Consider the following 115,273-nt stretch of genomic DNA (forward strand, 5'->3'; position numbering starts at 1 on the left):
TTTCACACCATTCAGGTCATTTTTTCAGCTACAACTCTCTCCTCTGTGATTTATTTAACAAATAGAGAAGCCTTGGCTGTGCTCTGTTCTGTTATAAAGCACGCAGGAAGCGGCTAGAGCACGAAAGAAGTGTACGGAGAAACACGAGACGTAGTCGAGTGTTTCTCCTCACTTCTTGAGTGCTCTAGCCGCTTCCTAAGTGCTTTATAATAGAACAGAGCACAGCCAAGGCTTCTCTATTTGTTTTATAGTAAAGAATCCATTAAATTCCCCGAGCATTACTTTCAATTTTCAAAACAAACTTTATTTCCAAAGCGAACAACAGTGTCGTCAGCATGCTCTATACTCTCATAAAGCACGCTACAATAAGCCAATCAGAATCCCTGTTAGAATGGTTCAAATAATCTGATTGGCTGTACAAGACTAAAGCTGTCAAAAGTGTCAAAGCATCAAAGTTAAAAAACCATCAAAGTTCACCTTCTGCGATAGTTTACAAACTAAAATAGTTCGGTAGGTCGAATTTAACACTTTTGCCTGAAGTTTTTAAGTCTCTAATACAGAATCTTGAAGTGAAATGTTCAGTGAACTTCAGCCGAATTATGGCTCATAAAAACACGCGAGTTTTTTCACATGACAAGGTAGAAAACAAACTGTTCAGGGCAAGTGTTTTTTGAATGAACGACAGCCGAATTCACCGGAACATGAAGATTGCTTGGGATGACAGCTCCGCAAAACTCGGCTGCAGTGACAGATGTGACTTTCCACTCAACGCATCGGAAAGGATATCAGAGCAAGCTCTTATTTTTTCACTCGAAGGGCGGCCGATGTAGTTTCTGAGGCTTGCTGTGATGACCGAAGATCGCCATGATGAGCGAGCCGCGATGGACTTCAGCATGATCATATTCGCTCAGACACCGTCATGATTAGAATGAATTTTAACAGTTATGCCAGTTTGGTTATATTTTTCATCATTCCTGTTTTGTTCTGTTTTGTTTTTGAACACTGAACTTTATATACTATATGAGTGTTAGCTGTGTTTGATTTTTATTTCCGTACGTAAGCTTGCAATCTAACTGAGCGTGAATCAATCTTTAAACCTCGAATGTCTATTTTGTTTTTCCTTTGAGGATTTTCGTATCTGCTCACGTTTCAATAACGTAAATTACGGCGCCTGGTATGTTTACAAACCTTTGTTTGATTCTTCTGTTGCTACTTGCCGGCTCGCTTGTTCCGAAATTTCACTTTCAATTATATCGGAAAAAAGCTAAAAGGAAGTCCCGGAAAAGGTGGAACATGGTACAGTTTGGCAGATGGCGTGACAGCTTTAGCTCAGCTCTATGCTCTATACTCTCATAGAGCACGCTCTTTTAACCAATGACACCGCGCGTTATATCCGAACTTTATTATAAAATACAGATAACAAGCTATTTCTATCGCATCTACGAAAATATCTAAGTTGGGATTAAGTGTTGGCCGTTTGTTTCTCCCCGAACAGAGCGTCGATTCAGTTGACTTCTGGTAATGAAACTTCGAAAACTCAAAACTTCCGTGAAATTGAGGTTAATTCATGTCGTTCCGGTAATTTTCTCTTTACCCTCAGTGATTTATAATTAAAGCACAAGTTTGTGCTATTTTTAGATCTGCTGTCTCTGGTGTGGAATGCCTAAGTTGTTTCCGATTGTTAATACGCTTTGTTATTTTTTGCGCGAGAGAAAACAACAACGGACATCTGCTTGCGTCCCGTGGCCTTTACCAGCTCTTAGCTTTGCAAATAAAAGCCGGAAATTGCCTCAGTTTACTCTCACAACCACACTTATTAAGAAAAAAGAAGTTTTCGTATCAGTGATCATTTGGATAATGTAATATTTTCTTCTCAGTTTCCACGGCGACGTTTTCGCGCCTAATCTAATCGTAATTGATTGCTATCTAAGGGTCGCTCAGCAGAGATTTACCTCGTACTTTTAGTTTTTTTATCCTTGCTGGTGTATCAAAGAAGTTTCGTCAATGTAGCTTGCGTGGTTAGCGTGTTATTTCGGCCATTGATTAAAGTAATGAAGGCGGAAGGGAAACTTTCTCCTCTGTGACCAATATTGCGAGAGACTGCAAGCGAAAATGCTGACACAAAGGTTTTGAACGGCCAAAAATAGAAATAACATAAATCAGAAGATGCTACACTAGATTAAAAGCACGCGTTTCCTATTCCTTTCATGGAAACAGAAGAAGCACGAGAGGAATGTGAAAGGAGCGTGAGCCTGAGGCGAGAGCGGGCAAAAAAGTGAGACAAGGCGTAAGGTCGGTAGTCTCTTCATAGGCGAGCCAACCTACGACATCGCTGATATGTATGATATAATAGATAGGTATGACGAACTGTACAGCTGTTGTAAATCAAGCACAAAATAAAGGGAAAAAAATTCAGTATCACGTATCTTGATCTGAAAATCTCTAGAAAGTGAAACGAAATGTTAATGCACAGTGTTTTTTGTCTCTTCAAAGAGTTTAAGTCGTCTCTTTACTGAATTAGTTTCTTTAAAATACTATTGTAAAAGTGGTTATTGGAAACGATTCTCTCAGTACAAAAGCAAGTTCGTTGTTGCATAATTAATCAAAAAAACAGATATTGGAATATCACTTAATCTCTTATCTCCCAAGATCTTATTAGTAATTCTCCTTACTGTCTGGCAAACGATTCTCATTATGTTAGTTTAGAGAATTTGGTATCGGATCAATTAGTAATCCCATAATTGATATTTTTCTTCGTTCTCATCACTTGCCCGTATAATAGTGTATTGATATTGTAAGGAGAAATTTTGTCTTGGTCACTCACGGAAGTTAAAGGGTTAAGAGCGATTGTCCGTAACTGTCGGACCAGGTCGGACAGGCAGGCAAGGTCGGGTCGGACAGGCAGGCAAATTTTACTTTTAAGCTTACTTAGGGTCTCCTTTTAAGAAATGGTTATTTTAAGATTGAAATTAATTTTGCGTGGAAAATTAAGGCTCAAAGCCATTTGAAGCCCCCATCAGACACGATAGCGAGGCTGACCGAGAGCAACTTTTTAATGCTTGAGCTTCCTTTGCTTTCTAATTTTTGTATCTTTTTATCATAAAACAAACCCACAACTCTTCCTCTGTGCTTTGAGTGGTAAATTTCACAGAAAAATATAAAGGAAGGGGTTGAAACGCGCCATTCTATTTAGTTAGTTTTAGGTGTTTTATGACCCCTAAAATACCGTAAGTTCAGAAACTTCTGGCACTGTTAATATGTCGCGTGAGAACAATTTGTTAGTTTCTGAAACAACCTTTGTCAAAGATTATTTGCTGCAGAAAATTTAGAACTGGACAATTTTAATGCGCTCCCACAATGCCCAGTAAAATTTGATAAGGTTCTTGGACGCAGTCTCTCTAAGTTGACATTGTCCGGAGCATTTCGGTTCAAAAACTTGATTTCTTTCAAACTTTGTCCATGAATCTTTTGTGGTCTAGGAGTTTTCCGAGTGAATGCTTTCCACACCAGCTGTCTTCTTTATACATTGCTTTTGACCACAAAGTGCTTTTGTCACTTTCGATGGAAATTGTTACCCTATGCGCCATCTTTGGAGAAGTACTCCACCTCAAGGTGCAGTGATTTGCGCCAAATAAAATTCGAACCCTGAAACTTTTCGACTCTGCGCATTACACACGCGTTGTGCTTCAGCACAAAGTGACGTGGATACGCCTGCAATGCAGCTTGCTTACGCATGCTTAACGAAGCACCAAACAAATTAACCTCGAGGAGAGTGCTCCTGAGATTTATGCAAGTCTTTCAAACGCGCTGTGTTGAAACTTCCCATGCACATGAACAAGGTGGTGTAGATGTGCCCACAATGCAGCCGGCCGCGCATGCTGAATTAGAATCTTCTTCATGCAGTCACACGCTACCAAATTTTCCAGGCTTTATCCCTGATTACCAGTTTTTGTTAGTATGGAGCTACGCGCACGGCACGAGCTCCGCTAACAAATATGCAAAATATTAATACAATTTTAGAGGCTATCTAGATTGAACTTTCTTAATGTAATATAATTTATTTTAAAAAATTGGCTCTAAATCACCAATTCTTTAAATTTCAAGTTTTACCTTACTATTAAAATCTTACTAGCATGACAGGTTTATAATTACATTTTATTTTGTCTACAGCCATACACTGTTACGCTTCTTAACAAAGTATGACAATTACATCGTCTGTTTTAAAAGGAAGCAGCAAATGAATTTCTTAGTCTCACAATATGCTAGTTTGCCAGGTTGAAAGAACCTACAGTGTACGTTAATTTTTGTCTTTAAATTATCAACAAGAAATGAGATCTGTGTAAGGTAAATATTTATAGAGGTGTGCAAAAAGAGTTTTGATGAAGTATCGTTTACAAAGAAGCCTTAAAAATGGATAAACTAAAACAAAATAAGCTGTGGATGGCTTAGGAAATCACTGGCAAAGCTCATCCGATGTTTGGCACATCAAGTGACTTAGGTAATGATGCAAACCTCATCAGTGTCAGTCTGACAGTGATGCGGAGTAAATCAACATAACATTCGAATGATCAGCTCTATAAACATTTAGTATCATTGGCTTTTCATTTTTCCTGCAGACAACATTTTCTTATTTCTCTAAGAAATGCACACGTACTCCCAAGAAAGCTCCCTTCCGAAGAAGCATACTTCCTTGAAAGCGTGATATTATCTACTTAATTTATACCCAAGTCACTATAGATTATCGACTCTGGTAGAAAGGGAAACCTGTCTAATTTTCCCGTTGAATAAGGGGAAAAAGCATCAAAATTTATAATCCCAATTGAAATTAAAGCTACATAACTTAGGTGTTTACACGAAATGTCTTCTTTGTAAACTGGCATGCTGTCCCTCTTTAAGTTACATAGTGCCCGTAAATATGTACCAAAAGGTACTCAATTTTCTACGCAATCCTCACGAGCTTGGACGTTTTCTACGGATCAAATTTAACATTGTATGTCCCCCTATATCTCAGACTAATATTCCCATTTGAGTAACACGTATCATTTCAGGCCGTTAATGTGGGATATGAAGATAACGAGGTATACAGAGGCACACAACGAGGTAGAATTTATTGAGTTATTATTCTTTTTATATTAAAGAAAGTAACTCTTGTTAGCGTGTAGAGTGGTGTGTTGCTCGCACCAATCAGATCGTCGCATAACGGCATGTATCTCGTACCAATCAGATTACCGCATCGTGGCATGTATCTCGCACCAATCATATCACAGCACCAATCACAGCGTCGGGTATTGCTCATCTTGCAAATGATGTGATTGAATCAGGGGGCCGTGCACAAAGAATGAATTTATCGGCAAATTTTGAGCTCTGCTCGCTTCTCTCTTATGCCCCAATAGGAACAAGAGACTTCTCTCTTCCTTCCTCTCCTCTTTCTCTATCCCGAGGAGGGGGAGGGGGGCAGGACAAAGAGAGATCCTGGATGCAAAAGAAGGTTGAGTTTCTAGAGGAGAGGTGCTCGGAACAAGACTGGCGTGATACTTCATTTTTCACAGATATCCAAGGTAAGTTAACAGACTTAAAAAGCCTGAAGTCAGGTATAACAGAAGTGCGAGACATTTATAGTTCTACACACCTTTGGGAAATCCTTTCTACCCAGGTTCATGAGAGAATGGGGGATTGCACTCATTATGGTGAATAAGCATACTGATATTGGGGTGTAAAGAATCAAGAAAGTGAAGGAGGAGAGGGGGGCCCCCTCATACGAGAGGTCTGCTTGTTTGACATTAGGGCCTAGGGGTTGGGTGCTTATTTGTGGGAAGGTGCTTATTACATGTAGAGTAAAGGCACTTATTGGAGAAAATACAGTATTTCACGTGGGAGTGTCTGCTCAACTTGTCCCTGTCCCCCTGCCTACCCACGCCAGATGGGTGCGAGTGAACCTCACTTAAATGTACAGCAAAGAAAGTGTCTTTATATCAACTTTGATGCTTAATATTTGTTAAATATATCCACGTAAATAAGCAAGCACAAGTAAATTCTTCAAAGACAACAAAATTGCACAAGCCCATAGGGCAAGTGCAATTTGTGGTGTATGAAAAAGTTTCAAGTGCATATTACACCAAATTGCAAGAGAAATCATGTCATCACTTGTCAATAATGCACATGAAAAAACATTGCCAAGATAAGACAAACCTAATTTTGAAAGGCTGTCCATGCTATTTGTTATTTGCACTGGTGTTACATAAGGATACTCATTTTCAACCAATCAGAGGTGCATAATTTTTCCATTTACATTATTAAAAAATATTATCCTATTTCCTCTGATTTATGTTTACACCCTTTAATTTACAATTTCAGCAAAAAGGAGGGGCACTTATTGGATGAGAGTGCTCAATCAAGGGGGGAAGGACTTAAAATGGTTTCCTTCCAACAAACTTTAACTTTATTTTGCCTAAATCTTTTAGAGAAAAACACAAACGTTTATTCACATTATCCTCTTTGATGTGAAGTCAATAGGGAGGTAGAAGAGTAAATGTAAGTTACTTGACAGAAAAGAAAAGAAACTATTTTCTGTAGTTGACACTTAAAAAGATGTATGTAGCCTAAGTGGCAATAGAAACGGGATTGCCTTGTGTCCTGATTATTCAAAAAAGTGAGGTAGGAGAGGGGGTCACTTGTGAGAATAGTACTTGTTTGATGTAAGGGCTCAGGGGTTGGGAGCTCATTTGTGCAAGGGAACTTATTAGAGGAAATACAGTATTTCACATGGGAGTACTAGTGCCTGCCCAACTTCTCCCTGCCTTCCCTCCCCACCCATCCCAGATGGGTGCAAGTGAACCCCACTGAGATGTACAGCAAAGAAAGTGACTTTACATTAACTTTGATGTTTAATTTCTTAAAATACACAAAAGATAACTGCAACTTTATAGACTCTATAAAAGTCAATTTTAACACTTCTATCAAAAAATTAGATTACCACCGAAATTAAGAATTAAGAATCATTTTTCTTGTCAGGTTAAAAGGACCTCCGTTAATTTTCTGCTTTTCAATTTTGTCAACAGAAAAAGGATCTGTTTGGAATAGAATTTACATTAGCTTTTGAAAACAAGCTTAAACTAATCTAAAGGCTTTATAAATTTAACTTTTTTCTTGTAATCTATTTGTAAAAGCTATCTAAAAAATTTTATTTAGTCTTTAACCCTTTAACTCCCAAGATCATCTTGTTACTTCTCCCCTCTAGCTGCTACACATTTCCTTGAAAAATCAGCAACAAGAATTTGGTGTTAAATCAGGATAATGACTTATACCTGATAAGTTTGAATATTCTCATTACCTGTTTTCCAGTCATATGTTTGGATAATTTAGAGAGAAGTTTCATGTTAATCACTTCTGGGAGTTAAAGGGTTAAATGTGCACTTTTACTATGAAAAAAATTAGATTGTTACAGTGTAGCTTGTGATTTCCATTGCTTGATAGTTGATGAGTACAAAGCTTAAGTGAACTATTGTGCATAAAAATTGAGGGCTAATAACTTTTAAGCTGTCTTCAAGACAATTTGTTACTAGCTCTCTGCTAGTTACTGAAAACTCAATGGGTTTTGTCCTCTGGATGTATAACAAAGCATGTAATGTCTGGGTTCCCGGAAACAGCTCCATTTTGTTTACCCTTGAGTCTCCATATTTCTCTTGCCTTTGTCTTAGGAAACATTGATACTGAAGGGGAAAACAGCTGTTTCCCAAGGAACCAGACTTTAAGTGTATATCAAATAAACGTACTTTTCATGAACTGCCCTGATTATAAAGCACAAGAAACCTGCTAACTAGGGCTACAAAGGGAAACAAAGAACAGTTGAAGTTAGGGAAGGTTTGACTTAGCTGATAGTAAATGACCTAAATAACGGGGTAAATGGACAGGGCATCTTGTTCGAGTTACCAGGGGCTTTGAGTAAACTGAGTTTGAGTTGGAAGGGTACAACTGTAGTTCTTATAGCAGAATGTCGTTTCAGTTCTTGGTAGTGAAAAGATATAAAAATTGTTTGAAATGAAACCTTACATTTGTTTGGAGATCCCCTAGATCAAAAATTTGAGCCAATAAGTTAAATCAATATCAGAAATAAATAAATAGAAAATAGTTCTGGGTTTGCTAAGATATGGAGATATGGAAGAAATTCTTTTTTTATGAACAACTATGTATTATTTGTCTATCATTTAAACAACAAAGGCCTTTGCTGAAAAGGAAAGTTGACAAACAATCTCTGATTGAGATTAGTAGAAACTTTGCCATTCATTTATCAACCTGACTGAGTGGCACAAAAGGTGCTGATTGGTGATATTAAACACTCATAAAAATGATTCTGTGCAATAATGTAAAACACTGCTGCTCATCTCCTTGCAAAACACTGTGTATTATATAATAAACATAGTATTTAATATTCAATATTTAACTTGTAGCATTACCAATAATATTAATAGTAATTATCTTTCTTTATTAATTGTCTCACTACCAACTCAAAGCTTCAACAACCTCCTCCCCCCCTTCCCTGGACAAAAAGTTGCATTCAAATGCCCTACCCAAGCACACATGTTGAATGAATCTTTGTGTGATCAAGGAAAATTGTTGAATTTAAAAAAGTTTTTAATGCTGTTGTTTGGTTTTTTGGTGGAAGCATCATTCTACAAAGTGATAATTTCCCATTGTGCCAATCACTCACAAAAGCAAACTCAGTCTTTACCTTTAAATGCCTTGTGTATTCCACTGATTTAAACTTCCACCCCACTCAGCAATGGTTCAAATTCACCACCTCTGGGGCACAAGCAACAGACAAATCCCCAGAGTTTGCCCAGAGGGGGCTATTGAAGCTTCAAATCAATCCTCCCTTAATCTACATGTGGCCTTTAATAATGATAATTATTATCATTGGCTTTTCAGAAACAACAATTACTTATTACTCATTCCTATAAGAAATGCCTACCGGTATGTACCTCTAAGAAAGCTCCCCTACAGTGAACCATATTTTCTCAAAAGGGAACACCTATACCTCAATCTCCAAAGAAATTATAGCTAAGAAAAACCTGCATTTTCTTCTCCTGACGAACAAGTGGAGAAGGTACAAAATCTCTATAAAATGCAGACCTCATGATTAAGGCACAATTTCAACTTAAATTTAGCAAGCTAGGATATGGTAGTAGTTTAAGTTATGTAATTATAGGCAATAACATGATTTTGGGTGCAATTTGGTGTTAATAAGCAGCAGTAAATTTTTCAAAGACAACAAACTGCACAGGAAGCTCATAGGATGAGGGCAATTCCTAATCTTTGAAAAATTTACAATTGCCTATTTACACTAAATTGCTTGTCAAAGCATGTTGTCACTTGTTAATAATTTAAATGAAAAACGCATCACAGAAAGTCAAAATGGACAAATTTTGGCAGCATGCATGTGCTATTTGTAATTTGCTCTCATTTTACAACTTTGCACTTGTGTTACTTGTAAAATGCACTAATTTTCAGCCAAACAGATGCATGTAACTTTTTCATGTCTATTATAAGTACCGTATTTACTAGTGTATGAGTCGACCCCCATTTTTAAGGACAAAAATCGGATTCTTCATCATTTCTAGTTAAGGAGGTAAAATTCAGACCGATAGAAATTTCCCAAAAAGTTAAACTCTTATTTCTGAGAATGTATTGAACAAACTGTAGAGCAAAATGTAACCGAGTGCTGTGAAGTGTATTAGCACTTGTTTATATTCCCACGATTTAAGCACACATGAGCTCTTCGATTTACTGGAGAAGTATTTTACCATATTTTGTAAATAGCACTGAAATGAATCTTCTTACATTTAACTAACCTTTATATTATTTGTTAAGATTGAAAGGAGATCTAGTAGACCAAAGGAACACCAAAGAGCTTCGAAGGATCGCGCGTAACAAACAAGATCGCGCGAGACAACAACATTTGCCAGGTCACTAAGCAACTGATCGATGAACACGAAAGTTCAGCACCGTAAACAGCAACAAAACTGTACGAAAAAATGTCTGTTCTACAGATCAGAAGACACAACCGAAATCAGCTCCAGTAGCTTTGTATTCAAGACTCGTAAAATTTATTATTTCAAACTTTTTTGTTGACAAAGAATGCGCTGAAAACTGACGAAACTCCAACACAATTGAAACTGATTTTGTAAACTCGGTTTTCCTAACGGACTTCGGCTATTGTTTTGCTAATTTATTGGATTGCTTGGGTCAGGTCTTTGTGTATGACTCGTTTATAATTCGAGGGTGATCTTTTGGGCTGATTTTTTGGTCGCAAAAAGTCGACTTATACACGAGTAAATAGGTATGTTAGGTAATTTATCTGGCTCTGCCATTTAGAGACTTGAAGAGACTGTGGAGCTTTGATTTCCATTTTGGGGATGACTTCTGTTGTAAGCCTCGCCATTTGGTTTCCTTAAAGCTTTTTCAAGCTGTTCCCAGAAGTAGGGTTTCACATTGCAGTTTTCCCAATCCAGGTAGGTTGTGTCTTGAAGAGCAAATGGTATTTCACAGTTCTTGTACATAACTGGTACAACCTGATGATATCGCACCCTTGAAAGCGCCTTGTGTAGCTCATGTGTACACCACTCACTTTTAATGAAGTCTGGGGAAAGTACTGCAATTGTTTTTTTACTGTAGCAAATTGCTTCAGTAATGTTTTGCACTATTGGTACACCAATAGCGAAAGTCTTAAAGTCAATACAGCACTCGAAACCTCGTTTTTCAAGCTCAGCATGAAGTTCTTTCACCCAGCCAACATCTTTGTAACAATAGCATATAAACACGTCATGCCTTGGTTCATAATCTGAAACAAAATCCAACCAGGTTTTTGATGAATGCACAACTCATGCTTAAGCCACAACTTTTTTTTATCTTGGAGTGTTATGTTCCACTCACAAAGGGAGAAGTGAATATCTCACAAATGCAGAGTAAAAACACAGAATGAAAAAACTATGTAAAAATTGAAAACAAACCTTAACAATGCAACAACACAGGTAAAATGATGTGGCATTAATGTAGTGAAGCAAAATGAATATGATTCAAGTAAACATCTTGAACATAAACGAGACAAATTAGCACATGGTTGAACTGATGTATGGCAAAAAATTAAGTAAGTGTTTTAGCACGTTGAAGTTGAATTCCTGAAAGAGGGCTGGGGTTAACTAACAGACTAAATAGCTTTCATTTAAGTACTTTCTTGCAAAATCATAAGCTGGGTATAGATTAGATTGTTGTAATAGACATTGCAAAAAGTTATTGAATACCTATTTCTGGCAACTGTTTCAAAACTTCAGCACACTCAGCATTCTCTATATCTCCATTCTCATCTAACATTGGCTGGCAAGGGAAACACTCTGGATTATGGCTGTGTCTTGAGGAAGAGAACCACAGCCAACGTTTCTTCTTCGCAATAAATAATGATAGAGGTGCTACAACTATGATAATAAAAAAAGTGCAACCCATGCCTATCATGACAATCTGACTGACATCTTGTGATGTTGCAGCCATGTCTGTCGTGGCAATCTTGGTGACAGCTTGTGATGTTGCAGTCAACGCTGGTTAAAACAAATGGAAAATAAAATGAGTAATTTGAATTACACATGTCAAAAAAGAAAAAATATATACATATATATTTATGAAATTCAAATCACAAGATACAATTAGGGTTCAAAGGCCAAACGAAAAGACCAAAGCACAAGCAGTGGTTACAGTTTCATTTTCTTTATCTGAATGGTTGAAGAACTAAGTTGCAGACCGTTTCTTGAAACAGATTCACAAAAGCAAGTAGGGCAAAATGCTCTCTCTAACTTTGATTTACACATCCACGCACGCAGTACCTTTACTTGTATTACTTGGATCTTCTCCTGGACAGTCAGCTTCATATACATTTGGTCGTATACCACTTGGATTCTTTGATGAGTTAGTAAAGAAAGGACATGATTTACAGGCCTGTTCAGATGTCTGGCCAATGTTTGGCTGGTATGTTCCTTGAGGACATGGAGTGCCACTAGCCATTCCTGGAGGGCAGTAAAAACCGACTGGACACACTATACAGTCTAGCTCAGATGTCTGCTTAATGTTTGGCTGGTATGTTCCTATTGGACATTGAATGAGACTAGTTGCCCCTAAAGGGCAATAAAAACCTGCTGGACATGATTTACAGGCCTGTTCAGATATCTGACTAGTGTTTGGCTGGTATGTTCCTTGAGGACATGGAATGTGACCACGTCCTCCTGGAGGGCAATAAAAACCCACTGGACATGGTTCTGCAATACAATACAAAACAACAGTTACCTATGTCTAATTTCCCAAAGTACACATAATTTACAAAAGATAAAAGAGGGAATTTCCTTTAGCTTTCCATAGGGAAAATAAAACATACAATTTAAAAAGGTATATCTTTATAGCTCTGAGCTAAACCTTGTAAGGATTCACTATTTGGTGGCCAGAAAAAAACATTAGTCCTTGGAAATAAAATATTCACAGAGAGAAAAGTGTACTTCGGAATTCAAGGAGAAGGAAATAAATTCATATAGGTCAACACTGAGAATGTTTTCCTCAATTGACCCTGGAGCATAAACATGAAGTAATAAAAAAATCACAACTTCCTTCATATTATCCAAACACAGGTTCCCAAACTGGCACCTCTCACAGACTGCAAAATCAGTAGCCAAAATTTTTCTCTACCTGCCATGATGACCAAAATTATTTCTGCAGTAGAAATCTTGAGCTTGCATATTTTGCTTACCAATTTCAAGTCTCAAGAGAATTTCCAGCTTTACTGTTTGTAAATTATGCGTACAGTACATACATGCATACAAATATGCATGTAAATGAGAGGAAAGTCGAAAGAAACATCAGTTCTCCAGAAAAATAATATTATCACATGACCTAAAATGAGTAAACAAAACATAAAAGCTAAAGACATCTTCTGGAGTGCTGGTTTGTGAAACCCAAAGAGTAAACTTCAAATGACAAAGGAAAATTTGATCTTGTGCATGCATGGATCATAAAATTTTGTAATGCAGCTGGAAGACACCAATAATAAATCAACTCTCAAGATTTACAAATCAGTTTTCCATGTTGAACCCAATAAGTTTATAATATTTTCAGTTCTGAGAATCTAGGCATAAGACAATGAAGTATAACCTGGTGAATATTCCTGTTTCTTCTCATTTCATTTCTTCTTGAAATTGTATTGATTCAGTGAGAAGAAATTCCTATTTGGTCACTCCTGAGATTGACAGGGTCAAGCCTAGGTGTGCCAAAGAGGTCTCCTGGATCCAAATATCAATTCTCTACACTGTCTATAAATAACTTTTTTTTTTATAAATTAAGGTCTTTCGAGATACTTGTTTTAAGTTTAGATGTTTCATTTTTGTCATCACCTTTCTGCTTGAAAAATTATGGATTAGTGTTGGAAGAAACTACTCACTATTTGCACCTGGGAGTGAAAGGATTAAATTAAGGGAAAAATCCCTAAACAATTAATTGTAAAAACTGTGATATTGCTTCATTGTCCTATGGGAGCTCAGTTGGGAGGAATTTTCAGAGCTGGAAAACAACCCCCCTTGAAAATACACATTTTTAGTTTCAACAGTGTCTAACCCAACTCTACTCCCTTTCAACTCAGCCCAATATTCTGTTGAGGGCTTTTCAATTCTTCTCTAGTTAATGAAAACAGCTACATTTATTTCCAAATCATGAAAACAGTGAAATCCCCTTACAGATTTCCTGATCAAATCCACACAAACAGACGTTCTAGATTTACAATGTATAAAAGTCAGGAATGAGAAATAGTCATCACAAGTTGGAATGAGTCAATCTTATAAGACCATTAACTTCAAGCATGACCAAAATGAATACCAACACACTCACAAAACAGCTGATGAGAACATATAATTAATATTAATAGCAAAACTTTAAGTAGAGGATACTATTTTGCAATCATGTATTTCTGGAGGGAAGCAGAACAAGATTGGGGGTTCATAAAAACTAGCAGGTGATACATCACCACACAGAGTAGATGGTACTGTGTAAAAAAAACCTCAATAAATGCAAGAAAGAGTCATTTACCATACCAACTTCAAGAAGAAATGTTTTTGTTGATTTCAGTCCATATTTGGAAGCTTTACATGTGTAGTTTCCTGCATCTTCCATGGTGACATTCTTAATTTCCAGATGGAAAATATAGTTGGGAGGTGTACCTATTACTCTTGGCTTGAAATATTCATACTTCTGTAGTTCATCATCCTCCATTACCATTATGTCATTCTTCAAGAAATAGCCAATTACACCATCAAAGCCTTGGATTTTACAAGTGATGTTGACTGTGGTTCCAATGTAAGCTGTGTCGAAATCATCAAGTTTTGCATACTCTATAACTGGGCCACTTGGTACTAAAATTAAAATAGACAACTTTGTAAGAATCAAATGTTACTCAAACCTTTTCCTCGTATTCAAAGCCAAGTCAATGTATTCAATGACAGTAGATTTCATTGTATTTAATCCTGCAGTTCCAGTCCATCAACACCAACAACAAAATGTTTTGTAAGCAAATTTGATGACTTTTTTCAAGCAATTTTAATTTTTTCACTCTTCTACATTCATAGCTCCTTAAGATTGAATTAAAACCTATAGCCTGTACAGTAAGGTCAATGCAGAAAGGTTTGTACAAAAATTCCATTCTCAAATTAAACTGATGGCTGCGAATGTTTCAACCAACAATTAAATGCAATTTACCAAAATTTGGTTGTCTCACAAAAATTTTACTCAGCAAAATAATAAGGATTTCATAGCCTACACCCCAGTACTTAATGCAGCAGTAAAAATATATTAAATCTGCATCAATCTACTTTCAAAATTTTTCTTAATGTCTGTTCCTTTTTCAGGTTCTAAAAATAACTTTGCTAATTTCTTTACTTTCTCACAAGTTCCATTATCCAGCTGAATGCACAGATGACATTATAACTCATTTAATGTCTTAGGAAATAGAATACATGGCCACAGCCCTGCCACAATAATTACCCTATTTACTGAAAGGTCTGCCAAAATTCTCTGCTGTTTTTTTTTTTTACCCAAAATCTACTATCATCCATCTCCAACTGTTCTTTGCTTTCACGGGCAAAGAAGAGGTCAAATCTCATGTTTGGTCAAATCTCATATTTGTTCAAATTCTGTGTTTAAGTGTGCTGATGAGGAGCATCAATTTAAAATGCATTAGTTTGCTTTTAACATGTGTCAGTCTTATGAGATCATTTCATATGATTGAAGACAACAGTTTTCTAAACCAGTCTGACACACAATAGAGAGATAACTCTAAATATAGCACTTGAGCCTACTCAGTCTGCACCATGATTTAAGGATAATAGTTTTTCCTTTAAATTTAGGGCAAGCTGGCAGCTACAGGCATGTGTTATACTTGGGTCTTAGTTGTGAGTGGAAAAGCTTGCTCCAAAGATTATATTACAGACCAGGCATGGTTACCTACCCTTGACAATCAACTTAGCCGTAGCTGAATAACTTTTCCCCTTCTCATTTGTCACAACACATGTGTAGTTTCCTGCATCCTCTTCTGAAATTTGTTTGACATGTAGACTTCGTTTGCAGGATCCAAATTCGTATTTCTCCTTTTTCAGTACGGAATCCAGAGAAATAAGTATGCCATTAATCAGCCATGTTACATTTGCCGCAAAATTTGAATAGACATTGCATTTAAATAAATAGCTGCCATCCACATCTTTTGTTATGGTAGATCCAGAGGTCATATTTATATAGGGGTCTGCATCATCTGAGGGGTGAGGGGATCCTGGAATGATTCCATTATTACAATTTCCTGTGTCACGTCTGTGCCTTTTTGATGAAAAGTACACTAAATAAGAAGACAATCAATCAATTAATCATTATAACTAGTTTGTGAATTGGATAGTTTGCAAATAACTGAATGATTTAATATTATTTCAAACTAAAAAAGAGTTGGTTCTGATAATGTATGAAGTTAATAACCACAGGTTAACCTGACTTTGCTTCAATATCCACAATTAATGACACAATTCAAAAGCCTAGGTTGCTCAAGAAACCCTTCTTTGCAATACTGAATATAACTACTGCAATTACTCTTTGCATGCAACATACCCTATCTGAAATAATATCTTTCAATAATACCCTTTAACTGATTTGTTAAATTACTTTTTACTGATTGGACATGCAAATGACCAAGAATGTTACAAAATACACAAGGCAGCTAGGCATGCAAGGCATAAAGACAAGCTATGGACACAATTTTTTAATTAAAAGAACCCTGAGGGATTTCTTTGTGACTTAGCCCTTCAACTCCCATGAGTGACCAAGACAGAATTTCTCCTCACAATATCAATACAATATCAACCAGATGAGTGATGAGAATAAAGAAAAATTTTAATTTGGAATAATTGGTTAATCCAATACTAAACTCTCTGACCTAACATTGTACAAATTGTATGGCTGACAGTGAGGAGAATTACAAATTTGATCTGGAAATTAAAGAATTAAAGAACAATGCTATTTCATCCTATTTTGCTCACTAATTGTAAATTAAAGTGAATCCTTTCATGCTTTACAAATTTCTCTTAATGCCAATGTAACAATAGCTTTCTATATTACTACTAAATTATGAAAAAAGGATTAATCGTGAACTTATAAACATCATTGCTACACAATGCATGATGGTCCTCATTCTGCAAGCATTTTCCAGCTGCAAAACAATACTTAACTATAATATTTTTCATGTATTTCCATCTAAGGAATTTTCTTAGAAGTCTTTAAAAAAATTTATTTTGCAATGGCTTGCATGGCCAACATGTCTTGCATACCTTGCCTCACCAGCTCACACTTTGTAGCAACCCAGAACCAGGTGTGTTGATTAACACACGACTACTGCACCAGTGTTGCAAAGCCCCAACAGAACTCTGGTCTTGACCCAATTGGTTTAACCCTCAAACTCCCAAAAGTGATTGACATGAACCTTCTCCCCATAACACCATATATTATTCAGCAAACAGGTGATGAGGACACTCAAACTTATCAGGTAAAAGCTGCTATCTTGATCTAGCACCATGATCTCATAACGAATTTACAAGGAAATGTGAGGCAGCTAGAGGAGGGAATTAACAATCTGATCTTGGGAATTAAAGAGTTAAAAATTATTTTATGCTGATGCTTGTGGATAATTTTAAAAACTACTTTTACAAACATTGTTTAGTGAAATACTCCAACTCAACCTCGGTACCCCAACTTAAACTAATTTTACTATCCCTTAGTTCAAATTTATCCTGATAATTCTACCTTCAACAAACAACCTTGATAGATAAATGCTTATGTGTCAAAACAAAGGTGATCAGCATGTTCCAATCTTTAATTGCAATTAATATGAATGTGATACCCTTTGTTGAAACAAATACATTTAGCTAAACTTCCTACACTTAATGTTCCTATCAAAAGGCTTTTATAAAACAAACTAAATGTACAAAAGTGGTCATTGATTGTATTAGAATGGTTAAAAAACATGATTCTTAAATAACTATAAACAGGATAATTGAAATTCAATGCCTGAACCCTGATACCTTGAACCCCAGCTAAGTTGGACCATTTTCTTTCCCATGGGAATTCAAGTTAGCAAGGTTCTATTGTAACTGAAAATAGCTTCTTCAGGAGCCAACACAGATATGAACCACAAACCAATTTGCTTATTTCATAGTCTGCTATTTGCACTTGTCCTTCATTGAACCTGTTGTTTCTTGGCTACTTATCGTGTTTGCCTTTGCAAAAAAAATAACATGTTACTTGATACATATTATGATTTAGACAGAAAAGAATAAGTTCTGCTGTTTGAAACCAAGATGACAGATTTGAGGGTAAACTCGCTTTCCTTCAGGGGGTGAACTCTTAAAAGGTGGTAGGGGGAAACTTGAATTGGGTGAAACCTTCAGATACCTCTAAGATTGACAAGCTTCTAAACTGCTTGATCAGAGACAAAGAGACTAAGGTCATAAGAGGAAACGAAACAACTGCTAACTTCAGAAAGATCTTGAACATTAAGCAAATTCTCCTTGTCGGGGTTTTAACCATTTATCACCTTGAAGTGAAAACATGTAATTTCACTATATGATTCCTATAATATGTTGTCTCGCAAACAAGCCAAGAGAACCAACAAGCTTATTGGCTACATGACAATTTCTGCTTTGCCTAGTACCCAGGAAATATTGGCAGTCAGTAGGAAGAATTACTGATTGGATCTAGCGAGTTAAAGGTTTTAAACACCACTGTGCACATGTTCACTTTCCTTGGGCATCCTCTCCAGGGAGATATTAGGGCCCAAGAGAACAGGCTGAACGAAAATTAAAGCTTCTTTAAGGAAAAGAGCATACGAATTGGTGTGTGCATTTTTACAATGAATAGATTGGGTCACTCAACCAACCTTACTCCTGCATTTGCATTGTGCAAAGGTATATAAGAACAATAAATGCCTCTCCACTTTCATTTATGATATTGAAATGTTTAATATTTCACTATGTGAAGAGCTGGTTATAGTCTTGAATCACAATAACAATCCAAAGAGGGTGTGACAAGCAGCCATACTGTAACTCAGAAATCCTGTGTGCAAATTTGTGCCGACAAATTCACCACAGCAATAATTTTGGGGAAAAAATTCTGCATGTATGTATATGAAACTTCCATTCAAAGAACTCTTTAACCGTTTCACTCCCAAGCTCAAAGTGATAATTAATTCTCCCCTCTAGCGGCTACACATCTCCTTGTAACTTAGTAACAAGAATTTAATGTTAGTTTAGGATTAACACTTCTACCTCAGAAGACTCTGGATTATCTGTAAACTTTTAAAGCTGATTGCATTAAGCGTAGACTCCATGTAAATATATTTTAAAATATATCTTATTAGATGTTTTGGTATGTAGTATCGCTGAATATTTTTACGAGTTATGCCGTATTTTGACTAGACTCCAGGGTGTCAAAATGCAAACAACGAGCGCTACTCCTCCTCCATCACTTACTTTACCTTATCTCTTTATTTATTATAATCATGGTTTTTTTTCGCAATTCTTTAAGCTAATTTCTTTCGAGGGTTTTGAGGTGATATCAAATCAATTAGTAATCTTGGAAATATAATTTGACAACGGAAGTTTCCGGGTGAAATCAAATATTTACTGTGACTTCACGATACTAGCGGAAAGGCGTTAAATGACACTCCTTGGAGTCTTTGCCTTGCTACTGCAATGAAATGGTAGCCCTCCTCCTCCACCACTTACTTTTCCAATTTCACAACCAATTTGGCAATACAGTCCACTAGATGGCTGAAAAAATTTATCACAAGAGATCTCCACAAAGTTAAGCTTAACAAATCACATTAAAGTAACACCGTAATTTAAATATAAAACTTAAATTGCACTGAAATTGCAACAAACTCACCTTTTCCACACTCCTCTGAGTATAAAGCTTTCCCTCCGCAAACTGGAATTTTTGGATCGTTTTGATCACTACACGTTACCACAAGCACATGTCCACTTACTCCTCGCCTGTCCTTGCAAGGACAAACTACCGTTTGGTTACGGCATTGCGATCTCTGTTCCCATTGTTCCGATACAGCAGAGGTAAATTCCACTCCGCAAAAAACAAAAAGTAGTAGAAGTTCCTTCGCAATCATAGATTAGTTCACTTCTCTGGATCTCATCAAAACCTCTCGGAAATAATGGAAAGAGTTAAATAGATTCCCTTCTGGGCCTGCTCGAATTTCGAAATGGTTGTAGATAAATACTTGCGTCTCGTAGAGAAATCTTGCTAAAAATTCCAAAATACACTTTCCTCTTTGGGATCTGAAGAAAAATGTTGATAACGGTGGTTGTAGAAGATAATTAAGCACAAGTTTTCATGCACGTTTATTAAATACTCTTCTGCAGGGGCCTGGAACCAGAGTAAATACTTAGAACTGATCAGGCAGATGGCAATCTCAAAACCAGTACGTGACTTGAAAAATTCATCGAGGTAAATTGAACTGGGAAAATTAAAATGCTTTCACCTGCTTGTCCGCACTTTTTAAGAGATCAGCGATACGACTTGTGGAATGAGCGACACAAACACAGCGATACGATTTGTGGAATGAGCGACACAAACACAGAACTGACGAAGTACCGAAGAAGTTCGTTTAATTGTCTTAGGCGGGACCGGAAACCTGTCTAATTTTGTAAGAGGGTGTGTGTGTGTGTGTGAGTGACCATTTGAAGAGCTCTGAGATGAGTGTCCGAAGCATGGTATTAGTCGAGGTCTCTGCTTCCACGAGCTTTTAAGAGCCATATAGGAATATTGACAGGAGGAGTAAAAAGGTTTCTCTTGAAACGATGGGAATGCCTCCCCCGGGAACTTGTAAAACCAACAACGTAGCTGAAAATGACGTAAGCGATGCTGTTTTTTTTTTACCATTCGAAAACAAAACTTTTGGTATGTTCAATTTCATTCGCATTCAATTTTCTTAATATTCAGAATCGAGAATGGTCGATTTTAATTGTAAACATACGACATTGGAACTTCAGGTTTTTTGTTTGGTTTTTTTTTGCTTGTTTTTTTTTTTTTAGGTGATTTTTCGTCTCCTGTTAATGTGAACTTTGAGTTTCAATATCTTCAATTTGCTCTTTTTCAGTTTTTATAGATTTTGTTCATATTTTTCTTTTCGGCTGTCGGTTAATCTCTTGTTTTGAAATGTACCAATTGCTGCCCTATTTTAATCAATGATCGCATGACGCCAATTCATGTCGCCCGTCTGTCGGAAGCAACCCAACACTATTTGCGTATTCAGAAGAAGAGTACGTCAAAACTTTTAGTTTTTGAAAACACGCTTGTTTTGAGAGACAGGCACAGCAACCAGCGTGCAAATTCCCACCACACGAAGCTTCTTCACGGGCTCTAAACTCAACCGACCATGCTAGGATTTGCTGAGATCCTAGGCAAAGTATATGTTGACTCGGAAGTTGGGAAGTCTCGAAGAGCTGGATAGTTCTAAAGTGAGGTAATAAACCGTAATCAACAACTAACGAGGGCGTTTAATAACGAATTCCACCCCCATTTCAGAATTTGTGCGTCATCGACGGATTCATTTTTTTCCTTGATGTTTCGTGACATTTGATCATTAAAAATAATAATGGGGTGGTAACTTAAGATCAAAAATAAATATAGAAAGAAATTAGTAAATTGAGAAGGTGACCTCAGCTTTCAAAACCAAATGGCGTTGAATACATGAAAGGAATTATTTTCATTGATCAGCTGTCGTATTTCACTTTTAAAACTGAGAAAGAGATTGGGGAAGTCGACCCTATTATTATTTTCAGCTTTGTTAAGGCCACGATTTTCATTTTCCCACGAGATTGACCCAAGTTTAAGAGTTATGAAGGAGTGCCTTGGATAAAAAAAATTTCTAATTTGACAAGACACAACTTTGAATGCAAATTCTTCTAGAATCGTGATGCTATCATGTAAATTTAACTTGGAATTTAAAGTGTGTTGAGGCAATCGCGGGAAGGCGTATAGCAAGAACACGAGAAACACGCACGACGTTTTTCCCATATTGAGTCCTATAAACATCTTTTATTAGACACCCAGCTTAGTTTCGATAGCGAAATATAACGAATACGTGAGACAAAGTTGAGCAACAAGGAAATCATGTAGGAATAGGCACGGGGCAGCGGGCGTATATTGATCTATATTGAATTCTGGTAGCACACGGAGTATGGAGAGCTTCTACCCAAAAGAGTGGTAGAGAAGTTGAACGTATTCGAAATTGATCGATAACTGTCAATGAAAAACCCTGATAGGAAGCTTAATCCACAGGTGAAATGTGGCTATTTATAGAAAACAATAAAAAAATAGATGCACAAAAAATACCGATAATAATTTTGTAATTATATCGTTTAGAGTTAGAGGAATATAACTCTGTATTCGATAGTTTACATGAGTTTTGTGTTCTTATTGTTTGCCTAGGACAGCGGCCAGCAAAAAAGCGGTTGCTGGGGCGAAAAAACGGCCAACGTCAGGCAGCATCCACAATCACCATTTATCTGACCGCCTACTCTTTCGCACGTCGTTACCATTTCCCTGGAACATTTTAAAGTGGGTAAACTGTACCAGTCTTGGCTGTTCGCGATTGTTCGGACCGCTTTGATCTTGCATCCTGAGAAATGTACCGAGCCTGAGTAATGTTGTGTATTTCTTGTAATTCTAATAAACATACAGGGCATTGTTTTGTTATTCAAGACATGTCTGTAGTAAGGAAGGCTTGTCAAAAAAAAGGGGAAGTCGCGAAGAGTTTGGCTAATTCGATTGAATTCTTTAGTGATGAAAAAAGGGAGAAAAATAGGAACAAAGTTGGCCATTATCCTGTATTGTCAGCTTGCTGACCTTACGCTCGAGCGATATCGCCTACAATTGTTTTGAGTGTGAAGCTCACTTCCGTCGAGTTAAGCTACGAGTTCCCGTCACTGCACACTTTCTCAGTCTTCACATAAGCGAAGAACTTCCATACTTTTCCTTAGCGTTTCCACGATCTTTTAGCTCAAAGGCAAGAGCATAACAACGAAGTAAGACAGGTCAGTAGAAATTCGTCTCAGCGACGAATGTTTGGAAACCAGAAATATTAGAAGTTCAAGTCTCTAAATTAATCTCTCTAGGACCCTCTCACAGTCGCAAATTAGAAAACTCTCCGAGGATACTTTGTAGTGAAGAAAAGAAAATTAGAAAATTTGACGACTTTTACGGTTGTATAACCATTTCTTGACGAAAACAACTTTTTGATAGTTTACTGTATGGTGACTAGTATTGCGAGAATTTCTCTCTAGGGCAAGTTTATTAGAATTACCGTGTAGTGTCCCTAATATGTAAAAATACATCCAATTGTTACCGCAATAAAACAGATGAGTGGCTGAAATCCAGGGCTGGTTGTTCGTAGGCTGAATAACGCTATCCAGTAGACAGAGAGTTATCTGGAGGATAACGCTTTCTAGTCTTCTAATAACCGAAGACAGGTATTTCTATCCCATCGATATCTTCGAAAATATTAAGTTGGAATGCAAGTGTCGGATATTTTGTTTGTATTGGTAATCACATGATTTCGAGTGCATGGAATAAATAAGCACGAGTAAATTTTTTAAAGACTAACAAAATTGCACGAGCCCGTAGGGCGAGTGCAATTTGTGGGTCTTTGAAAAAATTAACAAGTGCTTGTTTATTCCAAATTGCACGAGAAAAATCATGTGATTACGTGTTAATAATATACATGGAAAAATACGAGATGGCTTATCATAATTAAACATAAGCAAAGCGCGCGCGTCAAGTGCAAAAATAATTTTTTCAAACCTTGGGTTCGGTCAAAACAACCGCGTACGATCAAAACAATAATAAATTGTGTACTGATATCTTCACATCTTTAAGGAGCAAAAAAGGTCAAAGTCCGGCTAAACAGTTCAAGGAATTGTTCAGTCTGTGTCCGAATCACTTTCGATGAAATGGAATCGTCGTTTCCGAGGTTTAACCATGTTTGTTTTTAATTTCGGCGTGTGATCGCTCGAGCAAAGTGTTAAGCTGGGTCGGCTCGTAATTTTCGATTTCCTCGGCAATTCTAAAGAATTCTAATTCTAAAGACCACTTTTTCCAAACTGACAACCAAAAAGCAGTGCTTTTTACAGTGTTTTCGTTATTTAAGCTGTTTTTCAGCTGCGGTGACGAAAGAAAGCCAACTTAAAACACCGGCCATTGTTTCGCTCGCAAATTTTCAAATTTTGTTGCGACATCAAAGGCTCGCATTTGATTGGCTATCTGTGAGTTTCTTTGATTATTGACCAATTAGAAAGTCTGATTTGTTTCTTTCTTTGCACTGAATTAACCCTCTTCTGCACTGAATTAACTCTCTTCTGCACTGAATTACCTGAAAACTGCATTTATCTTAACCAATCAGAACTAAGTAATTTTTCCATGTATATTATTATACCGAAAATAGCATCGATTCCGTTGAGATCTAGTTTGAAACACTGATAACTTAAAAATTCCGTCAGATCGAATAACTTCCGGACCCTTCAGGCCATTTTTCAGTTACAACCATCTCCTCTGTGATTTATAACAAATTAAAAGCACGGTGTTGTGATAATTTCAGATCGGTTGTTTCTTGGCCAAGAACGCAGAACTTAATTCTGACTATCACTTAGGGAACAGGTAAGTTCGGACGACCACTACAAATCGTATAATAAATTTGAATCCTCTTTATTCAGACTTTGATTTGAATCGCAATTGTACAGCTTTATTATTCGATCGAAGAAAGTCGAATCAACAATTGGTTCATAGGTGAGCGTGCGTTCATCGAGATATGAAGCACGTCGGAAGTTTGGAGAGCACGAAAGATGCGTAAGAGTTGCTCGAGGCGTAGGCGAGAGCAACTCTAGCTTCTTGAGTGCTCTCCAAACTTCCGATGTGCTTCATATCTCGATGAACGCACAGCTGACGTATGAACCAATTACTTTATAACATTTTCAACCCGATGGAAATTTTTTTTTCTTGAGGGATATGATTGCTGACGCCATGAGCGTGCACAATAGGAATTCGAAGCACGCTCGCGCAATTAAATTTGATTAGACAAATTTACTAGCTATGTTATAAAGACGGTTGATTCATACAGATGTAGTCTTATGTGACTAAGAAGCCATACTATAGATTAGCTAGCATGATCAAAGCAATCAAAACTTACTTCCGTGGCGGATCGTAATTCGCAGAATTAAAACTGGTTAAACTGCAACACGTTCGCGGTTCAAATCATTTTTTGGAATCAAGTGTCAATCATACTGAAAGGAAATCTTTGGTTTTCAAAATGGTGACGGCGATTTTATCAATAAACGAAACGAAAACCAGAAATCGGTTCCAGTTATCGTTATAATACAGATAACAAGCTATTTCTATCGCATTCCCGAAAATATCTGACTTGGAATTAAGTGTCGGCCGTTTTGTTTCCTCCCCAACAGAGCATCGATTCAGTTGACTTCTGGTAAAGAAACTCCGATAACTCGAAACTTCCGTTAAATCGAGGTTACTTTCATGTCCTCTTTACCCTCAGTGATTTATAGATAAAGAACAGCTTTGTGCTATTTTCAGATATGCTGTTTCTGGTCTGAAATGCTTAGGTTGTTTCAGGTTGTCGATACGCTTTATTATTTTTTGCGCGAGAGAAAAACAACAACGAACATCTGCCTGTGTTCCGTGGCCTTTTACGGCTCTTAGCTTCGCAAATAAAAGCCGGAAATTGCCTCTAAGAAAGGAGAAGTTTTCGTGTCAGTGATCAGTTGGATAACGGCGACGTTTTGGCGCCTAATCTAATCCGTAATTGATTGCTATCCAAGGGTCGCTCAGCAGAAATTTACCTCGTACTTTTAGTTTTTTTTATCCTTGCTAGTGCATCAAAGAAGTTTCGTCAATGTAGCTTACGTGGTAAGCGTGTTATTTCGGCCATTGATAAAAGTAATGAAGGCGGAAGGGAAATGTCAAACCAGGTCGGAAAGGCAGGTTTACTGATTTTGGCTCAAAATTTGTTTTTTGGCTTGGTTTGGGGTTCTAATTACGAAATGGATATGTTAAGATTGAAATTTACTTTGCGTGGGAAATGAAGGCTCACAGCCATTTGAGCCCCTCCCCCCCCCACCCCCCACATGGAAACGAGGCTGACCAAAAGCAACTCTTCAATGCCTGGGCTTCCTTTGCTTTCTCATTTTTGTATCTCTTTTTACTATAAAACAAGCCCACAACTCTTCTTCTGTGTTTCGAACGGTAAATTAAAATTCGCAGAAAAATATAAAAGAAGGGATTGAGACGCTCCATTTGACAGGGTCGGCCAGGGGGGGTAGTGGAATACCAATATACCCGAAAAAAAATCGACAAAATACCCCAAAATACCCCAAATTCCTCCAAATATACCCAAAAATAATCGAAGCTTTGAATACTTTATACCTGAAATTCAAAGAAAGTGATATACTGAATACCCATATTTAAGCTGCAATATACCGTATACCCGATTTAAAACGCCCCTGAATACCGAATACCCAAAAACCCTGGCCGACCCTGATTTGAATTACTTAGTTTAGTTTTAGGTGTTTTATGATCGCTGAAAAATACCGTCAGTTAAGAAACTTCTGGTACTGTTGATTTGTCGAGTGAGAACAATTTGTTAGTTTCTAAAACAGAACTGACAGGCTGTCATATACTGTTTGCTGCAAAAAATTTAGGACTGGGCAATTTTAATGCGCTCCCACACTGCCCAGTAAGATATTGTAAGGTTCCTGGACGCAGTCTCTCTAGCTTGACGTTGTCCGGAGCATTTCGGTTCAGAACAGCGATTTCTTTCAAACTTTGCCCATGAATCTTTCTTTTAGTCTAAAAGTTTTCCGAATGAATGTTTTCCACACCAGCTCTCTTCTTTCTACATTGCTTTTGACCAAAAAGGTGCTTTTGTCACTTTCGATGGAAATTGGTACTCTATGCACCATCTTTTCAGAAGTACTCTACCCTAAAGTGCAGATCCCAGAAGGGTGATTTGCGCCAAACAAACCTCGAACCCAGAGACTTTTCGGCTCTGCACATTACGCATGCGTTGTGCTTCAGCACGCGTTGACGTGGATACGCCTGCAATGCAGCTGACCACCCATACTTAACGAAGCAGAGTTCTCCTAAGATTCATGTAAGTCTTGCGCACGCGCTGTGCTGAAACGTCGATGAACATGAGCAAGGTTGTGTAAATGTGAAGGTGGTGTAGTGTGCATGCTAAAATTAAAAATCTTGTTCATGCAGTCGTGCGCTGCCAAATTTTCTACACACGCACTACACGCACGCTACACGCACGCTTCGAGCTCCGCTATTAAATGTACAAAACATTTATACAATTTTAGAGGCTCTATTATTTATGCAAAAAAATTAGCTCTAAATCATTAACTCTGTAAATTTTAAGATCTACCTTACTTTTAAAAAAGGTGAAAAGCCAAATCAGCTGTCATGCATAGAAACCGAGAACGAAAATCTAGTTACAATTCACATCTAATTGTCATTCAAAACTTACTAACATAAAAGGCTTATATACACATATTTTATTTTGTTTACAACTACACACGGTTAGGCTTCTTAACAAAGTGTGACAATTACATAGTCTGGTTTAAAAGCAAACATCAAAGGAATTTATTAGTCTCACAACATGCTCGTTTGCCAGGTTGAGAGAACCTCAATTAATTTTTGTCTTTTTGATTATCCACAAGAAATGAGATCTGTGTTAAATATGTATTTATAGAGGTCTTCAAAAAGAGGTTTGTTGAAGCATCGTTTATCCAAAACAACGGCTTAAAAAGGATGAAATAAAAGAAAAGAAAAGAAGCCATGGATGGCTTAAGAAATCACTGGGAAAGCTCTGATGGGAACTAAAGAGTTCATCAGCCGTTTGGCACATGAAGTGGCTTGGGGTAATGATACTAACCTCAGTCATTATCAGTCTGACAATCAGAGGGCCGTGCACAAAGAATGAAATAAACCAGAACTTTTTAGCTCATTTGATAAGTGTAATGGTTTGTGGCCTTCGCGAGAGCCTCGTCCATTAAAGTCGAGATTTATCGGGATATGAAAGGTTCGCATTTAACTTTTTGTGTCATTTTTTAGTTAAAACGTGTTTTTTCCCGCTCCTTTTCTCATAACGCACTGGCCAAAAAACTCACATTCCTTGAATTAAAGTTCAATTCCTATCCCAAACAAGTCTAAATTTAGAGTATTTCGCAATATCATTGGGTTTAGTTTTTTTTTGAAAGATTTAAACAAGATTGTTCACCATGACTTGAGCTCAAACTCTATGAAAGTTCAAAGAAATAGTTACATGTTCTGTTCATCTTGGTTATGTTTAGTTTATCACTGAGCTGTGTTGCTTCTCATGTGCCGTATATTCTTGAAGATCTGCTTTTGGAAGTATCTTGAGATTCTACGAGGCCATTTTAGCGAGTTATCCATTTCTAGATTTACTATTCCTTCTCTTAGGAGCAAATTTTCATAATGACCGGTCTCTAAAGGGAAATAAAGTTATTTTTTGTTAACTTTTTATGATTAATTTGTTGTCTGTTTAAGTTTGCAAAAAGGCAGTCGAAAGACATAGGACGTTCACTTTTTTATCTCGTACCCAGAGCTTCCACGGCCAAGCGGTTGTAGGGAACTCAGTTTCACGGTAGGATTTAGGTAACGAGATTACTGTTGCTATGGATTCACAAGCGAATTGAAGACATGCACAGGCTTCTTTAGCTCTGTTGGGCGAGATGCTTCCCTCTCATGGTGTCAGCTAAGGAGTGGGAATGAGTATCGCCAGTCTCCGTAGAAGACGTTTGAATTGGATATACAAGCGCTATGAGAGACGAATGAGATTTAAGACCTGAAAGTTTGTAGTAACTGTTGAATCACACGGGATTAACCACCAGCAACGAACCTAGTATTCTCCCCTGGTCGCTTTATCTGTGTTATAAAACTGAGACAAGCTCCGGCGCAGTGAGCCCCTTAGCACGGGAAAAGAGATTATTTTGTTTGGTTGCAAAATCGTTTTGATTCCTCCCTTCCCCACCCGATCCCCCAACCCCAAGTAAGGCCATTATCCCTATTAACACTCCTCCCTCTCTGATTTTCACATCAAAAAAGATATGTGTTCCATGCCCATTCCTTCCCTTAATCGGTGTAAGCTAAGCTCCAGTCTCCCGACGGTTCATCGGGTTGCCACGATCCACTCCCATGATGCCATACGAACAAAAAGTGCATTTCTCGATGCGTACGCATTTGGCGGCCATATTTGTTCGTTATTGTTTAGTGATGAATTGAAGATCGTCTCGATTTTTGTATATGAAAATAATTCGTGAAGGTTTCCTCTCATGACTTGTCACGAGGTAAGTAACACATCTCACGGTTATTTCACATATAGCTTTCGAAGGTCACGGTTTGGCTGTCTACAGCTAAAAATTCTCCCGTCTCTTTACTTTTCTGGCAATGTTGATGTCGTGTCACAGTGCTCACCTGTTTCGTATACGAATGTTGTATGTAAATTTTCGTTCCTTATTAGATCATCAGTTTTATTTTCAAAAGGTACGAATCCCAGATTCCAGCATTTTCTAATTACAGACAATTTACTATTTTGGCCTTAAATCGTAGGCTGCCAGGAATAAATCTGTTTGAGGTCAACGCAGATACGTTCAGATTACTACGGATCTGATCATGAAAACTTGAATCAATTTTAATTTTACTCGTTTGTATGTAAGGAAAGAAAGTGATCAAGCAGAAATATTTGTAACACATCTCGAACAACAGTTGTTCTTGCGTTATGTTTTGATTTGAATCCAGTGAAAATAAGCACCTAAAGAACTTTGTATATAAAGCGATCAGCGAGCGGCTAAGGTTTATAAAGAAACACGTACATCTAAATATTTTATATCTTTTGATTTAAACCACGTTCCGCGTGACTTTGGTCCACGAGCTTGAATCATGAGCTAAATCGACTTTTCTTTGGCTGTTGAGGTATATACATGTAATTTCTTGAAAGAAAGGGTTATTTCTCTCTACCCTTGAAAAGTTTCTTCGTCTTGAGAAAATATAATAATTGAATTTTGAAAGAAAAACGTTTACAGTTATTGTCCAGTTTTATTGGAAAGAGCAACAGAAACCTTTTGTCTAGGAAAGGTTTTGAATTGTTAATTTTCTCCAATGTTAGATTTGTCTGTGGGTTTCATCTCAAGCCTAAACATTTGAAAGAGGGATTAAGTAACATTTTCTTGAAGCATATTCAGCAATTACATTTTAATTGGAGTCAAAGGAAACCAATGACAACGTTATGAAAAAAAAATTTTTTTTTACAAATTATAACCTCTCCTGTATGATATTCACTTAACTGATTTGTTTTAACGCACTGGTTTTGGTGTGATTCCTTTTATTTTTGGATTTTTGCAAAAGGGTTCATTATGATAACACATGTTGGGGAAGAGCCCTGATAAACTGTATGGGAAACATATGAATAAAGGGGGTAAGTTTGTATAGAAACTGTGGTGCTGCATCAGCATGAATGGCATTTGGTATTTTTCTTTTTGGTATTTATTTTTTCCTCCATTTCAACTGATTAGAGTCTAATGAATAATTACAAGTAAGATAAGAGGATAGAGAAGGGCATAATATAGCAAGCTAATTAGATGCCCTTTACCTTAAATTACATTTTCCATACAGTAAAAAGAAGTGATACAATAAGATATAAGATACAAATGTAAGAGAGGGAATAGGAATCGCACCTTAAACAACAAATATGTAAATAAAACATGGTCAGAGGAAGACATTAATTAGTACTGAGAAAAGTGCTCTTTTAAAAAGTTTCTTAGTGGGCTTCTCCTGTATAGATGTAGGAATATCATTCCAATTGTAGCACCCTATAACTGTTGGAAAGAATTTCCTTATATTTATTCCGAAGGGGCTAGGGTTCCGGTGTTACAAAGATGTATTTCTAGTGGCATAATCATGGATCTCAGATACAAAAGAAAGTGGAAAATTAGAATATTTTTGTCTACAATATGATTGTAGAATAGTTGACACATACTCAATTTAATTATGTCAGGAAGTCTAATTAGGCCAAGGCCTACTAAATGGGGAGTAACATGGTCAGGAGTTGGTACAGTGTTGATGATTCTTATAGCTTTGTTTTGTAGCTTTACCAACTGAGACAATGGAGCTTCGTAATTATTACCCTATAATATGCAGCTGTATGTTAAATGAGGATGTACAAGTGCCTAGTATACACTTACATGAGATTGAACTGTTACTATGTCGTTTCAGTTTTGCGATTATGTTTAGACTTTTGCTAATTTTTCTGCTAATATAATCAATATGATCATGCCACGACAGAAAGGAATCAATAACTAATCCTAAGTATTTAACAGTGTGAGATGGTTCAAGGTATTGATTGGCTAATTTAAGGGGGGGAATATATATGAATATGGGGGAATATGGGGGAATATGTGTTACTTGACACCAAACTAATACAGCAAATTCCATGTTTTTTTTTTAAAATTTTATTTGTATAGATTCACAGAAAGGGAGATATATTAGCCTTTGTTAAATTGGGAACTGAGTGAAAGCTTCTCCACCATCATGAACAGTTCTTATCAGAAGGTGTCACAAGACCCTGATGAAAGGTAAGTGCTGTCACCATTGTATCTATTATTACAACTTCAAATTCTCCTCTAAGTGATGAACATTGATATTATACGTAGTACAAACAAATCAACCAAAATATCTCTATTATAATGCACTTGATTAGTATGCTAGGCAAGATTAGTCAGATTAGAACAAAACCTCTTTAACATATACAACTTTTTTTGTGTTTGTCTTCTGTCAGAAAATATCAACAATTATTCTTAACCCTTGAACTGCCATGAGTGACCAAGATAGAAGTTCTCCTCACAATTTTGTTACAAAGTCGAGCAGACAAGGGATGAGAATAGCAAAAATATCAATTAGGGGATTATTACCAAATTCTCCAAACTAACATCATAAGAATTGTATAGCAGATGGCAAGGAGAATTACTTTTGAGATCTTGGAGTGAAAAAGAAGACTTTGCTTCAGAACTCCAACAGTAGCTGAGGAACAAATTTAAAGGGATTTGTTTTGTCTTCTCATAAATCAGGCATTTGAAGTTGATTGCAGATTATAGGATTCACTATCCTGCCCTCTTAAAAAAATAAAAATTCTAAATTGTTATATTTCATCCACTGTACATTTAGTTCAACATTTACTTGTTGTAATATAGAGACAATTTTTACTGATCAAGTGTAGGTTTTAACCCGTAAAATCCCAGAAGTGATTAACATGCAACTTCTCCCTATAATATCCATACATTATCTAGCAAACAGGTAGTGAGAATTCTCAAACTCATTAGGTACAAGATATTTCCTGGATTGAACACCAAATTCCCGTAACCAATTTACAAGGAAATGTCTAGCAGCTAGAGGGGAGAATTAACAATCAGATCTTGGGAGTTAAAAGGTTAATCTATTAGTCTCTTATTAACCTAGGATACACGAAACATAGTGGTTGTAATATTAAATGGGGCTTAACATAAAAACTCCAATTGGAACAATAATAAGGACTGAAATGCACCAATGACCACATGCCATAATACACCAGTAACAACAAACTAAGGTTCTATAATTGGCAACATGTAAACTTTCAACCTCATAGTTTGACGAAGACTAGCAATATATAGTGTAGCAGTTGTAAGCAACACCCAATTGATTAGCCTGGCCCTTACATCATGGGGCAAACAATTTAACATTCATTTATTTATAAAACCATGATGAAGAACAGTATTTTCTATAATATTTACACTAAGTTATGCAGTTCCAAGGGCTAAGAGTTCAGAATGTTAAATTATTACTTTTACTACTTTAGCGATGATCGTCACAGATCATACCAGCCGTATCATGATGATGAGGAAGGCTATGAAGGAAATTATGGCTATAACTATGGATACAACCCTTATCGCCCTCCAGCTGGTGGGCTCAAAGGAAAGGTGGAACAGAAATATTGGCACACCAAACAAACCGTGATACAAAAACTGGGAAAGGAGCAGGATTGTTATGTTGTGGCTGGGGATGCTGAGGTTGATGCACGGCTGGAGGTAAAGAGAAAGATTCTTATCATGTCTGCTTGGAGACTCAAGTTAGAAGCAACGTTGTCATAATCTTATAGCATTTGGCCATTCTGTGAAAACAGTTCCGCATGGTTGTTTTATCTTCAGGGTTTTCAATACATGTCGGAGCTGCAAACTGGTGAAATTTGCCACATATGTCAAGTGAAATTGCTGTCTTACTTTATCTGTTCTAAGCCATTTTGATTTATTTGATATAGATTAGCCAAATCTGAATTAAGTTTAAAAGCTCCTTTAATTAAACTTATACATGATTGTCCATGGATACTTTTTTTTTCAATATTCAACTGTTAAAGATTGATATGCAGTTTCTTTCACTTGCAAACAGTTAATGGTTATGCTTCATTGTTATAGGCATTTCGGCATATTCAGAAGACATGCATAGACATACTGAAGGCAGTAGAAGTCTATCAAAATAGGATATTTGGTAAGAATGTGGTTGTCATTTCTTACATCATGTACATGTAGAATTAGATGTCCATATGACTTCCTAAATGTACTATAACATATGTTATACATGTTCTTTGAGCAATTTTCAATTCATTGTTGAAAATAATCCAAGGTGTTACTTTGCTATGTGATTGGTCCACAAAACTCAAATGAACTGCAATTCACTTAAAATACCCTCTTCCTCCTGCAATATTCTAGAATTATGGAAAAATAAATGTGACATACAAGGGGAAAGGTGTAAAATTAAGGGTGCAGTTATAAAATTAGAGTGTTATTCAAGAATGTATTTCTTACAGGACCTTTTGGTGTGTAGTATTGCTGGGTATTTTTACAAGTTGTGCTGTATAGTGAGTAATAAAAGCACTCTGAAATACTACACACCAAAATGTGTAATACTTTATTTGTTATTCATACTGCTTTATTCTATATGCATTTCTTATAAGTTGGGAAAAGTGAAGCAGATAGAGAAGCAGGTTGTGACAGATCTTGCACAACGCCTACGTTAAATTATGGTACAAAATAACCAACTTTCCAAATAACTGCACAATATTGAGAGGCTTTTGTACTCGATATGGTTGTCATTTGCACCTTACTTAGTGCAGTTGGATAATAAATGAAGATAAAAGTCATTTTGCTGAAATATATGCCCTTCCCCATTCAGTGTTCTATAGTCACAGAAAGCAAAATGAGTTTGGAGAGATGGTAAAAGCAAAAGTGTAATAAAATTGGTGTGCTATTCCAAAATACTGTCTTCTCAGTAATGTCTTCTTGATGGTTATGTGTCAACAATTTTGTCACTAATTGTGGATAATGTAAGTGTAAATCACTTCTGAAAATTACAAACCTCCAACTAATTTCTTTTAATGTAAGGTACTGTACAAGAGAAGATAAATGGGGGCTCAGAAAGATGATGTTTACATGACTGTGAGCTTCTTTTTTTTTATTTCCACTAACTACAGCTTTGTCTCAAGATGAAAATGAAATGGGACGCTTTCTGCGAGAGCAGGGTTCCCAGGATAAATCAAAAGCTGGAAAAATGATGATTGCTGTTGGCAAGGCTCAGAGTTACTCTGCACAGCAACGGTATACTACTTTCAATTATTCAGTTTATTAGAAGGGTCCTAAATAAATGATTTTGTTCTTGTTACAATTGATTAATTGTACATGACTGTGTGTCTGTGAAAGCTTTTAAGAACTGGGTACCTAAGATTTCTGATACAAGTGCACTCAGGGATTTTTCTCATAGCACAAATTTGATGTACATGCTTTTACAGTATGTATTAACTCCTTCACTCCCAAGATCTCTTTTGCCATTCTCCTTACTGTCTGCTATACAGTTCTTGTGATGTTAGTTTTGAGAAGTTGGTATTGGATCAACTAATAATCGTCCAACTGATATTTTTCATTATTCTCATCACTTGTCTGCTTGTTATTATCTTGATATCATATGGAGAAATTCTATCTTGGTCACTTATGGGAGTTAAAGGGTTAATGAACTTTTTAATTTGGACAGGCTTAGTCTTAGAACTCCGCTTGTGAGGCTTTACCAAGAAGTGGAGACATTCCGTTTCCGTGCAATCTCTGACACTTTCCAGACTGTAAATCGAATGGAACTGGCCAGAACAGACTACAGAGCTGGGCTCTTGTGGATGGCAAACATTTCTAAAGAGTTAGATCCTGAAGAATACAAAAGATTAGACAAGTTTAGAGAGGTCAGTGGTTGTATGTTGGAAAACCTTATTACTCATAACAGATACTGGTAAAGGCCTCCAAATACAAGCAACCTGAATAAATTGTAATTCTTTAATGCGACTTTCCACATAGCATAGCAGTTCAAGATGAAAACAAACAAATCTGCTTGCCCTTCAGCAATTTTTCATGTGGTAAATGTTAGAATTTTGCACCCGTATCATAAGCTGCAGCTTTTCCATTGAACAGTATTATGTGCAATAAATTATATCATCCACATTATTAAGAAGTTAATGCTACTTAATGCTGACAAAATATCAAATGATTCAAAATGTTATTTACAATAAATTGAAGGTTTTAATACCAATATTTCAGCTTAGTTCAAATGAGAGATTTTCCTCAGCTGAACAGTAGACTGAAATAATATCAGCTGGAAAGGGTGGGATGGGGAAGGTGTGTGGAGGGTGACAGAAATTCATTTTTTTATGGCAACCATTTTACAATTGAATTTTAAAAAAGTGAAGTAGGAGCCCTGCAATTTCATGCAATTACTTGGTGATGTGTACAACATAATTTTTTGGGCAACCAACCTGAACCTGCAATTTCCATATAGTCAAGGGAAAAGAAGACTTCAAGCAGTACATGTAGGCTGATTTCCATGTATTGTAGTGAGAAATTAAATTTTGAAACTATTATTTTCTTTCAGGTTCAAGGCCAAGTCAGGAAGGGTAAAAAGAAATTTGAAAAGCTGAAAGTAGATGTTATGCAAAAGATAGACTTGCTGTCTGCAAGTAGATGTAACTTACTTTCAAGCACACTTGCTGCATACCAGCAAGCATTGCTTAAGTTTTGGGAAAACACTTCTCGCACTATGATACAAGTATCAGAACAGTTTAAGGGGTTACCGGCATATCAGTTTCAAATGCTGAAAAGCCTTAATCCTCTGACTCTGGAAGGTGATGACAAGGAGAAGGGAGAAGAAGGAAAGGAAATCAAACCCGTCAGAGAATCTGAAGATGACAAAAAAGAATCCGCTGACTGTGGGGAAAAGAAAGAAGCTTCAAAAGAAGATGATGATGATCAGTTAATTTCTCTGGATCATTCACCACTAGAAGAGAAAAAGACAGCTGAGGATGAGAACAAAAAGGGTGATGATGATGACGAAGCACTCTTAGAAACAGATTTATTGGGAGATGATGAAGTGTCCAATGGTAATGTGGATGAAAAATATGAAACGCCTTTCATTGATTTGCTTGGTGATGATGCTTTGATGCCATCAAACCACAAATCAGGTTAGTAGTGCACTGTCACATGGCTACAAGTGCATGGGCTGTAGATCTCTAGGTTCAAACAGGGGGGGAAGGTTTCACTCTAACCACACTTTTGAACTTAGCAGGCCATGTAATGAAATATGGCCGGCCAAATTGACCAATTATAGCGCACATACTTACCAAGGGATGCATGTGTAATAATTTATTTTCTTGTTGTGCTACTGATATTTTTTAAAAAAAAATTAATGATGAGAGTCCCAACTATGAACTGATTCAATTGTAACAAGTCTCAAACACCTCTTCTTTGTACTTTTTGTTTGTTAGGGACCAGTGATCTTCTGTCATCATTTGAGGATCATCCAAGTAGTAATGGACTTACAAGTCATCGCTCGATTATGCCACCCAGCTATGAAGAGGCAAAGCAAATTCCTGTGCCTGGTATGGGATTGATAAGTAATTATCCTGTAACTCTCCAAGAGTGACTAGCACCTTTATGTTATTTGTAATTACAATATCACACCTAAATTAAACATAAAGCTCACAAGAATAAACAAAATGATCCCCAACCAAGAGGCTCTTGATTGTTTAAAAAGATGTTCCTTATGGCTGAACCATATTTTCAAAATAATTACTTCTATGTAGAGAGTATCTGTTCTTAACCCTTTCACTCCCACAAGTGACCAAGACAGAATTTCTCCTTACAATATCAATACAATATCAAGCAGGCAGGTGATGAGAATAGAGAAGAATATTAATCATGAGATTATTAGTTGATCCAATACCAAATTCTCTGAACTAACATCATAAGAATTGTATGGCAGATAGTAAGGAGACTTACTAATTAGATCTTGGGAGTGAAATGTTTAATATGAGTGTAGTGAGATTTTTCTCTTTCTTTCTGTCCAGGAAGTGAAAATGCATCATCAATGACGGCTGATGATCTGCTGTTTGGTTCCCCTACCAAGGAAGACAGAGCACCTGGAAACAAGTCAGATATTGATATCTTAAGTGAAATTCTTGGCTCCAATGGTTCCTCCATGCAAGGTGTTGAGAGTGAGAATAGCTTCAGCAAAACGTGGAAGGATATGTTCGGGGATGAGCCAGTTGAGACTGCTCAGCCGTCTTTGCAGGAACCCAATCAATCATGGTCCCAAGGGGGTTCCAACTTTATGATGCCCTCTGACCTCCTTAACAGCATGGCTAGGTTTGATCCATTTGGTGAGGTACCAACAGGCGCCCCTCCTCAGCATGCAGCAAGTGCAGCTTCAAAGATGTCAGCTCCCATGCAGGGAGGCAAGCGTCAAGAGGGTCATCAAGGTTCACAGGCCAAACAGGCTTCATTACTTGCAGGAAAAGCAAATGACAAAGGGAAAGGAAAGGGGAAAAAAGGTTCTGACATGTCTGCTTGGTTCAGTTTGTTCTCCGACTTGGATCCCCTAGCCAATCCTGATGCAATTGATAAACAAAACAAAAAGAGTGAAGAAGACAGACAATGTTAAGTACATGTAATTGAAGTCACAGAATTTATTTATGGTGAATTGTATAATGGCTGACACAAAGCCAGCTTGGAACTTCAAAACCAAGGTCATGGAAGGTTGAAATCAGATTGAAATCAATTGGGGTGGGGTTAATTTTTTGGTTACATGTACTGCCATGAATAATAATGATAAAAAAAAAAACAGCAACAACAACAAGAAAGATCATTTCATCTCAACAGATGGTTTTAAAATGAATATGTGCAAATATTTTGCAAGCAGAAACAAAGTAGCTGTGTATATCTCTTAAAACCCTGAAATAACAGATTCTTGATTCTTCTTTTAGGACTAAATAAAATGTTTTGCTAATTTGGCTTGTAATTTTGAATTAAAATTGGCCAAATATTTTCAAAGTTTTGCTCATTTTCTTCACAAAGTCATTGTCTGCTAAAGAAATGGTCAAAGGTTCTTTCAAAATTATAGACCACTGCTATAGTTGTTTTTGATTTTGATAGCTGGTGAATAAATACTAGCATGCTGGGATTTTCCATAAGGGACAGTAGAAGAAGAAAAAAGGCAAATTTAAGCCTCTTTTAAGTTATTGTTTAATCGTTATAATATTGTATATTTAAGTTTTCTAAGTGTTTGTTGGGTATATATATTACAGTCACAATTACATTCTTTGTGTATGAAGACATACACTGTAAGGGAGCAAATGATGGGCTTCAGTACTTTTTTCTTTCTTTCTTTCTGAATAACATGAGCAAGTTGTAAACATTGTGTAGACCTCACCTTCATGTCAACTGCCTGATTTATCAGTGTAGATGCGTGTCCTAGGGATGTCAGTATGATAATACTGCTTGTTGTTTGAAATCTTTACACCATAAAACATGTTGGAGAGTAGGGCTATGGAATTACAATAGGAGCAAAGTTATGGAAGGTTAAGACTAGGTTACATGCCTTGTGACATTATTGAAAATAAAGTCATGTTTTACTCGAGTATTCACTGTAAGTTATTGTTTTCAAGCCATCTGGTGAGCAAGCAACAATTTCACCCTTTAACTCCCAGAAGTGATTAAAATGTATTTTCTCCCTATAATATCCATACATTCTTCAGCAAACAGGTAATGAGAATACTCAGACTTATCAGGTGTATCTGATCAAACACCTAGTTGTCATAACTAATTTACAAGGAAATGTGTAGCAGCTAGAGGGGGGAATTAACAGACAGAACTCATTTTGTGAGCATTCGTGGTGCGCGGTCTGTCACGTGTTCGCTGTCGTGCGGAGTACCACAGGGCTCCGTGCTTGGACCGATTTTATACCTGCTCTATACCTCCACATTGGGGGATATTGTCAGACAATACAACATGGGCTATCATTTCTATGCTGATGATACTCAGTTGTATCTGTCTTTCAATTCTCTCAGTGGGGATGATCAAGCTTATTCTGTCTCTCAGGTTGAATCTTGTGTTAGAGATATCGACCGTTGGATGTCTTGTAACAAACTTAAGTTGAATAGGGACAAGACGGAACTGCTCGTTATCAGTTCAAAATATCGGCCACGCCCATCTTTAGATAGTATCCTGATTGGTGATCATCGTGTAGAGCGGTCTGACAAAGCTAGGAACATAGGAGTTGTTTTTGATGAGACCTTGTCGCTGGATAAGCATGTGAGTTCCGTTTGTAAATCTGCTTTATTTCATCTTCGGAATATCGCTAAGATTAGAATGTATCTGACTTCTGAGAGCACAAAGACCCTTGTCCATGCTTACGTTACTTGTCGACTGGACAATTGTAACTCGTTGCTCCTCGGGTCACCTGACTATATTATTCAGAAGCTCCAGCGCGTTCAAAACTGCGCCGCACGCCTTGTAGCTGGGCAACCTAGGGCTGCGCACATTCGCCCCGTCCTTAAGGAGCTACACTGGTTACCTGTGGAGCAGCGAATTACCTTTAAAGTATTACTGTTAACTTTTAGAGCTCTCAATAATCTGGTGCCTCCGTATTTAAGTCAACTTATAGTCCCATATAACCCTACAAGAAATCTTAGGTCTGCTGGCAAACATTTATTAGAAGTACCGAATGTGCGCCTGAAGAGCTATGGGGACAGGGCCTCTTCGGTCGCTGCCCCAAGGCAATGGAATGATATTCCCTTAGACATTAAATTAAGTGGATCAGTTGATGTTTTTAAATCTAGATTGAAAACTTATCTCTTCCGACTCGCTTTCATTTGACTTTTTGTTTTAGTGTTATTGTTAGTTAGTTATTTTCTTTTTTGATTGTAAAGTGATATAGAGCTTTTGTATATACCGCTATACAAATAAAGTTATTATTATTATTATTATTATTATTATTATTAACAACTAGATCTTAGGAGTTAAAGGGTCAAGGGAGAGTCAAGAATACGAGAACGTAAACTTAAAATTGTGATTGGGAAAATGTCAAAAGATTTAGGAGCACAAACTTTTTAAGAAAGTTTGTGACATGTCAAATTATACTGAAAGTCCGAGTTGATTACTACAATACTTTGCACATCGAGAGAATAGCGACTGCAGTGTTACAGGGAGGTACTTCATCAATTATTTTCAGTTTTATTAGCATGGTGAAGATTTAGTATCATGAAATTAATTACTGTTGACTTTATCAATAAGTACATTCAGCGTGGAACTTAAAAATACCCCATACTAGATTGCAAAATTAATAAATTGATGGTGACCTGAAAGTCATTTTACAGAAATGATGATAACCAAAAAAAAATTTTCTTATGATTTTCTGATAGTTATAAAAAGACTACTTCCTTTTTTTTTATATCATGTTTAACTACTTCTTGGTTTATTGAAGTGACAAGCATTTTGTCAAAAGAAAGTTCAGTCAAACTAAATACTAAAGCAGATGGGTCTGGATTCTTTATTAACTAAAATTTGAGATAACAATGGAGTTTAGAGTGCAATCAGTATTTCTGTGAAATAAAAATCACACAATATACGATTCTCATATATTCATATTTATTAAATATTCCTAAGTTGTAAAAAATAGTGGTGTCTAATTAAATTAAAGAAAACAATATAACACAAAATTGTGTAATTTAGCATTACTATTTCACACATATTGTTTGCGCTCTACTTTTCACTATCTTACCCACCTTGGAAAATGGATCATATATAAAATGTACCTGAAAATACTGACCCCCCCTAAAAACTTCTTTATAAAAAGTTAAATAGCCCCCCTCCCCCCTCTCCCCTCTGGCCAATCGAAAATAGCCTTGACTCCCCCTTTTTTCCCTTCCCACTCAACATAAATTACGACTGTTCCCTTAAAACATGTACAGTAAAATTCGTATTTCAAGCCTTGTCGTAAAAGTAATGCATTGTTTTTGTAAATGTAAAATATCTTAAATATCAAGCAAGCTTAAGGACTATCCTCTTTCCTTTTCAAGGTCGTGACTTTTCAATTATCATAAATGCACTCCATATCACACCCATATAATCCTCAGGAGAAAGCAAAAATTGTTCCTCAAGACGATAGAAAAATTCGTCCAGAATCGAATTTTTCTCCTCTGCAGAATGATGGTCACTGAGTGCTGTAGGAAAGAAAAAACGAAGTGACATTTATTGCCATTCACAAGTACCTATATACGTATGCATTCGTTCCCAGGACTCACCATTTCCCAATTTTCAAGCTAAAAGCCTTGAGAACGAGGTTGGCACAAAGTAGTAAATATGTGCTCATCAGCGAGTACTTTTCAATTTTATTCTAGAGGAACTTTGTTGAGCAATTGTTAGATATTTTGGGCATGGTTTGGTACAATGTTTTAGTACTTTTCTTTAAATAGGAAAGGTTTAACTAAACTGACTCAAGTTGGAAGTTGATATCTGACGGGGATAAGAATGTACAAATCTAAAACAGTGGATAGCGTTAAAGGTGCACTCTGATTGGCTACTCCAACTACGAATATCCTCTGCTATTCACCTCTGAGCAATGCAGGCGGAATTTGCGCCCTAAAACATTGTAATTGTTGCAGGAATAAACGAGTCAAAATCACCTCTTCGTGCTATATTATCTCACTGTTTTAGTATACACTCAATTGCAGACACGTTGACACTTAAAAAGTGTTTACAATGAACGTTAAGAACCTTCGGCTATTTGGATACACATATGTATGATAAACACCATTAGCGCGTGGTGAATGATGAAAGCTATCCACGCTTTCCTGGAAGAAAAGGATGATTATATAGGTTTTTCATTATTTTTCGAAAGTAAATCACTGATTATGTGGCTGCTCGAATATTCCCATAAAAGCCATTGGGTCTCGTCGTCATGGATCATGCTTTTTAGGTGTTAAAGTTTTTGAAATTGGGTGTATATTGAAACAACTTTTCACCTTGGTGTCGGTAGCTCGCGGTGGATATTTAACGCGCCGCTTCGCAACGAGGGTAATATCCGCCACTAGTCTCGTACCCAGACCTTCCACGGCCATGCGGTGGTAAGTTCCTACATTTCGGTTGCATGGAAGGATCTAGGTTCGAGCAATCTCCACTTCGGTGAATAGTCGTCGAATGTTGAGTATTTATAGAAGTTTACTCACCCGACTGAAAGAAGGAATTGCTCCAAGCCCTGGTTTGTTCAGTCATCAGTCTCGCACATGCTTTAGCGTTGCCAGTAATTTTCCACATGGCTTTCTCGGGTAAAGGAAACTCTTTTAATTCCATGGAGACAAGATTAAGACCAGCGTTTCTAACCGGCGATGCATCTGATAGGAACGGCTTCACCAGTTCTTCACGAGTTCGGAAATATTCAGGGATGGTCATTTCTTCCATATCTTTCTGTAGTGTAAAGAGAAATGGCACTTTAGAAGAATACATATGACCTTATTTCGAGAATACCTCCAGCCCTTTCACTCCTAGGAACTCATTAGCTGTTTTCCTAGCGTTTGTTTTACAAATCTTATGATGTTAGCTCGCAGGACTTGGCATTGGATCAACTAACAATTCCCTTATTGATAGTTTTCTGTATTCTCAACACTTGTCTGCTTGATTTTGTATTGATACTATAAAGAGAAATTCTGTCTTGGTCACTCATGGGAGTTAAAGGGTTAACGAACCTTTTATTGCACAGGTTCAAAGTCATTGTCTTTTCGTTTAAATCAGCTTGATCGTTTAAATCAGCGGAGCATAGTTTGAAACGATAGGATGTGGGTAATTTTATAAATCATTCATGAATCAAACTTCAATTCAGTCTAAGGGGGATAATTTCATGAAGAAACTGTGGTGCTGCGTCGGTAGGGTGTCCAACAAGATAATTTGGTTTATCAACTGAGTTAATAAAATAAAGTGGCCACTGTAAACAATTTCTAAAGCTAACGTTTCGAGAATTAGCCCTTCGTTGATCGCTTTGACGAAGGATTAACGCCCAAAACGTCATCTTTAAAAACTCTCTACGGAGGCCAATTTACAGCATCAACTCAGTTCATAAAACCTCATCATTTAATTAAGTTTGTGTATTTAAAAAATTACTAGAGGTGCTCGATAAAAATTGTTGAAAAGTCTGGCTCACATTAATTAAAGATAAAACTTAATGAAAAGTTCACTTAACCTTTGAAATGATCTTGTCTTTTTCCATGCTCTCCCAAACGTTGTACAATAACTTGTAGATAACAAGAGCTGGGACGCTACCTTCGGTTTCTTTCCCATGTGTACAGGCTATAATCAGTGCCAGCCTACCACCTTAAACCAAAGATAGAACATAATTAGCAATGAACGTAAATTTATTAAGTGGCAAGTGCGAAGTGAGATCCGACTTGTGAAACTAAATTTTACTTCTCTGTGACTGATTTTGACTCGATAAACATGGATGTTTTTTTTAGAGTCGGTGTAAACATGTTTCTCACCTTTGGCAAGTTCTTTTGCTCTCATCAACAAGAACTGTTCCCAGTCCTTCTCAGCCTGTTTGGCAAACATATTTCTCTCTTGTGGGACTTCGGAGAAGCAATGCAGTATCGCCTTAGTCAAATTACAGGGTTTTTTGCTCAGCCACTGAATGGCTAGACAGGAAAAGCCCAAGTTTACGGAATCGCTGGGGAAACATTGCTCGTAAAAACCGGTTCCTGTTGCAGATATGAAGACATTTGGGAAATCACTAAGATAGCTGGATGAAAGTGGCAGCAAACCTGGAACGAAAGTGTACAGACGCAGTTTTAACTGAGGATAAAAATGGCTAGGGGTTGCTTTATTGCAGCATTCAAATACAAGAATGAACTCGAAGCAAGTGTCCATGACTCTGATAGGTTTTCGGTAAGAGTACTTGACAGTAAAGGCTGTTACGAATTGTATGTATTAAAAAATCAAGGTATAACCCATCCTTCCCTTTTTTTTTCCTTTTCTTTTTTTTCGTTTGATTATAAACAATCGCTTGGTCATGTTATATCTGTATCCCACTTTCCCTCACGCACAACACCCCGAGCTCAGTAGGAAAAGGAGAGGCCCTGAGAACGAGATTTTTGATCGAATTAATAAGATTTGAAACCTTAATGGATTGAGCTGAAATTTGGTCTGAAGGCTCTCAAGATATCAATATCGAAAAACCTTTTTTGTTCTTACCACATCTTGACGTCATCTGTGATCTATTACTGAACAGACGCACGGCAACTTAGAATCTATTCGTTAAATAGTTGATGGTGGTTGCGCTTCAAATAGCGCGGTAACAATTTTTTTTAGCGAAGAACACCTGGGAAGGTCTACCGCGTCCTTAAAACATCGTCAACATACACAATGAATAGCAATTCGTTATTTTCACTATCATATGTTTTTTTTTCACCTTGCACATAGTAAAAGATTGAGTTGTAGTCATTTTCTGGTCTGTCTTCATAATTTATGTGAATTTCAAGCTCATTCCCATGCAAGTTTCTCAATTCCTCCACGCATGCGTACATGAGTGGCATGGAGGTCCCTCCGTCAGCACAGCCATAGTCAGCGATGGTGAATGGCTTCCCAGAATATACAGCAATGGACTTGAAAGACTCGATCACTGTAGGAGAAATATGTTTCATGCTTTCCTCGGATATTGAAAATTTTGAGGTGAAGTAGCCCGCTCCTGAAGGAACCCACTCAGTATGAGGGCGGGAAAGCTGCAATAATGAAAATTATTATTTTAGATACAATACAATTCAATTCGTTGTTCAGACACGTATCGTCTAGGAGCTGTAATTAATCGAACAAATTACAAACATCATACAAAACGAAATATTTAGAAATTATTAAAAATGATGAAAAATAAAGTGGAATAATCATTATAAAAAACAGCTTTCTTTGATCTCGCCAATTAAGAAACAGTTGGCGTGCAGCGTGCAATCGTCAAGTTATGGTGCACGCGGGAGGTTGCTAAGCACAAAGCGTGATAGCGTAAAGTCGGGCGAACACAGCGGTCAAACACTGCGCATACACGAGTTCGAAAACAATAAGAGGGACTGGCGTACAGTAAGGAAATGCGTAAGACAAATGAAAGAAAGATTTTTGAGAAAGATTAAATCTTGGCTTTATTTTATCGTGAGTTATTGTAACTGTTTTTAACGCGGACGCTTGGTTTCGGTGATAAAGGAAAATGACAGAACTTTTATTCTACCCTTGCTGCAGAGTCTGCTGTCTGCTGTAAACATAGACCCGTTATAGTCAGAAATATCTTGTGTGGCTGTGGTTCTTCCCTTTTTCACACATTTTTCTCGGTGTTTACCGGCAACTACATCATGAACACAACAAAGAATAACTACAGCCAACACGGCCAAGTTTACGGACGACTTCATCACGCCGCCGTGTAAGGTGTAAAAAAATCCAAAAGTTTAAACTTATACATGGTGGGTCAATTCCAGAACAACAATATGTATAAGTCTCGACCTTAGAAACTTCGAACTTTCCTTAGAAACTGCGAAAAAATACGCCTTAATTTGAATCTCCATATTTTCAAAAGCAAATTATCCATCATGGTGCGCATTTGCAGTCATTTGACCGTTGTGTTAGTTGCACGAGGCAATAACCGAGTGCAATTCTAACTTCTTGATTGCTTATCAAACCACCCCAGCACATATCTAACTCAGCCACCTGAGAGTCTGCGCTGTATCTATTTTATTATTCTGCATTGTACATCTCGTAGGACCGAACACAAAGCCGCGCGTCTCCGGCTTTGTTGCCTTACTCTCGCCTTCATGTTTCGCCTTCATGCGGCGATTTTTCTTTAAATGTTATTTTTTAAAAAGAGCGCGCGACGCCACATGAGTCATTTGACAAATTTTCATCTGTCATCAAAATTATGGCAAAATGAGCCAAGTTTCTGTTAAACAAGGCCTAGACGCATATAACGTTTTCTGGTAAACAAGGCCCAGATGCAAATAACGTTTTTCAAGGTGAAACTTGAACACGGCCTAAACATTGTAAGAGGTGGAAAAGAAGATGTCTTACCTTTCGTTCTCTGCATCCAGACATTTTACTGACTTTGTTTAGTTGAGGTACCGTCAGAAAGTAATTGACTCACTAGGAATGTAATAAGTGGCTGTGGAAACCAAGAGCATTTGAAAGAATATTAATACTTTCCTTAAAATACTGACAAAGTCGATTCAGTTTAATTGTCGTTTTTAACGTTGGTAACTCTGCCAGTTTTAAATGCTTTCTATAATTACCTGCCTCGTTGTTGTTTTTTTTCAGTGCAAGCCAAAGTCGTATCTCCCGAAGTGTTAGCGCTGAATATGACAAGTTTGAAAGAGGCAACCTTTTTATAAAATACCTCTCAAGTGCCCGAATGACGCAAGGAGAGTGTCATTATGAAGATCTATTGGACGTGATTCCAAGATTTCAAAGATTTGTGAAGCCAGCACGGAAATCAATTTACGTCACTGCAGGACGACAGGAAAGGGGGCCCTTGAAAGGGAATTAGCGACTTGCTTTGCTGTTTTTCCTTACATTCAGGGCGTTACGGAACCCATCAAGAGAATTTTGAATAGCCACAGCGTTAAAGTTACTCAAAACCTTTTCAGAGTTTGGGGTATATTTTCGCCAAAGCTAAGGATCCTGTCACGAAAGAACAACGAACCGACGCCATTTATTCTATTTCTTGCAATGACTGTGACAACGAATACATCGGACAGGCTAAACGTGAGTTTGGTACACGTTTCAAAGAGCATCAAAAAGCGGTTTTCTTTTACAAAAAGGAAAATTCAGCTTTACCGGAGCACACATGCCTAACTAACTATACAGCTGGGTGGGATGATTCTAAAATTATCACCACTAATCGGCGTTACCGTTAGCGCCTTTGTTTGGAGGCTTGGCATATTAACTCCGCCCACGCTCCTTTAAATCGTTAAAATGGCGGCTTGCTTCCTGACTCCTATTTATAGCTCGTCAGAAAAAGGGCAACTAATTAGTGATCAAATAAAAGGACCTCTTGCAGCGTTTAGATCACCCCTGATGAAGGCACTAGGCTCCTTTAAATCGTTAAAATGGCGGCTTGCTTCCTGACTCCTATTTATAGCTCGTCAGAAAAAGGGCAGCTAATTAGTGATCAAATAAAAGGACCTCTTGCAGCGTTTAGATCACCCCTGATGTGAAGGCACTAGACAGGAGTGTCGAAACGTTGGGTCTATGAATTGAAACTTCTTCGGTTACATTCATTAAATCTGTAAACCAGAGTAGCATCAAACCAATTCTGATTGTCCACCTGGTTGCCGTGTGAACTTTAATATACCCTAGCTTGCCTTAACTTTTTTTTTATCGCAATTATTTAGTTTTTTCATCGAAGTTTGTATTTCCTGTTTATTTTCATTAAATTTTTTTACCATAATATTTTGATTGTTATCGAGTTAATATATTCATAACAATTTCCTGATTTTATCATTCTTAATAATTTCATTGAACTGCTAAACTGTGCAGCTAATGATGAGACCATATATGATTTCGAACCACGAATAATCCCAAAATTAAACATAAATGATCTCGAACCGCAATTGATCTCCGCTTGTAGGATTGCAAATAATCTCGGAAAAATTCTGGAATGGCATTAGTAATGGAGTGGAGAGGGAAAAGCATGTACGTGATGTTGTGTGACGTTTTTTTTTTTTGAGTGTTTTAAACCTTAGTACGTTATTAATAGCACCTAGAAATCTGCATTTGTCCCTTAATTCTTCAAAAATGATTGAGTTTTAATCCATATCGTTGTAGAAGTGTATTAGCCTTGGTCTAAAACATGAAAAAAGAACCCTACCTGAAATAAAAACTACCTGAAATAAAAACTATTTCATAGTTACAAGATCTGTAAAACTAGAAGTTGAGTACGTGAGCTTTTCAAATTACTTAACGAAACCGCAGTCCACTCTTCATCCTTATTACACTTGCGTCAGTGCGTCCTTGACTGAATTTACGTAACAATGGGTATTATCACGTTTATTAAAACTCGCTAAAGGCTTCAAAGGAAGTCCACCATTTGATGTTGTGTCATTTTTTCTTGATAAATAACACATGAATCGCTTTCATGTTTTAGACGGACTCTCTTGCAAAGTCTATTTAAGATGATTCCCACTAATGCCTGTTTCGAAAAATAAAATTTAAGAGATATGATGAGTCAGACCTACTCCATTTACTCCTGTTCTGGCACTGGTCACGCGCGTCATTTCATCGGTTCATGGTACATTTTTGGGTAGCTGGAAACAAGGCTGTTTGAAATAACACTTGAAAAAAACTTGATAGAAAGTCTTGAGCGTATGGAACAATTTAATATATAATTTGTGAAAACGTCACGTAATTTTTAAACGAAATCGACTCAAAACGTTCAAAGTCATCGCCTTCCGGGTTATAATTTGCGTCATCTAGTAACGGGCTTTGTGCACGTTTTTAATCATATCATTTCTTCTCTTCGATATAATTTTTTTAATTTCTCCAATTTAAAGGTGACAATCTAAATAACAAAATAATATAGGTCACCGTACTCGTTCACGAGCTTAAGACCATCGCACCTCTTTAAATCCATTTATTTATAGTGCGCTAGAAAGCTATTCTTGTATGAAAACGTGTTAATGATTTGGAGGAGGGGCAGGAAAACGGATGAGTTATGGGGGATCTAAGACAAAAGATATATTCGGTCAACAAAATTGATTTTTGGAAAATCAAACGGATTTGCCCTTTTGTAAAAGATGTGTGTTACATGACAGTACGTGCGATATGAAGAAGATGAATAATGTTAATAAATAAAAGATGAGGAAGTGGAAATGATTTAACAACACAGGAAGTGACACATTTCTGAAGAGCTGTGCTTCGCAAACGAAGGAAAAAAACAAATAAATAAAAATACTGGCATCCACTGAAATTTCGTGCCTCTTGCTTCCTTCCAGTACTCTTTTACATCGCATATGCCGTCATGTACCTCACGTCTTTTAGCAAAAAAGAAAATCCTTTCGTTTTCATTTAAATACCTTTCAGATAAACGGCAAATCCTTTCGATTTTCTATATATCTTTTTGTTTTACCGAACATTTTTTAGTTTCATTGATATCTTTCAGCGTTACTAGACAATTTGACATACGTGTGTACTAGCTACATAACATCGAAATATGTACATGTCCGCAAAGGCTTTCATGCTCAATACGGTCGTACAATTTTGAAAGGAACTTGCGATTACGCTTAATGTCAAACTTTTAGGCATCAAGTTATATTCTATATATTAAGAGAAATTATCTGCATATATATTTAACATTGGTATCCAACAGGCAGTAAATAAACCTCCTAGCAATAAAGGGGTAAGTTTCTAAAGAAACTGTGGTGCTGCGTCGGTGGGAGAGTATAGCAGGTAATTTAGTGTTAACAACTGGGTTGAAAACGTAAATTAGCCACCGTAAAGGGTAAAAAAGCTGACGTTTCGAGACGCTAACGAAGGGCTAACGAAGGGCTAACTAAGGGCTAACGCTCGAAACGTCAGCTTTTTTACCCTTTACGGTGGCTAATTTACGTTTTCAACCTAGTTGTTAACACTAAATTACCTGCAATAAACCTCTTAGGTCGGCTGGTACTTGTATGTCGGCTGGCAATTGGTGTCAACGGTTGATGGATTTGTCCGAAAAATGAACATTTGGCCGAATGAAAATGTGAAATTTTGAGGACAATTTCTCAGCCAAGGACATTATCAGCCAACATAATAGTAAGCCAGAAATGGGTTTATTTATTTAATAACCCTTCCACTAATTAATTATTTTCACAGTGTACCTTCTTTCAGTTCTCTCCCAGTTCAGAGGATCATTATGACCCTGCTCTACTGGAATTTTTGCGTGGTTAAGGTTTGTCACTTGGGAATGCAATCCGTGAGGAAAGTTTTTCCCTACGTGCTGAAATATTACCTCAAGTATTTTAAGATCAGTTTATCGATTGCTTGGACGGCATGTCTATGTCACGTGATTTTGCTATGTGATTTTGCCACGTGATTTTGTGACGTGTTTGTCACGCGATTTTGTCACGTGATTTTTGTCACGTAATCTATCGATGATTGGTTGGCTAGGCGGGATTTTCAGTCGATCTCCACTACGTAAGTCCTTGATGTGAGATTTGGAGACTTATCTACCTTTGTACAGTGAAAGAAAGCTCAGATATGTCACCTAAAAAAGTTGAAGTATCTTTCTACTATTTTGAAAGGTTAGGGTACATGGCAACCGGAAGAACGCAAAGGTTGGAAGGTAAGTTTGTTTGTTATCCGGCAAAGTATTTGTTTAGTAAGTAAGACAACGGATTCGATGCTACTCAAATCAAAAACGTGAGAAATAACCTTTTTGAACATTCTAAAGCACCCTCTCAGTTCTAAAGAAACCTTGCTCGAGCGACTCAGCAAAGAAATGGAAGACTTCGCTGTCGAACAAAGATTGCAGTAACAAAAACAAATTTGAGGGGGGCGCTTCTCAGAGAGGGAGCGCTTATTCTTAATCCTTATTTTTTAAACCAGAGAGTTTGACCCTTGTTTTGTGCTTACAATGTACAAATATTATAGGATATCAGCTGAACATCTGTCAATAGGCCATCATGCGTGTCCATGCGTTGTCAACACTCAATTTTAACTGTAAGTAACCCTTTAACTCCCAGATCAAGTTTGTAATTCTCCTTACTGTCAACAATACCATTCTTATGATGTTAGTTCAGAGAATTTAGTATTGGATTAACTAATTATCCCAAAATTGATAATTTTCTTTATTCTCATCACTTATCTGGTTGATATTGTATTGATATTGTCAAGAGAAATTCTCTCTTGGTCACTCATGGGAGTTAAAGGGTTAATGAGCAGCAGCAATGTTTATGTCAGTTTCCCACAATACCTTCACTGCAACTAGAGCAGACTGAGGCAATGAAGCATCTATTGCTGGAAATTACATTCTTGATATTTTGCTAACTGGCTTTAGAAAAAGCCTTAGATACAAAATATTTTGTTTAACAAAACTCTTGTTGAACCCCAATTAATGTGTCCTGGTAATTTCCACACACATCAGCATTGTGGTGGAATATTAAGTCAGCAGACTTATGTTAAACGAACCTGGCCCTCCAGGTGTGTCTTTCATAACTGGATGAGGACTGTTTGAGTGCCATACTTGAAGGCAGATTTCCATTTTAATTACACTTTGTTCTATTGAATGCTGTTAGCTTGCTTCTGTGCAGCTAACTCCCATAGTTCAATGTGGGCACTATCATTAATTTTTTTTTGCTTATTTTGTTGACATGCACAATAGACCTTGCCAAAAAAGACTGCTTGTAGTCTGATACCAGATAAACTCTCTCAATGGTTTCCTTTTCTTTTTTGTTTAAGTCTTGTTTCATGCTACTGTCAATCATTGATTTAATATCACACATCTATCAGCAGAAACAAATAAATTTTATCAAACACCATCAGTCACAACTTAGGATATGATCTTCTGAACCTTATGAATTCTCACACCTGCTTGCCTATGGATATGCATTAGATTCTCAGAAATCAGGGTGTTCAATTTCAGGGCCATTTCAAGAAGAGTCTTTGGTACTTTAACTCTGCTTTTGACAGTTGCATGTGTGAAAAATGATGAAGTGTACCCTCAGGTCCAGTGGCCTTAGGCACACCAGCCCTGGAAGTTAAACCTTTAACTCCAGGATCTGATAGTCAATTCTCCCCTCCAGCTACAATATATTTCCTTTTAAATTGGTTACAAGAATTTGGTGTTAGATCAAGACAACAACTTCTGTTTGATATGTTTGAGTATTCTCATTACCTGTTTGCTGGATAATGTATGAATATTGCAGGGAGAAGTTAGATGTTAATCAGTTCTGGGAGGTAAAGTGTTAACTTAGTCACCACGCAAGACCACACTAAAGAGTACTGGGAGTAAAGCTGCCTTACGTGTATTGGATGTTGGTCCACCATAGGTTGCCCTTTTCTCTCCTCTCCCCTTCTTCCCCTCCCCTCCCCTCCCCCAGAATTTTACCAGCTCTCCTTGGCACTTCACAGACATCTAGCCCATTGACTGGAAAATGGCACCATGAGTGTAAAGTGTGTGGCCTGAGAACAAACACAATGGCCATACTGGGCTTAAAGGCATACCTCTTGTTGACACTCGTGATGATTCATAAGTTCGATATCTTTTTCTGCCCTCTGAATTACAAGGTCCTGAAGTCTAGGGTGCTAACTAGTTGGGAACTTGGTCTCCAGCTATCAAATCTTTCCAAGACAATCAGACTGTCTGAAAATTTTTTCTCTTGTTCTAGTCCTGATGTGAAGACCAAGTATTCATGCATGGATAACATTGACAATTCTGCCCTTACTGCTAAAAGGAGAAGAGCATCAGGTGGAGAACAGATTGGAAAAGGAAAGATAAAGGTTTGCTGAAACTGTGTATTCTAAAGAATGCGGAGAGGGTGAAAAGTCTTTAAGGGTGAAGCACTGCTTGAACAATGCAAAAATACTGGTGCTTTTGGAAAGACAAATGTAAAAGTGCACACACATGTGTACTGCAATGAACACTTGGTTAGCAAATATTACTGACAAGGCATGGAAATTCTCACCTCTTACCATTATGTTTTTGTGTGGCAAAATATTAAAAAAATGTTTTTAGTGTTTCTATGCCACAGACGGTCATATACACAAGAGCTCTACCAATTGCAACAAAGGTCAATACCAATAAAATTTGGTATGGTAATACTTGTGGTAAGGACTTTCAAATTAAATGGAGGCTACGCAGTCATTGATTAATTCATCTGGCAAGCTCTTTCCAGAATGGATCACGCCTTTGAAGCCGCCAGTTTGTCAAAGTATGGAAAGGTGTTACATTTGTGGCTGCTGTGAGATCTCTTTAAACACTAAAGAGGTTTGGAAATCTCATCAGGGAATACACAGGAAGGTGAGACCTTCTGTGTGTGACCAATGTGGAAAAACTTTTCAAACACAAACCGCTGGTCATTTTCATTACAAACACTTTTACACCACTGACCAATAAGACCGACCAAAGTCCATTTTGTGAAAGGGCAGAGTGCAAGAAAACCTACATGTTCCAATACCAGCTCAAGATGCAACAATGACACTCACTGGTGAAAAGTTGTGTTTCATGTGATTAAGCCTTTAGAGATTGGGGGCACTCAGTAAGACACAAGAAAACTCTTACAGATAAGAACCTCACTAGTGAAGCATTTTAGACATGGATTTATTCAGCTGTCAAACCTGAGGTGGCACTTTGCAAAACATGGTGCCAGTGAGACCATTGCCTTGTTCTCTTTGTGACAAGTCTTTTTGTCATAAGCAGGATCTTCAAAGGCATCAGCTATAATGCACTGGACAGAGAGCTTACAAGTGCACTCTGTGTGTCAAGAGTCGTTGATGAAAGACATAGCTGAAATGATATTGACCAACCAGCATGGCTGTGACAGTTATGAGTAAAAGAATGATACTATTCATCTGTAATCAAACAGTGCAATGACATCATAGAGTAAGTACCATTTTGGCATAACAGTTAATTTTTCCACAACATTGAATGACACAAAGTTATGTAATAATGTTTAACCCTTTAACTCCCAAGATCTGATTGTTAATTCTCTCTTCTAGCTGTTACACATTTCCTTGTTAATAAGTTACGAGAATTTGGTGTTAGATCAAGATAACAACTTCTACCTGATACATTTGAGTATTCTCATTACTTGTTTGCTGGATAGTGAATGGATATTGTAAGGAGAAGTGACTTGTTTATCACTGCTGGGAGTTAAAGGGTTAAATGGTCATCAGCTGAATTATGCACAGTTTTCATGATGTCATTATCAACAACATCTTTCTTTTTTTATTGTATAAAACAAATAGATTCCATGATGCTGTGAGTCCTTACTGGTGGGAATACAGGTAGTGCACAGAAGATGTCAAAAATATGGCGAGAATGTCAGTGACACACTTGGCTGTGCCTATATGCCACATTTTTGTTCTTAAGTCATTTGTGATGCATTACCAGACTGCAATAACTTATGTCATCTGTGATGCATTACAGAAAATATGAATTTAAATATGGAATCTATTTGTCAATCTGATTATGGCAGGAACTAATGTTTACAACAAAAAACACTCCTCTAAAATTATTGAAATTAGACCTTTCACCTTTTTTTTTGGGTAGGGTTGTACAATTTCCTATATAACAATGCTTGTAGTATCCACTGTGCACGGCAGGTAGAGATGAATAGGGAGAAGCTGGTCAAATCATAGGGTAGACAGTAGTTGAGTTGCATTACAGAGACCCGGGATGAGAAAGCTATGCCAGATTTTGGGGACTGGTGATTTATGAAGAGGCAAAGGAGGGGGGGTCAAAGCTTTTTCAGATTGGCAAAAGGGGGGGGGTGGGACCTACACTTTTTATTGAGAAGTTTAGAGGGGGGGCTGTAGTTTGAGGTACATTTTAAGAGTGGTCCATTGCCCAGGGTGGGTGTTATGCAAAGTAACCATCTTACAGTTGTATGTGTCATGGATTTTGATAATTACTAATTATAAGGAGATATACGAGGTGAAGGGGGGGGGTGTGTCATTGCGTAAATATTGAATAAAGAAGGGAGGGTCACTATCTATTTACATGGCCTGGAGGGGGGTACTTATGGTTATTTTTATCTTTCCAACATATATTTCCAGCCCTTTTCTCCTCTACCTAAATGTAACACCTTAGGGTGGACAACTCGTGCCGTCTAATCTCATTGCTCTTCATCATCCTTAGTCATTCTTGTTCAATTTTTTGGTTTATCCTTTCTTATTAGCTGTTGATCTACTCAGCCAATTGTTATTAACCCTTTAACTCCCAGAAGTGATTAACATAAAACTTCTCCCTATAATATCCATACATTCTTCAGCAAACAGGTAATGAGAATATTCAAACTTATCAGGTAGAAGCTGCTATCTTGATCTAGCACCAAGTTCTCATAACTAATTTACAAGGAAATGTGTAGCAGCTGCAGGGGAGAATTAACAATCAGATCTTGGGAGTTAAAGGGTTAAGATGTTTCCTTCCATTCAAGGTAATCCAATACGACCAATGGGACTGGTTTTTAGTTTTTAAGCGCTTGTATGATAGAAGAACTGTTTATTTTGTTTGTTTCTATGTTGTGTCGTTTTACTTTGTTTGTTTTTGTTTTCCTTTATTTCGTTGTTTCCACCATCATCTCAAATTTCAAATCCGCACAGAAACTGGGCTCGAGATTGTTAGTCTTACAGATTTCGCATCTCCGAAAGTGAGCAAAATCCAAACATAAGATCAAAGGGGAAAAGTCAAAAGTATTATGCAGGGTGAGGAATCAAAGAGGACCAGTATGGACGACAGGAGGAAGTAATTTCTTCTTTTAATTTCCTTTCGTAACCATGAAAAAAGGAAAACATGAGCCGAAATCAAAAACATGTTTTGTTTCACGGTTTTTTTTTTGTAGAGGAAATGAATGACAAGAAAAAGACATGCTATATTTAGGTACAATCGAATATGAGTTTCAGTGAATAATCGGTTGTTTTGATCTTTTTGTCTTGAAATGTTCCGGGATCCAAAATGAAAAAAGACAAAAAAAAATTGAGCAAAATATAACAGTGGCATAGTACTTGCGATGAAATTTTTTTGGTTTTCTAAACTTGTATGCACCCGCCTTACGATTAATTTTTAAAAATTAGCTTTTGACATAAACTTCGCAAACAGGAGGTAATTAAGCCTGATCTGACATGAATTTTATCAATATTTAGTTTTTAGGGGGTTTTAAAGATGTCTCTTGGGCAGACTCGGCGCTAAGCCAAGACAATTGCCGGAGTCTTCGAATAACAGCGCGAGTTAAAGAGAAAATACAATATCCTTCTTTTGCGGTCTCTTTAACACACTTAATTTTTGGCAAAATCTACATTTTTCCATATCGTCATTCAGATCAGCAGCAAACCAATTGAACGGTTTATTCGTTTTATGCGTGGTGTCGATGATTTTCGTTGTACAGTTCCTGTTTTGCGCGGCGAAAATCTTTTCAGTTACCGTCAAAACGCTCAACTCTTCTCTGTGTGACTTGGGGCTGATCAACTGAGCATGCGTCGTGAAGAGCCCGGCGGTGTATACGTGAGGTGCTAACCTTTTGGACACCGCACCAATGTCAAATATCTTTCATGTCGTTTATTAATTGTTTGTTTTTTTCATTCCGTCCTCCTAACATTATGGAATTTCAAAGTTAGGGGGGAAGTTGAAATTTTCTTCGAGTTTTAGGCCGCTAACCTTGATAAAGGCGAAAACACGTCGACTTTGTTGACGAATCGACGGCTTTTGTCGTGAGTTCTCGACCTCTTTGGAGTAATTGTTTCCCGCATGAAGATGTTATCTTTGCTTTTGCATGTTTTTTCAATAAAAGCAATTGTATCAAGACCAGCCTGAAGGAGAAAAATTTACATGTGTCAGGCTTTTGTCTTTAAGCAATTAAAATGGAATGAACCTTTAAGGACTTGAAATTCGCATAAATGAACGTCACTAGGGAGACTTAAAGTCTAATAATTCACTTGCTCCTCGGCGTAAGTAATTTTCATTGAATATTTGTAATTTTTTGGGGGAAGAATTGCCTTTTAGACTCTTTACCACTTAAGAATTTCATTCACATCGATATTCCAGTGACAGGGAAGTTTTTTTTTTTATCGTCGAGGGATCATTAATCCTTTTAATCAGGTTTTGAATTTTGAGGGTAGAAATTTTCATGGACATTTCAGCCAATATGTAGGGGTGATTCCATATGTCTGCCTCACTTATCAGTAGAAATTTTTGCCCTTCGTAGCTTAAAATTATATTAGACTCACCGGACCAAAACGCAACTTTATTACGCAAGATAGTTGATCAACTATCCAGACTTGTTATTGACCGAATGCCTTCTCGCGGCACGGTTCGTTGCAGTTGTTGCAGCGCTAGTTCTTGCAAGATCTGGATGTCAATTCATCACTGCCACTTCATCACAGCAAGATCTTTGCCCGCTGTTTTGAGGAAAGGTGACCTTACCTTCGACTCACAGCGTGTGTGTTTTCTGAGCTGGCCATTAAGTAATTAAGTTAATTGTCTTGTTGCTTCGGATTTGCCTGCTTGACGAATACCTTTCAACCTCAACTTTACTTTCATTTACATTGTAGGGAGAAAACTCAAAGCGACTTCGATAACACGTTGGAGGGATGCAGAGGTTTTAGTCCTTAAAAGGCGACTCATAGGACGCTAGCAGTTTTTAACTTTTAAAATTATTGCCGTAATTATCAAGGGCGAGAAGTGATTGAGCCCGGCCACGAAGTACCAAACAAGAAAGCTTTGTCACACAAATTGTAGACCCTGGATTGAAGTTTTACAAGAAGCTTAACTCGAGATGGGATCAGTGAACCATGAACTACAGTTTCTTCGGAGCAACCAGTTTTCAGGGGATTTGGAGAATTCAGAAGTCCAAGCACTACGAAAGGAACGGCAGATATCGCGAAAGATTTTGGTGTTTGCCTGCACCGTGGCAGTTACCGGATTTGTTTGCCTGGTCATCGGCATTGCTTTGCTTCGAATGAACAGGCTCGATGAGCATATTTCTACGAAGCCCGACAACAATTGTGCCTCAAATGGAGGTGAGACGAGCGTCATAACAAAAACGACGAATTTCACGCAGAGTTGCAGTTATTCCGAAGAGTTTAAGAAATCAGGTACACTTAAAGTTACATTAGTGTTGTGTTATTGCATTAAAAGTTATTCTAACGCAGGAGCGAAGCAATTTACTACCCACCCACCAAAATTTACCTTCATTGAAAGTGAGAACCATTGATTAGTTGTTTTACAATTCAAATTAACGGATCGTTTTCTGATATAACTCGAAAACAGAGAGCTAAAGTAGTTTTTGGTCAATTAGTATGTCAGAGGTCAAACCAAAATGAGTTTGTCAAGACTTGCAATGTCACTGTACAAGAATAAAAAGCTCGTTTCGCATAAGATCTCGAAATCTTACGACGTTTATAACAGACCTCTGTATATTACAATCTAAAAATAACACAACCATATTAATTTCTGACTTTCATCATGTATATATTCTTTTAACATTTTGTTTATGCTTTTTGTGAAAGAAATAATTGAAAGTCGTGTTTTGAATCGTATTCAAGAAGCGTTTTTTTTTGGTTCGTTTATCGTTGCGAGTTGAAAATAATATAATTTTACTTTTCTAAAAGGAAGTGGAAAATGTTCCCCTTTCGGGCCTCCGCACAAACATCTTGAATCATATATCATCAAACTTGTTTCCTCAAGCTACAAATTAGTTGTCAGAGTGTCATGATACTGAAGGGCAAAAAGTCAACAAAGTGATGATTAGTTTGTTCGCAAAGTTCAACAATTCTATAATTAAATTTGACTGAACTCGATTCGCCATTGCTGGCGAATTCTTCAACTATTTAGCTCTTAGATATTACTTTCTTTTGTCGTCACTGCTTTGATTAAAAATGATAAAAACCGGAAAAAAAAACGTAAATGATTTAATATTCAGATAGAGGATAATTGGAATATCACGAGGAAAGATTTTTCTTGTATTCTACAACGAAGAAGGACAATAAAACTTCCAAGTTATGCCAGTGAAAAGGTTCAGATTTGCTCTTCCGTCCTAATGAGCTAGTCTGTCAAATTCTCTTTTGTTAGGAAAATTAATGACCGTATCTGCTTTACGTCTGAAGAATTTTATAGCTGTTTTTAACCAGTTCGGCTATCAATCAGGAACAATCGAAGGCAAAACAACTCTAAATGACATTGCTGACTGGAGAGAGAGTAATAATTTACTGAATAGTCGTAATCGATTGGGTATTGTGCGATAGACTGTAAGTTATCAACTGATTGCCGCCGTTCTGTTATTCATCTAACAGAATTTTTCTCCCTCGAAATCCAATTATTTTTTTTTGTTTTTAGCGTACCCAAAGTCGTTAGTCACTCATACAAAATGGACACATCGTCGAGCAAAGAAGCATTAACTCATTGGTAAAATATATTTAATGGCGACTAAATTAGTTGTTGCTAACGCATACATTTTGAAACAAAAAAACGCAAGACAGAAAAAAAAAAAAAGAATAGCCATTCTTTCAAAGCGACGCACAGGCGTCAGTACTTCAGGAATCGATTAATACGAGTAGATTGTATGGTGCCAATAAGCGATTCTTGGAATTCAATCGAATGACACGTAATGAAGCGTTTTCGTGACCTAAACTTCATAGCTGAAACTTTAAATTGAAGTTGCGCAATGCTAACGTTATCATCGTTTAGAAGCTAAGTTTTTAATTTGCCTCTTAATGGGTCTTCTTCCGTTTTAATATTCGCCTTGGTTTGGCACCTAAAAAAACGAAGAAAAAAAATTTAAGAAAAAAGCAAGAATGATACGGCTATAAAATTTTAAGTCTATATTGTCCATGATCCTTTTTGTGTTTAATTTTTATTCCACATTTACTTTTAACTAACACCATTATGAACCAGAACAGACCTTGTCGCTGCACTCTGCCCGACCATAATAATTAGTAATTTTTTTTTAATTTAACTGAAGAGAAATATGGAGCAAAATTTTACATGACAGAAAGCTGAGGTTCGGAAACATTACTCTCAATTTCTTCAACACTTTCCAGTGAGAAGTCGAGGCGTATTAAGTCGAGCGGGTACCCAGACAATTTTGACCTTTCAGTAAAAGTTGAGAGTACATAGATATTGAAAGCTGAACATAATTTTAGCAACACTTAGGGCCATAACACAAACACAGAGGATAAAAATAGAAAGTGTAAAATATCAGCATGACGGGCCACACTGGGAAAGGAAAATTAGAGACTTAATTGACACTTTCTCCATTTACCACAAGCGTGGACGGGTCAAGCTATGAAGCCCCAAAACGCAACAGAGCACGATTTTTTCTGCGCGTGCATGCAAGGAAAGTTTCCGTTTTTTTTTGTTCAACTTTTGTGGTATAATTTCATATCTTGTTAAGACTATGCTGTACACAACTGCAACTACATCGGCTGAGAACATGGCAAAAATTCAATTCTGCTTGTAAAAGAACTACATGTAAAGTTAATTTGTCTTTTTGAAAACGAGAAGTAGGTCTCCCATAACTAAAATTTCTTCTCTCTGAATTAGCAGAGTCGAATTACGGACAAAATTTTTAGCTTTACGAATTCACGTGTTGCCATACAAAATCGAGCGATATAATTAGTTATTGGCCTATATTGGCCGATGTTGAGTAGTATAACTAGGCTAATATTCAAGTACCTCTTTCGAAAATGTGACTCTACGGGCGTGAATATTGATTTCAAAATCAACAAACGCTGAGCAAGACAAAGCAATTTTTCTTTCAGGCTGATTTCAGAATTGAGGAGATCTGGAATTAAATTTTTTGAGCATGAGTGGAGGAGATGCAGATCTTAAACCAATCACGCTCGCGTTTTTCCGCACCCGAGGCGGTTTGCTTGTTTTTACAAAGAGTTCCTAATAGCTTTAGAAGGTATTTTCTATTTTACTTTTTTCCAATTGGCTGCTGCCGTTTTTCGGAATCACCTTTCGCCCGGTACTTCATGAAAGCAGTCAAGAATGGTACACGAAAGTAACAACACAGAAATAAGCAAGTCTACATTTTCACCCGCAGATAATCGCCCACGAATGCATGCACTCCTCAATGGCTTTGATCTTAATTGTCTAAAACCCACGACATTACATCTTTTAAGTTCCTCGAAATACTTTGTATTTATTAGGATTTTCGCTCCTGGGTTATTAAGAAGGTATTTAAAAAATTGAGTAGGTGTTGATTTTAATAAAGAGAAAGCGTGGGTTTTTGAAAATAGTCTATGAGCGATTTGTAGCGTAAAAGACATGCACCAAATATAATCCTTGTATCTTATTTTTAACACTAACACAATAAACCTTTTTTGATTCCATGTGTTTCATGCGAGAAGTGAAATGCAATAGATTTGTCAGTCAACGTGTTCCTGTTTTTTGCTTGCGCAATTCCCTTTTTTCACAAATGAGAACAACAACATCGGTTATTAAAGGCAAATCAACGCCTGAAGATATTATCACCGCCACACATCGCTCTTTCCACAATTAAAATGATAATTAGGTCTGCGAAGTAATTCTAGATGCTTCGAGACACTTGAAAAAAAAAAAAAAAAAAAAAAAAAAACTCACACGGTCGTGAATTTATCTTAAAATTGCAATATTTACACTCGAGGGAATTCCCCGTTATTGCAATTCTCCTTTTTCGTAGTGAGAGAGAAGCAAGATCAGTTTTCGTCTCAGAATAAGATACACAACTCTCTAACCCTTTGATTCCTAAGAGTGACTACCATCCTATTTTTCCTTACAATATCACCCCTGAATCAATCATTAAGGTGACAACCGATTAAGGAAATGATCACTAAGTAAAGAAACTCTTGATCGTAAAAAAAAATCTCCTTGTTAGCACCTAAAGAAATGTATAAAGAACAGTATGGAGAATATACATACTGATATCAGGATGTGGAGAGTTAACAGGTAAAGCATTCAGTTTATGTTCTCTGTGGCTGATTAATTTAATCGCACGATAGTAAAGCGAGTCTGATTTATTATTGTCACGCAAAACAAAGCAAAACAAAATTGTTGGTGTAGACGAAAATTGGGAAAATTTATCTCCAGTAGAGACACTGTTAAATGTTATAAATTCGTTGTGTGTGAAAAGATTCTAAACTTCTTTCTGTTGTTTTTGCAGGCCTCCTAAAATTTGTAAACAAATTGAAAGAAACGTTTTACAAGCTGCATCCTTATGAAGTACCTTACAAGCCACGAGTATCGACGGATGAAGTCAGAAGGAACTTCAAAGCATTTAATCCGATTCCTTCCAGTATAAAGGACATCACGGACACATCAAGGTCATTATTACAAGAGCTCAGTAAACTACATATTAACATTGGGCTGCTGAAGACGAGAGAAGCAAAAGCACTGGCTGAGATGAAACATTTCCTAGCGCATAATTTTGGCAATGTTTATAATTTTGATTATTATTCAGGTACAGACTTAGTTACTGTGTCTTTATAAAGCAATTTTCAATTGAGTGTGGAAAGTAATCCACGATTACTTTAGTTATGCTTTATTATGTTCTGTGATTGATCAAGACTACTCGCGCGACTGCCTTACAAATCACATTCAAGACTAAACCGAACGAAGCGCGGGAAAACGTCGTGATGAAGACGCTGTCGATTTCAGTTCTACGTCTGATTGGTTGAGAAGGTGGTGCAAATTTTTTGGACCAATCACTGCGCAAATTAAAACAAAACCAATTGCCTTCTATAGCATTGTTGTTTTACCCTGTGTTTTTACTTTTGAGGGTTATTTAGTATCATCAACTGAGTTGATAACGTAAATTGGCCACCGTAAAGAGTTTAGCTTTGAAAACCAACGCAGCACCACAGTTTCTTTAGAAACTTGCCCCTTTATTCATTTTTACTTTGGAGTTTTCTTTAGGGGAATGGGTTGGCTTACTTGAGTGTTAACGGTATTCTGTAGTTTGCTTTAAGTTCAAATTAAGTTCTTAGCGTCAAGTTGTTCTGTATGATTCTGTTACCTGTCACGTTTCACGCAACACGCAAGTTAGGTTTCCCATAGTGCATTTCAGTATTAATTGTATAAACCACTTGTTCGACTGATCGGCCATGTTGATAATTATTACTTATTACATGGCCGATTATTCGAGCACATGGTTAATAAAATTGATACTGAATGCACTATGGAAACCCAACTTGCGTGTTGCGTGACATGTGACAGGTAACAGTTCTTGCACAACTTTTAAAACTGCTTCCGGCTTAAAGGAAGTTACGTTCATTTCAACCCAGTAAGGTATCAGCAAGGGTGACTAAGATTGAAAAGGATTCAAAGGAAACGAAAACGTCTTCTGGAACGCTCGAAACTGCCTGACCTTCTACCTGTAGCTCACTGATCCAGGTCAGAAATAGACTACGAGCAGTTCCTACTTTTCAACGAAGTCTTTCCCTCAAGTAAACAAAAATAATTAAAATTGGTGATAGCGCGCTTGGGGAAAGTCTAGGGGTGACCCCTTTTTCCGAAGGTCTGGCTCTGAGAACTCCGCGCAGAGTGTACTTTAGGAAGGAAGGACTGTTTGTAGTCTAAGTCAGAAAAGGAAAATATTTTGGGGATTTCTAGTGTTTGTCTACTTTTCCAGGTCAGTGGATGCTCGGCCCAAACAGATTTTGTTACGTGGATGTCATTGCCAGACTACCATATCACTTTCGTATGTTCTTGAAAAAGTTGTCCCCATCAACAATAGAAGATATGCAGACCATCATTGAAGTTCTAAAAGGCTTTGGAAGAGGAATTGAGCACTACAGAGAGAACATCGAACGTGGAGTCAGAACTGGAATGGTAGGCTCTGTCGAAGAGTGTCGAGTGGGACTGGATTGTTTAACTCAGATGTATCCGAAAATTGGGGACAGTCTACGGGAAGAAGACATCATGATGGAATCATTCTCAGATCCATTTCTGACGTATAGGTTTTACCAAAGATTTCAGAAGGTGGAAGGGCTGTGGTCACGGAGAGAAAATGTGTCTTTAGAGTACTCGATGGCGGACAGTTTGATTAGTTACGTGGGCGTTCCTTTGGTGAATTTAATGCGATATCTTAAAGAGGATCACATGAAGCATTGTGTGCCTAGTAACGTTTCCAGCGGACTGTTTAATCGCCCGTTGCATTATGTGTACTATAACGGGATTGCTGATGTTTCTAAGCCCGCGAGTAGAAAACTGCCCAGCGGTGAAATAATCGATGGGAAGGCTGGGTACGAGAGAACTATGCGATTTTTTACAACAACAAATCACACAGCTGGTAAGTGAACGCAGTTCCTTATATAATTTTTCATACCTCTGACCACTTGACTTTTTTCCTCTTAACTCAAATGAATTCCGCTGCAGCAAACGTTATGAGGTGTATTATAGCAGTTGATGTAGCATGTGCAGCTGTCACGTGACTGTTATATGCGCGGGAAAGTCACTTCAGTGCTGTCCGTTCATACAACTATGAACTGACAGCGCGTAAGTCATTTAGCAGACGCTGTAATGTTGATGTTACCATTGTTCCAACTTGCTTCACGGCATGAAAGCGCGATTAAACTATGCGAAAGAGACTGAGAAAGTGAAGTACTTAGCCCTAGAAAAATTAATGCTATGTAGATTCCTAGGATTTGCGCGTTTTTGCAAACCTGTGGTGTAGTATTTGACGAAAAAAATTACACCACAATGGGAGGAATTTATGGGGGAGACCCTTAGGACCTCTTGGGTACACCCTTGAATACATCATCACTTAACCTGATCTTCAGTCATTTTTTCACTTCCACAGAATCTGTTTACAAACTTGGTTGGTCCTTGTTAGAGTCTATTTATCCTCAAGTTTTAGACATAGCCAAGTCTGTCACGGGATTCACAAACGAAAGTAAAGCTGTGGAGTCATTTCGAAAGTTAGTCCATTCACCATCAATGTTCTTCAATGAGCAACCTTTCCCCAAAAACGAATCAGACGAGAGAGCTCATAGGAAGTGCAACAGTGAAAAAGGTAGTGTGACTTAAACCAGAACAATTTCTAACGAGGCATTCGGTCCTTTTTCACGTGGAGTAAAGATTCCAATCTCAACATGGGATTTACCAACTCACCTGGCAACAGAAATAAAGAAATGGTCATCGCAGTTGAGCTGCAATTTAAGAAATGAGGGTATTCGAACCCAGGCCTCCTAGATACAAGTTGAGGGCGACCACTAACTAAGCTACGAACCTCATTTTGGGAGCGAGGCAAATTTTAGAAGATTCTTTGTTACCGTTAAGGAATCAGAAAATATCTTAACGAGGACGGCGCGAGTTTTTTTTTCTTTTTTTTTTTTACCAATCGCTCATCGGTATAAGAAAAAACCAAAGCAGTCCGGAATTACTATCGATACTCCAATGAAAACTGACTTATTTGTTGTATCTTCAATCATTGGTTCACCTCAAGGGCCTTCAATAACCGTTTCAGATTACGAGTTGTGCTGCCAATTCGGACTACTCAAAATCTTAAACTCACTACCAATTGGCTGTAGACTGAACTGATAATGACAGGCGTGACCAAAAAAACACCACCTGCGCTGCTTAGTATTTCCTTTGAATCTTTACAAATGACAGCGTCGTAGGCTTAAACCGCATAATTTCAATTGCTTACTGTCGGGCTGTCTGATCCAATATTCAACTTCAGACGGCTCCTCTGGAACCTGGGCCATCTGCAAGACGCTACAACTTTTAATAATTGTTGATGCGCTTATTCTTTCAAATTTCAGCTGCGCGGGAATTCTGTCCAGTGCGCTATGCCGCTATGCAACGATGGTTCAAGTTTTCTCGCAGCACTCTCAGTCAAATTGAGCCCAAGCTCTTGCAGATGTTTCACTGGCCCCTAGGCCCCCGGAAGACCACGCCCGTTTGCCCTGTTGCCATCGCAGTGAATTTTATGCCGACTTCTTCGGCACAGACTTACACTACAAGTTATCGGACCTGCAAGAAACCGGCGTTTTTCCGAATACCTTTCTTTCTGGACCGAATGGGCCCAAAGTATTCCGAGTGGACGACGAGTGCTCACGAAGCCAGGCCTGGTCACCACCTACAGTCTCAAGGTTACGTGGAAAATTTTCTGTAAGTTTCATTCGTGAACCAAGTCCATCAATTTACCACACGTTAAGGGTAAAATTGCCGACGGAACCTTAGATGTACTGATATTCCTAGAAGAGCGTCGTGAGCCCCCTTTCTCTTTTCATTTCTAGCCCGTAGATAAAGTTAAGCGTTAATCTGAGCGCCATATTCTTTCCAATGTATGTTTCTAAGTTACGTCACCTTTGCTTTATCTGCGCAGGGACTGGTGCGGCCCAGTAGTAAGTGTCTTGATCAAGAGCAGATATATTGCTTACTCTGAGGGGTGGGCACTTTATGCCGAGAATCCTCTTGTTGCTAAGGAAACGGGTAAGATTTGATACATTTTAAACCTAATACTCTGACTGAGTACCTCAGAGCGACTCTGAGTTATCTTGATCATAGTTCAAGTTGGTTTTAGATCCGTTCAAAGTTCAATTCAAAGAAAACGTTGTTCAAGAGTTTGTCGAGTATCATGCTCTGCAGACAAACAGAGTGGCATTGTTGAGTGGCATTGAAAACTTTACGGATAACAATCGATTAAAATGTTTGTGAATTTCATGATTTAATTTCGAATAGGATGTTTTGAAATATTTTTGAATAGCACTCTCCTACGGCTCGTGAAACACATCCCGTGCCCATAAATGAAAGTCCCTTCGCGTTCATATTGTTTCTTACAATACTAGTCTTGGAAATTTGAGGCATAACTGACTGTCAAATCATGTAGACATCACTGTTGGTTTCAATTAGTGCTTCACGCACTTATAACTATTAGGGACCTTTAGCAGTTAGGACGGCAACGCTAAGGAAGACGTCGATTTAAAAATGAATATATATTTTTTGTTGGAATTTCGCGAATGACTGGATGTGTTTATCATTTCGTGCGGCGCTGCAAGTTAACCTCAGCATAACGTATGAGAGCGGCGTTGAGTTCCAAATGGAAACTTAAATAGTTTGCTGTCAGCGTTTCCTTTCCTACACTAGGCAAATTTTGATGATTTCATGTCGTTATTTTAAAGAGGACAGCTAAGAAATGTACACAATTTGAAAACGCACCTGCTACGTTATTGTTCTACTCATTAGATCTTTTGTTTTGCCTCGTCCTCGTTGACGTCGCCGTCGTGGTTTGCTTAAGGTCCCTAGTATCGTTGCCGTGAAAGGAACTGAAAAAGTACATGTTATTGGGGACCATTTACTATTTATCCCCTGGGAGGGGAGGGAGGGGAGGATGATCGGAGGGTTTTGGGAATCACATGGTTTTCAGAGGGAACAGGGGGGGACATCAGTCGTCATCAACAGAGTGTAAGGCGGGGCTATAGAAAATTGACTGCCAATTACCTGCCACTGTGGGCAGATCATAAGGATATTACAGATCCTTAGGGGAGGGGGTCGGGTAAATTCTATCGTGACTCTACCAAATTGCTGGATCTTAACTATCACACAGATGTTTACAACGACAATCCACTGAGACGATATGGAATGCTGAAATGGCAAGTATGGCGGGCTTTGCGTCTGATCGTCGACACAGGTCTACATTTCATGGGCATGACACGTGATCAAGCCATTCAGCTGTTTAGCGACTACGCTTGGGACGACACAGATGTGGCTCTGAAGGAAGTGACACGATACCAGAGCGGTCCTGGGCAAGCGACTGCGTATATGATAGGCCAACAGGCTTTTATAGACATGCGAGAAAACGCCCAGAAGAAACTGGGGTCAAAGTTTGACATACGGGACTTCCACTTTTACTTGTTATCGCAGGGGCCTGCGCCCCTTGATTACGTGGCTAAACAAATTAACAATTACGTGGAGTGCACCTTAAATGGAACCTCTCCTGGTTGTGAACAGTTTCAAACATCTGCGTATGAGCGAATGCGATTCGCCGCAGGTCAGGGATACGATTCTGAATTACAGTGGGATCATCTGGAAGATTTTTATTTTCCTCCGGAAATACACGAATTATAATAATGAGCTTGGCTGATTTTCGTTGCTAAACAAATGGAAAATGAATGATATTGGGAATAAAGTTTTATGCTTTGTACCCTTTACGCGGGCTTAATCTTCATGAAAAGCACAGGTCCATCGGCTTTAAAACACGAGTTGTAGTGTATTTCCAATGAGAGGGAACAGATGGATAAATGGAATACTATTCCAACAAAAAATGGAGAGTTTCAGTGTCGTGCGAGTTTGTTGAATGAACGTAAAATGAACTTACAAAGTCATATCAAGTTTAAAGTCCCCTTCCCCCCCCCACAAAACATATGATTTCCTTTTTTAAATGGCGTACCAATAGCGAAATTTTCAATTGAGTGTCCAATTTAACCCTGCAATGCATTTGTTTTTATGACGCACTGTGATCAGAGAACATAAGCATGAAAATGTTGCAAGATTTTAATTTTTTTCCGATTCAATGTATAGTCAAAATAAGCGCCCGCAGAGAAAAAAAAGTCCTGTAAAAACACGCTGTTAAATATTTATACCTCTAGTCAAATTAATTTGAATTCTCATCGACCATTTTTTTATGGACTGCTGGGACAACTTTCGTTTTGAGTTCGCAACACTCAAAAAATGCGCTTTTAAAGGAAATGAATTGGGGCTTGAATGGAGCAAAACAAATTAGCCCTTGGCAGTGTTGAACGCGGTGAAACATAAGTTACTTAACCGCGTTCAAATGATCTTACTCGTGTAATTTTCCGAGAATGACGGGAAAACAAGTCATGATTTAAAAAACTGCTCTAATGTGATGGTACATTTTGTATATAAATATAATTTATTTAGAGAAAATTGCTCTTAAAATTAATGGCGCCCGAGTATGTACAGGGAATGTGGATTTGTAGAAATATCAATTGTAGAAATTGTTTGATATCCTAGGGATACAGATGTGGAATGAATAACATGATAGATTTATTAATGATATGATAAGCTGAATTACGCTCTCATTTTGATTGGTTCTTACCCATGATGCATTGGAGGGCAGACGCATAGATGACGTCATCATAAACAACATCTTGCTGTTTCATCATACAAAACTAATGATTTCCATGCTGTCGTACGTCTGTTTAGTAATTACTGATCACGGAGGCGTCAAAATATGATAATAACAATAACGCTTGTAACATACTCGGCTGCGCCTCAGCCTCGTGTGCCACTTGGTTATTCTTACCACATTTTGACGTCATCTGTGATCTGTTACTGAAAACATGCACGGCAACATGAAATAAATTTGATTATTTATCAACTAGTTGATAATGTGAATTGGCACGTTAGTGAGTTTAAAAGCTGACGTTTCGAGCGTTGGCCTATCGTCAGAGCGAATGCCGAAGAGCTAGCGCTCGAAAAGTCAACTTTTTAACCCTTTACGGAGGCCAATTCACGTTATCAACTCGTTGATAACATTAAATCACCCTGTTATACCCTCCCACCGACGCAGCACCGCAGTTTCTCGAGAAACTTACCCCTTTTTGAAATAGTGATTGTAACCAATCGGATTGCAGCATTTGTTGGAGAAAGCGTCAGTACTGAATAAATAATAGTCTTCATTTGGCACGAAATTACGCTCGGATAAGTTTCCGTGAAGATCATCTGCTCCGAGAAGTGAACAAGCAAACTAATCCTCGAGGAATAGTTGATGTCGAAGGTCAAAATTTTGAACGCATTTCCAAGCAAAACAGAGGATGTTTCGTTGAGACTGAGTTACTTCGTGTTAGAATTGATTTCTCTAACACTCGTTTGTGGTCTGGTTGATCCTTCTTTGTTTGCTTCTCTTCTCAAGTTGTTACAATGGGGACTAGCTTCAATATATCAGGGAAAACTAGAGTCTCCGCTTATAAAGGTGTCACTGCGGATGACATTTCTAAGCCGTCAATCTTCTTGTGCTGTCATCGTACCATCTCAACTAGCGAATCACGCTTGACTACGTATTATAGTTCCCACATACTGAGCAAGCACCTTAGGGTTGTCTACGCAGTTACAAAATGAATTTCTTCCCTAATTTTCATATCTTTACGGTTGAGATCGGCCAGAACAGAAACGAGATCGACAATATAAAAATTACAAATAACCTTGGTGTAGAGTGTTATTTATACCTAAAAGTATATCTTAAGAGAAAATCACCTTTAAAGATTGTTACATAACAACATCTTGGTCACAAGAGTTAAAGAAGAAAGGCGCTCACAAGTACCGCCCCCAAATTGCTTCTTGTTGCGAAAACATGAGGGACATCACCTGTTTACCCTTAAATTACCTCTGGGAACACGAAGGTGTCAAACGCGACCTATAACCAGGGAGATTTACTCTTCCTGGACTAACAAATTAACTTATTTAAGAACACGGCCCATCACGAGTTCCATGTCAACTTCACGATCACAACGAAGAAAACGTGATAAACTCACTAGGTGAACGTGGCCAAACTCACAAGAAGAACGTGATTAAACTCAACCTTTAAGATAAGACCACCAAGAAGGCGTACGAAGTAATCAACCTGCCCTTTTTATAATTTACATTAAATGACTTAGAATAATATAATATTTCCATTCCTTTTCTTTCTAACACCAATACAGAAAACCCTTACGATATTATAGATTAACTATAATTGTAATTTTATCATTTAACATTCGTAATATAACCTGGTCGCTTGACGCATTTAGACCAATCGCAGATCATCGCTACGGATAGTGTTCAAATCATTATGATAAATCGTTCATAATGAAAAACTTTTCAGTTGTGCGGCTGTCATGTTATGGAAATTAGATTTCCAAAGAATATAATAGGGTTGCAGAATTCTAAACTGCGCTAAGGAAAATCTCTGCGGATCGCTGGTTCGACAATCAATAGGATCTTTATCTTTCCGATTTCTTGCGTTTATTTACAATCCATACAATATCCGTACTTTCCACATTCAATCGATCTCGATCCTCTGTCACAAGATAGTGATTCTATTTATCTGCTATTACAATGGAAATACACTCCTAAACTCATGTAAAACCAATATTGACTTTACTTTTTCGTAATTTACTAAAATTCCAAGCCATTTAATGTTGAATTGATTTTAACAGCTGTTTTACATTATACTCCGATCAACACTTCTGTAATTTACACCCGCACGCACGCACTATTTGCGACACGAATGGCCCATCACGCAACGTCACAGAATGTTCCAACCCAAACGCGCACGCACAATTTCCGGAGACAATTCCTCATCTAATTGTTTCAGGCCATTATTGGTTTTCTGTATCACTTCTGCCGTGCGCAATCCGAACATTCTTGCTACAAGTCTGCCATTACCGTGCTACACTCAATTATACACCTAAATCTTATGTAACCCAATTATCTTAAAACCCCAAGCTTAATCAATAAATTAGAGGGTAAAGTATCACGCGATACGCTTACAAGGTTGTCGCGACAACTATCTTCAAATCTGTGTAAGTTTGCATAGAAAGAAAGACGTTTTTTTATTTTATGGTTTCAACTGCTTGTAAATTGGTTCTACCACAAGTTTCGCTAAACTTGAATCCATTTCCACATCATCAGCGTGGCGACAGTAGGAAAGGGGGAAAGGAAAATCTCCCCTCTTTCTTCTCCCTCTCCATCGGCCATTTCGTCGTAGTATAGCTGATCTCGACCCGCGGCAGAATGCCAGTTCGAGACGACATGCTTGAAAATGAAATCCTCAACTTAGAGTGGGTCTTATCCCGGACCTTGAGATAACAAACGTCCTGTCTGGTTGAACGTACTGAGACGGCAAATACACGTCGTTGTTTATTTTGTTTTACTAAGGATCGCTTCGGTCAGCTGCAGCTCTTCAAAATTTTCCCTAGGCCCAATACCTCTCGTTCCGACGTGGACGACAAGGGCTGTTGGGCAGAAGTTTCCTTATTCAAGATGGCGGTGAGCGTAGAACTTTCTGGCGCTACTCTACACCTTTCTGATGTGGAAAGAAATCCCAAAGAAGTCTCTGAACGCGGAAAAGAAGTTAAAAAACAGCAGACAGGGACCTCTAGGATCGAGATATGCTGTAAAACCTTGGCTTTTCTCATTGTGGTATGCTTGATCTGCGTTCATTTCGCGCGTGTCCAGCGAGAAGGTAAGCGATAACTTTTTTTTTTCTTAGAGGAAATTGTTGTCACATATTTCGTGACACAATGAAATATCGAAACCGAATTTGTTCAGGTATTTTCGTACCTGGTTTTAGCAAGATCTCATCTTTGTTGGCCCTGTTTACTGTTGGGATTACTTGACACGTGTCAACTGCACTGCCGAGAAGTGTAAACAAAACATTTTTGTACTAATCATAGTGTTTTTACAGCTGGAATTCTGAGTGAAGAAAATTTGCGAAACACCTGCTGTGTTTGTGTTTCTCCTTTTGTTAACTCGTCAGATCTTTACATCGTTTCGTTCATATCTACTTTAAATGAAGAAATACAAAACTAAAAGTACAAATGTACGAAAATATTTCTGCATTTTAAGGAATCCAGCTAGGTTCGTACTCGTATTTTAAGGGAAGCCATTGATCTTTAAAGCAACAAAAAATGAAATTAATCAATCCAGCATCCCCTTCTTTCAAAGTTTGACCAGGTATCTATTTCCTTACCAGGTTTAACGGTGTGTAGAAGCTTGTCTTCAGGAAGAATGTCATGATTCATAATAAAGAAGCCTAGTTTGAGCCGACATTCATTCCTTTACACCCTGGCATCACTATGAATATTCTCCATACTATTCTCTATACATTCCCCTTGGTACTGACAAAGAGAATTTGTTTGACAATCAGGGGCTTCTTACATTGGTGATTATTTCCTTCATTCTCATTATCTTTACATTTGATTGAAGGCTGATGTTGTTAGGAGAAATTAGAAGCTGGTCACTTCTAGGAGGCAAAGGGTTAATTAACCAAAGGGTTGGAAAATTAATGCAAAGTATTTTCTATCTTGTGCCTAAGACTTAAGGTTATAAAAAATCATGAACAAAAACTTTAAGCAACATTAACACATAAAGGGTCTAATACTAAAGGAAATACCAGAAGGAAATTAACCCTTTAACTCTCAGATCAAATTTGTAATTCTCCTTACTGTCAACCATACAATTCTTATAATGTTAGTTCAGAGAATTTAGTATTGTATCAACTAATTATCTTCAAATTGATTTTTTTCTTTATTCTCATCACTTATCTGGTTGATATTGTATTGATATTGTAAGGGGAAATTCTGTCTTGGTCACTCATGGGAGTTAAAGGGTTAATGCTAAAATACTTTAAAAATTTTTAGAGCTGTATCAGGTGAATTGAAACAGAACAAAATTAAAGGGTCTAATATTCAATTGCTTTATTTAAAGTACCGCTCACATATATATTAACTGGGCAGACAAATTTTATTTGCACATTTGCACCTTGTTAGATGCATTATATTAGCTGAAAATTTAACTCCCAGAAGTGATTAACATGTAACTTCTCCCTTTAATATCCATACATTATCCAAGAAAAAGGTAATGAGAATACTTCAACTTATCATGTAGAAGTTGTTTTCTTGATCTAGCACCAAATTCTCGCAATTAATTAACCCTTTCACTCCCAAGATCTAATTAGTAATTCTCCTTACTATCTGCCATACAATTCTTATGATGTTAGTTCAGAGAATTTGGTATTGGATCAACTAATAATCCCATGATTGATATTCTTCTCTATTCTCATCACCTGCCTGCTTGATATTGTATTGATATTGTAAGGAGAAATTCTGTCTTGGTCACTTGTGGGAGTGAAATGGTTAACAAGGAAGTATGTTGCAGCTGTAGGGAACAATATGTAGAATATGTGTACAGATATAAGGGTGTCAAGGCTTATTGAAACATCAGTAAAATATATGGTTTTTTGTAATAGGCTCTAGTACCTGCCCTGCTATGTTTCAGTCTGGTCGCTGGAGAGGAAGCTTTTGGCAACCTCGTGGTTGTATGATGCATTCTTATACTTCAAGGTATGCTGGCAAGTTTACTGATCAGAAGTCATGATAGCTTGAAATGTGTATGTACACTTTATTTTGACTGCTGCTTTCAAGCTCAGTGTACATCATAGATCAGTTTGAAAGGGATACGTCTTGCGGATGTAGCTTGATGTTGATATAAGCTTGTTTAAAAGTTCCTTTAATTTGACAGAAATACTGCGCATTATAACTTACTTCTGCATATGATTCAGTTTGAAATCTTAACCTAGTATTTTATTCATCCTTGTAATTCCTACAGTTTGCTTAAAAGTTAATTGATATAATTTTTTTCATTTTTTTAATGAATTATACACTTAAAGTCTTCATTTACAACAACATATTTTATTTACAGTTTATTAACTCTATTACAACACATTACCCACAATACATCTCTTACTACGACGTGCTACTTACAATGAGCTGCTTATAATTAAATGCCACAGTTATTGTATTATTTCCATGGCTAACATTATTTTACTGACATTAGTAACATGAAAGTCATTATTTTATATATGTTTTAAGAAGCTTCTAGGCATACTGTTAATCCTTTATACCCTAATATCAGCATGCATATTCTCCATACTGTTCTCTACATGTTTCCTAACTTTCTGACAAGGAGAACTTGTTTAACAATCAAGAGTTTCTTTAGTTGGTGATCATTTTCCATACTCTTGCGACCTGAATGTGTGCCTCGAGCTTGATATTGTAGGAAGAAACTAGATATAGTCACTCTTAAGGGTTAAAGGGTTAAGACTGATATTCCTGCACACCAGTCATGAGATCCACACTATTCCCCTTTTCAGGCTATTACTGGTAAAATTTAGTGCCTGTAGTATCTCTTCTTACTGTGTAAAATCTCTTGAAATTCTCCAAAATTCCAGTTTAACAGTTGCTCTCCTGGTTTGAAACTTTCTTTTACTAGTCTTGTTTAAAATATTGGAGAACACTGCCCCACAATATCATGGTTTTTTTCTCAATTTTCTTTACATACCTCTTGTTGTATACTGCAATTAAAATACTCAGTGTGATTAAAATACTTCATGCAAAGAACTCTATTTCATAAAATGCTGTGAACTTGGAATCTGCATGATTTTAGTTTAAATAGTTTTGTTTCCTTTTTTGTGTTTATTTATTTATATAGCCTCTTTTTTCATTTTTGTATATCACTCTAGCTCCTGTATATTTAGGAACAGGTTACTTAAACCTTAAGTCTTTGATGGTAAAACTTTGTCTCAACTATACAACAACTTCCAAGATGATACTAACAGTAGTTATTCAATATTTTTATTCTTGAAGTGAAGTGAGGACTTGTTTACAGAATCACCCAGTGGCTTTCATTGGAGATTCAAGAACAAGAGGCTTGTACTATGAACTGGTGGAGATGGTCAGGTTAAATGCAGTCACAGATCCAGGAAAAGCGGTGAGACATTTTTACATGGAGCTTTAAAATCAGTGATGTATAAACCAGGATTGTCGCTAGAAAGTGTAATAGATGTACATGTATAATCTGAACTGAGTGGGTGGCTAAAATTATACACAGTAAGGATGTGCAATGCAAATTTACTACAGAATTAACTACCTTTACCTGCCAGCATTTTGTCACTTTTCCCAAAAGGCTTGCCAGTAGCCATTTAAATTATTGTGAGTTAGAGAGAGTCGTTGTGAGCGTTTCCCAGGAATACAACGCAATGACCATGCTCTGTACCAAACCAAGACTCTTGACCCAGAGTCCAGCAAGATCTCCCAAGATCTCATCAGTAATTCTCCTTACTGTCTGCCATACAATTCTCATGATAAAGTTCAGAGAATTTGGTATCGGATCAACTTATAGTTCTCTTATTGATATTTTCTGCATTCTCACCACTTGTCTGCTTGATATTGTATTGATATGGTAAGGAGAAATTCTACTGCAGTCACTCACTGGAGGTAAAGGGTTAAATAAAACTTAATAAAGGGTTGTATATAGCTTTGTGCGTTCTCCATAACTGTTGTTTAATGATACAATTATGCAATAACACAATTTTGTTGTGTGATTTTATTTTGACAGCATAGTAATCTGTCTTACATTGACAAGATGAGCAATACAAGTGTGGTATGTTTTCATAAACAAGATGTTTTCTATGATTCAATAAACTTTTATTATTTTTTTATAGTCAAGCACATCTTTTTTATGCAAATTATTTCAGGATAGAGGAGAAAAATGATAGGATTTTCTTTTTTTACATTCATTTAGAAATCATTGATGATCCTTGCAATCTGATTGGCTCTCATCAGTGTGAATTATGCAGGAATTGCACCATTTTTTGCCCCAGATTTCTTCTTTTTTCCAGCCAACGAGAAAGCTTTTGATTAGTAAAACACAACATCCTATCCGACTTCAGGGCTTCTCTTGAAGTAACCAATCAACCAATCAATTGTTCAATTTTGAAATCACATGTATAATTTCAGATCAAATTGCACTCTGCTCAGTTCAATCACTTTAATTTATAAATAACCAAGGTATCAGACCGTATTTCTGTTTTGTCGGACAAAAGTGGAAACTTGGTCAGAGGTAGAGAGTGACCTGTCAAGCAATATAATTATTTGCAGCCCTGCAAATGGTTACATCTCCAGGTTTAAAATTATTCATATTATTTAAGAATTTGTCACTCTCCAAACCATTGTCTCCTAGTTTTTCCTTTTACTGTAGAAGCTTGTTAAATCAAGTTATTAAAAATGTCAATGGATTCTTCATTAAATCAGTAAATGCATCAAACAGATAATGGGAATACTCTAACTTATCAGGTAGAAAATGATGTTTTGATCTAACAACAAATTCTCATAACTAATTTACAAGGAAATGTGTAGCAGCTAGAGGGGAGAATTAACAATCAGATCTTGGGAGTTTAAGTGTTAAAGCCCACTCTGACAAGGGCAACAATTTGATTTTGTAGTTCTTTCACTGGCAACCTGAAGTTAACTTGTCTATGAAGGCACTGTATGATGGGTGGATCAAGGTAAAGTATTTTGTTTAACCTTTTGGCTCCCAGAAGTGATTAACATGTCACTTCTCCCTATAATATTCATACATTATCTTGCAAACAGATAGTGAGAAAACTCCAACTTATCAGGTAGAAGTTGTTATCTTGATCTAACACTAAATTCTCTTAACTGATTTACAAGGAAATGTGTAGCAGCTGGAGGGGAGAAGTAACAATCAGATCTTGGGAGTTAAATGGTTAATCAAACAATATGTTTTTGAAGGTTTAATGAAAACTGTAACAAAATTGATACATAATCATATGTCTGTTAGGGTAGTGAAGATTTCTTGTTTGTAACTGGACAGTTGTATTCAACAGATTTACTTTATTATTAAGCTTTTGTACCTGTAGTTTCTTTTGTTTGTGGTAAATAATCATACAGCTCTCATGCAATAGTTTTTACAATGTTGTTTGGTGTGTGTGTGTGCGTGTGCATAGGGCAGTGCTGGTCAAATGATAAATTTTTCTATTACTCTAATCAAAGAGTGAAAAGTAATGTTTTTCTTTAATTTATTGTCCCACAGAATCCACAAAAAAGTCCTCATCTTATTATCACAGGCAGTGGAACTGTAAGTTTACAAGAAATGTAAAATACAATGGTGTAGCATGACTTGTTTGTGCAGTTTGCTTGGCAGACCCCAAGTGTTGTCAGTAACAGTCAAAAATTTAATCACGTTAGTTTAGTTTTCACTATTCACTGGTCACATTACGTACCATACAGCCTGTGCTTGTTGTAGGTATCAAATGAGATGAGCCACACACAAACATTAATGATATATAGGGATATTAGTTCCATAATAAATGAATGATAAATAATTAAGGAAAAATAATTGATTAGTCAATTTAGTTTTAATTTTGTTATTTCTTAATTTCAGTGGACTATTAGATACAAAGGACTAGGTGCCGCAATGAATTATGGGTGTAAGTTTGCTTTTTTTAGATTTGTTGGAGAATAATTTTTTTTTGGATTAGAGGACTGATCTAATGGTTACATTTTTTTTACAGCTAATTTGACAAAGGTTAAAAGTTCAATGGAGACGTTAATAGCAAAAAAGAGAAATGAAAGCCAGCCATTGCTCAAAAAATGGAGTCCTTTTCCACCTTCTCCTGCAATTATCTGGATTCAACAAGGTAATAGGGTGTTGTGGAGATGTGTTCACATTATCGTTTTAGGTTACTACAGACAACTTTTCATTGCTGTTTACAGAACCAGTTGTGGAAGCGAAGCTTCATGAGGCGCGCAAAATGATCACAAATGAGAAGATTGAACTTTTTAATTCAATTGTTGGAGAGATGTTGTAAGTTGATTGTTTGTTTAATATCTGACTTCGTTAAGTACATAAAAGGAGTAAGTCTCGAAAAAAACCGTGGTGCTGCGTTGGTGGGGGAAGATAATTTGGTTTCATCAACTGGATTGATAATTTAAATCGGCCAACGTAAAGAGTTTATAGAGCTGAGGTTGTGAGCGTTAGCCCTTCATCAGGGGGAATGAAGAAAGGGTAACGCTCGAAAAGTTATTTTTAGAAACTCTTTATGGTGGCAATTTACATTATCTACTCAGTTGATTGAACCCAATTATCTTGGTGAAGTACGAAGTATATGTATTCCTTGGGGTTAAAACAACTCCTTTGGGATGCTGAGATTTACATTCACAGAAGATTAATGTTTAAGTAGCCTATTTAAACGATTTGATAACGTCCCGTTTCCGGAATACATGCGATAGAAGTTTCGTTTCGAAGGAACTATGAGAAGTAAACAGTATTGATGACAAAATGACTCCGCCAACTAAACCACTCCAAAACTATCCGAATTTGATTCATTCAGCCTTCAGACACTGAAAATTCAGGATTTGGCTAGTAGCTTACCTTGGCTAATGTACTCTTGTGTGAAAATGAGTGAACACCGTTGAATTTCTCTTTAAAGAGCTGTAACCCAAAATGAGTTTGGTGACCCTGTTTGGGGCCACGTTAAGTCATCATAAAATTTAGGAAGCTCTTAATCTCTTTATTTTAACCTCTTGTCAGGGTGGGTAACACCCCCTTGAATTTTGTCGGCTTGTTTCTAACAACGCTCCTGTTTTTAGAAATTTTCTGAATCTAAATTTCAGTATGGTCTTTGCAACAGTTATTTTACAAAATCTAACTCTATCTTTTGCCGCAGTCAGCAAGAAAATTCATCTGTGACTGTAATGTGGTCGTCATTTCATGCCGCCAAGAGGAAACCGGAGTCATCAACAGATGGTCTTCATTATGGACAGCCAATAACAACACTGGTACATAATGTTATTTGTTACGTGTCAGTTAGAACTTGCGTTACGACTGGTCAATTTAGCGTATTTCACTTAACGCCCCGCTAAATTCAAAAGTCTCTTTGAATTGAAATCTCCCCCCCTCAATTGGAACGAAGATATTATGAAAATCTTACTTCCCTTGTTGTTTCAAGTACTTAACTACAGAATTGTTTTCATTCGTTCTTGTCACCTGCGCATTTACTGTCGATTGGAACTCATGAATTTATGATTTCTTGTTTTTCAGGAGCTGAATCTGATTTTAAACTATTATTGCAATCAATATCTTCAAGTTCCTGATGCTACTTGTTGCTTACCAGCGCCAAGGCTGACTCATTTGCAACGAAACACGTTTGCTGTTTTTATCACATGGTAAGAATAGAATTTCTCATAAACGATCAGTAAGCTTTTTGCGCTAACGTGAAAGTCAAAGGCATCTTTTCAAGTCAACTTGAAAAGACATTTGGAGGTTTTTTGAAGCAGTAACCGGTGCTTCATTGCTCTGTAAAATTTTGCGAAATTGGCCGGCTGAATTCACATGAATGATCGTAGACAAAACCTTTTAGCATCGTGATCATTAAGTATTTTTTTTAATTTAAACGTTTGACAACCGCTATTCCGCTAAGGTTATATAAATACATTTACAACCTTGAGTCTGGGAAATTAGAGTTGTGTGGTTTTGGAAAAAGTAACAATAAATCTTTAATTTTGTTAACTAAACTGTGCAGGGGGGCTGTACCTTTGAGTAGAATTATTGAAGAAGATATTGAAAAATAAAGATAACGTCTAGACCTTTTAGTGGCCTACCTTATCCCTTTGCACCCTAACATCAGTATGCATATTCTCCATACTGTTCTCTATACATTTCCTAAGGTGTTGACAAGGAGAATTTGTTCAACAATCAAGAATATCTTACGTTGGTGATCATTTCCTTTATTCTCATGACCCTAATGTTTGATTCAGAGCTGATATTGTAAAGAGAAATTAAATGCTAGTCACTTTTAGGAGTTGAAGGGTTAACGAAACGAATTATCTGAGGCTCAGTGGCAGAGCATCGGGGCGCCGAATCCGAAGGTCTTAGTTTCGATTCCTTTGGGGAATTTCGATGCTTTTTTTTCCTCCCTCGCTACCATGTTTCTTACTCGTGCATCGGGATGCTTGTATTTACAGCATTGTACTGTTTCTGATCATGTTCGTTTGTCAGCATCTGTGGCCTGCGGAACCGAGAGGATCTGGTGGTAAGAGTTACATCAAGTACTTGCATAATCACATCTCTGGAAAAAATTTTGGCCCGTGCGGGCCTGAATATTTTTCAGGCCTTATTTTCTCTACTACCTAAGTTGTGTTCATAATTTCGAGGATCGCTTCCATGGCGTGTTAGCTCAGTTTGTTGAGCGCTGCACCGGTATCGCAGAGGTCATGGGTACAAATCCCGTACGGGCCTGAATTTTTTTCACGCCTTATTTTCACTACTACCTAAAAAGTTTTCATAACTGCGAGGATCGCTTCCATATTTGTTTCTTCAACCGCAGTTCACATATATGATTTTCATATATTTACAGTCATTTATTCACCACTTCGAGGGTTTATTCGTATTTAACGTAATGACCAACTCCTAGTTGGCTTGTTAGCTCAGTTGGTAGAGCACTGCACCGGTATTGCAAAGGTCTCGTACGGGCCAAAATTTTTTTCAGGCCTTATTTTCACCACTTCTTAAGTAGCTATCATAACTGCGAAGATCGCTTCCATATTTGTTTTCTTTTTTGTTTCATGACACTCAATCGATCTACGCTTTGGTAGAACTCAATGATTGAATTACTTTGTAATCTATCACTCACAGGTGCTGAGCCAACCACACCTGGGGGCCGTGCAAGTTTCTCCTTACGCTGGGTCTACTCTGACAGAATGTATCCTGTTATGAAGAGTTTATTCAAAATGGGCCTCATAATGTTTTACTTCTACCTCTGTGACAGGTTAGTGTCATGGGGCGCTTTCATTCAGGATAAGGTCTGGCCAAACTGTAAGAACATGCTTTTGCCGGTATAAGTGGTTTCGGGAATGCCTTCGTGGCAAAAGAAGTTTGGTATCCGGAAGTCACAATCACAGGTTTTCTTTCTACAGAAAAAACCGTTTTCTTAATTACACCCATCTTTTCTAAGGAAAAAACACCCTCTCAAAAGCGACATGCATGACTGCACTCATGTGCAGTGTCAGTCAAAACTCAACTACGTTCGGGCCAAGTCTCCCACGATGGAAAAAAAAAAGTCAACTTGTTGTCAATATGAGTGTGTGCCATCTCTCTGAGTTCCGTCGGGCTCATGATGATTTTTCTTCCTTGGCCGTAGTGACTGCTCCCTTTTTCGGTCTCACGACAGTCTGTTGAAAAGGGCTTAATCGTTTTTGATGTAATGGCCAGACCGGACCAACGCACAGGGTCTTAAAAAGTAACAGAGGAGAATGTGCTACTTTTGTCATCACATCTGCAAAAAAGGTTAGACGGTCTAGACTTCTCGGATATGAACGATAAAGCATAAGCACTGTCTCGTCCATCTTCTCTTTACTGGTTGGCAGGAGACGTTAAAGAACCCACGCACTTCTCGAGAACGCAGCTTACGGTGTTGTGGTCTGGCCTTGATTCCAAAATTAGGGGCATCTGCAAAAGTTTTCTTGCAAAAAATTTTTAACTGCTCAATGCAGTCTGGCCAAAGTCCCCCGCAAAGTCTTGTAAATCGTAATGAGCTTATTAATATGGCGCCATAGACTGAAATCCGTCGTTATATTTATTATTACTAATTACTTGTCTCATCCAGTGCTCAGTTCAATTTTTTAATGCAGATAAAATTCCATGCTGTTCGTTTGAAAATTGCCTTTTTTTTTCTGTTGAATCTACAGGACAAACTTTTTTTTCAAGGAACAAAAGCAGTACAGTCATCTGGTGTTTATCTTGGTGCTGTTTGTTTTCTTGGCCTTGGGAGCCTGGACTTGGTCACCAGCTCAACAGGTTTGTTTTGTGATTAAAATGTAACTTCTTCTTTCAATTCCATACATTACCCAGCGAGTAGAGAGAATAGAGATACAGATCAGTTGGAAGATGTTGACTCGATGTTAGACCGAATTATCAATGACCAATTGACAAGAAAATGGATACCAGCGTCAAGGGAGAATTATGAATTTTATCTTGGAAGTTTAAGAGTCAACGGGGAATGTTTACAAAATTTTCAGGCTATATTTGATCATAAGTGCTAAGTAATTTGCTTTGCCAAATTTGTTTTTTCAGACCGTGTTTTTAAACAGAGATCAGACGAATGAGTGGAGAGGCTGGATGCAATTAGTTATACTTTTGTATCATTACATTGGGGCAAGCAAGGTAATGATAGTGATCGGTTCTGATTCAGTCGATGGATTCACACTATTTTTTCTGAAATGAACGAAGGACACTCTCCACAATAGGGTGCGGAATGACGTGCCTGTGGCTAGTTTACCACGAGTCTCTCGTGCATTTATGCATGTCATCCGTTTTACATTAAAGTGCGCGATGATATGCGCCTATCGCCACGCGTCTCTTGCGCACATATGCTTGTCTCCTGCTCTACTACGAGGTGCGCGTACACATGCATGTGTATCTCGCACTCCACCACAATGGATAAGGTGCGAGGTGACGTTCTTTTCGCCACGTGTCTCTCGTGTTAGCATGTGTTTCTATTGCGACTGCATGTGTGTCTCACGCTCTTCTATAAGGTGCAAAGTGACGTACCTCTCTTCATGTCTGTCTCTACTGGCGTATGTATTCTAGTTCCACTTAACTAGTGATTGAACTGACTTCCCTGTTAAACCCTCTTGGAAAGGGTCGAGGTTGTAGATGCGGAATGCGGGATGCGGATAAACAGGTTAATCCTCGCTTCACGTTTTAAAAGGTGTCATATCATAAAACAACAAAATGACAAGAGTGAACCCAACACTAGCAAATATGGGTGTGGATGGAGAAGATTGACACTGATTGCAAACAAACACTCGAAAAATTCAAGCTGAGTTCATTGTGAAGTCAGTGTTAGTATTATAGCGAACTAGCATACAAGTTCTACTCCTCTCTAATTTTCCTTCATTCTAACTACAGGTGCTTCCAATTTACGTGTTTATAAGACTCCTAGTAGCTTCATATCTTTTCCTCTCTGGGTATGGGCATTTCTCGTACTTTTGGAATAAAGGAGATTTTGGCCTCTACAGGTTTTGTCAGGTAATAACTTAAGTTACGTTGTAACGAAGAAGAAATACTGAATCCCCCTTGAAAAGTTGAACGCCAGTTATCGATTTCGCTCCCGGGTGCTTTACCAACTGAGCTACAGGCAACACGTGTGGGGTCATTTGACCCTTTCACATCTAGTAGTAACCAAGACGTACTGTCTATTTAGAAAATTAATACAATATCAAGCAATCAACTTATGGTAACATTGAAAAATGTCTTCCCTCTTTTTGTCTTTTAAAAATATATAAATCTAGTCGTGCAATGGCGCCAGGTGAATTCCACAGTTTTTCGAAATAGATGGTATTTCCTGAATTTAATTCATTTTTCCGTCAAGTTCACCAGCTAGCCTAGAATCGGTGAAATCGACCCAGGTTTCTTACCTCACGTCCAAACATATCTCGATCGCTCGCGGTTTAGTGCTTCAGAAATTTGCAATACGCACTGTAATGGCTTGTTTGATCTCGTTTCAGGTTATTACTCGCATGAATATTCTTGTGGCTGTTCTCTGTTTGATCATGGGTCGCCCCTATCAGTTTTACTACTTTGTTCCCTTAGTAACCTTCTGGTTTGTAGTGGTTTATGCTGTGATGGCATTGTGGCCCAGAGTCACTGCTGCTCGTGTTAAAGGTGAGTATAATTTTTTCTGATCAGGTTCTCCCTGTAATGATTCTCATTTCCTCTTTAAATTGGCATCAACGCTTTCACTGGCCTGCAGAGCAGGTATTTTCTGGGTGAAAATTTAGCTACCATCTTTGATTCCAACAGCAGCGGAAGGCTGGAGAAAGAAAGAAATTTCTACCAAGGGGATGAGTGACGGTTAGGGTTAGGGGAGGCAAACATGGCTGGTTAAATAAACGATTGCGAGCTTGTAACGTTAACTCGCCCTAAAAGACACTTGCATTGCAGGCTACTCTTTCTCTGCCACATCTCAACCTTAATTCTCCTTTTTTTTGCCGTACAGTTTGTAGAAAGATAGTTCTGAGAATAAAGGGTTTTATCAGGCTATGTCCCTTAATTAATGTTTTCATCGTGTCACTGGTCTGCTCCAAAATCTGCTCTCATAACTCAAGGAGTCACTAGCATCTAACATCTCCTTACATTATCAAACATGGTTATAAGAATATAGGAAATGATCATCGACCAAAGAAGCTCTTGATTGTCAAACAAATTCTCCTTATCAGTGCCATTGAAAATATGTAGAGAATAGAATAAAGAGGATAAATATTGATCTCTGGTTGTAAAGGGTTAATCAATTAGTCAGTAGAAGTTTGCCATCAAGATGGAGTTTCGTGTTTCAGATCAGTTAATTCTCTTGGTAATTTCTTGATTTTGAGATATTTTCTAGTTCTGCCTGTTACGTTTATATTAAACGCCGGTAATTTTCTTGGTAGATAACCAGAAGCATTATGTTGTTATATTGGTGAAGTTCCTGTTCCTGTTTGGCGTTATTTCCACGATCTGGAGCTCACCAGTAAGTTAACTAAATGTGGTACATCTACACAGACTTCTTCCTTATCATTTTAGCACGCTTAAAGGCCATGAGAGTATAAGAACTGAGGAAGCTTTGATGAATGCAGCTTGTATACATTTGTTGGGTCTTCTTCTCATCGATTCTAACTAGAAGGAGCTTTTCTTCGGGGGAAGGAGCGCGGGCTCATTTTTGAGACGCACGAGGCAGAGTGAAACTAATTGTGGCGCGCTTTGTTGTCAGAGTATCGACCCTACGGTTGTCGTTAAATCATTTCAACGCGTGTCTAACATCATAATATTCTCTTCAGGGCAGTCCTAGAAGCCACTTACTGTGAGATCGCTCTCTGTATAAATATTAATTTTGTTAATGTCATTATTATTACTAATATTATTATTATTACTAATATTATTATTGTTAGTTATTATTATTATCATGCATGTGAATGACCTCTCTTTGTACCTCCCAGACGTTATGCCAATGGATATTTTCCCAGTGGGCCATTAAAGAATTATTCATCGATGAGAATGATAGTGTTCGCGAGTGGTGGTTTCGGTCATGGCTGGATAGATATGTAAGTAACAAACTCTCTGTCGATCGGATTCTATGTAGTTTACGAGAATTCCTCGAAGGATGAACGGAAGCTTCTTCGGGGTGATTCTCTCTTTCTGAACCGGTCGTAGCAGGAATAGAAGTCTTTTTCCTCCGAGTAGACTATGAGCACGGATAGGCAGATCTCAGTTCGACATGAAAAATTAGCGGAAGCTTCTCCCGCGAGTTTTCGAGACTTTCAACTGATTCATATTGTTTCTCTGACTTCGGGGATATAATGAGCGCGGGCAAATACAATTTTAGCAAGAGGAAGTCGGAGCTTTCACGTTAGATCTTCGATGGCCCATAAAACGAATTAAAACGTGGCTTTACGTGTGGTAAAAGGCTTTGATAAATAAGTTTGCAGTCAAAAGAATTCAATATCCGAGAAGATTATGTTAATAATAACAATAGGTTGACTGGAGTTGTGAAAGTACACTGGCTTAGGTGAGGGTGATAGTACTAGATTTAATCCTTTCCGCCCTTTTCTTTCAGGGTACACTTTTTGGAATGGCTGTAGCATTTCTTTACTGCTCTGGCAAATATCTTAAAATGTTCGACGATAACAACAAGAGAACTCTCTTCTCCAGACCTGTAGGCTTTGTGTGTCTAGTATTTGCTGTTGTGGCGATAATGGTAAGGATAAGATGTAACCGTTTGGTGTTTCCAGTCGCAGCAACTAACCGAAAGCATCCGCTGAAAGGGCAGAAAAGGCCGCACAAATTCTGAAAATAGATATGTGCAACTCGGCGGCCTAGATTGTGCCATTCGCCCAAAGCGAGAGAAAAAATCGAAACTGATGCAAAGCTCAAGGTTAAGTATGATCAAACCAAAAAGGCGGAAAAAAAAGCGCAAAGCGCGGGAACAATCGCAGTCGCTTCCCAGCGCGGGAAAAGTGTAATCCATCCCAAACGCGGGAAGAATTGCAACACCGGCCAAGCGCGGGAAACGGTAACTTCTACTCAGAGCCGAGAGATTCTATCTAAATGCTACTCCATCATGTAGGGGATTGAATGAAGGCCGGTTACCTCCGCCTGTAAAACCTCATATCGCGGTCTGTTTAGCTTGCGAGTAAGCTCTTGAAAACATGATTATAACCCCTGCCCAAGCGCACTTACTTGCGAGGGATCTTTGGCCATCCAGAAAAGGAGCACGTCTCTTGAGACACTTCATCTTTAGGGGCCAGACACTCATAGACTCCTGAAGGAAACGGGAATACCGTCGCTCGGGCTTGAAGAAGCGTTACGAACAATAGGTTATTCCTGGCTACGAAATGCTCGTTTGCACAGCGAAGTTTTTTTTTTCTCAAATCCCCTAAGTAACTTGTGATTCGTGAAACTTTTTAAGATTTGAATATGAAGTGACTAACCAACTTTTTTGGTTGCAGATTTATACTACTCAGGCATTAACGTGCTCTTCTAAAGTTTCTTGCAATCAGACTCATTCGACAATGTCATTTATACCAGTGAGTACAAGTAATTGTTTCTTTTTAATTCTTCTTAATTTTCCATCCGTTTGACCCCAGTCGTGCCTCAACCGGCGCAGCAAGCGTTTCTATACAAGAAAAATGAAAGGAGTAGTATTGTCTTAAAGGAAAAACCAAACGCACCCCAGCCAATCATAATAAAGAGAGAAATCACTACCAAGTAAGCCAATTAGAATTTTAAGTTAAAACAAGCAATCTGCCGAAAGCGCGGGAAAATGCGAATGGCCAAGTCGCGCTTGATTTTAGTTTTTCATGTGATTGGTTAAGTTGGTGACGCGAGTTTTCTAGACCAATCACAGAACGTAGTTTAGGAATGCCAATGCAGTCACAGATTACTCTCGATTGATTTCAGGGAGACGATCACTGCATATTCACCCCTTCCCCTCCCTCCCCTTGTTCAATTATTTTTGTCCCCGGACCGTGCTCGGTCCGTACGTCATGACCTCGAGCCATACATTTTACGGTCCGGCCCTCTCCTTCAATAAGTACGTATTACAGACCGAGATTCCGTAACTTACAATAAGGACCCAGAAAACGAGGTATGTTAAGTATTTATAAGGGACTCACTGTTAGTAATCGTTTGATGTAATAATTTTCTCTTCCACTCTCTCTCTTTGGTTTTTTTTTCTTGTAGATTATAGCCTTCGTGTTCCTTAGGAATGTTCCCGGTCCGTTCCGGTCAAAATTCAGTAAATTTTTCTCCTGGGTTGGAAATATTTCTCTCGAGGTTAGTACCTATAGTTCGCACACGTTTTTTGTTGTTAAATTGCTATAGTAGAATTTATATTTGCTCCCAGTGAATTTCTTAATTTTTTTTTTATGATCCATCCCTAGGCAGTTTTAACTCTGTTGAAAAATAAAAAATTGATAGTTAACCCTTTACCTGCCAGAAGCGATTAACATGAAACTTCTCACAGGTAAAACAGTCCTTGTGGGGACTCAGAATTTTTTTCCTTTGTCCCACGCTCGTGACGAGGCGAAAAACTTCTTTCTCTGTTTCTTTACTGAGCTAAAAAATTACTATCTCTCTTATTCTATTTGCGAACATGACGCTATCGACATTGCTGGTCCTAGCAGTATGCAGGACGCGTGTCGTATGAACTTCGTAATAGACCTCGCTCACCGTGGAATCTCTGTGGCTCAGTGATAGAGCATCGGAGCGTGGAATCCGAAGGTCTTAGGTTCGTTTCCTCATGGGGAATCAGAATTTTTTCTTTATCTCACGCTTGTAACAAGACGAATAACATCTTTCTTTTGGTAGTGAGAATGTTCAAATTTGTCAGGTACAAGTTGCTATCTTGATCGAGCACCAAGTTCTTATAACTAATTTACAAGTAATTGTTAAGCAGCTAGGGAGAATCAAAAATTAGATCTTGGCAGTTAAAGGGTTAATGCGAACGTTTTCGCTTAGGGGTACAGATTGCTGAAAGCAGACGGCTAGAACTTACGTTGAAACATTTTGCTGTTCTTTGTTCGCCGAAACTCTCTGTGTTGCATCTGGGCAGGGAACCAAACTCCTTTAAAAAATAAGTGTGCGATAGGTTTGCAAGGGGTTTGGTACTGATAAAGAATGGCTCTCTTTATTAGTGCCAGTCCCCAGTTCGTTTGGTATTGCCAGAGAGATTATGATCAACCTAGCTTACAATGGACTTTCTGTTGATGTTTCAGTTGTTTATAGCACAGTACCACATTTGGCTGGCGCATGACACAAAAGGAGTATTAGTGCTTATTCCGGATCAGCCTTTACTCAATGTCATTCTCACCACCTACGTGTTCGTCTGTATAAGCCACGAAATTCATAAAGTTTCCGGTGTGTTGGCAAATGCTCTGATCACCAAAGACATCAAAACAATGTTAAGAAGAGTGCTGTTTTTCATCTTCATGTTGATTATAATCTGGTGGCATAAGACTCACCATGACCCGAAGCCAGTGTTAACGTGATACTCTGAATACTCGAGTGTAGCGAACTGGCCACGATAATTGCATCCATTGATGGGTGAAATGACGACGACGCTGTCCGACGACGCTTCCGAAGATTCTCGAACCCGAAGACCTCCGATTGTGTTGTCGGCCAAGCCGAAGCAAATCTGACCTGGACTGGCTTTAGTTCCAGAAATCGAGGCATTCTGGTAAACACTTTGCAGGAAAATCTTGTGAAACCACAAATTCGTCTTTAAAAGTTTCCTGCATTGTCTGATTAAAGAAAAGAAAAGCCATTCAGAACAATCAAACCACGAAACGAACCTTTCCTTGCATTATTTATTTTGCGCGAAAAGTTTACAAGGTAATATTGATTCAATTTTTCAAGCCCACACTCAGTATCGTTCAAGTGTGCTACAGCATCTACATGCGCGTCAAAGTGCACGTAATGCGTGGGAATGAAACGCGCTTGCAATGCGTGTCGCTCCACGTGTGCGGTAGAAAATTGCAGGAGCAGAAATCGGGAGAAAGCCATAGAAAGGCATAGAAAGGTCTGCGATTATTAACAAAATTATGTAAAATAAAAACGTGTATAGTGCAAGGTCTCATTTATATTATACTTTGAATTGTAGAGTAATTCAGTTGAGTTACTTAAAAATTTTAATCTTGAAGTAGAGAAGGCGGGTTTTGGTCAACCTCTTTTTCAAGGGATTTCAGGAATAGATAAGAGCCTGGGGACAAGTAAAGAAGTTATTGATATTACGAGTATATGAAACTTTTTTTTTTTAAATTTCCAAATGTCGATATGTAATTCTCAATAAATCTTAGTTTGAAAAAATCAGAACTATATGTTCTACAAATTAAAATCGAGGTGAACAGGAAAAAAAAATCGAAGACAACTTGTGAAAAATCGTTGATGAGCACATTGATATTCGTTTGAGGCCTCACTGAAATTACGATACTTGTGCGGAACCTAAAAACGAGGAACATTTCAAGCGAAATTTTACTTTTTAATTCGACAGTGTAAAGAAAATTACCCACTACAATTTCCTAACTGATATTCCGGTCGAGACAGACTAGCTCTTATTGTCCTTTTTGTTTCGGGAGGTGAATTTTCCGGTTTCATAAAGCAAACTTAAAAATACTTTTTATCAGTGCACAAACTCAGGATGGGGTTTCCGATACGTGTTTTATACCCTGACCAGACGCTATTCTTGGGCGACTTCCGGTTTCGTCACTTCCGCTTCTTCAACTGGCTGAAATCTACTTGGTACCGGTCTTCGATTATCGACCTTCTTAGATCCTCCGTAATCTTTCTTTAAAGGAAAAGGCTGGTCAGGGAATGAATAAGGAACGATATTGAACGGTTTTACGCTGGATGTAGATCCTTGTGTGTTCTGGGGTTGCTTGTTGCAGGCATTCCATCCATCGTTGCGATAAGCAGTCTTAGATCTAGAGGTTGGAGGTCCACTTAATGCGGCTAAGAAAACTGCAAAACATAGTGTTATTTTACCCATTAAGTCATGCAGAAGACGTGGCTCACAAGACTCTTTAATACATTGGTCGAACCACTCCTCTTGCACTGGATCGAACTTCCAATTAAATGAAATTGAAGAGCGCATAGTTTTCAGACAGTGGCAATGCGCACAGGCGTTTATTTAATTAAAAAATTAGTCCAAGTTCTTTTGAAGCTCTGTTGAAAAAACCTCTTTTTCCATCAGAACCTGAAAAGTTAGAGATACTTAAAAGGGGCGGAAGGTACTTGAAGGACGGAAAACCTACTCTTTTCCTGTTGTTCATCACGCACGAGACTAGAATCAATTGTCTTTGAACATTTTTTATTCGCAGTTGTAAACTATGTCTCTTTCAATTAGCAATTGCAATAAATCCTCAATCCTGCCCAGCTCGCGCTGTTACTGAAGTTAGCTAGGCGAAGCGATCGTCCTGGAAGAGCACGGCAAAACAGGACTGGGAAGAGGAATATGCTAATAAAGGCTTTTTTGCTTGTCGCGAGTGATATGGCACGATAATAAAGCGCAAATTCTTCATGCATGAACAACTTGAAATATACAAGACGTCAGCACAAATTTCAGTCAATTTTTTTTTGTCTTTTTTTTGCTTTATGTTAATTCAGAAAAAGTTCGAAATGACGCGAGCGCAACACCTGGGCCTCTAAGTATTTTTCTGTTTTGATAACTGGTAATATTAAAATAAACAAATATATCGATTAGATAATGGTAGAATAAATGAAATAATTATATACGTGAATAAATAGCAATACTTCAGCCTTTTTCTTTAATTCGTCGTCTCGGATTTTTGCTGTTCCTAAGCTTTGAAAATATTAGTTATCGTCAACTAATAACTTGTTATTTGAAAATATGAAAAGTTCCATGTGAATATTTGATGTTTGCCGTTCTAAGCACATCGAGAAAGGAATTTTTTTTACCTTTTTCTTCTGATTAATCGTTCTCGTTCCGAAACTAGTCATGTTTAATTTTACTGCTTTGAAGTACTGATTTATTTTTGTGGTTTTAGGAAGTACCAGCTAAGTTTTATAACACTCCATCGATTTTTCGTGTTACCACAATTCATAGGTGTTTTTAATTCACGCACATGTCTGAAAGAGTGTGACGGGCCAGCGACCTTTTATTTAAAAATACCTTTAATTGGGGGTTACAGTTATTTTCGATCTTTTAATTTTGATGATGTGTAATCAAGCAAATCAAAAAAAACCTTCGACGAAAATATGGCAGAACCAATTTGTATAAGTTATTTTGTATTTTAGAGGTAAAAAGCTTTCATTGGATTTTGATGCGAGACTGACAGTAGACACAATATCGTTCTAAAAGCTTAAACTTCATTTGTGTGGCAGGGGGAGGCAGGTCGTTACGTGTTCAGCCACCAGCTGTGATATTTTGTAGCCTTCTGTGGATTGTGAGGACCAGTTAATTAAGTTAATGAGAGTGAATGTGCTATTTAGAAGCAAGACTAGAACGCAGAATTGTATCCTATTTTTGCAAGGTTTTTCTCATTATTCCTCCACCGGATAACTCATCGTGGAAATTCTCGGGCACCCACCCTGCCTCCTCGTTTTACTTCATCGAACCTTCCCACGTCTTATGATAATAACTTACTACTAACGATCGTAATGGAAAGGTTCATTTATTACCAGAGAAAAAAAATCGAGAATGGAAACAAAAGTATTTTCCATTCTGCTCAGCCAACTCAGCAGACAGAAAATGCGTTCATTTTGCTCCTTTGTTCCTCCTGAATTGTTTAAGTATTTGGGAGGAGCCCTCAAGGGTCCCTAGGGAGTTTTAAATTGCATGCTTGTCAAATTCTTCTCTTATTAGAACACTCGATCGCTGAGCAGTTTGTCGCATTTTCTTTGCTTTTCCGTGTAGCGTAACGCTCCAGGATGTAAGGAAAATGATAATTGTTTTATTCTTTTTCAGAAAACTTATATGATCTGTTTTGTTTTTATTTATCCAAAATTGAATTTCGCTTCGCTGAAACCACAAGATCCATTTATCCCGATAAAAATGCGTTCTGCTGTTGATTGCATATTTTTGTGCGAATGATTGACAGGTAATTTAGGCAACGAATGGTGCCCACGCTAGCTCGGTTTACTGCCAAACCCTCGATGGACTGTTTTGGATGCTAGCTCAGTTTTTGATCGAGCGTTCCATCGATAAAGGACTTCTGTAGCTGAAACTAGTTACTCTTCTACGCGGCTACTTCAACCGGTAAGCATTAGAGTTCGGAGCAAACGTGTTCGAGATTGATATGTCACTTAAAAAAGTGTTCGCAACCGAATAGAAGCGCGCGTAGTTGGTAGTAATATTGAAATCTGCTATTGTTGTAATAGTTGTTTACCAGCAGGGAGATTTGGGGGTTATTCGGTCTTTTTGAGTGAGAAACTACCTGCCAGACGGCTAAATTTCGGTTAAAGTTTAGCTTTGTTCTATTGTTGAAGATTTTGTGATTTCGTTTTTCGATTAAATGTCATCATTTTGGGAACAAGTCGGATTTCTCGATGAACAATAGGTCGCATTTAGGCCGCAAGTCGCTCTGCGTTCAATTCGAATGGCCCCTCGTGTTAAAAGCATTTATCTTTGCGGACTATCATTGAATCAAAAGTTTTCTTTGCTCGTTAGATGCTGTTGTATTTATTTAGTGTCCCTTAGAAACCTGAAACTCTGGAAATCTTCCATGATTTCTGTTTCTTGAAAAATTAAATCTTAAGCTGGTTTGCCTTCGCTGCGCTCTACTTAAAATTCCTCACCGAAGAATTTGCTAAGATATTAATGGACCTAGTATGGGGCGATGACACCGTACTTTATGCTTGACTCGAATGAATTAAAAGTCCATTGTGATTTTCATTTGGTTGAAAACGTGTATAGCTTTATATTCGGGCCGATCTGGACCAGTTGCCTTGTTTGACAGCAACCTTGCTGGGTTAGGCGGTCACTAAAGCCGCTTTTCTGCTCTATAATTTACTGCTGCAATCTCTTAAACGTTAGGAATATATCTTATTTCACGATTGTGTGGATTTTTATTTGAACTTTACATTTTGGGAGAGTTTGCACCTCTGAAAACTAACGGTTGAGGTTTATGTCAAAGCGAAGTAGACAGCCAGTAGCACGGCTTATACTTAGCGAGGCGCTTAGAATTCGTAGTTGCGAGCTTTATTCGGCGGCGGTCAGGAAATGTGGTTTTCCTTTCCCCTACAATTTCCGAAGTTTTCTTATTGGAATTGAGTTAAACAAGGCTGCCTCTGTATCAATCTTTCTGTAAGCCAACGATTTTCTAGCCTTCCTCGATATGATGTTCGCTCGTTCTTCAGCAGATATTTTAGTTGAGCGATTACGTTCATCCTGTACGCTTACAAAATAGCTTTTACAACACATTTTCATCAGTTTTGTCTTTTACAGGTGTACGAATTCCACCTCAGTCGATACCCTAACCAGCGAAAGATTGGTAAGAGTGCAAATGAAAAGTTTTAAACAAGACTGTATATAAACAATATATTATTTGGCGGTAAAAAAAAAAGCTGCAATGCGTGTTGAGTTACGTAGATCCAACTGAAGAACGGTTTTCACACCATATTATTTTCGGTTCGTAATTGTATTTTCTTCTTCACTCTGTCTGTTAATTCAGAGATTTCCGCTTGCTTAAGATTGAGCGGCATATTTCCACACAAAGAACCAGTAAAATTTGTCACGCTTTTTTGAGCGAGGGAATGAATTTCTTTATATCCGTAAGCTTCTAGTTGTTTACTTAGCTAACAATAGTGTCTTTGACTCCGTATGGGCTCTTCTTTCCGTCGGAAGTCACGTTCTGTGTGCAAGAAACGTAAAAACCATGTTATATTGCTCTTATTAAAAATAGAAAAACTGAAGTAAAGATCTGTTCCGTCTGGCTTTTGTAAATATTGTGTTTCTTTTCCTCTGCAGCTACTAAGAAATTGTAACATTACGAAGTTTGTTTGATACAGCGTAGCTGGGCTCAAAGCGGTGAAGAGGTAAGCATTTTGTACTCGTTTATTGAGCGTTTACCGTGATAATGAACGTACTATATAATAAACGTGGGTGGTTATGCTGTGAAACAGGATTTTCTTTGAAAGAGTCGTATACGAAACTATTTAGCCGGTTTTCACAAGGCCCGTTGTACTAAATCTCTTTTATAGCTATTATTTGTGCTAAATGGGTACTTGTAGGTGTACAAAAACCGTTTCGAGACTAAGACAAGTTTGTGTTTGATTTGAAATTCAATCAGATGATATTAGCAATGAGTTAAAATTCCTTTAGCATTACAAGTGATTTTTCTGGGATTCAATATGCAAATAAACACTTGAAACGTTTAGGAGACATCAAATATAGTTTCAGACGCAACACTCCTCTTTGTCATATATTGTGCTTAACAGACTTTGGCCCAAGGTCACTTACGATAACATATCAACAGAAACTTGTATCAAACAATTTTTCACTTTCTTCTTTTCAATTAGAAAATTTGATACAGTGTTTACTTTACAATGTAACATTTTGTACGACATACATGTATTATACCTTTTGTTGGATGCAACATCAATCTAAGGAGTTTTTTTTTTTCATATCCAATCAGTCTAGAAAATTCGAATGCATTGTTTCCTCTAATTGAACCTTGGTTACCAAAGAAATATCAAATCCTCTTAAGAAACACACAGAATATCAAAGGAAATTCCTGTTAACCATTGTCTTTTTTTTTTTGCTTATTATAATACTGTAAGATGTGGAGTTGTGTTTCGTAATATTTTGTTGTGTGCTGAGGAAGTTGCTCCAAACATTTTAAGTTCTGGCATGGATGATTTTGTATGAAAATAATTTGATAGAATCCTCAAAGTAGCTTGAAACATTTTGCATTCCCTTAGAGTTGCAGGTAAAACCAGGTTGTTTCTTAGCTCTTCAGTGGCGCATACAGTTAATATCTAGTGATTTTGTATAAGGCACTGCTTAAAACAGTTAAGGAAGTGTTCGTTTTCTATTGAAGGGCTAACACTCGAAATTTCATCTCTAGAAAAACTCTTTGCAATGGCTTGTTTACGTTATTAACTCAGTTGATTCAAACCAAATTCTATAACTTGAAGCTTGCTTTACATGGAACAAAGTTCGTCTAGAATGATATTGTTATTACTGGTTTGTTTCATATTTAAGTGAAGGTTAAGTCTTTGCGTAAAATAAGTATTTAAGAGTAGTTTTCATGCATATGCTCTTTAGTAAGTATCACCCATTAGATGGTTAATTGTTCTACAATGTTCTTGTAGATTAGTTTTTACAGTGCTTCAGTTTCCTTATTTCACTTAAGAGGGCATTGTTGCAATGGATTAGTTACCTTTATCCAGGAAAGAAAATTGAGTTTTCTCGTCATGTATCAAGACTGTGAAGTTCTTTGTATAATGACACTTGAAGCTCTGTAGTGATCTATTGGTGTCAAGATTTGTTTAGTTGTCAGTCTTGTGTTTTAGTGAAGGTAACACAATATTGTCAAATTAATAGAGGATAATTTCTTAGAAACCACAATGTTGCATCAGAGGGAGCTATTAACAGATAAATTGGTTTCATCAACTACTTTAATAATGAAAATTGGCCACTTTGTAAATAGTTTCTAAAGTAGATGTCTTGAGAGTTAGCCCTTCGTTAGAGTAAATGATAAAGGGCTAATGCTCAAATTCATGAACTTGGCATCAACTGTGGTTTAAGTTTCTGTTTCTTGTTCTAATTTTTTTGTTTTTGTTCTTTCTGGTTCAGGTTTACTTCCCTTCACTAAAACTAACCTGTGGCTCTGATTTTGAGAAAGAGCTGCTCAGGGAATTGCCTCTGTCATATTCTAATTTGTTATTTGGGTTGTTTATTCTCTTAGACATGCCATGCCCTTCTGTATTTTAGGCAAGATGGGTGAAATGAATTTTAAGAGCAGTAGAGCAATCTATTGTTGGATTTTCAAGAATTCCAACTGACTTTAGGTGGTTTTGCAGGCCATAAATTTAATGAATTACTGGTATTAACCATGTGCATTAACCTTCTTGATATAGTTTTCACCATGGAGACGAGTAGAATTGGATTACCCCACGGTGAAATGAGCAAAGATGAGCAGACTGCAATGTGGCATCACCAGTATCATGATTCTGGTATTATGTCAGGTGCTACAACTACAGCACATTCAATCAAGGGTGATGATGATGATGACTACATGAAAACACACATGGCATTTGAGTGGGAGCAGCCCGGATTTTCCGAGCAGGAGATGCACGCTATGAATCAGCAATTTGTCTCAACTAGGAGGTGAGTGGAATCATCAGGAGAGGGGTAATGTTTGGGTTTTACAATAAAAGCTAGTAAGCAGTGGCCTACAGCTGCCAATCAGATCTCTCAGCATGGTCTTTTTATCCTGTGCTAATACATGTATGGCAAAATCATAGGGCAAAGCTCAAAGAAGGCTTATGAAAAAAGTCATTAACTAAGTACAAACTGAATGTGAATGAATTATTGTGATATTTTGGCACACGAATAGGCAATGTGTAAATTGAAATATCTAAACTAGTATCACTGCATTATTATTTTGTACTGATCAATTGAGCATGATCTTGAATAGCTTTCCTATTTCATTTCATGTGTAATGCATTAGTAGTCTAATATGTGTTTACCATTACACAGTCAACGCATCCGTCAAGCCATGTTTCCTGAGACCCTGGAAGAAGGTGCTCATATCCCTTCCACACAGTTTGATTCAGCAGCTAACACAGCTGTCCAGCGCTTGGCTGAACCATCACTCATGCTTAAGCAAGCTGTTGTCAATCTAATTAACTACCAGGTAAAACAGTACTCTTTCACCACAGGGGCAAATTTGTTGTGGGGAGGGTGTCAGATCATACTTCTACGGTTTGGTATTTTGTTCCAAGGCTTGTTACTGATGATTTTTTATTTCCACCTTGTAGGACGATGCTGATCTGGCCACACGTGCCATCCCTGAGTTGAACAAGCTGTTGAATGACGAAGATCAGGTGTGTATTTACAAAGAAAATGAGAAACATGCCAACCTTGGCTCTAAAAAGAATCACTAAGTTCTGGAAGGAGTTTTTCAAAGATCAAAAGCATATAAAATACTTTGTCTGTAACATACAGTACAGATTTGCAACCTAAGCCTGTAAGAAGTACTTTTTCATTTATCCACGTGTCAACAATCTTTAAGGTGGTAATCCGACAAGCATCAATGATGGTGCATCAACTTTCCAAGAAGGATGCAAGTCGCCATGCCATTATGAACTCACCACAAATGGTGGCATCTCTTGTGAAAGCTCTAAACAGCTCTAATGACCCAGAAACCATCCGATGTGCTGCAGGAACTTTGCACAATTTGTCTCATCACAGGTGAGTAATATACAAAATAAAAGTTAGATGTGAATGCTATATTTGCCTATTTTACCATCCATCTTCAAGATGTCTTTATCTGTAGTGATTATTATTTAAATAATTTTTTTATGTTGCTACAGACAAGGCTTGCTCTCCATCTTTAAATCTGGTGGCATCCCAGCTCTAGTCAGGTTGCTTGGGTCTCCTGTGGAAGCAGTAGTTTTCTATGCCATCACTACCCTGCACAATCTTCTGCTCCACCAAGAAGGTGCCAAGATGGCTGTTAGACTGGCAGGAGGTTTGCAGAAGATGGTGGCCCTCCTAGGGCGTTCCAATGTCAAGTTCCTGGCGATTGTTACAGGTATAAACTTGAATTTTCAGACTAGGACATTATTGGCAATTTGAGGGGAAACAACCAAGTATTGTTTAATAAGAGAGAAAACACCAAAATCAATCAAAATTAGAAATGGCAATGCTCCCTCAAAATTATTTTGGACAAAATTTGTATGTTCAGAAAATGACACGGCATTCTTGGAAAAAAGAACTCCAGGTGCTTCTAGTAGAAGTCAAACCTATGACCTTGAGATTAGTAATTCAGAAGCTCTTCTTCTAAGCAACAGGAGACTTGGGGCAAGCTAGGCTGTTTAACAACATCCATGGTGCCAGGATAGGAATGTCAACATGTGATGCTTCTGTGCGATGATGATGTGAATGAAGATGGTGAATTGAAATCACCATTTTTAAGCCTGGTGATTTAAGTAAAAGAAGATGTTATTTAGGGAATGACATAGTCATATTTGGAGAAAAAGAATGGAGTGTTGCCAATAGAAACTAAACCTTCAACCTTCCAATAAGTAAGAAAATTCTTATTTGAAAGGTGGATTTTTAAGGAATCTCTTAATTATCTTCTACATTTTAGATGGTAGTCCACAACTTCTTATACTGAGTTTTTGAAATTGTTTAGCAAAGGTATGGAGAGTAAGCATTTCTGGCTTTTTTGTGTCTCTTACCAAAATATTGCTACATGTTCATTGTTGTCACAGATTGCCTTCATGTGCTGGCTTATGGTAACAAAGAGAGCAAGTTGATCATCCTAGCATCAGGAGGCCCTGCTGAGCTGGTGCGCATCATGAGAAGTTATACATATGAGAAGCTTCTCTTTACCACTAGCCGTGTGCTGAAAGTTCTCTCTGTGGACACTGACAACAAGCAAGCGATTGTGGAGGTGATTGTTAATACTGCTTGACAGTGCTGTTAATCTTTTCATTCCTTGGAGTAAATGATCAAACTGAAAAATGAAGTGACTCAGGGAAAGCATCAAAAGGAGAATCTTTTTTTCATTATTTTACACTCAAAACTCAGAGTTCTTATTCCACAAAAATATGTGAAAGACCATACCAGAGGATTAATGTTTGTGGAGGGGTGAAAAGAGTTTAGTCAGGGGTTTCTTTAAAAGCTGGTTACTGGAAGTCTAGCACTGCTTATAACTAAGGTTCATATGGGTCCTGAAATTTTATTTTTAGATTTTTGAGGACTAGAAAACACCGGTAAAAGACTGCAGGTCCTAGAAAGTCTTGGAAATCTGTCTAACTAAAGCAATAAAGTTTTCAAAATTTATCTTATAAGAATTGTATGTTGACTGCAACATGAATTGATTTTGAAATCTTGGTAATGACAATGTTCAAAGTTAAATTTGGAGTCCTGGAAAAATCAATCTGGGTCCTGGAAAAGTCATTGAAATTTGTTTCTGTAAAAGGGTATAGCTGTTTAGCTTGTACCCAGACTCTTGTGGTTGAATTTCACCCCACTGCCCCTTTCCTGGCAGAGTAGCATGGTACACCATCAGAAACTGCTTTTGGAAAAAGTTATGGAAACTGCTGGCATAGTTTTGATGTTGAGAGTCTTTTTTTTTTTTGGGAAATGAGAGCTACATCAATTTGAGCTAGATTACAAAATATCAGTTCAATAAAACCACCAAAGAATCAAAAATTAAATCAAAGAGTAATTTAAATCAATTATTGGTGGCAGAGAATTAAGGAGATTAAAGCAGATTGCAAGTGACAGAGTATTGTTAGATTTTACACTCAATTCTTGTAGCTAAAATTATAAGAATATGTATGACAGGTTGAAGGGAGAACAGATTCAGAATCCTATGTCTTAAGATTTAGTGAACCATCTGTAAACTAAGCTTGCTAATTTTTCCATAGGCTGGAGGTATGCAAGCACTGGCTATGCATCTTGGTCACCAGAGCAACAGACTTGTTCAGAACTGCCTCTGGACTCTGCGCAATCTGTCAGATGCTGCAACCAAGGAGGATGGTCTTGACAACTTGCTGCAGATGTTGGTGCAGCTGCTGTCATCCAATGATATTCAAGTTGTGACATGTGCAGCAGGTGTCTTGTCAAACCTGACGTGCAACAACCCCAACAACAAACAACTTGTTTACAGGTTTGGTGGCATAGAGGCACTGGTGAGGACATGTATGCAGGCAGGAGACAGGGAGGAGATCACTGAGCCAGCGGTAAGATGTCTGGCTTCTTAACCCTTTCCATCCTAACATCCGTATGCATATTCTCCATGCTGTTCTCTCTACATTTCTTAAGGTGCTGACAAGGAGAATTTGTTTAACAATCATGATGTTCTTTCATTGGTGATCATTTCCTTTATTCTCATGACCTTAATGTGTGATTCAAGGGTGATATTGTAAGGAGAAATTAGATGTTAATTTCTTTTTGGCACCAAACTGGTAAGTTACAAATATTGGAAACCACAGCCCTGAAACATTTTTTGACTAAGTAACTTTGATGTATTGATTTAGCTTTTTGTAAGCAACCCAACCATCCATTGCAATTTCCTAAACCTTACTTGTTCTTTTACAGTGCTGTGCCTTGCGTCACTTGACGAGTCGACATGAAGATGCTGAGAAAGCCCAAAATGCAGTGCGAGTTCACTTTGGCCTGCCAGTCTTGGTGAAACTTCTGTATCCACCCTCTCGCTGGCCACTCATCAAAGCAATTGTTGGTCTCATGCGTAATCTGGCATTATGCCCCCTTAATCACACACCAATCCGTGAGCATGGAGGTCTGCCTCAGCTCGTTCAACTGATGATGAGAGCCCATCAGGATATGCAGAGGAGACCGGGACAGAGTGTGGTAATTGACGGTGTAAGAATGGAGGACATCGTTGATGGCTGTGTTGGTGCCCTGCATATTTTGGCTAGGGAGGCACACAACAGAGCTGTCATAAGAAGTCTCAACTGCATTCCTCTTTTTGTGCAGGTACCACTTGTAACAATTATACTTATTTCCTGATAAATCCCTCAGTTAGTACTTGCACTATGATTGGTCAATTCTCTAGGAATTTTTTTTCAATACCCTTAAACACCTAGAAGTGATCAACATGAAACTTCTCCCAGTCATATCCTTACACTCTCCAGCAAACAGGTCATGAGAATATTCAAACTTATCAGGTAGAAGTTTTTGTCTTGATCTTGTGCCAAATTCTCATAAATAATTTACAAGGATATGTGTAGCAGCTAGAGGGGAGAATTAATAATCAGATCTTGGGAGTTGAAGGTTTGATCTAGAACTGCCTCCTCTATTTGAACCCAGCAATATACAAATATCATGCTCACTTTATTTTCTCCATCTGCCCTGCTAGTTATTAAACCTCATATTTTCCACTCAGATTCATATGGCACACACTTCACGCCATTAATCTGGGTGGAGTGACACTTACAGGCCACCATAGTTACTGGAGAAAGTCTTAACCCTTTTTACCTCTTTAGATCTTACTGTTAATCCTCCACTCTATCTGCTACATATTTCCTTTGAAATTATTTATGAGAAAATTAGCATTAGATCAAGGCGAAAGCTTCTTGTATCTGATAAGTTTGAGTATTCTGGTTACCTGTTTGCCAGATAATGTATAGATGTTTTCAAGAAGAAGTTATATGTTTTGATATACCTAGACTTTACAATTGACACTTAATTCTTAATCTTGAAACAAATGATTATACATTCATTTATAATCATAGCTACATTACACAAACACATTTTATACTTTGTCCAAAAAAGTTCTTGATTTTGTGACAGTTCCATCACAACATCTTCATCTTTTCCCTTCAGCTCCTCTATTGCCCAATTGAGAACATTCAGCGTGTTGCGGCTGGAGTACTATGCGAACTTGCACAAGACAAGGAAGGTGCTGAGGCTATTGAGGCTGAAAATGCAACAGCACCCTTAACTGACCTGTTACACTCCAGAAATGAGGGCATCGCTGCTTATGCTGCTGCTGTTCTCTTCCGCATGTCTGAGGATAAGTCGCAAGATTACAAGAAGAGATTATCAGTTGAACTGACTAGTTCTCTTTTCCGGGATGATGCTCCTTGGCCTGAGGTGAGAAGCCACTCTCATTGTACTGTATATGTTTTCTAAATATTTTTTTACCCCCCATGAGTGACCAAGACAGAATTTCTCCCTACATCATCAAAACAATATCATACAGACAAGTGATGAGAATACAGAAAAATACCAGTTAGGGGATTATTTTTGATCTGATACAAAATTCTCTGAACTAACATTATAAGAATTGTGAAGCATGGAAGGAAAATGGTTAAGATTTTTTTTAAATAACTGCTGAAGTATTTGGTAACTTTGAGATACAGAGTAAAACAGAAAAACTGCTAACCTGCTGAAGAAAACTCTCAGAAATGTTTCATGCCACTCAGTGGGTGTCATGTTTTCCTGTGGTTTCACTGTTTTTCCCACTTTGATCTCACTATCAAAGTTAACAGCAAAACTCTGCAGGGTAGCCAGCAAGTTTTTCTGTCCATCAAGGCCCAGTTGTTCATAGCGTGGATAATGCTATCCAGCAAATAAATCACTATTCAGTCAAGTGATGTTTGTAGATCGCACTGCGTTATCCACTGGGTATAAATTTCTCAAGTGGATAGTGTTACCTACTCTTTGAACAACCAGGGATAGCCCTCTATATATAGAGCTCACTTGCAAAATGTTACAGCTCAAGAAAGTTTCTAGCCCAGAGTTTTTTGATAACCAATGCTGATCACTCTTTCTGTTTTTTTTTTTTTCCAGCCAATGGATGGAGACTTCCCAGACCCAAACTACAACATGCCACCAGGAGGGTATGGTTACCCCCATGACGGGTTTGATTACAACCAGCCCATGGACTATTCTCACGAACCTGGTTCTGGTTACGATTTCCACCATGGTGATCCATCTATGCAACCTCTTGCTCACCCAGGAGGGCCACCTCCTCGAGGCGGCACATGGTATGACACTGACTTGTAAGAAGACTGGTTTGATGACTTGAATTTCAACCTTGTGCAATAGGTTGTGAACTTTTTATCTTAGACAGCTGTGGTTCCCATGCTTTTTCTTTGGATGCAACCCTGCTGCCCATTTGTAGGGCAGCTCATATTATAGTTTGGGTACAACAAAGTCCAACGCAACCGTTGTCCAAAGGCAACAATCAGCTACCACTTATAGTGTCGTGCATTGTGTTAGTTATAGTCATGTAAGCTTGCTGTTTATAGTAGAGCCATTTCAGTTTTGCTTTTTTGTTCTTTGCTAACTAACGTAAGGTTGGAAAACTTTTTGAGTGATGCTTTATAAAAGAAAACAATAGCAACAACAACAACAACAACAACAACAACAACGATCCCTTGGTTGAAGTGTTTACTAGAGCATTTGTCACTTGAATTTCTAGTCTAAACAGCAGCATTTAGAAAGTCGTGGCTGACAAGTATTTTGTGTAGTTTACTTTCGTTTGCTAACCAAATACATTTTCAAGATGTATTGTTTTTATGCACAGTTTCTAATGTTAAGCTTGTTTGCACAAAATGGGAATTTTTTTCTTCTTACTTGTCTTTTATTAAACTTCTTTTTGAACCTACAAAGTGCAAAGGATTTGGCACTTTGTTAGTTTTTCTTTCAAGCTGAGGGCTTCAGATAAAGAAACACCACTCTAGCTGTTCTGAGAACTGGAGATTCAGTTCACACAGATTAATTAAAGGGGCACCTATCCTGCTTCACCTGTCGTATTTTGTCTCTTACAGCTATTTGATGGGAATGGCAATTCTTTGTTATCATAACCTTTTTTTCGATTTCAACCTGATTCCTTTAGTGATACGTCGCTTGTGTATACAGAAAATTGATTAGAGCACCTCGAGGTTGCTGTCATTAAGTAAAAATAATGAATCCTGATTAACAATTACTCTGATAAATCAATGATTGTTTTGCTGACAAAACATATAATATGTCTTGGCTGGTTTCTGAAATTGAAATATTATCTGTCTTTTGTTCTTTCTATTTCTATTCATGAATTTATTTATATTTTGATCAGAAAAGCTGACTCTCACTTTGCTTTCATTATATTCTCCACTTTCCTCACACAAATGTACAATAAAAACTAGGTTTTTTTTTCTTGTGCTTTGAAATATTGTATTTGTATAGATTGTTATGTGGCTGAGGGCTGTTGCAGTGAATTAATTTTAGCCATTTTTAGTCTCACTAGGCAGTCTTGCCTAGATCGGTATTAAGATGATTGATATGAGAGGAAATGAACAGTGATTGATCTGCTATGTGCAATTAAATTTTCTAATCATGTACAAATCTTGTTTGTATTGATGTGTTTTATGACGGGGTTTGAAGGAATCTTCTGTCCAGTACGCTGGAAAGCGGATGAAAATGACCAGGGTTAACCCTTACACCCTTGAGAAAGACAGTCATCCAATTTCTTCTTACAATATCACCCCTGAATCACACATCACAGCCACGAGAATAGAAGAAATGATCATCAACTAAAGTGGCTCTTGATTTACAAACGATCTTTTCGTCAGCGCATTAGGAAATGGAGAAAATTTTAGAGAATATGCTGGAAAAAGTGAAGTCGTAACCGTGTTACCGTGTGTTGCTGACGAAGACACCTCCACAGTGACTCTCTCCACCCAGGAGAGGAGTGGATGACGATGGAGTGAGGGGAGGGAAGGGTTATAACCCCCTACTCACCTCCTGTCCATAAGGTAGTTGTAATTTTTACTTGTAGCTCATGCAACTGAAACCTCAGTGAGCTTGGGCAGGGTGAGTCATCTGGCTCGTTGGATGGCTCAACCTTGCGTTTATCCCTTTAACCCTCTAAGAGAGACTAGCATCTAATTTCTCCACATAATATCACCCCTGAATGACACATTTAGGTCACGATAATAAAGGAAATGATCACTGACTAGAGAAGCTCATGATTGTAAGACAAATTCTCCTTGTCAGTTCCTTAAGAAATGTAAAGAGGATAGTATAGAGAATATGTATGCTCAACCTGACATGGTTCAATGTAAACGTGCCCCAGTTCACCTCTAAGTGTTGTTATTGATGGCGGTTTTTCCTTCGTCTAAGAATGGCTCATCCCAGGCCCCAGATTATCTCTCTCTCCCGCCTCTGGAACAGGAAACGGCCCCGGGAACGATGTAAGAGAAAGAAAGGTTGAGAAAAGTCTTTCGTACATATTTCATAAAACAACTCATAAGGCCTTTGTTGAAGTCCTAAATGTAATAACTGTCCTAAATGTAATAAAGTCCTAAATGTAATAACGTTCGGTCCTAAATGTAATAAGCCTCCTATGCAATCGTTTAACTGCGCTAACATTGAGATGTCAAAGTGACAGCTGTTGCACCAAAGAATCCTCTGACCAATATTCATGGAATATTGCGGGTTCACTGATATTAATCAGCGTCTTTTTATTTGCTAAAGACGTAGGTTGAGAAACATTGGTTACAAAGCCTTATACTGATACTGATGTGCTTTTGGCATCAAATTGACGGACGCAAAAGTAATGAGAACGTTGACCAATAGCTGTCTTTATATCATTGGCTCAGACTCTTAAGTGTAACAGATTTTAACGATATACTTCTGTCTTCAGTGCTGAAGTTAACACTTCATGAACCGAATTATAAGGAAAAGGAAGTCCACCGACTTATACCTTAGACAAATTCTGGGCTCGGAAGGGCATTTTTTGTGCTGTCTTCCCTTGCCAAATTTGTACGGGTCTGCATAAAATATATTCATATGCGTTATTGACCAAGAGTGAGGTCAAAATGGCTGGATATTAGCCGAGTTCCTTTTTTTTTTTGCGTTTTTATGGACTGAGACGAAGTCTCGGTCCATAAAAAAGTAGAAAAAAACGAGGCTAATATCCAGTAATCTTGACCATACAAGATTGGTCAAGAAAGTTTATATTCTCTTGGCTTAATCATTAAAGGATTCATTGTATAGCAAAAGATTTCACTTTGATAAGAATCAAGAATGGCCCGTTTATTTCGAGAGCCGATAGTGAAAGCCAACTGTGTTTGCAGCACAATAAACTCAGGAGGATCGTTAATTTTTTTTTTTTTTATGTATATGCAAACATTGTCCAAAAGTTACGAACTTTGTAGGTTTTCTTGCGTGGGATCAATACGGGAAATCCCGAGCGGGCGAGGGTGGGCCCATCATGCCCGCTCAGGTAGCCAATCAGAACACAGGATTCACTTCATTTTGCCCGCGTGCGCTGCTAGCTATATGATAAAGTGACTTTCAGAGCAAGATATCTACTGACCAATTATATGTTATCCCATTTCACGATCACTGGTCTCGACATGTTGCCTTTTTTCCACGCAAGAGTCAAATTGAACCATTGAGCTACGACATTCAACACATGATGGTCAGTTGACGGTCTAATGAACCATTCATTTTTTTCCTTTAGCCCCTTATGACGGGTTCATCAGTTCCCGAACCGAAATATTGGGAAAAAAATATATTTTAAAGTTGATCTCAAGTTTGTATTTCATTTTTTGTCTTCATCTCTTCTCCCCGCCGTGAGGGGAGAAAATGAATAGATATATAGATGAATGAAAAAAGAAAGCTCAACAGTTTCCACTTATAGTCATATGGTACATGAACTGATTACTGAGGTGGAGTAAAGCCATAGAGGGCTAGAAATGCAATACCCTAAGTTCAAAATTGAATAAATCAGGATAGTCATTCTTAAAAATGAACTCAAATGCTTCATTAAAATCAACCGACACTGGATAACATTGATGTGCAAAATTTCAGTAACGCTACTGATAATAATAATTTTCTTTTGGATTAACATGTGACACAGCGAAATCATTCAAACTGCTCTAAAATGGTGCATCACTACTAAAGACTTTAACACGAACGAAAACATCAACAAAAGCAAGCTAGTTCATCATCAATTGTAGTCAATGTCTTCCAAAAAATTAATAATTTCGTACCAATCTATTCCATCCTATTAAGCTTCCAGCCAAGCACTAGCCCACTTTGGGCTGGAAATGATTTTCTTCAACTCGATCAATAAACCGCTTTATGAACCATGATGTCTAGCAAGTAAAAAGACGCTGATTGATATCAGCGAGCCCGTAATGTGACATGTGTACTGGTCAGCGGTTTTTTTGGTGCAACAGCTGTCACTAACATCTCAGTGTGGATGTCCGCCGTAACAACTATGCACTGAAGGAGTTGAACGATTGCATTGGTGGCTTATTACATTTAGGACTAAATGTTATTACATTTAGGAGTTTATTACATTTAGGAGTTTATAACATTTAGGACCAAATGTTATTACATTTAGGACTTTATTACATTTAGGACAGTTATTACATTTAGAACTTCAACAGCCTTAGGGGTAATTCCTATAGATGTCAGAAAAAACACTTTCCGTTATCCGGTCGGAAAGTGTCCGAACACTGCCGTGCCGTTCTTTCGTCTGCACCTTCCGTACATCGAAACGGGTTTAGAGCCCCTTGCTCCTGCACGGGTACAGATTTCAGTGTAGTAAAACCCCGCTCGCTTCAAATGTCAGAGAGAAACAAAGAAAAAAAAACCGTCGTATAGTCTGAGCTCACCTGAGTTTGAGTTTGTATTTTCAAACAGTACTACAATATTTGCTCCTTATTTATATTGAACTTTTGAACTTGAACAAGTTGAAAATCAGTGTCAACCCATTTCGTTTTGCAATTGAGAGAAAATGACCGAAGTGATTTTCGTTCCCCTTTTGAAAGTTGGAAGACTCATTTGAAATTCAAATATTTATTTCAACATTAATATTCATTTATACTCTAACTCTTGCACGTGGAAAGAGCTCACGAACTGCGAGAAACTTTAGCGTCTTCGCCAGACACTCCATGTCAGTATACACTTTGCTTCAAGCCAAATTGCTTTGGATATGGCATCTTCCGTGCAGCAGCCTGTGTCTGTTTCTTCGAAGCTGCTTAACCGCGAAGTTCAAATTCGACGTCAAGGATTAATGGATGACAAACTGTCACGTCTTTTCGCAAGGTAAATAGCCTGAATATTGCTATTTTTGATAGAAATTCAGAGTTTCCCGTTGTTTCCCGTTGTTTCCCGTTGTTTCCGTAGCAAAGTCAAATGGCAGAGTTCAGTGCGCAAAGGAATATTACTCAAAACAATGTTAAAAGAATCACAAAAAGCAGTCGCCAGACAGTTTTTATGGAAGCACGTGACTTTTGGGGCAACAGCGAGTGATTCTCATTGTATTGATGGAGCATCAATCTCTTTTTCAATCATTTATCTATCTTTGTTTTCTGTACTAACTGGATCACACCATCCCTGCTCCCCTAATATATTTTACTAAAGAAGACATTAAAAATAATTTTTACTTTAGTACCTCGTGCACTTTTAGGATTCTCTTTCATCAGATTGTTACGCTAGTATCTCGCACAGTTAGGATTTTCTTTCATTTGACTGTTACGCTAATATCTTGGGCACTTTTAGGATACTCCTTCATTCGAAAGTTACATCAGTATCTCGTGCATTTCAGGATTGACTCACATTCGATTTTTACGTCAGCGTTTTGCGCAGTTTTAGAATCCTCTTTCATTGGATTGTTGCGTCAGTATCTCGCTCGCAGTTAGGATTCTCTTTCATCCTTTTCGTCTCTCGAGTATCTCGCGCACTTTTAAAGATCTCTTATTGGATTGTTACGTCAGTATCTTGCGCACCACCTTTAGGATTCTCTTTCATTGGATTGTTACGCTCGGATCTCGCACATTAGAATTCTCTTTAATTCAATTGTTACGCCAGTGTCTCGTGCATTGTTAGGATTGTCTTTCATTCGATTGTTATGTTGGTATCTGGTGCCCTGATAGGATTCTCTTTCATTGGATTGTCTTGTTAATATCTTGTGCATTTCAAGATTGACTGAAATTCGATTGTTACGTTATTATCTTGCGCACTTAAGTTTTCTCTTCTAGCTATAGTAGAATAGCTATAGTTGGTATCTCGTGCACTTTTAAGATTCTCTTTCACTGGATTGTTATGTTAGTATCTCGTGCATTTTAGGATTGACGTACATTTGATCGTTATGTCACGATCTTGCGCACTTTTGGGATTCTCTTTCATGCTACTGCCACTTTGGTATTTAGCTCACGTTTAGGATTTTATTGGATTGTTACGTTAGTATCTTGCGCACCTTTAGGAATCCCTTTCATTTAATTGTTACACTACTTTCTCACGCGCTTTAGACTTAATTCTCTCGTGTTTAGTTGGATTTTTACGTAAGTATCTTGTGCATTGTAAGGATTGTCTTACTTTCAGTTGTTATGTTATAATTCTTTCCTTTTTTTAGGATACTTTTTAACCGGATTGTTACGTTATCATCTTGCGCACTTTAAAGATTCTTTATAATTTGTTTGCTATGTTAGTATCTCGCGACCTCCGGGATTCTTCCTCACTGGATTGTTTCGTTAGTATCTCGAGCATATTAGGATTTTCTCTCATTGGACTGCTATGTTACAATCTTGCACACTTTGAAATTCTCTTTAATTTGATTTTTACGTTTGTATCTCGCGCACTTTAGAATTCTTTTTCATTTGATTGGTACGCTAGCGTCTCGTGCACTTTAGAATTCTTCTTCATTTGATTGTTATGTTAGCATCTCGCGCACTTTTTAGAATTCTTTTTCATTTGATTGTTATGTTAGCATCTCGCGCACTTTAGAATTCTGTTTCATTTGATTGGTACGTTAGCATCTCGTGCACTTTAGAATTCTTTTTTATTTTATTGGTACGTTAGCATCACCCGCTCTTTAGAATTCTTTTTCATTTGATTGATACGTTCGCATATCGCGCACTTTAGAATTCTTTTTCATTTGATTGGTACGTTAGCGTTTGGCGTACTTTAGAATTCTTTTTCATTTGATTGTTATGTTAGCATCTCGCGCACTTTTTAGAATCATTTTTTGTTTGATTGTTACGTTAGCAACTCGCGCTCTTTTAAGAATTCTTTTTCATTTGATTGTCACGCTAGCATCTCGCGCACTTTTAGAATTCTTTTTCATTTGATTGTTACGCTAGCATCTCGCGCTCTTTAGAATTCTTTTTCATTTGATTTTTACGCCATCATCTCTCGCTCTTTAGAATTCTTTTTCATTTTGTTGGTACGTTAGCATTACTCGCTCTTTAGAATTCTTTTTCATTTGATTGATACGTTCGCATATCGCGCACTTTAGAATTCTTTTTCATTTGATCGATACGTTCGCATATCGCGCACTTTAGAATTCTTTTTCATTTGATTGGTACGTTAGCGTTTGGCGTACTTTAGAATTCTTTTTCATTTGATTGTTATGTTAGCATCTCGCGCACTTTTTAGAATTCTTTTTCATTTGATTGATACGTTTGCATATCGCGCACTTTAGAATTCTTTTTACATTTGATTGTTACGCTAGCATCTCGCGCTCTTTAGAATTCTTTTCCATTTGATTTTTACGCCAGCATCTCTCGCTCTTTAGAATTCTTTTTCATTTGATTGATACGTTCGCATATCACGCACTTTAGAATTCTTTTTCATTTGATTGTTACGCCAGCATCTCTTGCTCTTTAGAATTCTTTTTCATTTGATCGATACGTTCGCATATCGCGCACTTTAGAATTCTTTTTCATTCGATTGGTACGTTAGCATCTCGTGCTCTTTAGAATTCTTTTTCATTTGATTGATACGTTTGCATATCGCGCTCTTTAGAATTCTTTTTGCATTTGATTGATACGTTAGCGTTAGGTGCACTTTAGAATTCCTTTTCATTTGATTGTTATGCTAGCATCCCGCGCACTTTAGAATTCTTTTTCATTTGATTGTTATGTTAGCATCTCGTGCACTTAAGAATTATTTTTCATTTTGTTGTTACGCTAGCATCTCGGGCACTTTAGAATTCTTTTTCATTTGATTGGTACGTTAGCATCTCGGGCTCTTTAGAGTTCTTTTTCATTTGATTGGTAAATTAGCCACCGCAAAGAGTAAAAAGGCGGACGTTTCGAGCGTTAGCCCTTTGTCAAAGCGATTGGAGGAATTGTGGGTTGTCACGGTGTGTGGGTTTTTATGCAGAAAGTGGGAATACGGTGAAGAGAAAACAAGATAAATTAGTTGAATGAAAAGCGCATTGAACAAAAATAGCGTCTATTGTGTTATGCCTCGATCTTCGAAGCCTCCCGACACATGTAAATGAGGTGAACCAAAGTGGCAGGTGTTCTGCAGTTACTTCGGAGTCCATTTAGGCTGAAGTGTTTCGAAAGTATCTTTGCTCGAGGTGTTAGAATCATCCTCTTTTTCATGGAAAAAGGCTTTCAACTGAACGCGGCGGAGGAATTTTTCAAAGTCTTGCTTAATTGAAAATTCGTCGGTTTTTTAGGATATGGGAACAAAATTTAAGCCCTTACTGGGAACTAATTTTTCTGAATCGGAAAGTAGTAAATTTCCTGGAATGATAACAACAGTTTTGAAGTTTTCAGGCGATGAGTCGCTCATAATTTGAGGACCGATAAGTTGGCCGAGTTTTTGGGCCTTAATTTGGTGCAAATGGTAAAAAAGTTCAAAATTGGCATCCTGAATTTTGGCACGAATGGATTGTACTAAAACAACTGAACAGATTTTGGAAAGTTCAGAGCGGCAATATAGAATTTGTTGGTTGAGTTCGTAAGGTTTTTGGCACATAGCTCTGATTGTGATTCTCATAATATTACTTGAAAAAGAATTTTGGGCGCACTGAATTTGGTAACGATATTGATAAGAATGAGAAAAAGAAGATGCGTGAAATTTCACGCATTGTCAATAAACTTTATCTTTACTTTTTTGTCGTCTTCTTGTTTTTCAACAACTTCACGTTTTTTAAATTTACAGTATAAAAGTCATACAGGTTTGAATAGCTTAAGCCTTCAAAACTCAAACATAAAAGAACCGAAACAATTTTTTTAAAAAAAGTTTCTCATTAGCACGTCAACCGAACCCTAATTAGATCTAATTAGTAGGAGATTCGATACATTTTGTTCACCCTATTCATCATGATAATCATTTGCCAGAATGTTAAGAAAGATCAATCAGTGTGTTCTAAAAGCTCTGCCCTACTATATTTTTCATAATGCTAAAAATTACTCATTGTATGATTGTTATGTCTCGAGTCGTGGCATAAATTAAACTTCAAGTTCAATGTATATGATGAAACACTATTGGATATGATTCGAGATTACAATCTTGAGAAACGCGAGCTCAAACCATGCAGAAACTGCCAAATGAATGACTCGTCATACTGATATATAAGAAGGCTTTCAAGAAGTGCAGATTTTTCTTTTATTGTAATGATTGCCAATCGTTTAATCACTGTGAATGGGTGATAGAACTTTCAAGCTTTTAATACTATACGTGATGATGTAAATTTTCGTTTATTTCTTTCGACGCGTTTCGGGTTACCTCATCGTGTAGACAGGCCCTAAGAAACCTTTTTGTAAACTTTGCCTCGTTTACTAAGGATAGAATCCTAACGAACCAGACTCGATCAAACTGTTTAATTCCACTCTCGTATTAACTCAGTTATAACGGGTGTGTAGCGAAATCATTCTCTTACACTACATTCTCTACATTATGATTGGTTGTTGCTAAGCACTGATATAGACGGTTGTTCAAGGTTGCGTCGATCGTACAAACCGATCAATATCCCACAATCACGAAAGGCAGTGCTTCTAGCTCTTGATAAAAAATGATGTCTCTCTAGCAAAAAAATTGTCTCTCTTGATATAATGTTTACAGTTATTATCTGATATGTATCACGCACGAAACACAAAGTCCCCGACAACCTAATTCATCTCTTTGTATTACCCTCCTGTGCGAGATAATTAGTGGCAGTTTAGAACAAAAAATCACAATGGCATACAAAAGGGTCACAATTTAACTTGGAAACTCAATTGATTTGTTTTTTGATGTCTGTATTTTTATACAATCAATCTCTAAACCTATTTTACGCCTTGATGCTTTTTCAAAACAAAGAACTTAAAAGCAGCCATTTTCCAATGTAAAATATTAAAGCAGCGAAGTTAAACAAATCATGTAGCGAGTTTGAAAGGCGACAGTTAAATGTGTGCTACACAATGCTCATTTGAGTGCTAAAATTTGACCGTTGAAGATGGCCTCATCGTCGAAGCGTGTACGGGTGAGCTTTATCTCCGCAGAAATTGCTTTAGAAAAAATATTTGACGATGAAGACTCCGCTGGTGGGATGGGCATTGGAGAAGGAAGTGATCTAGACCGGCAGCTGGAAAATGAGAGTGGGAGATCGAGGTGAGAAGTCAATATCGGCCATCGCGAAACGCTGCGGAAGCAATTTTCTTTAAACTCGCATGCGTGGTTAAGAGTGCTTTGAAACAACGCGATTAAGATAAGATGTACCGTCACATAAAGTAGTGAAACCAGTGTTTTTCTGGAGGCGAATTTATGCGGTGGAAATTTTTTATTGAAAATGAAAACAGAGACTTTTGAAAATGTAAAAAGTGTGGTCAATAGAAAAAGAACACCTATTTCTTTGACCCAATAATTGCGCAAAATTCAAACCTTCCTTTCAACTTTTTTGATTTGTAGCGATATTTCACGAAGAAGATAAGATCTTTTCTGCTGCCATTCGATGGAACACAGGAATACCGAAAACTGTTGTCGAAAAAATTTGATTATTTTGAAATTAAATTAACGAGTTTCTCGTCAAAATGACACACTTAGAAATGTGTTATTTCATTTGCGGAGTTAAAGAAAATTTTCTTTAGGTTTTCGGCAAAGCTAAAATTTTTAAAAATGTGCTGCTGGAGCTGACTTCAATTCTCGATTGAGTTTTCTTTTTTCTAAAAAGACGTGACTTGATTTGAAGAAGTTGGAACCTAATTGTGAAATATCTCGGCTATTAAATCTAAAACCAATTTTACTTGAGTGATCAAACAATTGACACTTTTCGATTTAAAATTTCTTCGTATAAAGAAATTACGTCCCAAATATAACATTTCTAAGATCAGAATTCACAAAAAAAATTTAAAGAAATTAGTAATTTATGATCGATGGCTTCGATAATAAGTTCATTCATGCTCGGATAAGATTAAAACTTAATCAGATGAAAAATACCAAGCATAGGGAGCTATTGCAAATAAAACAAAAATGAAACTCGTTACTGTTACAAATAGTGAATCTATTTCACGAATTCAGAATTCAGAATTCAGTGCATCTCGCGCACTTTAAAATTCTTTTTAGTTTGATTGTTACATTAGCCTGAGCATGTCGCGCTTTTTAGAATTCGTTTTCATTTGATTGTTACGCCAGCATCTCGCGCTTTTTAGAATTCGTTTTCATTTGATTGTTACGCTAGCATCTCCCGCTCTTTAGAATACTTTTTCATTTGATTGTTACGCTAGCATCTCCCGCTCTTTAGAATTCTTTTTCATTTGATTGTTACACTAGCATCTCGCGCTCTTCAGAATTCTTTTTCATTTGATTGTTACGCTAGCATCTCCCGCTCTTTGGAATTCTTTTTTATTTGATTGTTACGCTAGCATCTCGCGCTCTTCAGAATTCTTATTCATTTGATTGTTACGCTATCATCTCGCGCACTTTGGAATTCTTTTTCATTTGATTGTTACGCTATCATCTCGCGCACTTTGGAATTCTTTTTCATTTGATTGTTACACTAGCATCTCGCACACTTTAAATTCTTTTTCATTTGATTGTTACGCTAGCATCTCCCGCTCTTTAGAATTCTTTTTCATTTGATTGTTACGCTAACATCTCCCGCTCTTCAGAATTCTTTTTCATTTGAATGTTACATTAGCATCTCGCACACTTTAGAATCCTTTTTCATTTGAATGTTACACTAGAATCTCGCCCACTTTAGAATTCTTTTTCATTTGAATGTTACTCTAGAATCTCGCCCACTTTAGAATTCTTTTTCTTTTGATTGGTACGTTAGTATCTCGCGCACTTTGGAATTCTTATTCATCTGCTTGTTACGCTAGTATCTCGCGCTCTTTAGAATTCTTTTTCATTTGATTGCTACGCTAGCATCTCCCGCACTTTGGAATTCTCATTCATTTGATTGTTACGTTAGCATCTCCCGCACTTTGGAATTCTTATTCATTTGATTGTTACGCTAGCATCTCGCGCTCTTTAGAATTCTTTTTCATTTGATTGTTACGCTAGCATCTCCCGCACTTTGGAATTCTCATTCATTTG

General features: G+C 37.6%; 7 protein-coding genes and 1 long non-coding RNA gene across 30 annotated transcripts; 6 read left to right on the top strand and 2 right to left on the bottom strand.

Annotated features, from left to right (window-relative positions):
* Positions 1 to 9,965: 9,965 nt before the first annotated feature.
* Positions 9,966 to 20,238, bottom strand: LOC113676771 (uncharacterized). 6 transcript variants are annotated; one of them, XM_089193991.1, is made up of 7 exons: positions 20,102 to 20,238; positions 19,495 to 19,898; positions 15,524 to 15,904; positions 14,115 to 14,432; positions 11,886 to 12,299; positions 11,298 to 11,588; positions 9,966 to 10,837 (listed from the first exon to the last, which is right to left on the bottom strand). In XM_089193991.1, the coding sequence occupies exons 2-7, from the start codon at positions 19,727 to 19,729 to the stop codon at positions 10,368 to 10,370; spliced, it is 2,109 nt and encodes a 702-aa protein (XP_089050117.1). In that variant the 5' UTR covers positions 19,730 to 19,898; positions 20,102 to 20,238; the 3' UTR covers positions 9,966 to 10,367. The 6 variants fall into 6 exon arrangements, with proteins under 6 accessions (XP_089050117.1, XP_089050116.1, XP_089050115.1 ...); XM_089193990.1 differs by having other exon boundaries at positions 11,877 to 12,299; XM_089193989.1 differs by having other exon boundaries at positions 11,871 to 12,299.
* LOC113676772 (uncharacterized) lies at positions 20,220 to 22,996 on the top strand. Its single transcript, XR_003446736.2, has 2 exons — positions 20,220 to 21,085; positions 22,054 to 22,996. It is a non-coding gene; the product is annotated as an uncharacterized LOC113676772 (long non-coding RNA).
* A 5,873-nt stretch (positions 22,997 to 28,869) lies between these two features.
* Positions 28,870 to 38,683, top strand: LOC113676773 (islet cell autoantigen 1). Of its 2 annotated transcripts, none has more exons than XM_027193477.2 (9): positions 28,870 to 29,000; positions 31,173 to 31,283; positions 32,540 to 32,768; positions 33,153 to 33,225; positions 34,208 to 34,331; positions 34,762 to 34,960; positions 35,644 to 36,229; positions 36,533 to 36,646; positions 37,115 to 38,683. In XM_027193477.2, the coding sequence occupies exons 2-9, from the start codon at positions 31,240 to 31,242 to the stop codon at positions 37,705 to 37,707; spliced, it is 1,962 nt and encodes a 653-aa protein (XP_027049278.2). In that variant the 5' UTR covers positions 28,870 to 29,000; positions 31,173 to 31,239; the 3' UTR covers positions 37,708 to 38,683. The 2 variants fall into 2 exon arrangements, with proteins under 2 accessions (XP_027049278.2, XP_027049279.2); XM_027193478.2 differs by lacking the exon at positions 28,870 to 29,000 and adding an exon at positions 30,063 to 30,127.
* Positions 38,684 to 39,053: 370 nt separating this feature from the next.
* Positions 39,054 to 39,920, top strand: LOC149034114 (uncharacterized). The gene has a single exon (XM_089193841.1). It carries the CDS (start codon positions 39,054 to 39,056, stop codon positions 39,918 to 39,920), a length of 867 nt encoding a protein of 288 aa, XP_089049967.1.
* Positions 39,921 to 40,674: 754 nt separating this feature from the next.
* LOC113676775 (uncharacterized) lies at positions 40,675 to 50,098 on the bottom strand. Of its 4 annotated transcripts, none has more exons than XM_089194016.1 (7): positions 49,919 to 50,098; positions 46,134 to 46,224; positions 44,500 to 44,809; positions 43,574 to 43,852; positions 43,279 to 43,409; positions 42,272 to 42,509; positions 40,675 to 41,266 (listed from the first exon to the last, which is right to left on the bottom strand). In XM_089194016.1, exons 2-7 carry the CDS (start codon positions 46,155 to 46,157, stop codon positions 41,118 to 41,120), a joined length of 1,131 nt encoding a protein of 376 aa, XP_089050142.1. In that variant the 5' UTR covers positions 46,158 to 46,224; positions 49,919 to 50,098; the 3' UTR covers positions 40,675 to 41,117. The 4 variants fall into 4 exon arrangements, with proteins under 4 accessions (XP_089050142.1, XP_027049282.2, XP_027049280.2 ...); XM_027193481.2 differs by lacking the exon at positions 49,919 to 50,098 and adding an exon at positions 46,970 to 46,988; XM_027193479.2 differs by lacking the exon at positions 49,919 to 50,098 and adding an exon at positions 46,352 to 46,473.
* A 62-nt stretch (positions 50,099 to 50,160) lies between these two features.
* On the top strand, positions 50,161 to 67,889 carry LOC113676780 (uncharacterized). Of its 12 annotated transcripts, none has more exons than XM_089194011.1 (12): positions 50,161 to 50,234; positions 50,342 to 50,382; positions 52,427 to 53,058; positions 53,458 to 53,640; positions 54,006 to 54,044; positions 57,306 to 57,848; positions 61,898 to 62,194; positions 63,365 to 64,024; positions 64,535 to 64,747; positions 65,499 to 65,847; positions 66,065 to 66,171; positions 67,286 to 67,889. In XM_089194011.1, the coding sequence occupies exons 6-12, from the start codon at positions 57,530 to 57,532 to the stop codon at positions 67,804 to 67,806; spliced, it is 2,466 nt and encodes an 821-aa protein (XP_089050137.1). In that variant the 5' UTR covers positions 50,161 to 50,234; positions 50,342 to 50,382; positions 52,427 to 53,058; positions 53,458 to 53,640; positions 54,006 to 54,044; positions 57,306 to 57,529; the 3' UTR covers positions 67,807 to 67,889. The 12 variants fall into 12 exon arrangements, with proteins under 12 accessions (XP_089050137.1, XP_089050135.1, XP_089050133.1 ...); XM_089194014.1 differs by having other exon boundaries at positions 50,176 to 50,234; positions 52,427 to 52,538; XM_089194015.1 differs by having other exon boundaries at positions 50,199 to 50,234; positions 50,347 to 50,382; positions 52,427 to 52,538.
* A 3,489-nt stretch (positions 67,890 to 71,378) lies between these two features.
* Positions 71,379 to 89,424, top strand: LOC113676799 (N-acetylneuraminate (7)9-O-acetyltransferase). 2 transcript variants are annotated; one of them, XM_089194018.1, is made up of 23 exons: positions 71,379 to 71,923; positions 73,709 to 73,802; positions 75,105 to 75,228; positions 75,856 to 75,900; positions 76,742 to 76,804; positions 77,353 to 77,397; positions 77,704 to 77,749; positions 77,834 to 77,959; positions 78,036 to 78,126; positions 78,989 to 79,100; positions 79,363 to 79,487; positions 80,286 to 80,353; positions 80,956 to 81,088; positions 82,008 to 82,116; positions 82,393 to 82,482; positions 83,230 to 83,349; positions 83,829 to 83,985; positions 84,750 to 84,829; positions 85,296 to 85,400; positions 85,913 to 86,053; positions 86,805 to 86,882; positions 87,538 to 87,630; positions 88,572 to 89,424. In XM_089194018.1, the coding sequence occupies exons 1-23, from the start codon at positions 71,722 to 71,724 to the stop codon at positions 88,842 to 88,844; spliced, it is 2,520 nt and encodes an 839-aa protein (XP_089050144.1). In that variant the 5' UTR covers positions 71,379 to 71,721; the 3' UTR covers positions 88,845 to 89,424. The 2 variants fall into 2 exon arrangements, with proteins under 2 accessions (XP_089050144.1, XP_089050145.1); XM_089194019.1 differs by having other exon boundaries at positions 71,668 to 71,923; positions 87,738 to 89,424.
* A 2,727-nt stretch (positions 89,425 to 92,151) lies between these two features.
* On the top strand, positions 92,152 to 104,347 carry LOC113676779 (catenin beta). 2 transcript variants are annotated; one of them, XM_089194020.1, is made up of 14 exons: positions 92,152 to 92,243; positions 92,412 to 92,569; positions 93,758 to 93,803; positions 94,280 to 94,347; positions 96,394 to 96,643; positions 97,016 to 97,172; positions 97,297 to 97,362; positions 97,551 to 97,729; positions 97,852 to 98,072; positions 98,755 to 98,936; positions 99,919 to 100,233; positions 100,592 to 100,990; positions 101,840 to 102,109; positions 102,809 to 104,347. In XM_089194020.1, exons 5-14 carry the CDS (start codon positions 96,402 to 96,404, stop codon positions 103,022 to 103,024), a joined length of 2,247 nt encoding a protein of 748 aa, XP_089050146.1. In that variant the 5' UTR covers positions 92,152 to 92,243; positions 92,412 to 92,569; positions 93,758 to 93,803; positions 94,280 to 94,347; positions 96,394 to 96,401; the 3' UTR covers positions 103,025 to 104,347. The 2 variants fall into 2 exon arrangements, with proteins under 2 accessions (XP_089050146.1, XP_089050147.1); XM_089194021.1 differs by having other exon boundaries at positions 92,208 to 92,243; positions 93,743 to 93,803.
* Positions 104,348 to 115,273: the final 10,926 nt, after the last annotated feature.

Source organism: Pocillopora damicornis, chromosome 14, assembly GCF_964200805.1.
Source record: "Pocillopora damicornis chromosome 14, jaPocDami1.2, whole genome shotgun sequence".
Classification (NCBI taxonomy): domain Eukaryota; kingdom Metazoa; phylum Cnidaria; class Anthozoa; order Scleractinia; family Pocilloporidae; genus Pocillopora; species Pocillopora damicornis.

Bases quoted from the DNA above. Each gene is read 5' to 3' on its own strand.
- LOC113676771 (XM_089193989.1), bottom strand. From the start codon at position 19,729: ATGATTGCGAAGGAACTTCTACTACTTTTTGTTTTTTGCGGAGTGGAA. The intron at 15,905-19,494 runs GTGAGTTTGTTG...CTTCTTATTTAG, and splicing joins CTCAGAGGAGTGTGGAAAAG to TGTACTTTTCATCAAAAAGG. The intron at 12,300-14,114 runs GTATGGTAAATG...ATTGTATTGCAG, and splicing joins AACATTTCTTCTTGAAGTTG to AACCATGTCCAGTGGGTTTT.
- LOC113676773 (XM_027193477.2), top strand. From the start codon at position 31,240: ATGAACAGTTCTTATCAGAAGGTGTCACAAGACCCTGATGAAAG. The intron at 31,284-32,539 runs GTAAGTGCTGTC...TTACTACTTTAG, and splicing joins TCACAAGACCCTGATGAAAG to CGATGATCGTCACAGATCAT. The intron at 36,647-37,114 runs GTATGGGATTGA...CTTTCTGTCCAG, and splicing joins AAAGCAAATTCCTGTGCCTG to GAAGTGAAAATGCATCATCA.
- LOC149034114 (XM_089193841.1), top strand. From the start codon at position 39,054: ATGGGCTATCATTTCTATGCTGATGATACTCAGTTGTATCTGTCTTTC.
- LOC113676775 (XM_089194016.1), bottom strand. From the start codon at position 46,157: ATGTCTGGATGCAGAGAACGAAAG. The intron at 43,410-43,573 runs GTGAGAAACATG...CTTTGGTTTAAG, and splicing joins AGCAAAAGAACTTGCCAAAG to GTGGTAGGCTGGCACTGATT. The intron at 42,510-43,278 runs GTTAAGTGAACT...TTTACACTACAG, and splicing joins AAGACAAGATCATTTCAAAG to AAAGATATGGAAGAAATGAC.
- LOC113676780 (XM_089194009.1), top strand. From the start codon at position 57,530: ATGGGATCAGTGAACCATGAACTACAGTTTCTTCGGAGCAACCAGTTT. The intron at 64,025-64,534 runs GTAAGTGAACGC...TCACTTCCACAG, and splicing joins AACAACAAATCACACAGCTG to AATCTGTTTACAAACTTGGT. The intron at 64,748-65,498 runs GTAGTGTGACTT...TTCAAATTTCAG, and splicing joins GAAGTGCAACAGTGAAAAAG to CTGCGCGGGAATTCTGTCCA.
- LOC113676799 (XM_089194018.1), top strand. From the start codon at position 71,722: ATGGCGGTGAGCGTAGAACTTTCTGGCGCTACTCTACACCTTTCTGAT. The intron at 77,960-78,035 runs GTAATAGGGTGT...TGCTGTTTACAG, and splicing joins AATTATCTGGATTCAACAAG to AACCAGTTGTGGAAGCGAAG. The intron at 83,986-84,749 runs GTGAGTATAATT...TTTTCTTGGTAG, and splicing joins CACTGCTGCTCGTGTTAAAG to ATAACCAGAAGCATTATGTT.
- LOC113676779 (XM_089194020.1), top strand. From the start codon at position 96,402: ATGGAGACGAGTAGAATTGGATTACCCCACGGTGAAATGAGCAAAGAT. The intron at 100,991-101,839 runs GTACCACTTGTA...TTTTCCCTTCAG, and splicing joins GCATTCCTCTTTTTGTGCAG to CTCCTCTATTGCCCAATTGA. The intron at 102,110-102,808 runs GTGAGAAGCCAC...TTTTTTTTCCAG, and splicing joins ATGATGCTCCTTGGCCTGAG to CCAATGGATGGAGACTTCCC.